General features: G+C 51.8%; 3 protein-coding genes across 4 annotated transcripts in view; 1 reads left to right on the forward strand and 2 right to left on the reverse strand.

The window, feature by feature from the left end:
• The first annotated feature begins 24,463 nt into the window (after positions 1–24,463).
• Positions 24,464–41,421, forward strand: Meak7 (MTOR associated protein, eak-7 homolog). Its single transcript, XM_059262522.1, has 8 exons — positions 24,464–24,529; positions 29,582–29,750; positions 32,057–32,287; positions 33,148–33,292; positions 36,349–36,777; positions 38,816–38,934; positions 40,400–40,579; positions 40,997–41,421. Exons 2-8 carry the CDS (start codon positions 29,604–29,606, stop codon positions 41,108–41,110), a joined length of 1,365 nt encoding a protein of 454 aa, XP_059118505.1. The 5' UTR covers positions 24,464–24,529; positions 29,582–29,603; the 3' UTR covers positions 41,111–41,421.
• Positions 41,422–46,900: 5,479 nt separating this feature from the next.
• Positions 46,901–106,013, reverse strand: Atp2c2 (ATPase secretory pathway Ca2+ transporting 2). The gene is made up of 27 exons (XM_059263051.1): positions 105,921–106,013; positions 87,271–87,381; positions 84,242–84,358; positions 80,650–80,739; positions 79,969–80,004; positions 79,798–79,859; positions 76,279–76,387; positions 72,171–72,320; positions 72,030–72,098; positions 71,552–71,627; positions 67,670–67,736; positions 63,215–63,339; positions 62,995–63,092; positions 61,396–61,497; positions 60,325–60,414; positions 56,687–56,788; positions 56,192–56,348; positions 55,249–55,419; positions 54,591–54,688; positions 54,447–54,497; positions 53,134–53,300; positions 51,756–51,824; positions 51,551–51,667; positions 50,086–50,233; positions 48,789–48,887; positions 48,506–48,647; positions 46,901–47,019 (listed from the first exon to the last, which is right to left on the reverse strand). The coding sequence occupies exons 1-27, from the start codon at positions 106,011–106,013 to the stop codon at positions 46,901–46,903; spliced, it is 2,835 nt and encodes a 944-aa protein (XP_059119034.1).
• Positions 106,014–120,372: 14,359 nt separating this feature from the next.
• Positions 120,373–141,527, reverse strand: part of Wfdc1 (WAP four-disulfide core domain 1) — a 22,918-nt gene continuing 1,763 nt past the window's right edge. Inside the window, exons 2-7 of one of the 2 annotated variants that reach the window (XM_059262525.1) lie at positions 129,027–129,216; positions 127,362–127,445; positions 126,389–126,529; positions 123,530–123,571; positions 122,049–122,118; positions 120,373–120,715 (exon numbers count right to left, since the gene is read on the reverse strand). In XM_059262525.1, coding sequence (XP_059118508.1) covers positions 122,063–122,118; positions 123,530–123,571; positions 126,389–126,529; positions 127,362–127,445; positions 129,027–129,216 — 513 coding nt within the window. In that variant the 3' untranslated portion in view covers positions 120,373–120,715; positions 122,049–122,062. Of the gene's footprint in view, positions 120,716–122,048; positions 122,122–123,529; positions 123,572–126,388; positions 126,530–127,361; positions 127,446–129,026; positions 129,217–141,527 lie in introns of both variants that reach the window. The other variant, XM_059262523.1, reaches the window with a different exon arrangement.

Below are 141,527 nucleotides of genomic sequence, written 5' to 3' on the forward strand. Positions count from 1 at the left end.
GGATAGTTAAGTGATTGGCATTTCTCCCAAACACACCTGGATTGTTTTGGCCAATGGGGAGGGCATGGGGAGCAGGCAGCCAGTGCCCCCACACTTTCCCATTTAGCATCAGAACAAGGGGTGTGGAGACAGAGGGGTTCCAGGTTGTGGGAGGCCTATAAAGCCTGAGACAGATACACCCAGCTTTGTTTCTGGATCCCACATGCTCCTGCCAGGCCTTTCACAGATTCTAGAACATTCTCTTCAGATGCTTGGTTCCCTGTGCCAGTTTCCATGGCACTGCATGAGGCCGAGCAAGCTTGTGTGTTGTTTTCCTTAGAGTGTCTGGAGCCTGCCCCTTCAGTACCCCATCCTGTGTGACACGGAGGCGCTGGGGCCTGGGATTGTTTCTGTGGATTTATGAGGTCTTGAGCAGATGTTGTAGGAGGGTCCTGACTGCCCCCGCCTGGGATCTGTGCTGAGAGTGTTGGGGGCTGGGTTACTGCTGAGCTGAAAGAAAGGGAGAGAAATAAAAAAAAAAAAAAAAAAAACAAACACCAAGTCTAAAGTTCTGTTGGGAGCAGGTTGGGGGGTCAGATGTGAGGGCAGCCACGGTGCCTGGGACCTCGGATGGAGGGGAGAGCTCACCCTAACTAGCCTTTGGGGGCTTCAGATCGACCTGTGGAGGCCCCAAGATTGGCAGCCATGTGAATTCCAACCAGTATTTTCACAGACAGCCTGAAGGTGCCTGCCCCAGGCTGCCCTGGGGGTCCCTGTGCCTCTGAGCTGTAGCTGAGAAATCAGACCAAGGTTTAATGAGGACAGTGGACTCCTCCCCTGTGGGGCCCACCTGGCAATGTGAAGAGGAGGGCCTTCACTAGATTTAAGGTTGCTTCAGGAGCTCAGTGGCAGATGAGACAGTGTGGAGGAATTCTATAGAGGAGGAACCTGAGGCGTAGAGGGGTGAACTTGCTAGTTTAGGGGGGTGGGACTGGCGTTCAAACCTGGGTCTGCTGGTTCAGTAAGAGCCCTGGTCTGTTTCTCCTCCTTCCTTCCCTCCGTTTCTCCCTCCCGTGACCGCTTCAATACATTCCAAGGGGCTCCTTCACCAACTGCTTCAGCTCAACAGGTGGAGATGATCAGGTCACTGCAGCTCCAGCCAGAGGCCTTTACCACCCAAGTCAGATACCCGCCCCTGCCCTGCCCAGCATCCTATCTGGCTCCCCAGTCTACAGAGCAGAAGAAAGTTGGTACCACTCAGGGCCAGGGGTGATCTCTACTCTCACCGCCAGAGGCATCCCCATCCCACCCCAACCCCAACCACAGTCACCTTGTTGAAGGCAGGAGCCTCCTTGCACAGGGCAGTTCTGCTCTGGGCTCCTTCACCTCTCCCTCCCCTTCCTGGACCGTTGATGCTTTCTCATTTTTATCCACACAGATCTCTGCCACGTCACCTCATCAGGGAGGCTTTTCCAGATCATTTTTTTTTTTTTTTTCCGAGATAGGGTTTCTCTGTGTAGCTTTGTGCCTTTCCTGGAACTCATTCTGTAGGCCAGGCTGGCCTCGAACTCACAGAGATCTGCTTGTCTCTGCCTCCCAATTGCTGGGATTAAAGGCGTGCGCCACCACCGCCCAGCCCCAGATCCTTTTCTAGAACATTACCTTGTGTCCTGCTCAGACTGGGGGCCCAGTTGTTTAGTATTCTTATTTTGAGACCTTGTCCCATGTAGCACACACACACACACACACACACACACACACACACACACACACACACACACTCATGCTATCAGTTCTGCTCAATTAGAGAACCTGACTAATGCATGTGATACTGGGGATTCAAGCCAGGGCTTTGTCTATGCTGGGTGAGCACTGACCCCTGAGCCACATCCCCAGCACTATGAATTTTCAGAGCATTGGTGTCCACTGGTTACCCTATTGTCGGTTGCCAGATTTTCTTGACACAATGTCATTTCCAGGATTGCACGGACCCTGTCCCTGGCACTGAGAACAACTCAGGCATGGGGCAGGAACTCGGTGAAACTTGTGGGGTGTGGGGTCACAGGCTCTGTGCCTGCAGCTCCCCCTTGTCTCTGTCTCTCTTTACTTGCCATATAAAGTGACATGAGGCCAGCATGATGGCACATGCCTGGAACCCCAGCACTTGAGAAGCTGAGGCAGGAGGATGATGGTTTAAGTGTCAGCTTTGGCTACATAGTGATAACATGTTTTAAAAAATAACAGGGCCAGTGAGATGGTTCGTCAGGTAAAGTGGCCTGCCATGCAAGCCTGGCGACTGGAGTTTGATCCCTGGAACCCATGTAAAGGTGGAAGGAGAGAACCAACTCCGTGGAGTTGTCCTCTGACCTCTGGGCATGTGCGGAGCCACACAGCCACACACAAGCATCATGTAAACATGCAATAATAAATACCAAAATGAACTAGAAGTCTGGACACATTTTTGAGGGTCACACCTGGCATCTGGTGGGCATCTACGGTGCACAGGACAGCCCCCACCAAATGCCAGATGCCAACGATGTCAACATTCCCTGTGACTACAGTCCATGGAGTGATTGAGTCACGAGTTCCCATCACCTACAGCTGAACGCTCTCTTCTCCCACACACTGGTGTGGGGGACAGCTCTGCATACAGCTATGCCTTGGTGAGCGGGGCGGGGTGGAACCTCCGAGATTGGAGAGAGAGAGCAAGGATCCTGTCAAATCACCCCACATGGGTCTTACCAGAGGTGTAGACGAGCACAGATTTCTCCCACCTGTGCTGGGTCAAAGCTGTGCTGGTCAGTAGCATAGGCTAGCCACCTAAGAGAGAACAGACACATAACCCCCTCCCAAGTAACCTAGCCCCATGCTCTGTAGGATTTTCGATCCTTCTCGGCTACCTGCTAGCACAGTCCCCTCCCCCATGTCTCTGATTGTGTGATGAAGTTGATAGGACCACCTGTGTTCAAAGACTCCTGGAGTGTAAGTGAACACCTGCCCAGGCCGGTGGCCTGAACCAGTGAACACCTGCCGAGCCCCATGGCCTGAACTAGTGAACACCTGCCCAGCCCCATGGCCTGCTGAGCACCCCTAGGCTGGGCTAACACAGTATTTCTTTCCAGAGCCCTTCACTGGTTTATAATGCTGAAAACTGGAGCCCCAGGCCATCCTGCTGAGGGAACCCCAGCTTTCCTCTTACTTAGGACACTGTAACTGACTCCTCCATCCAGATCACTGCTCAGTCACAGGAGACAGGCAGGGAGGAGCATTGAAGCCTGGAGGCTGCTGTAGCAGAAGGACAATTGTCCTCAAGGGACCTGGGAGGCGTTTCCTCCCACCTCAAAAGCAGATGGCTCAGAGAGAAATCAGGTTTTCTTCCTTCCTTTCTTTCTTTCTTTCTTTCTTTCTTTCTTTCTTTCTTTCTTTCTTTCTTTCTTTCTTTTCTTCCTTTCTTCCTTTTTCTTTCTTTTTGTGTTAGGAATGGAACCCAGGGCCTCAGACTTGCCAGACACCATACCTATATCCCCAGACCTGTCTTTTTGTTGTTGTTTGTGACAAGGGACACAAGTCCCTTCAAGTCGCCTGCTGATTAGACTTTTTGACATAAAAGCCGGGGAAAATAGGGATGGCTGGAGCTGGCCTCTGCAAAGGCTGACCTGACGTCACTTGTTAGTTATATGACAGTAAAAATGAAACCTAAAAGGGAATATGGTGGCGGGCCAGGGCGCTGGCTCAGAAGCAAACAGCTGCAAATTTAACAGTTTGATTTAAACCATTCCCTTGGGGCGCTGGGTGGTATCCCAAAGCACCTGGGGACTCATGACAGCAGGGAACCAAAGGCCTAGGAAGTACTCATACCTAGGGGGCGTCAGCAGTGAGGCTCCAGATCTTAAGGACAGTTGCAGGGGAGACCCATGCCTGTATGTCCCATGATGCTCTAGGGACCACCGTAAGGAAGGACAAGATATCGGTGACTTCATTATTTACGATTCTTCCCTTTCTTCGTTTTCAAAGTGAAGCCAGTGGCCAGGTGCCTCAGATTTCACTCTGAGCTGAAGCATCTGGCCCTGGGCTAGAGTTTCTGATTTTCACCCTAGGGCTGACCTCATGGTCCCTTTGCATTCTGGGTGCCAGGTGTTGGCCTGACCTCATGCTGGCCACAGAGGGACCTCTGGATGGTTTTCCCCTCAGGATCACACACCGCGAGTGGTTAGCAGCCTGAAGGCCACCTCGCCAACAGGACAGCTCTTGAAAGATGTGTGCAGTGGTGTGCGCTTGTAATCCCAGCACGTGGGAGACTGGGGTAGGAGGAGCAGGACTTCAGGGCCAGCTGGCCACACCGTGAGATGGAGGTCAGTTTGGACTAACATAGAGAGTTACAGAGTTAGCGGCAACATAGTCTCAAAACAGAACTGGAACTGGGCAGAGGTGGACTCTGCCAACAAATAGTCCTCTGCACAGACTCACTTATGGTAGAGAGGGCACAGGATCGGGGAGAGGCAGGGCCCCCAGCGCGTCACTTAGAGGAACCTTGAAAAGCCCCGCGGTATGATGACATTTAACTGAAACCTAAATCTGAGGTGGAGTTACCCAAAGACAGTCTGGGGCTTTCTGGAAAGAACGGTGCTAAGCTGAACAGTGGCTTCTTAACTTAATCCCTTGACTATATAAGAGTCAAGTCGTGGCCACAGGGGCATTGCACAATTCGCCTGTTGGAGGCTATAGTCATAGGTTTAGGAGACCTGGGGCTTTAGGGAGGGACGTGGGTAGCACATCAGCAAGCGCCTCCCCACACCTTTCCACAGTAAGTTCTCAGGAAAGACGCGAGTTATTTGGTTTTTGCACTTACTTAGTCTTTGTGTATGAGTGTTTCGCCTGTATGCACGTGCATGCACCGTGTGTGTCTGGTGCCCACACAAGTCACAAGAGGACATTGAACCCCTGGAACTAGAGTTATGGATGGTTGTGAGCCACCATGTGGGTGCTGGGAACCAAGCCCTGGTCCCCTGCAAGAGCAACAATGCTTTAAACCACTAAGCCCCCTCTCTAGCCTCCTTGTTTTTACATTAATTATTTATTGGCTTGCTTGTTTGTTTATTTATTGTGTGTATGTGCACATGCAGGAGTCTGTTCTCCCCTTTCACCGTGTGAATCCCAAGTTTCGGTGTCCCACCTCAGGTTGTCAGGTTTGGCAGCAAGCCCCTTCATGCATTGAGCTAGCCCCCTGGCCGCATGATGTTTATGAGATCCAATAGGACAGAGAAGGGGGTGGAGAGCAGTCTCAGAGGGTACAGGCGCTTGCCACCAAGACTGTCAGCCTGAGTTTGATCCTCAGGACCGCATTAAGGAACTGACTCCCAGAAGCTCTGACCTCTGCACACACATGTGTGCCCCCACTATACAAAATAAGTAAAGAAATAAAATAATTAAAAAAAAAAGACATGAGCTCTCTCTGCACTCTCCCTCCACGTGGTCTCTCTGTCTCTGTCTCCTCTTAATAAAGCTCTAAAAGATAAAACAAAAACAAAAACAAAAACAAAAAAAAACAGAACAAAACATGACAGTCATGTATTGGTCCGACATGGAGTCAATGAATCCTCACACTCCCAGGTGGTCATCAAGACCAAGAGGGAAGCATTGGTACTCTACTGTCACCTTGCACCCTTTGAACCAGCCCTCTGAGGTCCCAGCTGCATCTGCTTGAGGACCCACACGCTGCGGCGTCCTTACTTGTACTTTGCCTGTCAGGCTTGCTGTCTTCATGAGAGTTTGGTGAGTAGATATACTACATTGTGTGTGTGTGTGTGTGTGTGTGTGTGTGTGTGTATACATTGTATATGAATATATACACATTGTATGTGTATATATACACACATATAATATATATGTAATATATATACACACATATAATATATATATTATATTACACATATCTTTTACATAGTATATTTTCTCCTGTGCAGTGTCAATCAACCACACCTTTGGATCATTTATGATAGGCATACGTGATTCCCAGATGGTCATGGTTATACCAGAGCTGCTAAGAATGCACTAGAACAAGTCCTTACACATGGACATGTCTCTGTTAGGAGGCTGGGGGTGTCGGTGCCAGCTTTAGGAAGGGCTCAACATGCTGATTGACTTCCTAGCTGGAGAATCAGAGTGAGGATAAATTGGTACAACTGTGGTCAGTACTGGCCATTGGGCAGTCATCTGTAGGACGGTCGCTAGGTCCTATGCTTGGAAGAAGAGACTGTGTATAGGATTTGGGGCTCTTTTCTTCCTTCCTTTCTCCCCCTTTTTTATGGTGGGGTCTCATGGAGGCTGGGCCAGCCTCAAATGTGTTATGTATCCACAGAAGACCAGTGGATAGTCCCCCTATTTCCCATTTTGGGGGATTGTCTCCAGCCTGCAATTGCTTCCCAAACGCCATTCCTTGTAATTTACCATGGAGACAATAGAGTGTGGAGCATGGTCCTTCCATACTTGCCTGGCATCCCCCAATGACATCAGCAAGAGACCTGCCTAGCTGGTGTTCATGGTTGGAAGCCTGACTGTCCCGTTGGTCTGATGTGCAGGGCTGGAGTGACCTGGCAGGGGCAGGGGACAGCAGCCTTGTCTCCTGCCGCTGAGGAGCAGGCAGTTCAGAGCTGGAGCTCATGAATTGATCACGAGGTCACCATTCATAACGCATGAGAAGGTCAGCGGGGCACTGTGGACACAGGGCCTTTGTTCCTCACAAGGAAGACAAGGTTTTGTTTTTTTTTTTTTTTCCCTCAGCATCACGTCGGGTGGAAGGATACAAAGGAGATGAAGAGCTGCCTTTGGGAGGGGCCTCTGTCTCTCAGAGCTCCCAAATGCTTGTAGCATTTGAGAAACACCGGGAGGGGCAGCCTATGTGAGCAAAGCTCACAGCCCGGCGTGTGCAGATCAGGCGGCTTCCCCCTCCTGGCATCCTCATTCGGGGACTTGAGCTTGTTTGCCCCAGTTTATTTTCCAACAGGAAGAGAGAGGAAGTGACCAGAAAGGACAAGGCTTCCATAAGCTCACAGCACAGAGCAGCCCTGCCAGCCATGGCAAGAGGCCAAAGGTCAATCTGTCAGTCAAAGCCACTCAAAGAGCTTAGCATGGGAGGGCAGCTGGGGGCAGTGGGGCGGGGCGAGACTGGAGTGGGGAGCAGTTCCCCGGGGGGGGGGGGGGGGCTGTGAACAGGCTTCCCAGCTAACAGCTGACTGCTTCCTGCTGCCACATAGGAGCCACACTTGTGCTGTGGATAACTCTTGGCCAGAACCAACAGGCCAGGCTGAATATCGACCCAAGCTGGACCAATCAGATTCTCTGTTGTGTGATATGGCGGTGGGACTGAGGTTCGGAATATCCGGGATGGAGAGGGAGTGTTGGGGCCTGTCTCTAAGAGAAATAAAGACAGGGTTGTAGACTTGAAAGCTCAAGAAGTCGGGGTAGGGGGAGACAGAAACAGAGGAGGATGGGGGGCAGAGGAGAGAGAGAGAGAGAGAGAGAGAGAGAGAGAGAGAGAGAGAGAGAGAAGTCCTCTACCAGCTGAAGTGCCTCGCCCGCTCTAACATTTTTCATTAGAGACAAAGTCTCTCCAAGTTGACCAAGTTCATCTTGAACTTCTGATCCTCCTGCCTCCACCTATTGCCATGGTTCTCAACCTGTGGGTCCCAACCCCTTTGGGGGGGTCGAATGGCTTTTTTTTCCCAGGGGTCACCTAAGACCATTAGAAAACACAGATATTTACATTACAGTTCATAATAGTAGCAAAGTTACAGTTATGAAGTAGCAATGAAAATAATTTTATGGTTGGGGGTCACCACAACATGAGGAAGTGTATTGAAGGGCCGCAGCATTAGGAAGGTTGGAAACCACTGACCTATTGGATTCTGGGATTATAGGTGTGTGTATTGCCATTCCCGGTGTATTTGGTGCCCTGGATTGAATCCAGGGTGCCGGGCAAGCACTCTGATATCAGTCAAGCCACACCCCCAGATGGTATTGCTGTATTTTAAATGTAACAAGTCCACAGTTCCCAAAGGACAGAATTTTGCTGGGAAAGTCTTTCACCGTGTCATGGATCGGCCTGCTGAGTAGCCTGGTCCCTGTCGGGGTCAGGAGACTCCAGCTGCAGCCTGTGCTTAGGGGTTCACTCATACAGCTGTGTACTGTGGTCAAGTTACCGGAGCCTAGTGAGGTTGACTTTTCACATCGTGAAATGAGGTGTCTGTCATTCAAGGTTGGGGAAATCCTGGTGCAAACACAAGTAGCTGAGTCGTTGTAACCGATTAACCTAGATTCTCACAAGCAAGGAAACGTCAGGGAAGTAACTGTTCTCTGAGCTGGGCCACCTGCCACCTTCTGGAAGGCCGAGGAGCCGAGGACCTCATAGTCTGTCGAGTGTCACTCCCGTCTTGGGGGGATATGGGCTTGGGCTGGCCTCTCTGAGGGGGACTGGTAGTGAGTGGTTGTCTAGCACCTCAGAATCCTTCATGTCAGCAGAGAGGCAATGAGTGGAGACTGTGGCCAGCTTTTCCTTTGTGCCAGGGCTGCTGCCCACACCGGCTTCTCTGAGGTACCACATGACTTTCTGGGGCAGAATGAGAGGCCCTGGTCACCAGTGCAGAGGCAGCCTCCGGGGGATCGGTGTTTCCTGGTAGGGTTCATAGATTCTGACTGTGTGCTTGGCTCAGCAGACGACAGACGAGCAGCCAGTGGGGCTGCAGGGAGGTGAGGGAAAGGCTGAGGCCCTTCTCTGCATTCAAGACTGAGGGCCGAGGTGTAACTCCCTCTGATTCTCAAGTAGGCCTAGGGAGGGTCAACCAGGTCAATTGCTGACCTCGGTCCAGGGTTGACCTTAGTGGCGAGCCCCCCCAGACCAGTTCTGAGAACACAGGAGGGCCTATAAGCTCCTTGCTTACATACTCCTGAGCCGGGGCCATTGAAAGTCCTGGACTTTCCTTTCACATGCAGCACAGGGCTGCATAGTCACTGTCACCAAATATGAGTTGAAGAACAGTACCATCTCCTTGACAGGGACAATGGTATTAACTCACATGTGAGTCTACCTGTGTCCTCTAAGTCAGACTGACTGATGGACACCTGGATGGGATGTCCTCGGGTCCTGGTGGTTATGACCAGTGGCTGTGTTCAAAGCAGAAAGGGCTCTGAAAAGATCCGGGATGGGCCAGGCCTGGTGGCACATGCCCGTAATCCCAGCACTCTGGAGGCTGACCAGGAGAATCATGAAAACTTCAGGGCCAGCCTCGGCTGGTAGGGAGATCCTGCCTCAACAAAGAGAAACAAACAAACAAACAAACAAACAAACAAAATTCCAGCTGGGTGGTAGTGGCACAGGCCTTTAATCTCAGCACTTGGGTAGAGGGGCAGGTGGATCTCTGAGTCCCAGGCCAGCCTGGTCTACAAAGTGAGTTCCAGGACAGCCAGAGCTGTTACAGAGAGAAACCCTGTTTTGAAAAAGCAAAGCAAAACAAAAGCAAACAAATCCCCAAAGATCCAGGAAACTGGGCATCTTGAGGGGGAGAGAGAGGTGGTGGAGACAGGGTCAGTCGCTGCTTCCTGGGGTGGGACTTTGGCCTGTTTGAGTAGAGAAGATAGTCATGTTTGCGCTCCGTGAGTCCCTTCTTCTACGTGGAGACACAGCACACTGTGAGTCCTGAGCTGGAGGCCACACGGCCTTCCTTCCATGCCATTCCTGATCTTTGAGATGTGGATTTAAATTCCTAGTTGGTTAATCTCAGGACGAAGAGGGCCCATGGGAGGTTCTCCCTGGGTCCCATCGCTGGTTCCAGGAGGCCCTGATCCTGCTGTCATTGCTGGTGAGGAGGGACATCTCCAGATTCTCTTAGGGGATATTGTTAATGTTCCTGGGGAGATAGGAACGAATATCTGTTTCCCCCATGTTAGGTACCATAGATAGACCAAAGGAATTCCACTCACGTCAAGCTTGGTGAACCAGTGAGTTTTACTGGGGTCACTTTTGGAAGTGTGGGTGGATCATTTATAAAAACAGGCTGCATCAGCGGAAAGTCCACCCAATATGGATGATTCCCGACCTCCTTCTGTGTCCCTTCTACCTCCCAGATACTCTAGCATCTCCCGAGATCACATGCAGCTGGGGCAGAATTACAGTCGGAGAAAGCGCACAGTCGTGAGTGGCAGGAATCTCGGGCGAGGGTCTCCTGACCTTCCCCAGCCCTTCTGTCCATGAGGGAACATATACAGACTCCCCACATATCAGATAGCTCCAGTCAGATCTCTGGGTCTCTTGTGGGCAAGGTTAGTTGGTCTGATGACGATAGTCGTGGCATTCCACATAGGGGAGGTCTGAGCAGCCTGTGGCCACCACCGGTGGAGTGTGTACACACAGCAGCCTCAAGGCCGAGCTTCGAAGGGGAGCAAAAGTCTGTTACGGGATCAAAGGTCGAAGGTGAAGAGGGGGGGTCTAGGAGGAGGCTGCAGGGGCCCCAGAGGAGGCAGGGTTCCCTACATTTTTAAACTGGTGGCCATTGCCCAGCCCCTTGACCTGCTTGTTCATAGGATGTCCTTTGGAACCATAATTTCTCATGTCGCCTCTGCCTGGGTGGCAGCCATGGCCGCTGGTTTTTCAGCGCCATCTCAGGACTCCAGAGTCAGTGACCCCCCACCTTGAAGGGTATTCAGAGTCTGAGCATCCTTTGAAAAGTCTCCCGGAACTGACACTGAAGGACACTGGTTCTCAACTTTCCTAATGCTGAGACCCTTTAATGTTGTGGTGGCCCCCAACCATAACATTATTTTATCGCTACTTTGTAACTGTATTTTGCTACTGTTGTGAATTGTAATGTAAATAGCTGATACGCAGCCTCTGTGAAAAGGGCCTTTGACCCTGGGGTCACGACCCATAGGTTGAGAAACACTGGTCTAGGAGTAGATTAATGAGATCCATCAAGTTTGAGCATCTGGGGCCTTGCTGCTCAGGCCTTAGCAGCTGCAGAGGTCTCTAGAGCCGAGGTGTACAGGGACACATATGCTGTACTGGATCCGGAAGCAGTTGAGAGAAAGCATCTCACAGGCCACTGGCCCCACACCCAACCCAGCCCAGCCTCACCCACAGTCTCATGGAAACTTAGAAGGGGCACTGAAGAGAGAGGCTGGTATGAAGTGTCTGTGGTCAGAGAGGGCAGACTCTGCCTCCTAGCCCTCACCCCGGACATCTTGAATGTAGACTTCTAGCTTCTGTACTGGGGGATGAAGTTTCTGTTGCATCAGGGTGCCCAGTCTCTGAGTCGGGGTGTCTGGTCTCCCTGTCAGGAAGCTGCTGCAAAATTGGTTTCAGAAAAATCAATGTCCAACATACAAGGACAACCCCTGTCGTGGGTCCTCAGAGAAGAGGCAGGCAGTTGGGGTGGGTGGGGTCTCCTGGAACCCACCGGCCTGCTGAAAGCGAGAGAACAGGGACTCACTGCGTCACAGTGTCCCCCCAACCCCCGTCCTGCCTGTGGGCTCTCCTCAGCTTGTGTTTCTCCAGCCTCCATGTGCACCTGTATAGCCTGCTTAAAATGCAGACCCAGTCTGCCCAATGATGGCAGGCTGCTGCCCTTGGACCTGGCATTGGTGAGCAAAGGTTTGGGAATAAGAGTCTACCTCTAAATATTCATGAGAGATGGAGCACGGGGCAACCTCCAGGAATTCAGGGAGGAGTCCACAGCCTGGACAACTTTATCCTGCCTCCAACCATTTTAGCCTGGATAGCAGGGAATGTGTGCCAGCCCGTTACAGAGAGATGGGCCTCTGCTAGACCACAGGGGCTGGTCCAGCCTCCATGCAGTGAGCACCCGGCACTGGGTTTCTGTGAAAATGAAGCAGCTGCCTGTCACCCTGCTGGTTTCATTAGGCAGCTGGTTGGAATTACTTCTTCCACGCATTTCTGTAGAACGTCTCCATCCCGTCCCCCGTCCCCCCCGCCGCCCCCCCCCCCCCCCCCCCCCCCCGTGACAGGGAAGCACTCACTCTAAATTAGGAGAGTCTGAAAATCAGGGCAGGGTGGGTGACTGGAAACAGGCAGGAAGGAGCCTGGGGAACCCCTCTACCAAGATGTTCAGGGACACCTGAGCTGGAGCCACAAGGTGAGTGTGCACTCTGTCTCCCTCCTCCCAGAAGTGACAGCTGGAAGCCTGTCAGCAGAGAGGTCATCTGTGTCTACGATCCATCTGCAAAGGGACACATTGACTTGGTTGGTACTGGGCACTCTAACACCGAGACTGCCTGACCTGATGCAACGGAAACCGTCTCTCAGTCCAGGAAGCTAGAAATCCACAGGCAAAGTATCATCTGGGCGTTTGTTTTTGTAAATGTATTATTATTGGGTGCATGTGGAGGTCGGAGGACAATTCTGTGGAGTGGGTTTTCTCCTTTCCCCTTTACATGGGTCCCAGAGATCAACTCAGGTCACCAGGCTTCATGACGAATGCCTTCCCACCAAGCCATCCTGCCAGTCTAAGACTTGGTGGCTTTTAAAGATTCTAGTCCCTTCTAAGATTCAGTTGTTAAGATAATTTTTTAAATCTTATTTTGAGACAGGGTCTCCCTGTGTAGTCCTGGCTGGCCTGGACCTTGCTGTGTAGACCACTTGGAGTCAGACTCACAGGAGTCTGCGTGCCTCCGGGTGCTGGGATGAAAGGTGTGGCCCACCACAGCCAGCCTAGGATGATTTTTTTTTTTAATGAGTTGGGCAATGACAAATTGTTTTACCTTTTAAAAAATGTACTTGGTGGCAAAAATCTGAGTGCAGCTAGCTGTACACTGGCCCTGTGCTTGCTGCATTGGCCCAGGGAGCGTGCAGGTCTAGATGCCCCCGACATTAGCCCTTCTGTATAAAGACGCCTGTGCAAGGATGTTAGGTACAAGCCCGTCCATAGAGCGATGGGCAGAGTAGCTGCTGTGCCCAGCAGGAAGGGATTGACGGGGTACACGACCACGCCCTCGCTCCTTTCACATGCTGGGAAAGTGCAGGCAGACTTGTGTGAGCACTGAATGCGTGCTTACGTGGAGGGAAAGAGCAGGTGTGACACTGTGGGTGGTGTCCCGTGTGTAAGGGGACAGGTGGATGTGAATGTGTGTTCACGTAAGTGTGCGACACCCCCTCGGGACCTCTAGTGGCGGCTGCTGAGGGAGCCCTGGGTGGAGATGAGATTGTCTTTCTTTCTCTTCCTCTCTTTCCCTCCCTCCCTCCCTATTCTTCTCTCTCCCTCAACACCTCTCTCTCTCTTCTTTTCACGCACCAAGTCTTCTGCATACTAAGCCTTCTAACACTGAGCTACATGCTCATCTCTCTCTCTCTCTCTCTCTCTCTCTCTCTCTCTCTCTCTCTCTGTTTATTTTGAGACAGTCTCACTGAGTTGCCCAAGTTGGCCTTAAACTTTCAATCCTCCTGCCTCAGATTCCTGAGCAGCTGGGATGACAGCTCCGAGGTCCGGCTGAGATTTTTTTTTTCTCAAATCTTCTCTCAGACTTTTTTTTAATAGTTTACAACACTTGTATGTTAGGAAGAAAATGCCCGGTATTTGTGTGTGTGTGTGTGTGTGTGTGTGTGTGTGTGTGTGTGTGAGAGAGAGAGAGAGAGAGAGAGAGAGAGAGAGAGAGAGAGAGAGGTGTGTGTGTATATGAGAGAGAGGGTGTGTGTGTGTGTGTGTGTGTGTGTGTGTGTGTGTGAGAGAGAGAGAGAGAGAGAGAGAGAGAGAGGTGTGTGTATATGAGAGAGAGGGTGTATGTGTATGTGTGTGTGTGTGTGTGTAGGTGAGGTGTATGTGAGGATGTGGGCTTTTCTTCACATCCCAGCATGAGGACAGCCCATCACTTTCACAATCTGGGGGCTTCAGGGATGCTCTGATGCCACACAAGGCCTTTCTTAGAGATGAGGTGAGAGGCAGAGGTACCTACCTTTCTTTCTTCTAAGCGTCAGGAAGCTGTGCTGACGTCTGTACTAAAGGGCTGTTACTCTGCTGGTGGGCACCCCTCCACTGCTAACTCTCTGCCCTTCTGCCTGGCAAGAGGCCCAGCTGGGGGTCACCTACCAATTCCCTCCACATTCTCCATTAGCAGAGAAAGTAGGGCCATGAGCCTCCCCGGTGACAGCCTGGAATATCCCAGTTGTCTGAAGTACCCAGGCTGCCTGAGCGCCGCTCTGTCCCCGCACACCAGCCTCTCTCTCTCACGGTGGCCTCAGCCAGAGGAGTTTGCCAGAACAGCATGGCTGAGCTTTGAGGACAGATCTGGGTGTTCGTGTCGTAGGGCCGCTGTAGGGAAGAGCCACAGACAGGACAGCCTGAGCTACCACCGTGTATTCCCCCTGGCGCCCCGCCCCGTTCTGAAGTCTGATCGATGTGTGGGCGGGGCTGCCTCCTCCCTGCGCTTCCCTCCAGGGCTGACAGATGGCGTCTTTATGTGTGAGCCACAATCACCCCTCCTTCATTTGGCTCCTCAGTCCTTGGCCCACTCCCTGTCTGTGGAGCAGTGGGGACAACTCAGCTTTCTGAGTAACACTCCTGCCTCAACTCTTTGTGTGCAGTGGACCCCTCACTCACTTCTACCACATCATTATGGGGTGTCTGCTCTCAGGCCTCCTCCCTCGCTGGCACACAGTAGGTACTCAACAGCTGTGCAGATGCATGGCTAATCATGCAATGATTTTACAGGCTTGGATTCCGGGGGGGCCCCCCGCCCCCAGGCTCCCCTAAGGAAGCTGGTAGTATCTGGGGTCTGAAATGCTATGTGTATATGTGTGTGCCAGTGTGTGTGTATGTGTATGCATGCATGTGGAGGCCAGAGAACATCCATGGTGTCCCTCCTGAGGCACTGTCCACTTTGCTGGCATGTGCTAGCCTGTTTCTGCTCCACCCTCTAGTGCCGGAATTCTGAGCACACACCACTAGGCCTGGCTTTTTTTTTTTTTTTTTTTTTTCTTTAAAAAAACAGGTCTGGGGATCAGAACCAAGTCTTCATGCTTCCATGGCAAGAAGCCTACCAACAGAGCTGTCTCCACACCCAGGAGCCCTGCCAACATCTGAACTGTAAAGAGAAACAGCATACACATCTCACGTGGGATTCTGCCTTCCCTAGTGGTTCCTACCTTGAGTGGTTAATTTGTGTGGTCTATCTTCTGCAAGGTGAATCATCTGGGGACTGTCCCAGAGGACTCACTCGGACTAGAGGCATTGGGGGATGGGCAAGCCGGTCTTTACGGGGCGAGAGGATGGTGTTCTTTGTCTGTTTCAGCCAGCGCTGCCCCAGCTACGCTCCCAGCACAATTACTGCACTAGGTCTATGTGTCACACCCGTCGTCATCTGTCTTGGTTTGGATATTGTGTGTCTGTTGTAAAGGTCCCTGTGGGGGAAACTGCATGAAGGGCATGTAAGACCATGCAAAATTATCTCATTTCAACACAGCTTTAAAATCCAAAACATGCTGGGCGGTGGTGGCTCACGCCTTTAATCCCAGCACTCGGGAGGCAGAGCCAGGCGGATCTCTGTGAGTTCGAGGCCAGCCTGGGCTACCAAGTGAGTCCCAGGAAAGGCGCAAAGCTACACAGAGATACCCTGTCTCGGAAAAAAAAAAATCCAAAACATTTTAACTTCTTTGAAAATTCTCTCTCTTCCCCTCTCCCCCGGCACCCCATCTGTCCGTCTGTCCGTGTGTGTGTGTGTGTGTGTGTGTGTGTGTGTGTGTGTGTGTGTGTGCAGGTCAGAGGACAATTTGTAGGCGTCAGTACACTCCCACTATGTGGGTCCTGGGGATTGAACCGAGGTCATCAGGCTTGGTGGCAAGCCCCTTTACTCACCGGGCCCTCTAACTGGCCCCATATTTTACCTGGTTTAACACCACCAACACTGGTGTGTTTCACCTTCACACTTACACCTCCATTCAGACCAGCCATGCTTCCTTCCCGTAGCCAAGTCCAGCCTGCGGCTGCTGTGATGCCGGGCACAGCTGCAGCCCCCTGCGGCCCTCGGGTGTCTCTCTAGTGGGGCTGCCCTGGAGGCAGAGCTAAGGAGCTGTGGCCCCACTTGCTGCTTACTTGGTGGACCAGCTCCTGATCTTCCAGACATGGCCTTCTCTCCTGAGTGGGACTGATGAGACTACCCACCCCTACCGGCCCCTGCCCGCCCCTACCCACCCCTACCCACCCTACAGAGTTGTTTTGAGGGATAAACGAGATACTCTGTTTCCAGCTCTAGCCTGGGTGTGGTTCATTTTAACCACCGGGCCGGAAGTTAGCCGACCTTATTTGACTTGAACACCTGCTTCTTCACCCAAGGCACCCTGGCCCTTCTGTAGAGAGTTAGATAGCCACCAGCACAGAGGCCTCGCCAGCCTCTTGTGAAACTGAGCACTTCCGCCACCCTCCCTGGTCTGCGCTTGGTGGCTAGTGGGTGGCTGCTCTTGGCCCTATAAGGCAATCTCTCCTCTCAGGGACACAGGTGAGCAGGCAGCCATGGGCCTCTCTCAGCAAAGCCGCAAACTCTCCCTGCTGAGCTGTGCACAGGGGACTTCAGCAGCTGGGAGACTTTGCCACCTTTTATGGCTCTGGAGGAAGACAAGAGACCCGGGCTTCTTCTTCGCAAAACAGAAGCACAGAGCCTCCCACTGTGAGGTGTGTGGGCTGAACTCGGAGTGACACCTCAAAGCCAGCCTTTGCTGGAAGCCTGGGGAAACACTAGCTCTGCATGGTGACTGCAGACCCGGGGTGGGGACAGCAGTGGGGCGGAGGGCAGAGTGTCCTCCAGGGCTCTGCCCCCGGCTCCCTGTGGGGTCTGGTCATGGCTTGGGTTGTCAGCACAGATGTCTGCTGTCCTGTTCCTTCATCTCAGGGATGGGACTGGGAGGTTTCGAGGGGATGTGAAGGTTCTGAGGGGGCATCTCAGCAGAGACCTGAGGGGGGAGGGGTGGGGAGGAGGGGGAGAGATGAGGAAGCTTGTTCTAGGCAGAGATGAAGGCGCTGGGGAAGTAGGAGGGAACAGACACGGGGCAGGCAGGCATGGGCAGGTGTTGAGCCAGGTGAGAGGCAGGCTCCTGTTTGTGGTGGGACTGAGCTGCTGCGGATGGGGGAGTCATCAGCCGAATGTTCCACAGTCACTTTGTTTGAGTCAGGGTCTCTGGTAGCCCAGGCTGGCTTCAAACTGACTATGTAGCTGAGGATGAGCCTTGAATTTCTAATCCTCCTGCTTCCACCTCCAAGTGCTAGGATTACAGGCATGAACACTGTGTTCAATCAGTTAATGTGGCACTGGGGATGGACCCCAGGGCTTCATGTATGCCAGGCAAGCATTCCACCAACTGAGCCAGCCTCAGCTCAACGGCCACTGTTTAAGCACCCGCTGTGGGCAAATCCTTCCGGGTGCAGGATGGAACACAGCTCTCAGGGCTTGGGCTTTGGCCATCGTGGGGGATGGGACGAACCTGCCTCCTCACTGGATTCATACTTCTTTTCTGTGTGTTCTTTGCTGGAGTTCCTATTAAGGAGACTGGGTAGGTTTTACTGGTGTAACTTTTTTGGTGTGGGAAGAGGTGAGACCCATGAGCTATTGTTTATACACCAAACATTTTTTTTTTTTGATATGTGTCTATGTATCATCTTCCTCCTTCACTCTCTACCCTGCTCTTTGAGTCAGGGGGGCACACTAATAACCAGGCTAGTCAGCGAGTCCCAGGGATCGTCCTGTCTCTGTCTCAGCCTCCCTAGTGCTGGGTCTCAGATGCAAGCACACTCTGTACTTGGCTGTTTATGTGGGAGCTGGGAGTAAAACAGGTCCTTGTTGTGTGGCAAGTACTTCACTAACTGAAGTGGTGCTCTCCCTCGCTCTCTCCCTCCCTCGCTTCCTCCCTCCTTCCCCCTCTACCTCCCTTTCTCTCCCTCTCTCTCTAACTTTCTCCCTCCCTCTCCCCCAGGCTTTTCAGGTCTTATTCTGTAGGGCAGGCAGAGCTTCACTTTGGATTCCTCCTGCCTTGGCCATGGAGTAGCTGGAAAGACAAGCCTGAGCCACCCAGTCTGGCTAGAGTGTAGTCTTTAGTTAGTCACAATGTGTCAATGCCAGTCTCGAATGGTGAGAATGTACTAGAGAAGTCCCCAGTGGTGACGGCAGATGAGAGGCAGTGTGGGTTACACAGCAGCCCTCTGATGCATCTGAAACCTTCTTGCAAATTAGGACTACTATGTTCCTTTTTGTTTTTAAAAAGAGTTATTTTGGTGATGCATGCCTTTATTTCCAGCACTCAGGAAGCAGAACTTACTATGAGTTCGAGGCCAGCCTGGTCTACATAGTGAGTTCCAAGACAGCCAGAGTTACAGAATAGAGAGACTGTCTTAGTCACTGTCTATCATGGTGAAGAGACACTGTAGTGTCAACTTAACACAAGCTAGAGCCATCAGAGAGAGGGAGTTTCAATTGAGAAAATGCCACTCTAAGTCTGGGCTGTAGCCAAGCCTGGGGGGCATTTTCTTAGTGATTGATGGGGGAGGGTCCAGCCCTTTGCTGGTGGGGTCCTGTGCTAGTGGTCCTGGGTTCTGTAAGAAAGGAGGCCAAGCAAGCTATGAGGAACAATCCAGTAAGCAGCACCCCTCCATGGCCTCTGCATCAGCTCCTGCCCCCAGGTTCCTGCCCTGCTTGAGTTCCTGTCCTGGCCTCCTTCAGTGATGGACTATGATGTGGAAGTGTAAGCCAATAAACTCTTTCCTCCTCAAGCTGCTTTTGTCATGGTGTTTCATCACAGTAATAGTAACCCTAACTAGGAAGAAATCATGATCACGGCAACTCTTATAACAGAATGCATTTAACTGGGGGCTGGCTTACAGTTCCAAATGTTCAGTCTATTATCTTCATGGCAGGAAGTATGGCGGCAGGCATGATGTTGGAGAGGAGCTGAGAACTATATTCTTATCTGCAGGCAGAGAGGGGAAGAGATTGGGTCTGGAATGGGCTTTTACACCTCAAAGCCCACCCCCAGTGACACACTTCCTCCAACAAGCCCATACTGCCTAGTCCTTCTAATCCTTTCAAAGAGTTCCACTCCCTGGTGACGAAGCATCCAAACATTCAAATACATGAACCTATGCAGGGCTGGTCTCTTTCAAACCACCATAGAGACCCTGTCTCAAAAACAAAGCAAAAACACAAGAAGGACTGTTTTCATTTTACCAGTGTTTTTCCTGCATGTATGTATGTGCACCATGTGTATGTGTCCCCATGGGGGCCAGAAGAGGGCGTCAGATCTCCTAGGATAGGAATTACAGGGTTGTGAGTTGCCACATGGGAGCTAGAAACCAAATCTGTGTCCTCTGCAGAAGCAGCCCCTTCTGCATTCTTTATTTTTAAATTTAATTTTATTACTTTTGACTGAATGTATGTCTGTGTACCACGTACAGGCAATGCCTTTGAAGGCAAGAAGGTGTTGGGTCCCCTGACACCAGAGTCACAGATGGTTGTGAACTGCCATGTGGACGCTGGGAATCAAACCTGGTTTCCCTGGAAGAGCACCTAGTGTTCTTATTGCTCCTGCCCCCACCTTCTCCATTCATTAAACAAACAAACAAACAAACAAAACAAACAAACAAACAAAACCCTTATTATTTTGATGATTTGAGATAGGGTTCATGTATCTGAAGCTGGCATTGAACCCCCGATTTTCCTGCGTCATCGTCTGAGCCCTGGGATTTCAGGTATGTGTCATCAAGCTCTGCAAAGCCAAGGTTTTGAAATTTTTAAACTGAGCAGTTGCAATTAATTTTGCAGCAACGAGTGCCACCTAGTGGGCATAAGGCTATATGGCCTTGCTGTACCCAGGAAGAACTCTCTCAAAGGTCTGTGGTGCAGTGGAGGGGCCTGTCTCCTGTCCTGTGGTGGTTCCTAAGACAGGGAGGAAAACCTTCCAGGACAAGCTGTGACTCCTGAGCACAGGAAGCTCTGTCTGCACCTTGACTTTGTGTTAGACACAGAGCTGATGCATCCCACTGTAACTGACTCTAGGCAGCCTTTGGGGGATGGCTTCATTTCCTGCCACTGCCCCCCAGTCCTGCTTGGGGATGACTGGGAATCGACTGCCTCTCCCTCAAAGAACATCCCCCGCCTATAGGCTTTTCAGGTCCCAGAGTCACTACACTGAGAGCAATTTCAACTCATTAAGGTCTACAGTGAGGGAGGTGCAGGGTCTCCTTCTCTTCCCCTACACCTCCAGTGTATGTTTTTGTTTTTATTGTTTTGTTTTTCAGTACTGTTTTTTTTTGTTTTGTTTTTGAGACAGGGTTTCTCTGTGTAGCCCTGGCTGTCCTGGACCTCACTCTGTAAGCCAGGATGGCCTAGAACTCAGAGAGATCTGTCTGTCTCTGTCTCCCTTGAGTGCTGGGATTAAAGGTGTGTGTCACCACCACCAGCTTTGCTTTGTGTGTGTGTGTTTTTTTTTAAGTCAAGGTGTCACAACCCACTGAAAGGTTTCTGCACCCTGATAAGCCTCTCCGCCAACGCAGCAATCCAAATCAGACCAAATCAGACTGAATTAGAAAAAGCCCTGGTTTAATGGGTAAAGAGCATTCCCAGGTGATTCTCCAGCCCCCCAGAGAGGAGATGGGGGATGAGAGACCGAAAAACCAGGTGTCTGTTTTCTGGGATGCAGTTTAAACCCCTATGGGAGCGGTCTTGAGCATTTCTCGGGGAGGAGATGTATTTGGCGGGCTTTAAAGGGGGCGGGTTTGGGGAAAGAGATGGGGGAGGGGAGTTGAGGTGGACCTTCCACCAGGACACCCACACTGGCCTTGAACAGTTGAGATAGATAAGGATGGCCTTAAACTTCCAATCCTCCTGCCTCCACCTCCTGAGAGCTGGGACTGCAGGTGTAACTGCTATGTTCATATGATTATGAGCTGGGACCATCTGAGCCATCAAAGATGCTCTTCATCTCAGGGTCCTGGACTCAGTCCCACCCACAGAGTCCCTTTGGAAGTGACATCTGCACAGGGGCCAGGGATTAGCACATGACCATTTTGGGGGCATGCTGGCTTCACTCTGTCTGAGCCTGGTCCATGTCTCCCTCTGACCTCATGGTCCGCTTTGACACCTTCCTGATGGCTTTATGCTCCCAGATCCCACTGGGAATTCCTCTGGCTAGTGGCTCCCTGATCACCTGTTGAAGCCTGTGAGGCTCTCCATGTTCGGCTCCCGTTGCCTTGGGAAGGTCCTTTCTGTCCTGACTCTGGGCAGCAAGCTCACGTGTCCCAGACCCCCACCTGGGCCCTGCTACTGTGAGCAAGTGGTCACATCCCAGTGACTAGGTGCCTAGCACCTGGGTATGTGCGGAGGGGACAGTGGCAGGGCTGACAGGTGTCTTTACGGGAGGTGGGGAACAGATAAGTTCAGCTAGGTTCAAGAGTGGCACCGGGGATGCAGAAGGCTCTCAGGGGTCCCAGGCTGAGCGTTGCCCTGCAGGCATGAAGAGCTGAGTGTGGCAGTGTGAGGCTGCTCTGCTCAGGAGGAGGCTGGGCAAGGAAAGGCTGAGGAGTTCGAGGCACTGGCAAGAGCTGAGGTTGGCTGAAGGGGGGGGGGCGGCAGTCCTGGCTGAAATTAGAAATTTGGTGACAGGTGAATTTGAAAAAAAAGTCTTGTGAACCACAGCAGGAAGCCTTGAGAGTCTTTCGGGGAGGGGTGGTGTGATGACATCTTCCTTTAGGGTGGCTCTGGCCACTGGGTAGGCACAGAGTGAGGATGGCAGCAGGCCAGACATGAGGCTGCCGTGGTCCAGGTGGGCAGAGCAGTGGGATGTGTGGTGACAGTGGCCAGGAACGCGGAGGTGGGGAGAGACCCCTTGCCACTGCTTTCCTCTCTGGCTCCGATACCTTGAGCCATCTTCCTTGTCCTGTGTGTATCAGGCATTTTCCGTGCAGAGTTCTTCAGTACATGCTGGGTCCCTGCTTCAGAGTGCAGTGGAATCCCTGGGCCAAGCCAGTCTCTGGTGCCTTTCTCAGAGGCTCCTGCCCATCGGCAGACCTATCTTAAATGACAACAAATGCTTAAAAACCCACAGGGCCAACACGATGGTTCAGTGGGTACAGGAGCTTGCCACACAGCCTGATGACATGCGTTCAGTCCCCAGCACCCCCATGGTGGAAGGAGAGAATCACAAAAAGTCATCCTCTGACCTCCACACATATGCTGCCGCACATGACGTAACAACAACCAGGCCCCCAAACCCAAACCCACAGGGCATTCTCTTCCCTGGAAGTGTCTGCCAAGACATCAAGACAGGCTGCAATGGAAAGAGCCCTCAGCTTGCCATCAGGAGAGTCTGTGTCCCAGCAGTGTGTGCTCAGGAAAGTTACTCTCTCTGAGCCCTGGCTCAGAATATGGCCCTGGCTTCTGATTATGAAAGGCCTGGTGTTGGAGCTCACTAAGTTTCCTAGTGGCTTTACCCAGCAGGACTGCATAAGAGGATGATTTGATCACGGGCCTGAGTACCAGGTATTTGTTAGGGTCTACACTTGGCTATAACTAGCAAGGGGGAGGTCCTTTGCCCCGCCCCTTGGCATTGTTATAACTAGCGCTTTGGAATAAAGTTCTGGGCCAGTGGATGAGGATCCAGGCTCACTCGAGGCTATCCTGTTTTCTCTCTGTTTCTCTCCCCTCTTTATTTCTACCCAAGTCTCTTATCCCTCATTCCTCAAGTGTTCCTGGGGTAAATACATGTGGGAGCTGGTCTCCCACAGCCCGGAAAGGTGGCTGACCCATGGCATGGAAAGTAGCATGTTTGGATGGACTCTCAAGCCCAGACATCCCAGTTGGGATCTTTATAACCCATCTGGCTTCTTGCTAGTAGCCTCTGGACCTCAGCCTCTTTCCGTCTCTACCCCCATCAGCCCCAGCTTTCATCCATGGCCACACCTCTATTCCCACCCTCTCCCCTTAGTTTATTCATGCCAAGTGGGAACTGGATGAAGGAAGGAGGGTGCTGAGGACAGGGACAATGTGGCCTCCTAGATGGCCTGACATGTAGCCAGGTGCCACAGACTGAAGACGCATGCTGCCTTGGAGGACCCAAGAGCTGTCTTGGCTGCTCAGCCCCGACTACCCCATGATGGCTCCTGCAGTCCTACATCAGCTTGTGACTGCGCCCGCGGACTCAGGCAGTTTTCACAGGAGCTTGTTGGAGGGTGGGGCTCAAGTCAGTTCAAGACATCTCAAGCAAGCCGGGGACTCAGCTCTTGGTTCCCAAGGACTGGAATTAAGATGGCTGAGAAAAGAAACCACGGGTGTAGCTTGGCTGAGCACAAGGTAGGCCGGCTTCTGGTGGCCATGTAATATCTGCCCACTAGGGGGAGCCAGCTGCCCATTTCCTTTTCTCCTTTGCGGGCTCTCTGTGCTTTCCTTTTCCTTCCAGACTGTGTCTGTATCCCTGGCTGGCCTTGAACTCATTGTGTAGACCAGGCTGGCTGCAAACTTGCAGCAATCCCCTGTCTAGGACTCCTGGACTGTTGGGATTATAGGTGTTTGTCACCACACTCAGCTGGGGTGAAGTCATTAAGCTTGATGTGCACCGTGTGTGCGATGCCTTGTGGAGGCCAGAAGAGGACATTGGATCCCTTGGAACTGGAGTTGCAAGCAGGTGTGAGCTGACACGTGAGTTCTGAACTAGCATCCTCTGCTAGAACAGCAAGTGATCCTAACTACTCTGCCACCTCTCCAGCCCCTGGTGTCATCTTTCTAGCTACAATTTCAAACAGCGAAGCTTCTTGTTACTGTGGGCTTGGGAGGAGTCCCCTGTGCCACTCGGGTGGTGGAGTTCTCTGGAAGGGGCTGCCTGTCAGTGGGCACACCACTGCTGAGAATTCTGTAGCTTCCCTGCATCCTGCCTCTGCTGTGTCTGTCACCAGGACCAGAAAAGGTCAGGTGGGGCTGACCGGAAGCTATCCTTCCCTTCTGGGGACAAGACCGGCTGGCATCTACTTCTGTGCCCTGTGTGTCAAGTGCTACACTGGCCGCTGGGATGGACTGCAGGAGGTAAGGAGGTCCGCTTTCCCACTCGAGTCCTGGAGGGCTAGCCCCAGCCCAGACCCCTTGTTCCCAGCTTCCCTGATCCCACCATCCTTGATCTACACGCCCCCCCCCCCCGCGCCCCGCTTCGCCCAAGCCCCCTTCTGTCAGCCCCTTGCTCTCAAACCCCCTGCTCTGCTCCCAGTCCCTCGGCAGCTTCCCAGCACCTCCTCAAGCCCCAGGCACCGCTTTCCTAGAACACTAGCCGCTGTCCCCTGGCTCCCAACCCCAGGTGCTCCTCTTCGCAGACTCAAGTTCACCTCTCCCAGGCTCCTCCCACTCCCTGTGAACTACAACTCCATTGGTTGTGCTCTTTCTCGGGCTCGCCCTCTGAGTTGCCCTTCCCCAATTGGTGCTCACGGCCGTCCGTCAGCGCTGTTGCTAGGGAATGGGCTGGGCGACCCGGGCACCCCTGGCGCCGTGGACGTACCGGAAGGAGCTCGGTCCCTGTGGGCCAAAGCCGGTGAGATTGGGAGCACTGCGGGAAGCTAGGGACAGATCAAGGAAGGAAGGCCTGTGGGGTGGCCTGAGCAAGCACCCAAGGAGCCTTCCCTTGGTCAATGCTGTTGTCAGAGAAGCAGAGAGTGCCTGGGAAGGGTGAAGCGGGGCGTGCTCAGGAGTCTGTGGGCCTGTCTTGTATTCCAAGACAAACCCAGTGTAGTTCCTTCAGAGCCGAGCTCAAAACCCAGTTAGGTAGAGGCGAGGGAGAGCCTTGGCCTGCACCCCTTCGGGGGGCTGGGCTGAAAGGAGAGCGTCCAGCCAGCCGCAGAGCCCCCCCGTGGGCTCCAGAATTCAAACATGGGCGTGATATGGCTGCTCAGATGGGGTGGTGGACATTGACCCCAGGAACCAGACAGAGGGTCATGATCCTTTGGAGGCCTTTATGGGAAGAGCCCCGAGGCACACCCTGGCCTGCCACCAGGATCCAGTGCTTTAGGACAAACACAAGGAGCTCCCTTCTATTATTGTGGGCCCTCCGTGTCTGTTTTAGGCCTCTGGGAAGCAGGACCAGGTACTCTGGATGGCTTCCTTCAGTCTGAAGCCCTAATGTTAAATGATTCACCCGAGCTTATTAAAGCATGGCAGAGCAAACTCCACTTAAGGCTGTGGAGTAGTGACTTGGTGATGGGATTTCACAGCTGGGGAGAGGCTGGGCGCTGGGAATGGATCTCCTGGTTGGGGGAGGAGAAAGGACCTGATTAGCTAATAAGGGTGGTGGAGTATTGACAATGGACTGCTGCTGAGATCGGATTGTTCAAGGAAGTGGGTTTAGGAGACTTAAGATCTGGCCAGGCAAAGGCTTGCCCCTTGATTGTACCCAGGTGGGAAAGCAGTCATGTGCCCATTGTCCTGGAACAAGTGTTTAGTGGGGCCACCTTTGCTCAGGTTGGGACTGCAGAGCTTTGGTTCTGTGTGGAGAATGGCTAGGGCTGTAACCCTGGGTGACCTTCAAGGGGCCCCTCCTGTTGGTCCCTGCCCTGAGTTTTCATCAAGCCGTGGCTGGATGCTTTGTGAGCTTCTGTGCTCTGTGAGGTGTTTAGCAGTGTCCCTGGCCTCTGCCCAGTGGATGGAGCAGCACCCTCCCCTGCCGCCATTTCTGATAAGAAAAATGGCTCTGATCCTCCTTAAATGTCCCTTCTGGGTTGCAAGGTTGCTCACTGCTACAGGTGACCTTACAGTAACTGAAACATCCTCGCCTATGAAGGGTGGATATAAGTTGGCAGGGGAAGGCTGTCCCATGTCCCCATGAAGGTGTCCCCATGAAGTCCTGTACGCTAGACAGAACCTGCCTCTGCCTGCGTTGCTATGTGGACACATCTAAGACCTTGCTCCTGGAAGCTGGCAGATTTCTAGGCATATTACAGAGCTTGTAGCTTGGAGAGGGACAGCATGGGGTGTCCACTCTTGCTGCAGTTGTAAAAAGAGACAGGCCACCTTTCAGCTGCAGTGGCTGGGGTGGTACAGGATACAGAGCTGTATTCTCAAGGTCCCTCCCCAGTCTTCCCTGAGCTGGGGGCTTTAGACCTGCCCTCCCCTCCCAGGCACCCCCCCCCCCCACACACACACAGAGCAGCTTCGCTCTGGCTCTGTCCTGGCAAATGGCCCTGTCCCATGCTGCTCCTGGCTTGTTTTCTGTTCAAGGCTGGGTGCTTAGCAATTACTTTCTCAGTAAGTTGGGTCCCCATTGAGGCTTCTCGCTGGCAGGCCATGGTTCTGTAGGTGATGTTACTGAGCAGGGGCAGGCCCTGCGTGGTGGGGCAAGCGGTGCTGACCATGGGGCCCTTGTGGGTCAGGGTGGGCTTGAGCCCTTGGGGGCTGCTGCTTAGGATCTGGTGGAGAATGAGCACTGGGAAACCCACAAAGTGGAAGGAGAGGGTGCCATTTACCTGACAAAGTAATTTAAGAGAGGGAAGATTTGTTTGGCTCGCAGTTTGAGGGGACACAGTCCATCACAGTGGGGAAATCACAGAGGCAGGAGCATGAGGCAGCTGGTCACGTGGCATCCACAGTCAGGAAGCTGAGAGGGATGAACACTAGGTACCCAGCTTGCTTTCTCTCCTTTACTCAGTCCAGGCCCCCACCCCATGGTGCTGCCTGGTTAGGGTGGGTCTTCCTGTGTCAGTCAACCTAATCACAGTAATCCTTCACAGACTGGCCCAGATCTGTGTCTCCCGGGTGATTCCAAATTCATCAAGTTGACAATCAAGATTAGCCATGACAGAACAAAGCATGCCCTGAGAGGCTGCAAGGGAACAGACTCAGCCACCGGTACACATGTCCTGTCACCTCAGGCTAAGGCACAGGACAGTGGTCGTGGGTCAGAGTTCCCTTTTGTGGTCTTCAGATTGGAGTCAGGAGTCAGGCACAACACGGGGAAAAACTGTGGGGTCAGGGTCCTCATGGGGGACAAGGAGAGGGCAGGGCTCACCCCTGGGTGGGGATCACCAGGGAAGTCTTCAGAAGTGTCCTCTGAGCAGAGTAATGGAATCAGCTTGTGGCACTTGGTGGCATCTCATTGGAGTCAGTGGACTGAGTACCACCACCAAGCTCATGGTCGGGAGGGCAGGACGGCAGAGTCTATACAGTGTGCGTGGGAGGGGCTTTCCAGGAAAAGCCACGAACGCCGAACAGTTGGGAGTGAGATGGAGGACAGGGAGGGCTGACAAAGAAGGAAGCCTCCTGAGAAGGTAATTCTGACTTCTCATGATGTCTTGGAAGTCTGCTGGGGTGGGAGCAGCTACCAGCCGGCCTTGAGCTTCCATCCCTGACATGAGGCTACTGTCTGCAAACCATTCCCTTAGTAGGCTTCTTGAAGTCTGCCACTTACCTGAGGCACAACTCTGTCAGAGGCCCTCAGGCCTTCTGATGCCCACTTGTTTCTAGATTGATCAAGTGAGAGAGATAGGGCCTTACTGTGTAGCTCAGGCTGGCCTTGAACTCACTACCCTGCCACAGCCTCCCAAGTGCCTGGATTACAGGTGTCACCACCAGGCCAGGCTTCCTTCAGATTTCTAGGAGGGGGTTGTGCAGGATGTTTTAAGGCTTGAAGCCCAGCCTACAGGTGGAATATAATAGCCTGGGTACATTGCCACGTGTCTGACATCTGCAGGAGGGTGCAGGGAGAAACAGTGACAAGGTTTTTGGTGACTGGGTGAATCCACATGCCTTTTGGTAAGTGGAGAAATAAAACCCCAGAACGCTTGTAGCCGCAGGAGATGTCCTGGAATGGTCGGGGCTGGTGGGATGTGCTCAGCCTTATGCAGTTGATGGGTTTGCTTTGTGTCGGCTGATAACCACCCTGCACTGTGGCAAGGGGCAGGGCTCTCCTGAGGCACACGGACAGGTCTGCAGTAGAGGCATCATTCAGCCTCCCTGGGCAGGACAAGGCCAGGCTGCACAGATGAGAACAGGCCCCATGTCATCTCCACACGACCGGGTGTTGGCCTCTCCCCGTCTCCATGACCACCAACCATTCCTCCTTCCTAATTATGCTCTAGCCCTTCTGTACCGTCTTGCTTCTCAGGCGGAAATTAAGATACCGAGCCACTGAACGGTCCCTTCTCTTGGAGGCCTCCCCACACCACTCAAGACAGCTTGGAGTCTATTCTGAGCCCTCCCCACACCCTGGGCTGCAGCTCTGACCCCAGGCCTGGGGCTGTTAGCATTTTCCATTGTCGTTGTCCCAACTCTGCCTTAGGACACTTCACAGTGGTCCCCGCGTGGTTCCTGATGGTCAGCTGGCTTCGGCCAACTGCAGAAGCAATGTCTCTTTCCCTGTATTTCAAGCCTGGGTGACTGGCATAGCTGTCCCCCTGGACCATCGAAGCCCACCCTTCCAGCTGTTTTGAAGCGCACTATTCTTTACTGTCCACTCCCCCTTCCCCCATCACAGGACTCCGTACCTTCCCCTAAACAGCAGTGACACTGCATTTGGTGACCGTCCCCCGCTTGCTGGAAGTCAGTGGCTGTGTAAAACCCAGCTGGGGTGACTGATAACCTGAGTCCCTGATGGCCGAGCTGCTGCTTAGGGTTGCAGTCCCAGGGGTCTGCTCCATGTGACAGCAGAGGCTATGTCCCTGGAGGGGTGGGGTTCAGCGGTGCTGCCGCCTGGTTTGGAGATGAGGCCATCCATCCTTGTGTTCCTGGCTGTGGAGTGGAGCCTGGACTTGCAGCTGAGTCTAAGAGTGGGTGGACCAAATGCTCTGTGTGTGTGTGTGTGTGTGTGTGTGTGTGTGTGTGTGTGTGTGCTCTGGCTGAGTGAGCCCCCTTTGCAGCCTGCCTTTGTGAGTAGTGCTTCGGTGAGCCCCCTGGAGGGACATGTCTTCTGGGGAAACTTGGTAGCATGGACGCCTTGACAGCACAGAACGAAGGTTGGTGAGGAAATGGAGGAAGTGGGACCTTGTGCTGGGCTGGTGGGAATGTCGTTGGAGAACAGCATGGCGGCTCCTCAAAACATCAAGTTCCACTGTCCTGCGTCTGAGGCTTGAAGCCTGTGGGTGGAGTACTGAACAGAGCACACAGGATCACAGCAATGCTAGCTGCAATAGCCCCACCGTGCAAGCGGCCCAGATGCCTGCCGGTTAGTGATTGGTGAACAGAATGTGGTATGTCCATACTGTGGCATATTATTCGGCCATGAACAGGAGTGAGGTATTGATAAGTGCTAAAACATTCTTATGTAGCCCATTCTGGCCTCAAGCTCATGGCCACCACCACCCATGCTTCAGCCTCCTGAATTATGGGAGGAGCCCATAGGATTATGGGCTGTGCCGCTAAACCAGGGCCAAGCAGTGTGGTTTTGAATGAAGGGAATGGGGCTGCTTCAGTTGACTGGAGGGATCCGGATGGGGCCTTCATACTTCACATGTGCCAGCTGTTCATTTCTACCCCTTAAAATCAGAATTCCCATCAGAAGTATGACAGCTGCATTTTGCAGTGCGTGGTCGTTTGCCGCCGTGGGTTTTCAATATTTCGGTGACGCATGCTCTAACTTTTCTCTCTTTCCGGTCTGCAGAGAGCTCCAGAGGCCAGGGAAGATGGGGAATGCCAAGAGCCTGTCCAGCCAGAAAACGTGCTCGAAGTTCCTGCCCGAGGAGCAGGCTGAGGTGGACAGGCTGTTTGATACCCTGTCGTCTAATAAAGATGGCTCCGCAGCGGGAACGTTCTCTCTGGAGGCGCTGAAGGCAAGAGCGACCACGTGGTGGGGATTTGGGGTCTGCAGGTGTGCTAAGCACTACAGAGCTGGTTTATGGTGAATGGCCCCTGTCTGTGGCATTGTGGGCTCCATGACTGTGTCACAGCTGTACTACTCTGTCCTTGTTGGGTGGAAAGCGGCGATGGGCCATGGAGGAATAACATACCCCCACTCTGGTTTTTTGGAGACAGGGTCTTGTTGTATACCCAAAGCTGGCTTAGCTTGGAATTCACTATATAGTGAATTCACTGACAGTGGTTCTCTCCCCTCAGCCCTCTGAGTGCTGGTGCAAAAATATGTACTAAAGCAAGGACCTGATGCCAGGCATGGCTGTGCCTGCCTGTGGTCCACACACTCAGGACGCTGACAGGAGGGTTGCTGAGTCTACATAGTGAGGCCTTGTCTCAGAAAACAGGAAGGAGGGTCAGAGGGAAAGGTGGAGGGAAGGGGAGAGGGACTCGGAATGCGCTGTGACCGGGCAGTGTTCAGGATAGTTCTAACTTGGCGTGACGTCAGAGAGGAGGAGCAGCTGCCTCCTCTGGGTGGTGGTCTATCTAGATCCCAGCTTGATGCCTCTAGAATGTGGTCTTGACAGGAGGGAATTTCATGGCACTCCTCACTCAGTACCAAAGTCTCAGTTTGAGAAGTGAGAACTAGCCATGTCCTCTGGGTGACTCCCTGCTCCTCAGGACTTGGACATAGCAAACATCAGTTTACTCCCGTAGACTGGGGATGGGTGCAGTCTACAAAGTCATTCTAAAGCAGCATCGTCTAGAACATTGGTTCTCAACCTGTGGGTCATGACCCTTTTGGGGGGTGTCGAACAACCCTTTGACAGGGGTCACTTAAGACCATCAGAAAACACAGATATTTACATTATGATTCATAACATTAGCAAAATTACTTTTATAAAGTAGCAATGGAAATAATTTTATGGTTGGGGGTCACCACAACATGAGGAACTATATTAAAGGGTCACAGCATTAGGACGGTTGAGAACCACTGATCTAGAACATGTGGAAGTCAGCTGATGGGGGCTTTGAGGATCCATTGCCACGTTCAGCCAACCAGCTGCTCCAGAAGTTATGGGGGCCCCACATGTGGTATATGTGCATATGTGTGCATGTGCATGGGTATGTGTGGGTGACTAAGGTGCAGATGCACATGCATGCAGCTGGAGCAGATAGATCAGTCAAGCCTACAGCTTCTATCAAGGAACATGGTGACAAGTTGCTATGAAGCTTGGTGACTCTTTTTTGGGAAGGCAGTAGTGGCTTCTTACCCTCTCCATGTATGAGGGATGAGCCTGGCAGCAACTATAGTATTCAGTAGGGGCAGGATATGGGTGCCCTGAGCTGTTGGGAGGATCCAGCACAGACCCTATAGGACACCTGTGACTTTGTGAGAAACACTCCCTTTCCACTTCTCCGTGACCTCTGGGCCAAAACAGATTTGATGGCTCCAGCGGTTTGCAGAAGGTTCAGGTCTGAAGAGTTGGTTGGTCTAATGGCCGGTGCTGTAGTTCAGTGGGAGAGTGCTAACCTGGCATGAATAAGGCTGTGGGCTCCCCCTGCAGGACTGCAAAGGAAAACAGTGGAAAATAGTTGAGAACAGGGCAGGAGGAAGAGCCAGCCAATACATCATAGCGGCCCAACAGCGACCTCACCAGCTCCCCACAGGCGTGGTGGTCCACATGTTCGTGAGCTCAGACAGGGCTGCAGCCACAAGAATCTATGAGCCTGGGCCCTAAGCAGAGAGAGGAGCAGAGGCAGGAAGGACATGTCTGGCCTGAGGAGACAGTGTGAGGGGCAGGCAGTGACTAGACAGGAAGTATCTAATGGCCATGATAAACTGGAGTGCTTTGTTTTTTTTCTTTTTTATTAAACTAATTAATTAATTGACTGATTAATTGGTTTTCTGAGATAGGGTTTCTCTGTGTAACCCTGGCTGTCCTGGAACTCACATTGTAGACCAGGCTGACCTCGAACTCAGAGATCTGCCTGCCTCTGCCTCCCGAGTGCTGGGATTAAAGATGTGTGCCACCACCGCCCGGCTCCCCCCTCCCCTCCGCGCCACTACTAACGCTCAAACCTTGGGCCTTCCCCGTGGCAGTGAGCTCGATACCACTGAGCTCCACCCCAGCCTGAGCCAGTGCACTTTGGGACCCTCTGGTTGGGGAGATGGCACTGTGGGGTCCTAGGAAGGTTATGCAGCTGCAGGCGGCGTCCGGTGAGCAGCGGTTGGTCTTGTCCTCGGCGAACCCTGCCTAAGGTCTCTTCTGTTTGTCCCCAACAGAGTCATGTCAAGGAGGCTCTTCCTCCAGGGATGGTCACCAGACTCTATAACGGCATGTGGAGGGTCCAGCTGACCCACAAGGCACACGGGGGCAGCGGGAACGTTTCCCGGGAGCAGTTCACAGTGTTCCTGTCCCACCTGTTGAAAGGGAGCTTCGAGGAGAAGGGCCAGATGGTTAGGAAGATGATCTTATCTGCAGAGGGTCCTGTGAAGGCCAGAGAGGTCCAGCAGGTAGACGGTAGGACACTTGGTGTCCTGGTGGGGGACCTGGGACAGGGGCTTAGGTAATGACGGCATCATGACGCTGGCCAGCCTCGGGGAGCTGAGCCCACACCGCAGCCTGGTTGGTTCAGAATTCTTGACCTAGTTTTGGCGAACTTTCAGGTGAACCAAGAGTGTTATCAGGAGAGTGAGAGCTGGGGCCTGGAGAGATGGCTCAGTGGTTAAGAGCCCTGGCTTCGATTCCCAGCAACCGCGTGGTGGCTCACAACCATCTATAATGAGATCTGGTGCCCTCTTCTGGCCTGCAGGCATGCATGCAGGCAGAGCACTCATCCATAAAATACATACATACATACATACATACATACATACATACATACATACATACATACATAAATAAATAGAATGAAAGCCGGGCCTGGGGGCACAGGCCTGACATCCCAGCTACTCAAGAGGGTCAAAGATCAGCCTAGGCACCTTGCTAAGACCCTGTGTCGGAATTTAACAAAAAGGGGAAGAGGGCTAGGGATGTATTATCACTTGGTAGAATTTTCACATAACATCCACAAAGCCCATGGGTCCATCCTCAGCAGCTCATCTAACAGGTATAGTGGCCCACACCTGTAATCTGCAGGTAGAGGCAGGAGTTCAAGGCCATCTTCAGCTACATAGCAATTTGGGGGCCAGTCTGGGCTACACGAGATGTGAAGAAAAGAAAAGAAAATACATGAATAGCTACAGGAAGTGGGGTGATGCCCATGCTGTAGTCCACTGTGGTTGGTACCGAAGAGACAAACATCACGTCTTCACAGGGGTGTGCTGGGAGTGGGCCGGGGAGGGTTTGGCTTTAACAGTGAAGTATCTCCCAGTTCACAGAGGAACTGGTGGCCTCTGCGGTGCATGTGCTGACCCACCGGCATGAGCTTCGAGGCTGGACTCGGAGGAAATCCACGGCGTCCCCCACCAGTGTGCAGGCGATGACGGCCCAGCTGCTCTCAGAGATGAAGTTTCAAGGCAAGTGTGGGACTGTCCTGTGCGAACCTTGTGTCGAACCTTGGCATGGTGGGGCACCACGGTTGCTGGGACTGTAGCCTCCCAGGGAAGCTCTGCTGTGGTGTGTGCCAGTCTCCTCTGCCCTGAGATTGCTGTGGGATGTCCTTGTGCAGAAGCCACTGTGACATTATCTCACTTCCTCCTCTGGTTTCAGTGCCTGAAATCTTTTTTTCTTGGTCAGTCTAGTAGAAAGGGTCTCAATATTTTTGTTGATTTAAAGAAAGATTTATTTATTTATTTATTTATTTATTTATTTATTTATTTATTTATTTATGTGTGTGTGTGTGTGTGTGTGTGTGTGGTGTATATATGGTCATGTCAGGCATCTTTGAGCTCTCTCCATCTTATTTCTGAGACGTGGTCTCTCACTGAACCTGTGGCCCACCAAGTGGCTAGGCTGGCTGGCCCAGAAGCCCCAGGGATCCACTTGTCTCTACCTCTGCTCCCCAGTGAGGAGGTTAGACACAGCTGGGGATCTGAACTCACGACTTCAGGTTTGCTAGGCAGGTACTTTACCAACCCAGCCATCTCCTCAGCCCCCCTTGCTTCTTAAGGTTTAAATGGTTAGTCTGAGGTCTCCTTCTGTAGTGTAGGTGTTTGGTTAGTGAGGTCTCCTTCTGTAGTGTAGGTGTTTGGTTAGTGAGGTCTCCTTCTGTAGTGTAGGTGTTTGGTTAGTGAGGTCTCCTTCTGTAGTGTAGGTGTTTGGTTAGTGAGGTCTCCTTCTGTAGTGTAGGTGTTTGGTTAGTGAGGTCTCCTTCTGTAGTGTAGGTGTTTGGTTAGTGAGGTCTCATCTGTAGTGTAGGTGTTTGGTTAGTGAGGTCTCCTTCTGTAGTGTAGGTGTTTGGTTAGTGAGGTCTCATCTGTAGTGTAGGTGTTTGGTTAGTGAGGTCTCATCTGTAGTGTAGGTGTTTGGTTAGTGAGGTCTCATCTGTAGTGTAGGTGTTTGGTTAGTGAGGTCTCATCTGTAGTGTAGGTGTTTGGTTAGTGAGGTCTCATCTGTAGTGTAGGTGTTTGGTTAGTGAGGTCTCATCTGTAGTGTAGGTGTTTGGTTAGTGAGGTCTCCTTCTGTAGTGTAGGTGTTTGGTTAGTGAGGTCTCCTTCTGTAGTGTAGGTGTTTGGTTAGTGAGGTCTCATCTGTAGTGTAGGTGTTTGGTTAGTGAGGTCTCCTTCTGTAGTGTAGGTGTTTGGTTAGTGAGGTCTCATCTGTAGTGTAGGTGTTTGGTTAGTGAGGTCTCATCTGTAGTGTAGGTGTTTGGTTAGTGAGGTCTCCTTCTGTAGTGTAGGTGTTTGGTTAGTGAGGTCTCCTTCTGTAGTGTAGGTGTTTGGTTAGTGAGGTCTCCTTCTGTAGTGTAGGTGTTTGGTTAGTGAGGTCTCTTCTGTAGTGTAGGTGTTTGGTTAGTGAGGTCTCCTTCTGTAGTGTAGGTGTTTGATTAGTGAGGTCTCATCTGTAGTGTAGGTGTTTGGTTAGTGAGGTCTCATCTGTAGTGTAGGTGTTTGGTTAGTGAGGTCTCATCTGTAGTGTAGGTGTTTGGTTAGTGAGGTCTCCTTCTGTAGTGTAGGTGTTTGGTTAGTGAGGTCTCTTCTGTAGTGTAGGTGTTTGGTTAGTGAGGTCTCCTTCTGTAGTGTAGGTGTTTGATTAGTGAGGTCTCATCTGTAGTGTAGGTGTTTGGTTAGTGAGGTCTCATCTGTAGTGTAGGTGTTTGATTAGTGAGGTCTCATCTGTAGTGTAGGTGTTTGGTTAGTGAGGTCTCATCTGTAGTGTAGGTGTTTGGTTAGTGAGGTCTCATCTGTAGTGTAGGTGTTTGGTTAGTGAGGTCTCATCTGTAGTGTAGGTGTTTGATTAGTGAGGTCTCATCTGTAGTGTAGGTGTTTGGTTAGTGAGGTCTCATCTGTAGTGTAGGTGTTTGGTTAGTGAGGTCTCATCTGTAGTGTAGGTGTTTGGTTAGTGAGGTCTCATCTGTAGTGTAGGTGTTTGGTTAGTGAGGTCTCATCTGTAGTGTAGGTGTTTGGTTAGTGAGGTCTCCTTCTGTAGTGTAGGTGTTTGGTTAGTGAGGTCTCCTTCTGTAGTGTAGGTGTTTGGTTAGTGAGGTCTCATCTGTAGTGTAGGTGTTTGGTTAGTGAGGTCTCCTTCTGTAGTGTAGGTGTTTGGTTAGTGAGGTCTCATCTGTAGTGTAGGTGTTTGGTTAGTGAGGTCTCATCTGTAGTGTAGGTGTTTGGTTAGTGAGGTCTCATCTGTAGTGTAGGTGTTTGGTTAGTGAGGTCTCATCTGTAGTGTAGGTGTTTGGTTAGTGAGGTCTCCTTCTGTAGTGTAGGTGTTTGCAGCTGTGAAGTTGTGTTCCAGTCGTTCCTTTAGCTGCATCCCAGAGGCTGGCATGTTCTGTTTTTGTTGTCATTCATCTGTTTCCTTTTAATTTACTTTTTATTTAGTTTTATTTATGTGTGTACGTATGTGCACATGCATGTGTGTGTCTACAGAGGCCAGAAGAGGGCGTCAGGTCTTCTGGAGCTGGAGTTACAGGCACCTGAGAGCCACCAGACATGGGTGTTGGAAACCCAACTTTACCACAGGATGTGGTGGCACACGCCTTTAGTCCCAGCACTCGGGAGGCAGAGGCAGGTGGATCTCTGTGAGTTCAAGGCCAGCCTGGTCTACAGAGCGAGATCCAGGACAGCTAGAGCTGTTACACAGAGAAACCCTGTCTTGAAAAACCAAAAACAAACAAATAAATACATAGAACAAAATTGTACTAAGAAACAGAGACACGAGTTTTGCTAATATATCCAAAATATGCTTCTAACCTGTATAATGTGAATATTGCAGTATTTTACAGTGAAAGCTTCATACCGACTGTTTGAAATTGGGAGTGTTCATTAGACTTAGGGCATGCCTCAGCTCAGACGAGCCACCTCCCCAGTTCCACAGCCACGTGTGACTTGTGGTTCTTAGACTGGTCATCGCAGGTTCGGATGGCTGCTGTGATGTGCTGGGCTCACTAATGCTAATTCCTTTTCCTTAGATGGCCACAAGTTTCAGGGGCCCCAGTTCCTGGACCAGGTCTGCGACCAACCCGTGATCGAGGACTGGGTGTTCCGTGTCCCTCACGTGGGCGTGTTTCTGAGCGTGGTCATCCATCGGGGCCTTCGCCTCCTGAGCTCAGCCCTTGACCTTTCCACGCTGGTCCCCGAGTGCCACGTGGACCCAGGGCAGCCGTTTGAGAGCATTCTGGACGTGCTGTCTGTCGTCTACCTCAACTCACACCTGCCCGCCGAGCAGCGCCACCGCTGGCGGCTGCTCTTCTCCACACGGCTCCACGGTCAGAGCTTCTCTCGGCTGTGCGGCCGCATCACACACCGGGGGCCCTGCCTGCTTGTCCTCGAGGACAGGGACGGCCATGTCTTCGGCGGCTTCGCCTCCTGTTCGTGGGAGGTCAAGCCTCAGTTTCAAGGTAAGACTTCAAGACCGCGGTAGGTACTCGGGCTGGTTAGGGTGAACTGCCAACTTGGCACAACCTAGAATCCCCCGGGGACAGAGTCTAAGGCATTATCCAGAGCAGGTTGATAGTTGATGGGGGAAGACCCCGCCCATTGTTGGTAGTGCCATTTTGGGGGCTGGGCCTAAACTGTAAAGAAGCTAGTTGAGAGCGAGTGGGCACAGCAGGTACAGTCTTTCCCCTCTGCCGCGGCTATGGTTGTGGTGTGCCCAGCTGCCCGAGTTCTTGCCTTGACTTCCCCCAAGTAATGAACCACGCCGACCTGGAACTATGAGCCAAATAGTCTCCTTCCCTACCTTGCCTGTTGTCCGGGTCTTATCACAGCAGCAGACGCGTAACTAGGATCCTCTGTCGCTGTGACCTGACAAAGGACGGCTGAGGAAGGCGGGGGCCTGTCATGGCTCACAGTCTGCGGGGTACAGTTCATCATGGTGGGCAAGGCAGGGCGGTGGGAGCAGGTGGCGGCTGCTCGTCTACATCCTGGTGGGTTAAGGAGCATCGCAGTGAGGTAGAGAGGCGCCTCAGAGGTCAGAGCACTGGCTGCTCTTGCAGAGGGGGCGGGTTTGGTTCCCAGCACCCACATGATGGCTCACAGCTGTAACTCCAGTTCCAGAGGATCTGATGCCCTCTTCTGGCCTCAGTGGGGTGGGGTGGGGCACCAGGTACACATGTGATGCACATACATACATGTAGGCAAAACACACATAGACACATTTTTAAAAAGCGTTTTGTCGGGGGCAGGGCAGAAGGGTCACTGGCTGTAACCTCTGAGACCTGTCTCCCCAGCCACCCTCCTCCTCCTCCTCCTCCGCCTAAAGGTTCCATAACCTCCCACACAGCTCTATTAGCCTGGCACCTGTGGGGGACATTTCACACTTAAACCTTAGCACGGACTTAAATCCTGAGGGCAAGCTTGGGAAGGGCTGGTCAGGTGGCCACTGCCCGGACACAAGCTCTGGCATCCATACATACTTGCGCGCGCGCACACACACACACACACACACACACACACACACACACACACACACATATCCTGACTCTCCAATAGTTTCTGCAGTGGAGGTATTATGCTCCTCTCTGGCATCACAGACCCCCTTCTTTGGCCCTGGCAGGGGGTCAACCCTGCTTCCAGGTGACAGCAGAGATGTCACCAGATGGATGCCCAGGAGGGCATGTGAGTCGCCTCCTCACAGGGATGCTTGCTCACTGCACTGCCCCCTCCCCAGGGGCGCCACCTTGCCCCCTGCTTCTCTGTTCTTGTGGCTTCGTTAGCTGTGGAAGCCCCGTGTGTGACTGAGTCCGGTGTAACTCTCTCTCACTGCTCTCACAGGAGCTGTCCTTCCTGGCTGTCCCCAAGCTCCTCCATAGGTGGCAGACCGCCTCCCGTGCCCACAGATGGCCAGCTTTCACCAGAGTGCCCCCATGGTGTCCCTATGTTACAGTGTACCTCTGGGCTTCCTTACCTTCATTCTACAGATTCGGCTCTGGAGGCCAGGGGGCCATGGGCAGGTGGGACTGCCATCCCCGGAAATCTTCCGGTCAGGCTGGTGGCCACAGACCTGAGAGGGAAAGGATCAGTTGGTTGAGGGTTGTCTCATACATGCTCACACACACGTGAACACACACATGTGTTCCCTTGGTTCCCTAGATCAGGTGTGCTTAGGATTTGATTTACTGCTAGGTTTTGGAGTGTTCCAGACCTTTGATCCAGTTCAGGGAACGGTGGGAACCGTCTCCAAGTCCAAGAGCCTTTGTGCCGACCTTAGACAGTGCTGCAGGTCTCAGATCCTGGAGCCCTCAGCTTCTCGGTCTGGGCTTGTTTTGTGTGGTGCCCGGGCCTGCCCTCTGATCACCAAGACTCCACTCCACACCCCTCCTAAAGATGCATAAGCTCTTGGTTGCTGCATTCCGAGATGCAGCCTGTCAGTGTTTGTGGTTCTTTGTGTCTGGCTCAGAAGCAGTGACTGTTTCCTTGGCTGTCTGTCACTTCCAGGGGACAAAAGATGTTTCCTGTTCTCCATCACCCCCAGCATGGCCACGTACATGCCCACGGGTTACAATGACCACTTCATGTACTTGAATCACGGACAGCAGACCATGCCCAATGGACTGGTAAGCAGGTGGGGAGGGGGTGTCCCACCAGCCAGGTAGGAATGCTTTTAGTGTGTCTGTCCCTTCTGCGGTATGTGCTGAGAGTCCATACCAGGACACATCTTCCTTAGTGATAGCCACGCCTTTGCTGGGCTTTCCCCGGGTTTGTGTGTAAACAGCCTGGCCCTTTCCATGGGCCCCAAACAATTGGCCGGTGTCCTGAGGGGGTGTAGGCGGCAGACCTATTACAAGGCACTACCGTCCTGCCTCACACCTGCATGTGCTGAGCCTGCACACCAAGGCTGTGTGCCGAGCTTTGTGGAGGTGGGAGATCCTGAGCTGAGGGCTCTGGGTACTGGGTCTGGTCTTTAGTAACTTATGAGACAGAAAATGGGCTCTGCTTGTGGTGGCCATGTTCTTGTATGTTGATAGCCACCAGGAGGGAAAAAAAGAGGGATAAGAGAGGAGGGGAGGGGAGAGGAGAGAAGGGAGAAGAGGGGTGGGGAGAGAAGGGAAGGAAAGGAGAGGAGAGGAAGCTGGAGACCAGGCCAGCAATAGCAGCTGGATGTGTGCTGGTGTAGTGGGACGGATACCCACTAGGATGCTTGGCATGGATGCCCAACCTGCCGGCCTTTTTCTTTTCTGTTTCTTGACGAGTCTTTTGGGAAGGCCCAGCTCTGTGCTTGCTGAGCTGAGAGCCAAGTCCAGATGTCCCCTCAGCCAGCTAGAGAGGGTTAGGGGTTCCCTCCCAGACTCATACCACAGCAAGTGGAAGGGACATGGCCAGGTCTCCAGGATGCCAGGGTTTAGGCACTGGACTCCTCTCTGAGTGAGCCTGGCTGTCAACCCCGGGAGCAGCCTCAGCATCCACAGGAACCACTCACCTTTGGCCTGGGGACCAAAAGCGGCTTCCAGACATAGGCTTAGATCCCCTGCATGTCCAAGATGGAAGCAGGTCATATCGTGTGCTCCAGGCCCATGAGGGACAAGGGGATGTGACGGAGGTGGCGTCAGGACAAAGCTGTCAGGGAGTCAGGGTAACAGCTGGCTTGAGCCTTGCAGTGTGACTGTGTGGTGAGAAGAAAAGGTCTGAGTTGCCACTCCTAGCCTGCCACCTTTCCTGAGGGAGAGTCATTGGGCGGAGGTCAGTTTCCCGTGGGGACGGGGCAAAGATGGGTTTCCAGGGTCCCTGTGCTCACCTCACCCCTGAGTAACTGCTTGGGACACCCAAAGGATCTGCAGATTTTCCAGTCTGCTGTCCCCTGTGTGTAGCCTCACCAGAGAGCTGTAGAGTGTGCTCTGCTGATGTCCATGACCGTTTGGTAACTTGGAACGTGATTATAATCGCAGCCCAAGAAAACAAAACTGCCCACTGCATTCCTGCTTCCCCCATGTCTCAGGCTGGCCAAGAACTCAAGCCCCTCCTGGTTCTCTGGAGTGAGGAAGCATGGCTGCTCACTCTCATCTGTCTCCACTTGCTCCGCAGGGCATGGGCGGGCAGCACCATTACTTTGGGCTTTGGGTGGCCGCCGACTTTGGGAAAGGACACAGCAAAGCCAAGCCCACATGCACTACCTACAACAGCCCACAGCTGTCTGCCCAGGAGGACTTCCAGTTTGATAAGATGGAGGTGTGGGGGCTCGGCGATCTCTTAGAGACACAGCTGGTGAGTTCTACACGGCAGTGACCTCACACAGAGCCCTAGCCTTTCCGCTTTTTCTTACTTTTCCTCCGCCTGCTTCTCCATCTAGGGAAGTTTTTCTTTAGCAGCTCTGGGCCATGCCAGGGTACATGCAGCAAAGTAGAGTGTGGGTTTGCCTTAGTAGTGGGGACCTACCTAAGATGTGCTCCTGGCCCAGCCAGATGGTCCTTTGCCTTCCCTACTTGTCTGCAAGAACACAAGTAGTTTCTGCCTGACCCTGGCAATTGCAGCTAGGGAGGCTTCAGGGTACCCATGCCTCCTGGCTTCTTTGTGGCTCCAGTCTGATAAGCCAGCCGCTGGGAGGAAGTCACTGTGTGGCCCAGGTTGGTGGGACCTGTTATCTCCCTGTGCACTGAATACACTCATCCCCTTCTTCCCAAGGTCAAGAACAAGAAGAGCATCCTTGACTCGAATCTCGAGGCCCAATGCCTGTTGGAGATCAGTGGACGGGCTCGCCACAGTGAGGGACTGCGGGAAGTCCCTGATGATGACTGAGGCTCCTGAACCGTGGACTTCCTGGAGCAAGGTCGGGGACTCCCCGAGAGATGCAGTGCACACAGCGTCCAGATTCCTCACTGCTGGGTAGGCAGAGCCCCTCAGCCCCTCTGCCCTGACTCTGGCTTAGCTTTAACACAGCCACATTGCCACATCCAGGCCGTCATGGCTGTACTTAATCAGACCACAGCCACACCAAGAAAAACCCCTCTGAAGCCATAATTGGTGGGTGTCACCTCCCAGGATCCCTGAGCGTAGGTTAGAACTTCGGCCTTATACTTTGTTTTATGTCAGTGGAATTCAAAGACAGGTGATTGTCAGGGGTGTGTATTCTTGCCTCTGGGTCCCAGTGAGTACCCTGATGGCCCATCATGAGTGGGAAGACAGAGGTACTCAGATGGATCTGAAGGTCATGTTTCTGGGAGCAGGACTCTTAGAACAGGTGTGTGATGGGGTTCCCATCTAGCTTTTTCAACACTTTTTAAATGAGTCTGATGAACAAATGGGAAAACTTGACCTACCTGTCCAGGGGCCAAGCCATTACTGTGCTGCTAACTCAGATATGAGGGCGTTTGGAGAGAACCAAAGTCTGGGTGCTTGATTAGTGGATGCATAAGACCCATCCCTGAAGTCAGTGGTGGGTGACGTCCAGTCTTGACTGGGAGGGGCAGCCTCTAGGTCTCCTCTGAGGTCACAGCTCAGGGCTTCTCAGAAGGATGATAACTAATGGAACAGTGCAGACTGACTTTAGAAAGACTCCAGTGATCCGAGAGACTGAGGAGTACTCAGGTGGGCAGGGTGCCCATCACACTGAGTCATTGCCGCCCAGTGTCGCCCACTCAGGGGAGCCCCGGGCCCTTCTCTGAGACCTCTACCTCTTCTGTTTGCCTTTTTGCTATAAACTTCAACCTTTACAGATCTGATGAAGATTCTACCTTTGATTGTACAGTTTGCCTCAACTAAAAGCCATAGAAAAGCCAGCTGCGTGCATTTTTCCAGCTCTGCATTCTTGCCCAGGAAGCTCCTGGAATACTCCATGTAACCATCTTGAGCAGGAAGTCTGAGGCATGTACCTTCCAAACAAAAGTGCTGTTTCTGTGCACGGAGGGGTAGGTGTGTGGTGCAGACAAGGGCTGGGCCATTTTGGTTTTCTTGCTAAGAAGCCAGCTGTCGATGGTATGTGGGATAGAGAGAAAATACTGGAAGCTTCAGACAACCCCATTGTAACCTCACAGAATTAGGTCGCTGTGCTATGGAGTGTTTTTAATAAAAATGTAGTCGTGTCTCACGTTGGTAGCAGACCTGTGGTGCCCATGGCTTGGTGTGATCCATTGGGAGTCATGACACCCTGGCCCCCATGCTTTCTGACCTCTGTGCTGACTAGAGCTCAAGCCACAGGTGGGATCCTGCTTCTCAGAACAGTACCCTAAAGACAGGAGGGCCTGGGAGCCCTCTTGGGGGTACAGGTGACAGGCTCTGCTTCTACACACATATACACAAACAAATTTCTCAGAATACAAACGTGTGTGGGGTGTCAACTAGGCCCTGAGGAACTTCTCATGTCTTCCAAATGAGGAGTGTGGTCTTTTGAGAAACTGGAACAAGAATTCAGCTGTGAGCGCCAGAGACCTCCTTACGCATGAGGCCTGATCCGAGCCCAGAAAGCGCTTGAAGGAAGAGGTAAGAAACACAGACCATGCTGCAAACCCAGTTGTTGTTAGAACGAATGCTGGAATGAAGTGCTGGAGAGGAGGAGACAGGAAAGGACAGCTCTGGGCAGGCATGCCCCGCCCCCTCCTCCTCCGGGCTCCTCTGGAGGCCACCCTCTGCACACTGGGGCACAGCTGTGTTTGTACACGGTCTGTCTTCCAGTGGGCGTTGCTCAGGGCTTCCCCGTCTCCTCTCCCGCTGTCTCTGTCAGCTCTGCAGATGTTCCATCCCGTTAGGCAGGCCAGCATCTTCCTGGAGGCTAGTTGTTGCCATAGTGACCATCCTGAGTCTGGCATTGTGTCTCTAGGATGAACTGAGTGACTAGTTGGTTTAAGATGCTTCCCCCCCTTTCGTTCTTTTTGGTAATGCTGTGGAGTGCAACCCAGCCCAGTGCGTGCTAGGCAATTGCTTACTACTGTGCTGTGTCCCCAGCCCTTGGCTTTTTGAGACAGGGTCTCCTATGTAGCCTAGGCTAGCCCTGGAGTCATGACCCCCTTACTTCTGCCTCTCGAGTGCTGTAACCACAGTTGTGCCCCACCATGCCCGGCTGAGGTGTGACAGGGCTCTTGACTTCCTTTCACCCCTGTAGCATACTGAGTGCCTTCTCCCCGAGGAGTGGCGGTGGGCAGCTTCGTTTTTCCAAGTGTCTGGGGTGGTTTGAAAGAAATCCCAGCGGGAGTGGCACTATTGGGAAGTGTGGCCTTGTTGGAGGAAGTGTGTCACTGTGGGGCAGGCTTTGAAGTCTCATATATGCTCAAACCACGCCCAGTGAGACAGTTCACTTCCCGTTGCCTTTGGATCAAGACGTAGAATTCTCCGGCACCATGTCTACCTGCACACCGCCATACTCCCAGCCACCATGCTTCCCACCATGATAATGGAAAAACCTCTGAACTGTAAGCCACCGCCTCAGTTAAATGTTTTCATTTATAAGGGCTGCTGTGGTCATGGGGAAACCCTAAGACACTGTCCATCTGGCTTTCTAGGGTGTCTTTCTCCACTTTGGTTTATAAGAGATTTTTTTTTTTTTTTTTTGAGGGCTGGAGAGATGAGTCAGCATTTAAGAGCACTGGCTGCTCTTCCCGAGGGCCTGAGTTCAATTCCCATCAGCCACATAGCAGCTCCTAACTGCCGGTTAATTCCGGGTCCAGGGAATCCAGTGCCCTCTTCCAAGGCAGCAGGCTCACACAGTGGTGCACAGACACACATGTAAGCAAACCAATATATGCATAAAATAAAAATAAACATTTCAAAAATGAAAAAAAAAAACCCAGCTTTTGTCAAAGCGACACCATGCTTATTTGGAGTGGTTAAGATTCTTCTTAGTTTATTCAGCTTTATCTGGGGTGGTTTTTCTGCCCATAAATCTTAGATGTTACGTCACACTTGTCAGCATCCTCTCTTAAGCAACTGCACACCCTCCACTTGGGATAGAAAAGGTCACCTACTTCTGCTCTTCCTGTGGTTTCTGGTTATATATCTTTGGCCCAAAGTATTTTTTAAGCTATATCTCATCCCTAAAATTCTAATGCTTTTTTAAAAAAATTTTATTTTAAAATCAGTTATGTGAGTATGGAGGTCAGAGGACAATTGGAGTCAGTTCTCACCTCCCACCATGTTGATAAGGGTCTCTTATTTCTGCTGCCTTGCTGTCCACTGCAGGCTAGCTGGCCTGAGATCCTGGGAGGCTGTCCTGTCCCTGCAGCACGTCCTGCTGTAGGAGTGTTGGGTTTACAGATGCACACTCCTGTAGCAGGGCTTGAACCCGGGTTATCAGGCTTTCTTGGCTCCTCTTTACGCAGTGAGCCATCTCCTCAGTCCCCTGTGTTAAGTGGTATGCCTTTCCTCTACTTACGCTACTTGCTTTAAAGTTTTATTTCATTTCTATATTATGTGTAAAAGGGCATTTTGTCTGCATGTATGTGTGCACACCAGAAGAGGACATCGGATTGCATGGGACTATAGTGCTAGATGGTTGTGAGCTGCTACGTGGGTGCTGGGAATTGAACTCAGGACCTCTGGAAGAACAGCCAGTGCTCTTAACCACTCAACCATCTCTCCAGCCCCTTAAGCTACTTTCTAATCAACTGACTTTCTGTGTGAATTCCAGCATCTTCCTTATGTTTTAATACTGGAGTTTTAGGGGTGGGTGTGGTGAGTTTTAGGGGTGGGTGTGGTGGCGTACACCTTTAATCCCAGCATTCGGGAGGCAGAGGCAAGAGGATCTCTGAGTTAGAGGCCAGCCTGGTCGACAGACCGAGTTCCATGACAGCCAGGGATACACAAATAAACAGTCTTGAAAAACCAAAATAAAAAAAATGAATGAGTAAAAGGAGTTTTACAGTAAAAGGTGAAGCAAAGGTTCTTTCCCTCCTCCTGTAGTCTGGAATGGCCTCTTAGGTTTGCTTTTTCTGAACTTCACTGGCATGGTGACCATTTTTAAAAAGTCAGATGGCTGAGGCTGTAGCTTGGAGGTAGATTCAAGAGCCTGCTTGTGTTCATTAACCATTGGTTAAGAAAATGTCCACTCAGCTCCGTAAAAGACAGCTCACTTCCCAGATGCTCAGCCCCCACCCCTGACAGAAGAGTCAACTATGGCCAGATGCTAGCATGAAATGAGTGAACACAGGAGCTGACGTGAAGATACTGTGTAGTGTGTACAGGTACCGGCACACATACCTCTTTGTGTGTGTGGCTTATGCCTGTGTGTAGGCGCACATGTGCATGTATGACATATACCTGTGTGTGGGTACACATGTGTGCACGTAACATACATCTGTGCAGTTAGGGGTGTGTGTGTGTGTGTGTGTGATGTATGCCTGTGTGCAGGTGCACTTGTGCATGTGGCATGTGACATATGCCTATGAGTATACTTGAGCACACACGGGCACACGTGTGTGAACTTTGTCCCTGAAGCTTGCTGAGTCCTTTTGTGTCATAACCCTCAACTATGAGTGTCTCAGAATCACGTGTCCAGCTTCTTGAGTTGTAGGCTCGGGCTCCCCCTCCTGAGAGGGAAGTGTGGAGGACCCGAGAGCCGGTGCTGCTGGCGAGTGAGCGATGCTACGGTGCAGGTCCAGCTGGCTCTGGCAGCCGCCGGCGGGATGGTTTTGTTCATGTGTATTGTCCCGAGTGTGCAGGCGTTGCTCCTCTAGTGGCATTATCACACACTGCCATGATTCCTTTATGGTTTTCAGTGTGGAACAGCCCAGGGCCTCGTCCATGCCAGGCAGACACTCTGGTGCCAAGCCCCAGCCCTTTTCACTGAGAGGCAGAGGCAGGGGGATCATGAGCCCTGCTGAGTTGCCCAGGCAGGCCTTGAGCGGTAATCCTTTTACCTCAGCCTCCTGAGTAGCTGGCATGTCAGGTGTTTGCTCAGCTCCACAACACCAACGATGATGACTCCCTCTCATGGAGAGGCTCTGGTCTTTCTCCACGAGGCATGATGTCGGCACATGCTCTGACGTATCTGCTTTTTTGTGGGGGAGGGAGCTTCCATGTGTGTTAGTGTTTATGAGGTAATCCCTGTCAGAAGTGGATGTGGAATTCTGAAAAAACTTGAGGGTTTTATTTTGGCATCTGTGGAGTGAGAACTTTGCAAACACAAGGCGTCTGTGTACTTCGTCACAGCGAGTGTAAGGGAGCAGCTCTGTGGCGTTTCGGCTTTTTAGATGACTAATGCCTATCCCCGCTCAGTGGCACTACCTTGTTTTTGTTTTTAATCAGATTTTTGCATAAATCATACTTGTGGAATCTTTTTGAACACTGGGGATTGAACCCCAAATCGTGAGACAGCTTTTTACGGAATTGCTCTTAAGCCCTTATCAAATGAGGAAGCAAGGTCTCAAGGGGGATGGCTGTGGGCAGCGTGGCCGTGCTCCTGGTCACCCTGTGCCATCATCACGTGGGGCCACATTGCTCAAGCACAGAAAGACAGGTTAAATAAAAAACACAGTGGTTTAATAAATAGTGCCATGTTTTAGCAAGCTCCGTCCTGACCTGCGCATCCCAGCAGGTCAGGACAGGTGGAGCCGGGGTCCTGATGCTGCGTGGTCACTGAGGCCAGGGACGGTGGTTCCTTCACACGGCCCCTGGGAACGTCTGGGGGGTCTTGCCTCCGGAGCAGAACTTCTCACACAGCTTGAGCAGCTCCGACAGAAAGAAGACAGACGAGGCCAGGCCAGCTAACAGCAGCAGGTCTGTGGGAAGAGAGGCTCAGGTGGCAGTGGCCACCTGCCACGTCCTGCAGTGGCCACCTGCCACGTCCTGCAGTGGCTCCCTCTGTGTTCTCTGCCTTTCTCCTCAACCCAACAGACTTGTGGGGGCTGAGGGGAAGGGGCTGGCCACTCTTGAAGAAGCCAGGGTCCTTCTGTGACACTGGATGCCCAAATGAGTCCCATGGTTTTTGCAAGCTGACTTTGTTCCTCACCATGGAAAAAGCTGCTTAGAAACTTGCTTGGGGGTTCCTGTCTTTCTGAGATAGGGTCTCGGGTAGTTCAGGTTAGCCTCGAACTTATTACGCAACTAAGGACAACTTTGTACTCCTGATCCTCCTGTCTCTCTCCAGTGTCACTGTTGGAATTACAGGCAGGCCTAGGTTATGTGGTGCTGGGGATGGAGCCCAGGGCTGTGTGTGTGCCAAGCAAGCACTCTACCAACAGAGCTACAGCCCCAGCCCAAGGGTTTTGTGTGTGGGCTTGTAGGAACATACAGGCAGAGGTCAGGGGTCGACATTGGGTGTTGTCTTTTGCTCTCCACCTTTTTATTTTTTTTTCAGACAGCTCTCTCACTGAACCTGGAGCCCACCATTTTCAGCTAGGCTAGCTGGCCACGGAGCCCCCGAAGTCCTCCTGTCTCTGCCTCCCCAGCCCTGGCATTACTGGTACATGCATTCTGAGGCTCAGACTTGGGCCCTCATGCTGTCCTGTTTCCCCAGCTCCTGGGTTCCTTTTCTTTGCTCCCATAGGGAGCTCGCTGGGGCCTGCAGGGACACTGATTCTAGATCACAGGGAGGGGGGGGGGCCCATCCTGGCTTTATCCAGGTCTCCAGTGCCCTGTCTGCACATCTTCACACCCGGGTGACCGTTTGGGGTCTGTAGTGAGCTGTGCTGGACCTGGGAGTTGACCCTCTGTTCTCCACTCCTGGGTGGAAGTGACAGAGGAAAACTAGGGACCTGTCACGGCTGTTCTTGGGCTAGTTCCTCTGCAGGGCCTGTCCCTGCAGGAATAGGGACTGTTTGCTTCCTGTCCCCACTGCTCTTTGGCTGTGGGAGCGTCCTGGGCTCCAGAGCAGAGCATGCACACAGTGGCCTTTGAGCATCCCAGGCTGCTAAATTATGTCCCTTTCAGCAAGAACTGCCAGATGGCCAGCTCAGATGAGCACCTGTCCAAGTCACCCCAGTCAAGCCCCCAGACTGTGTGTGTCCTGAGGTTCAGGGTGCTGCCACCCAGTCCTAGCCTCAGGCCCCACTTTTAGCAGAGGGGGCCTCTTTCTGGGCTTCATTTGCGTTCCCTGTATCTGCATGTCACCTTCCTACTCTAGGTGACACAGAGCAGATGCTGCAGACCAAACTCTTTGCAGAATGGCCCTGAAATCTCCCTCTCTGTGGCCCCCGCAGCTCCACCCCAGGCGGTCTCGGGGCGGGGGGGGGGGTGGGGACCACTTGTTCCTGTTCCCTCACTCACCGAGAGCTCTCAGGTTTTCTGTCTGGAAGACCCGCTGCAGGGGCGGGGCATAGATCACAGCCAGCTGCCCGAGAAGGGACCCGAGGACCGAGTAGAGGAACATGCGGTTCCGGAAGAAGCCAATCTCAAATATCAGCTTGGTCTGTGGGGAGGAGAGGCCTGATGGGGCTTTTGCAAGCGCACAGTGTGGGTTCGGCAGCTGTGCCCCTGGGACACTGTGCAGTCTGTATCTCCCCCCCCCCCCCCGGGGCGGGGCTCGGGGCTGGGTCTCAGCCCTGCTCACCTGAGAGCGACAGCTTAGGGCATTGAAGAGGTCGAAAAACACGAAGCAGGTGAAGGCCATGGTGGTGGTGCGTGGAGTGCTGGTCCCGTTCTCCGGGATCTGGAACCCGGTACATAGGTATGCTCACGGCAGAGAGGGAAGGGGACCCCCTGCCTTAGAGCTGAGGGGTACAGTCAGTGTGCCAGGGGTGACCTGTGTGTGTGTGCTGCCTGAGGATTGCTGGTCAACCCAGCCCCGAAGGTGTACCCTAGAATCTGACTCTGTGCCGTGTTTCTGTGCCGGCCCCAGGGGACGCCCACCCTGGGAAGAGCCTTGTCTTCTATCAGGAGTATCAGCTGCCAGCACAGGTAGCCGAGAAAGGGAAGACCGCTGCTCCTAGAGCAGCATTTCTCAACCTGTGGGTCGCGACCCCATTGGGGATTAAACGACCCTTTCATAAGGGTCACCTAAGACCATCGGAAAACATATTATGATTCATAAAAGTAGCAAAATTACTGTTATGAACTAGCAATGGAAATAATTCTATGGTTAGGGGTCACCTCAACATTAGGGACTGAATAAAAGGGTCGCAGCATTAGGAAGGTTGGAAATACTGTCCTAGTGGGTAACTGCCTCACAGGTCACGACACTACCCAGACCCACAGATCAGAACTCATGAGGAGTGTGGGACAGTCGGTCCCAAAGACAATGTGGCATGGTAAGAATGTCTGTTGAGGCCTAAGCTGTGTCTGACTGGGTTGGCTCGTCACAAGGACTGGCCAGAGCCCCAGTGAGATGGATTTGTGAGTGCAAGTTTTCAGTTTTTGCCTCAGTTCCTCCCCAACCCCCCCCCATTCCCGGAACCCTCATCAGGCTGGAACACAGCTCGGTCCGTCCAGTGTACACCCCTCTACCCTGGCTACCAGGCAGACTTTCAGAAGGAAGCTCCCATCTGGATGCCCTGGAGGACATGTCTAAACACAATGGGGATCCCTGCTTAATTCCTCATCTTGGCCATATATAACCATGCCAATGGGCCTTGAAAATTGACCTGTGCTAAGATAGTCTCAGAGTGTAAGGGGATCCTGTAGTCTCCTGTGACAATAAAAATAGTGCCCGCCATCCAGACCCCCGCTCTCTGCGCTCTGGCTACAGTACTTGACCCACACACTTCTCCCCACCTCTCCCAGGCATCTGCACCCACCACCCACTCTCTGGCCTCTGATAGCACCAAGCTATGTGTCTCCCTGGAGAGATGACCCGGTCCTGCACAGGGCTCCCGACTGTTCCTGAGCGAGCCAATGCCTGCCCTGCTCACCTCTCTCCAGAAGATAAAGAGGGTCCCTCCTATGATGACAGCAGCTGACATGAGGACCTTCAGGATCAGGGCTTTGTTCAGGATCGTGTCCCTGATGCTCCGGGGAGGCCTCCGCAGGGCATCTCTGTCCACAGGCTCCACCCCCAGGCTGTGCAGAACAAGGCAGCAATGCTTTGAAATAGCAAGGTCACTTGGAAGCTGGGCCAGGTGGCACACACCTGTAACCCCAGCTTTCCGGAGGCTGAGGCAGGTGGATCTCTGAGTTCAAGGCCAGCCTAGGTTATATAGTGAATCCCCCAGCTAGCCTGAACTACAGAGTGAGAGCCTGCTTCAAAAAGCCAAAAATTTAGCCAGGCAGTGGTGGCGCACGCCTTTAATTCCAGCACTTGGGAGGCAGAGGCAGAGGGATCTCTGTGAGTTCGAGGCCAGCCTGGGCTACCAAGTGAGTTCCAAGAAAGGCGCAAAGCTACACAGAGAAACCTTGTTTCAAAAAACCAAAAAAAAAAAAAAAGCCAAAAATTTGAAAAGGACCCCTGAGACCCATGCTTCAGCCTTGCCCTTTGGACTGTCGCTGGTGAGCAGGGCTGTTCTTGTCCCACAGTAACCATCCCAGGGATAGCCATAGCTCTCTACTCATCTCTCTCCAAGCATCTAGATGCAGAGAGGCCAGAGCACCTAGCAAGGACCAGCACCAGGCTTTGGCCTTTCCCATGTCATGAATTCCTGATCCCCCCACCCCCACGCAGTTCCCACTACCGTGTGGGGTCCTGAGTGAGGCCTGGAGAAACAGGACCCAGCTCTGCCCTCCAGGGTCCATCTGTCAGAGACTCCTCATTTGTCACTCGGAAACATCAGGAGATGTTGCACATGGGCTAGAGACCTGGGAGCTACCTCACCTGCTGTCTCTCACACACAGGGAGCCTTGTGGAAGCTGCAGCCCTCACTGGGCTCTGGGGAAATGAACCGGCCTTCCCTCTCGGTGTACCACAGCAGATGGTTATAGTGATGTTAACAGTAACAGCAGCCCCGTTTGGAGTGATACCTCCCTGTGCAAGCAACCAAGGCTGCTGGGCACACAGGTCTCCCGTGCCACCAATGAGTTCATGAGCATCTATGTCATGCAAGCACCATCCAAGGGTCAAGGGGCATCACGTCCATAGTCACCAGCTACAGTAGGGATGGATCCAACCAATCAGAACAATGATACTTTCCTCTTTGGGGAAAAGGATGGGCAGAGGACCAAGGATGAGGCCACCACTGTTAGAGTGATCAGGGAGGACTTCTTGGAGGTGGTGACCTGACTATACAGTGGGACTGAGCCATGGGCTCCAGGAGAGGGCTGTAACTGAGAGAGCGCAAGGCTCCATCTCTGCATTCATGCCCTTCAAGAAGCTGTTCACACTTCAGCAGCCTGGAGATTCCAAGAGGGAGCTCACATGGTCCTGCCTTCAGCCTGCTGCCTCACCTCTGCGCCGGTGGCCCATCCATGATGATGTTCACCCACAGGATCTGCATGGCATTGAGGGGGCTGGGCAGGTTGCACACGGTGGACAGGGTAATGAGGCTCAGGGCTGCAATACTCCTGCAGGGCACAGGCGACAGGCAGCGCATCAACGCATGCACCAGATTCAGTGCCCGCTGACCACGGAGGAACGTCTGCCTCTGCTTACGTGCTCAGCTGGAAGCGGACGAAGTTCTTGATGTTGTAGAAGATGCCTTTGCCTTCCTCCACCGCGCTCCTGAAAGGGAGGTGAGTGAGTGTGGGCAGAAAGGTCCTGGGGGCGTGGCGTGGTCAGCTCACACGCAGCAGTGCAGGTAGCTCTTGCTGGCACAGCTGGGACACACCAGTAGGAGGTGATGTCCGCCCTTCTGTGCAAATCCTGTGTGTGACCCCTCGGCTGGAGCCCAGGGCCCCAACTGTGCTCGGATGCTGACAGTACAATCCACCTGCAGTTGGACACACAGAGCGGAAGAAACCCAAGCTCTGCACACACTGGAAGCAGAACAGGAGAGGGTCTGAGAGGTTCAGAGACATCACCATCTGTCCGTCTATGTGTGTGTGTGTGTGTACCTGTGCGGTTTATGTGTCAGAACATGTGTGTGGAGGCCCTAAGAACATGTTGGATGTCCTGCTGCCTCTCTGCCTTACTCCTTTGGAATCAGTGTTTCACAGAGCCTGGAGCAAAGCTGGCAGCCAGCAAGCCCCAGGGGTCCTCCTCTCTCTGCCCCTCACGGTGCCAGGCTTACAGGCACACTCCTATGGCGATGTCCGTGGGACGCACACGCACACACACTAAATCATTCTTGGAAGAGTATTTTTAATAGCAGAGAAATGTTGCTATGTTGGTGCCTCTGCTGTTCAAAGCACTCTTCCAAATGTTCTTCTGCACCCTAAGTACTGATTTACTAAAGATTAGCCTTAATTATAGCTTCAAATTAAATCCAGAGAAAGGCAACTTTAATCCTCCAGCCTCACCTCCTGAATTCAGGAATCCCAGGTCTGTGCCTCCTTGTTGGGCCTCCAACTGTGACTTCTATTTGTGCAGATGTGCACACATGTGGGGGTCAGAGGACAACCTGGGTGTCAGCCCCAGGATGGCTGTCCTCCTTGGACACAAGATGTCTTACTGGCCTGGAGCTCACCGATCGGGGAGGTTGGCCAGCTAGCCAGCCCTGGTTCTGCCTGTCTCCTCCACAGCGGTAGGACCAACAGCCTGTACCACCCCGCCTGCATTTTCTTGTGAACTCAGGATGTCACACTCAGTTCCCCATGCTGCAGGCCAAGCGCTTTGCTGCCTGAGCCATCCCTCCAGCCCCCAAACGTGATTTTTAACAGCTCTCTGTTACTGACTAGTCAAGTGGCTCCAGGTTTTCTTTATATCCCACAGTGACGAATGACAGGATGGCCCCAGGACCCTGTTTTGAGAAGTTCCATATGTTTGGAGTGAGCTTGGGATATAGCTCTCTTCAGAGAGTCCCCTGAACCCCGAGCAAGCCCCCTCATACCCACTACAGCACATCCTGGGGATGCTGGTTATAGCAGCTCACATAATAGTTGAGAAGTCATCGTCCACCAGAATCATGTTGGCGGCCTCTTTGCTGACGTCCGTCCCTGTCTGGCCCATGGCGATCCCGATGTCCGCAGACTTCAGGGCGACTGAATCATTCACACCGTCCCCTGTCATGGCTACAATGGCCCCTGACTCCTGCAATGCCTTTGGGAAGAGCAGGTGATGGAGGGCCACAGCCCGAGGACCCTCCTAGACTTTCTTGATGCCCTGCCTGGTGAACCATGGAGGCAGCAGCCACCCGTCAGCTGGCCTGGTCACAGTCACTCTCCTGCAGTGGCTGTGGAAGTGGGCATGGCCCTGAACTACCCAACCTTAGTTTCTCCATCTGCAAAGCAAGTGGCAGCCACCATCCTGGACTCACAGGCTGTTGTGACACCCTGTCTAGGACAACAGAAGTGACTTGTAAAAGTTGCTGTCAGTGAGCAGTAAATAAAGCCATTAGAAGCCTTATCTCTGGGCTGGCAAGATGTCTCAATGTGTAAAGGAGCTTGCCGCCGATCTCGATGACCTGAGTCGTAGAGTCACGTGGTTAATAGAGAACTGACTCCCACAGGTTGTCACCTGACCTCCACACATGCACTGTGGCCTGTATGCACCCATGTTCATATATACAAAATTTGGTCTCTCCCTCTTTTTGGAACAGGGTCTTTCTGTGTAGCTCAGACTGTCCTGGAACTCATGATCCTCCTGCCTCAGCCTCCTGAGTACTGGGATGACGTTGTGAGCCAGCATATGTGGTTGGCATTTATTCTTCATCACTAAAAACTAAATGCCCCAGTACCCCCTCAAACAGCCCCCAAAGAGCAAAACATGGCTACCAAGGAGCTCGGGACTGCCAGGTGCGGACGTGGGAAAGCTCTGAAACTCACAGGCTTCTGGTTGACAAAGAGAAACCATGGCAGGTCCATGTTGGCACCTAAATATTTTCTCTTTACATCATCTCATTCCCAGGGCTGTCCCTAGTGTCTGTGGTCAGTGGTCCCCAGCTTCCCAACAACCCCGTAAGGGGATCCACTCCTGTTTAGCTGTGAAGTACCCATCCCACTAGAGATGACATTTCCCAGCATCCTCTGCAGCTAAACATGTGATAGCATTCTGGCCCGCAAGCAGGGATGGATGCATGGGAGGCATGCAGCTGTCTAGAGAAGAAAGCTACAGTCAAGGCCAGCTTAGCAGCATCCCCCCCGTGCCCCCCCCCAACCCCGGACCATCCCTGTCACTTGGCCAGCTGAGAGCCTGTCACCCTGGATGGTCCCACCCTGAATGGACCCTGTCGTTCGGCCCAGTTACCTTTATGATTTTAACCTTGTGCTTCGGGCTGGTCCTGAAGAATATAGACACCTGGCATAGGGAGTCCAAGAGTCATCAGTGGACAGAGGAGCTGGAGGACCTCTCCATCCCTGCCCCGTCTGCCCCCGCCCCGGGAGAACCCACCTGCCTCACTCGGGCAGCCAGTGCGTCCTGCTCCATGCCTTCCACCTCCTCCCCAGACATGGCTTTCAGCTTCTCGTGGCACAGGCCGATGGTTCTTCCTTGGGAGGGGAGTTAAGGCTGAGGAGTACCTCCAGGGCCCGAACTGTGGTCCTGTCCACCCAGCATGCCCATCTGAGTCAGTGTCTGATAACCGGTGAACCTCTATTTGCCCATGAGGAGGAAACTACGTGAAAACTGGCTTCCCTGAGGCCACACTGCTGGGAAGTGCCACTGGCACCTCACATGAGGGCTCTGAGACTCCGGCTGTGACCTCACGGCCCTGGGCTGAGTTGGGCAAAACCACCCTGACAGCTCAATAGACATGATTAGAGGAGGCAGAGGGGGCCTGCCGGCCCCCCGCTGACGAAGAGACGTGAGGACCAGCGTGGCTCCATGACTCGTCAAAGATGCCCAGCCGGTGGAGGGAGCCAGACTGGAACTCCACGGTGTGGGTGCCATCTGTGCCTAAACAAACCCCTAAACACATCGCAGGTCCTCAGTTTACATGTGGACTTTCCCCCAGTTTGGACACAAGCTGGAGCAGGGAGCACTGGTCTACACAGCTCAGATCCCTCTCAGCTGGGCGTGATCCCTTCACTCCCAGCCTCACCCTGGTTACCTATGGCCATGGCCGTCTCTAGGGCATCTCCTGTCACCATCTTCACTGACACACCAGACTCCGAGAGGACCCGGACTGCTTCCTTGACGCCAGCCCTCGGGGGGTCGATGATACCCACCAGACCCAGGAATGTCAGTCTCCCCAGCTCGGGCCCAGACGCCAGGGCCAGCACTGTGAGAGACACAAGGACAGGTTTCTGGGGGCTGGTGACCTTCTTTAGTCCTAGCAAGCCCTACTGTGACCCTCAGTCACAGGGGTGCTGGATAGGGAGGGAGGGGTGTGGGAATAGCTCAGATGATTGTCTGAGGCTGGTTGTCCAGCTGAAGCCCCTGGGGGATGACAGGCAGGCATCTGGGACAGCCCCGCCTGCCACGGGCTCAATGCACACTCATCTGTCCCCAAAGTAGGGAGGTCGAGGTAATGGACAGGGTGAGCCCAGCGCCTCTCCTAGCCCTGCCCCCATGGAGTACAAATATTCCAGAGTGTTTTGAGATGTTTTCTCCAACAAGGGACAGGGCAGCAAATGGCACAGGGTTTAACATTAGCCTGAGGGGAAGACATTGACCCTGAAGCCGGGAAAGCTGCATACGCCACGAAATGAAGTGTCTTCCCTCGTCTGAGAGTTCTAGGTTTTCATGGCAGAAGGCAGGGAGTGAAATGGTGCCTGAAATTATGTTCATGGCACAAACTTCATATGTCCTAGAGAACTTGGCGAGCAACGCCCCCTCCATACACGAGCCACACCTGGATAAGTGGGTGTCATGAAGGGCTAGGGGTGTCTAGGCACTTTGTGGAGTGTCACGTTGGGAATTGCTGTCAGCTCACCCCTGCCTGCATTCTGGCTGGTGGCAGATTCACCCCGGACCCTGCTCTCATGCATCCCGGCAACACTACAGGCCAACTCAAGGCCCCAGAGGCCAGAGGAGGGAGTCATGACACCAACCCCGCAGGCCAAGCGACCCCATCTTCTTCTCTTCCTGCTGCCAGCAGGACTTCTGTTGGGGCGTCAGAGGCAGGGGGATGCCCCCATTGTTGTACATGCTACAGTGATGGATTACTTCCTCAAAGGCCCCCTTCATGAAGTAAACGTCTTCCTGATCCTTGGAAAAGAAAAGGAAAAAGATCTGCGGTCATTGGGTGCTTCCTGCTGCCTCACACTTGAGCCCACACCAGAATCCCCCAAACAAACAGGTCCCCACTGTGAGCATCATGGGTCAGAAAGCCCCGTCCATACTGTCACCTCAGTTTGGAAGTCTTGGAAGGTGCTGGGCTTGTCATCCTCTCCCCCAGGTGTTTGTGCCTTGTTTTGGTAAGGGACAGAGGACAGCACAGCCATGGTGTGCTCCTGTCATCCCGGCTCTCAAATGCCGAGGCAGGAGGCTTCCAGGTTAGCTTGGGCCCCACAGTGAGACTCTGTCTCAACACCAGCCAGGCTCACCTCATTCTTCGGGCTGCACCTCACTGCCATCCACTTCTGCTCTGAGCTGAAGGGAATCTCTTTTCTCCGTGTGTAGGAATCTTTGACACCACTTAAGTTCATCTAGGGCGTAAGGTGGGATATTTTCAGGGAGTCATCCCAAGCCAGGCTATAAGCCAGTGGTTCTCAACCTTCCTAATGCTGCGACCCTTTAGTACAGTTCCTCATGTTGTGGTGACCCACAACATAAAATTATTTTTGTTGCTACTGCATAACTATAATTTTACTACTGTTATAAATCGGAAATTGGAAATATGTGTTTTCCAATGGTCTTAGGTGACTTGCTGTGAAGAGGTCGTTTGCACACACACACACACCCCATAAAGGGTCGTGACCCATGGGTTGAGAACCACTGCTGTATGCTAAGCTCTGTCTGTGTAAATCAGCATCCAAACTACAGAAACCCAAGCAGTAGCTATGGGAAGGCTGCCTGCTTCAAAGGCCTCACCCAGGAAACGGTTTCTTTTCTCTTGTCCCAGGACCAAGCCTTTGGAAACTTCTGGGGAACAACGGCATTTGGGAGGGTGCAGTCTGGGGCCTGCAGGATCATCACCCGTGTGGTCGTGGTCTTTGATGACTTTGGGGCCTGTTGCTCACCAGGTCAAACTCGGGTTTCCAAAAGCAAACCAGTGTTAGCCAGGTACCCATGCATTAGAGACAGTGTTTGGGAGAGAAAGGAATTCCAGAACTCCGGCGGAAGTGGTAGAGGTGGGAATGGATTGGGGAAGGAGGGGCTCTGAGGACCCCACTTCCCTATCGAGACAGGGTCTCACTGTGTAGCCCTGGCTGGCCTGGGATTTGCTATGTAGGTCAGGCTGGACTTGAACTCACAGAGATCTGCCTAGCTCTGCTTCCCCAGTGCTGGGATTAAAGGCGTGTGACACCATGCCTGGAAAGGGTTCCCCATCCCCTCATCTTCCTCAAAGCACAGATATGTCAGCAGCCCCCACAGTGGTGAACAGTGGCTGTGCTGTGGAATGCTGTCCTCTGAGAAAGGCAGCCATCAGTATCGTTATCCGAGAAGCTGTGACCTATCCCCAGACCCTCAAAATGAGGCCTGTTGTTATTCCCTCAGAAGGAGGGGTAGGGCGGGCATCAGACCCTCACCTTCTCAACCCTACCTCAGCTGCAGCAGGGATATGGTAGAGCATTCGGAAAGCAGAAGATTCCCGGCAGGGGGCACACCACATCAGGGCTGAGCTCCACAGGGACGTGGCTGTTTGTGATCACCATGCTACTTTGAGCAAACCCAGTGAAGTCAATCACCCACCAAGCTGGGCCTGGGTGGAATTGATTCTTTTGGGGGTGCCCTATGTGGGTGAGTAGATGTTTGTTTGTGTCACCCCAGGAGTTCACAAAACATGGAGATGTGATGGTGGGCAGGGTGTGGTGGCACATGCCTGTAGTCATACCTACTCAGAGGCTGAGGCAGGATTGTGAGTTCAAGACCAACCTGGGCCACACAGCAAGGGCGTTTCTCAAAGTAAAAAGTACTGGAGTTTAACCCAGGCAGAGATGATACCCTGGGTTCTGTTCTCACTACCGAAAACTAATAACATTGTGAAAGTGATATAAGAGAGGGGTGTGCAGATCATGAACATGATGCCTAAGGCTGGGGAGATGCTCAGCAGGTAAGAGGGCTTGCTGTGCAAACCTGAGGACTGAGTTCGAATCCCCAGAGCCCGTGTCTACTAGTCAGGGTTTCCTAAAGGAGAACTGATGGAACCAATATAATTGCATGAAAAAGCAAGCAAGCAAGCACAGATATCTGCTTAATACATGCATATCTATGCACAAACACATTTTTATTTGTTTGTTTGTTTGTATTTTGTTTTCTGAGATAAGGTTTCTCTATATAACAGTCCTGGCTGTCCTGGAACTCACTCTGTAGACCAGGCTGGCCTCAGACTCACAGAGATCCACCTGCCTCTGCCTCCCGAGTGCTGGGATTAAAGGTATTCATGTCAGTTATAATCCTTGTTTCTGTAATTGGTCACGTGGCCTTAGCTGGTATTTATAACTATGTTGACGTCAGACATGATTGCTCCCGGCAGCACCAATCTACTCTCGAGAGGATGTTGGGCATCGAAGACACTCCATATGGGATTTGTTTTCTTCTTGGCAAAAAATGGCCTGTTGGGCAGAGAACTGCCCTTGCCTCGACTGCTGACAGTACGTACACTGTCCAATCCGGACGAGCAGGACACGAGGAAAAGCGACTGATGAAACTTGCTGAGACAAGATGGGACAATCTTTCAAATTTTCCTGCCTCTGAGGATAGTCTGTCCGATAATCTAGGCCTATGGCCAACAGTGGACGCAGCTGTCTCTGTCATTCCTTGCATTTTTCAGAAGTTGCTTGCTTGCACTTCCTGCTCACTCAGGTAATATTATTTTCCTTCTCAGGTCTTTGATGGGGTCGAAGACTAGATGGTTACAGTTACGATCCTCTCGTATCTTAGCTAAGAGCATTACAGGTACAAGATTAGGCTCTTCAAGATAGGACAGCTTTTGGAGTGATCTCTGTGACTCGCCAATTACCTTTGGACGTTTAGTGTATGTCTCTTGCTTGATGTTGTTCTTGTTGGTTGTAGTTCCATTTTTGTTTATGATATTACCTTTTCTTCCTTCTAGACAATACTTGATCGTTGTTCTTTTTGTATATAACTTTGTATTAGGTTTAGAACCTTCTTATTTAGACAAAAAAAGGGGGAAGTGTTGTGGGAATTCATTCCATTCAACCAATGACTTTTGGGGTGTCTGATCAAATGGGTGTGGTCTTGTCTGCGTATGTGACCATTTAAGAGGAGAGAGAGAGGGGTCACGATCTCTCTTGGGTAGCGAGGACCGGATCAGGCAGTGTGGAGCGGCTTGCTGTTGGTTCCCATCACCCCTGGGCGGAACCGAGGACAATGGCTGGAGAAGTGGCGTTGTTTATCTCGTTCTGTAGCCGTGATGGTATTATCCCCATTTTATATCTTAATAATTCCTGAGCTCCTTTAACAGACTCTTGTGGGTTCACCTAACTACTTTTTTCTACTACCAATTCTGTCCTTCCTCTTCCCTCAGCAAGCACTGAGTGACCCACACCTTCATTCCTGACGGGTCTGTGCGCCAGCCCGCCTGGCCTGGGTTATAGTTTCCCATTGACTTTAATCACAGGACATGGTGGCACCAAGAGATGCCCTGAAGGGTCCCCTGTACTCCAGACATACTCTTTCCCACCTCCCTTGTGGAGAAGCAATCCAAATTCCCCTTGGCAATCAGTACCCTGCTACCACTGTGCTTCCTTTCTTGGCCTGCCTGCTTCAGGGGATCAGAAACCCAAAGTGGCCAGGGGGGAGTCTGAGCTTCCAGTTTGGTGGAATGTTCACTGTGTCTCCCGGCTGGAGCATTTCTCCTTTTGGAACCAAAACTTCTAGGTCAGCAAGTGGCTATGTGTGCCTGAACCCTCAGTGCTGCCGGAAGACAGGGTGGGTGATAGGGAGACAGCTGGGCTTGCTGGCCCAGCCTGGCTAAGGTTCCGTGAGAGACCCTGTCTCAAGGGAACAACTGGAGAGCCACAGAGAAGGACACTGATGTCCTCTTCTGACCTCTTACCTTCATGCCCAGCACTATCAAGGCCCCTTCTGTGGGCTGTCCCATTACAGTGTTCTTCCTGATGACAGCGTTGTTGGCGACGCAGCCTGCCTGAAGGGGGGCGGTTGGAATATCTGCAGTCAGTACTGAGATCTAGTGCCTGGGTCCTGAGCTCACCCACACCGTGAAAAGGCTGGACACAGTAGGCGTGGCCTTAGAGCTGGGCCAGGCAACAAGAGTTTCCTTCAATAAGTCGGTGTCTTAGAAACACACAAGGATCCCCCGCCACCCCTCCATCTTCAGGCATTGGACTCAGGGCCTCTCACATGCTAGGTAAGCCTTCTACCACTGAACTGCACACCCCAGATTTGTTTTTAGTTTTTTATTCTGAGATAGGGCTTGCTAAGTTTCCCAGGCTGGTCTTGAACTTGCAACCCTCCTGTCTCAGTCTCCTCAGTAGCTGGGATGCCAGGCTCAGGAGGAGTGCTGGTTCCAGAAGCTGTCGTAGGGGAGCCCTGGGTGCGGGAGGACTAGGGTCTGAGGAAGGGTGGTGGGGTGGTAGTGACTCCTCGTGGGCCTCCACTTGGGGTGACACTGTGCTCTGGGGCTGGAGAGTGGCCGAGGAGGATAAGCAGGCATCACTCAAGCCACAGGCTTTACGGAAGTGTTCTGCAGTACACAGCTAGCTCAGAGAAAAGTCTAGAAACCTGACAGAGTAGTGTGGGCAGCTGCTGCTGCTTCCCTGCCACACTGGAGCTGAGCTCTGCCCTCCAGGGGCTTCTCTGAGTTTGTTTCTGAGGGGGCTGAGGAGAGGGAAGGCCGCAGAGGAGGGGTTGTTTGGGAGGAGGCCCTGACTCCCTGGAGGCCGCTTGCCATGCATGGAGGGCAGTGGACTTATGTGGGGGACCGCACCTGAAACAGTGCGGGCGATCCGCACCCACAAGCCCAGCCAGGCTCCGCCTTTCCTTTCCCTTCCTCCTTCCCATCCAGCTGGGGTGATGTCTGCAGCTGTGACAGCCTAAGCTGTCAATCACCCCCTTTATCATTCCAGGCAAGTCGCACCCTGTCCCACTATGGCGACCCAACACTCACCTCCACCAGCTTCCCCACCGAAACATTGCTGAATCCCTTGATTACTTCCTTGGATGGGAGGAGGTACACAGTCCCTTCGCCGCTGTACCCAACTCCACTGACCTGGAGGGACATGGCAGATGGAGGGTATTACCAAGAGCCAACCCCCAAACCCTGGATGACACCCGTTCCTTCTCCTAGGGTCACCCCGAAGCCATGAGCCTACGCATGAGGATGAGCCTGCAGACTGTCTGCCGCCCAGGACCTCTCTCTGACAGTTGAGGTGCATGCGCTATGACAAACTACTGCAAGCGCTCTGGTGGAGGTTGTGGCTGCACAAGGGCCCTACAAGCTAAGGCGCAAACGGAGACGTCTTGGGAGGAGCCGTACCTAAGCCAAGAGGAAATATCCAGGCTTCTGCAGTTCATAAACCTGTCAGTCAAGATAGTGCAGCCCGGGGCTAAAAAGCAACCAGCCATGGAATGTTTGCAGATGGGCATGACAGTGTGCCCGGAAAATGGTACTGAGGGGCCAGAGAGGTGGCTCTGTAGTTAGTTACAAGTGCATATTGGTCTTGTAAGGGACCCAAGTTCAGTTCCCAGCACTACCACTAGATGGCTCCAAACTGCTGTAACACCAGCTTCAGGCGACTCCAACACCCTCTTCTGTCCTCCAAGGGCACTGCACCTATGTGCCTACAGCAACACACAGGCATACACATAAATAAATCTGTCTCAAAAAAAATACAACAAAAAAACCTTTAGAAAGTAAAAAACATTATTGACAAGAGAAGGCCATGGCCTATGGGCCCCCATTTGCTGATCCTCTGCTTTGGAGAGCTCTGTGGAAAAATATCCAGACACAAAATTGCTGGTTCAGGAGGGTGCCATGTGAGAGTCAGAGGAACACAAACAGTGAGTCACTCGGTCAGTTTGTCACGGGTGGTGACAGGTACTTATGTAGCCTTTAAATTTTGTAACGAGCTGGGCATGGTGACCCACACCTGGCAATCCCAGCATGTGGGAAGCTGAGACAAGACGACTCATCCCAACTTCTGGGACAGGCTGGGCTACATATTGAGTTCCAGCCTAACCCGGACTATACAGAGTGGGACCCTGTTTCAAAAAGCCCCAAAGCAGCAGGGACTAGTGGCCCAAGCCTGTAATCCTAGCTAGCGGAGAGGCCGAGGCAGGCAGGTCTCGAGTTCAAAGTCAGCCTGGATACAGAGCAAGGCCTTGTCTCCAAGTGAAAGTGAAGAGCGAGTTGGAGGGAAGACAGCTCAGGGTCAGTGTTTGCTGGGCATGCCAGGCAATCCCCAGACCACAAAAGCGGGGTGGGATGTTAGTGAGGGGCTGGGAGTCCGGTTCAGCAGTACAGTGCCTGTCTAGCATGGAGGAGACCCTTGGGTTCTATCCTGCAAAAATATAAAAAATAAAATTTGATAATTAAAAAAACCAAGGAAGCCATCTTAAATTGGTCACCATACTTTCTTAGACAGACCTCCAAGGTATTTACTTCTTCCTCGCTGTTCTAGGAGACTCTGTGTAATCTCTCTGGGCAGGGGAAGGGCCGGCAGGGGACACCTTGGTCTCCTGCCTTGCGGGATAGCACGAGGCTCACCTCAGCCTGGAACCCATCGGATGTGACGAGCTGGGTCGCTGTCATTTCGTTGGCTGTCAGTGTGCCTGTCTTGTCAGAGCAGATGACATTACAGCAGCCTGGTGCCATGGGAACAGGTTTAGAGAGATGAGTTGTCCCCCGCCAAGCCTCTTGAGTGTGAGCAATCCCAACCCCACACCTCCACCTGACTCAGTTTCCATTGCGGGGAGGGAACCCTCACCAAGAGTCTCCACAATGGGCAGCTTCTTCACAATGACCCGCTTCTTAGCCATCCTCAGCACCCCCAGGACCAGCGTCACCATGACAACGATGGGCAGCCCCTCTGGGATGGCCGCCACAGCCAGGCTGAGTAAAAAAGCAGAACCAGACTCAATACACCCAAGGGTGATGGGACTTCTCAACTGGTATTGGTGACCATGCTTTCATCTAGTGAAGCTTGTCTTTGCCTCAGTGGACATTCTATTCAATTTCCAATCCCACAATGCACTTGCCTCCTTCACTATTTCTGCCCTGACCGCTTTGCTGCTAAACTACCTCCCTAACTTGGGACAGGACCTCTCCAGTCAGGCGGTCACGGTCTCAGTGGAAACTGATGCCTCTTAAGTCCTTTTACATTCCCAGCATTCTCATTTATTAGAGGCAGAGTTTCAGGGGAAGCACATGGCAATTCCAGAGTCAGGGAACTAGCGGGAGGGGAAACTGAGGCTGGGGTGTACTATATGAGAGAATTTTTTAAAAAAGGAAAGAAAGTGGCAGGTTTGGGCATGCAGACTCTTCTCCTGGTCCCTTGAATTTCAGTTGTCTAATTCTTCTGGTGGATACCAAAGGAACCAAAGCACAAGCACAGTGAACCCCCTCCCCCGCACACACCTTCTCCATAGAGTAGATCTGATGGCTGCCCACTTCATCACCACCCCCTCCAGTGCTGAGAGCCCCACGCTGAGATCTTGGGAGAAGCTGGCCACACCCCCCTCCAGCACTCCCCCCTCCCCATTTGGCCCTAGAGTGAGGGTGGAGATGTGAGACTTATAACCACAGTAAACTCTCAAGTATTTTCATTAGAGGGAACCGCCCACAGTAATTTCTAGAAAGGGACTACTTGGGGTGTAGGAGTGACAGGGTAAGCTCTGTTACCTGAGAAACCATACAAGAGATAAGAAAAGGGACAGTCCAAGCCCTGCTGAGCATGTGACCCGTCCCCCCCCCCCCCCAGACCAGGTTTGCTCAAAGCAAGCTGTTACCCAGAGGTCTGGGACAGGAGCATTGCTAGAACAACTATCCTTCCCAAGAAACTGGAGGCCGGGTACCATTTTAATACAGTGACTGTATTTGTTTTTACAAGACAGGGTCTCATGTAGCTCAGGCTGGCCTTGAACTCACTGTGTAGCGAAAGATAACCTTGATCTTACTTCCTCCGCCTCACAAGTGTTGGGATGAGGTAGGAGCACAGCCACACCTGGTTTCTGTGGCCTTGGATTTGAACCCAGGGCTGCATGCATGCTAAGTGAGTGCTCAGCCATGAGCCACGTGTCCAGCCTTACAAGGACCTAATTTTAAAGCACTGATAATGAAAAATTTAAATATAACAGAGTTCAGATTAAAAGCCATTTCTGGCTACATTGGTGCAGGGACAGCTTTTTGCCCTCTGTGCTCCTCAGGCTGAGGTGTCCAGTTGACACATGCTGAAGGGACAGATGTGAGATCATGAATATCCATGAGTACCTGACTCTTGCTGGTGCAGAGCGAACACTCAGCTCGGGCTAGTGAAAAGTCATAAAAATTGGTGGGGGCTCACAGGACCTCGTCACCCATGGGACCTCATTGCATTAAATGGTGAATGCTGTCATGATTTGGTGTCCCACTGAGGAAGGGAAGAGAGGTTGGTGAAATGGCTTAGGTGGTAAAGACACCTGCTGCCACCCTCTGATGACCTGAGTTCCATCCCCAGGAACCACATAAGGAGAGAACTGACTCCTGCAATTTGTTCCCTGACCTCCATATGTCACTGTGCTACATGGGCACCCCCATCCCCAAATAAGTAAATGTTTAAAAAAAAATCAGTGGTATGTGTGCTGTAGCATAGGGTTTCTGATCACACTGGTATAAGCTGCCCTCTGGACAAGCATGGTTCACACCTGCAGTCCCAGCGCTCAGGAGGTAGAGACAGGAGGATCACCACCAGTGTGAGGCCAGCCTGAGCGACATTGACAGACCCTGGTCTTAAAAAAAACACAAGAAAAAAAAAAAAAAAAGGAGAGATAGAATATGAATAGTGACCTTTCACCCGGAGACAATGGGCCATTCAAAGACAAGTTATATAAACCAAGATTACTGAATTTGGTCAAGGAGCTTGGGTGGGGCGTGGGGGGGCGTTTCCATGGTGACAGTGAAACCAGCTTCCTTGGTTTTATGGCCTGGGCTGGCCAGACTAGCTAAGCTAACATTTACAGAAGATTATGAGGGGACACCCCCGTATGTCAAGGGATGGGCGTAGTGCGCACACCTGGATATGATCATAGCAATGAAGAATTAATCCACAAACTAATAAAGATTAGGAGAGATCAGGAATAGCAAGTTCTTGGAATCATCTTTAGTAACGCTCCAGCCACCAGGGCCTGAGGAAAAGTTTTTAGAAGAACAATTCTCTGTTTTTATTTATTTTGGAGAGTTTCCTCCTTGGCTTTTCTGCCATTTCTACCTTCCAATTTGGTGGTTTGGGGTGACTGGTCTACCATAAAAGCTTGAAGGTTTTTGCCTATTCAATGTTCCAGGGAAAGGAATGGATTCTTGTCCAGGTGTGCCAAGAGCCATGGAGGGAAGGATCAATGTGGACACTGGGGTTTTTGTTTCTTTATCCTTCACACATGCTGTCTTTCTAGGCTCCTGCAACTTTTGGTGGTTTATAAGATGGGAGATAATATAGAATAGTAACTCTTTGTGGTTAGGGGTGGGGATGGGACCCAGCACCTTGTCCATACTGGGGAGGTCCCATGTCCCTGAACTCTGTACTGCTGGGCTGCACCCTTCTGTGAAGGGTGGTGTTTCAGTATTTTGGCTCCTGAGGGCTCTGCTGTCTCCAGCAGCCCCTCAAGGCTCAGAGTCTCCTCCTCCTCTACCTCTCTCCATGGCTTCATCAACAGGGCACTGTTAGGGTGTTGAGACCCACGCCTCTGGTTCTGCTTGTGCTGGGGCCTGGCTGGGGGAGGTTCTAATCCCAGTCCCAGAGTGTGTCCTGGGACAGGCACCTTGGCACTTCTGGGAGCTTGTTAGAGATAGCGTCAGGTGTCAGTGGTGTTCTCTTGGTGGCACTGATCTGCCGTGGGCTATCCCACCCCAGGGCCTTGATACCTGCCTGGTGCTCCCTCCCTTCCTGCTATTCTCTTAACCGGCCCTTTTCAACTTTTTGCTTTCATATGACATGGAAACACATCCCTGATTACCTTCTCAGTCTCACACCCCTTTCTGTCTCCTTCCCACTCTCTCTCACAGCCAACATTTCCCATTGGGTATCAACACAGGCACAGATGCTAAGCTGTAACTGCGTTGTTCACCCACACTTAAATTGTTCACATTCACTTTCTCCACGAGGGCCCAGGCCTGTAGCTCAGTCAGTACTTTGATGACGTAACAGATAGCCCGTCAATGCTCAGTCAATATTTGTGGGCCTCCAGCTGCCAGCTGCCCAAGGTGGGAACAGAACCTTAGCAAGTGAAGGGTCCCATCCTGCCTAGAGGCACCGTGAGGGGTGGTTCAGAGTCTGGCTTCCACTCCAGGGCAATTGTGGAGCCTGAATCTCAGTTTCCCCATTTGTAAGGTGGAGCACGTGTGACCTTGTGGAACTGAGCTAGGACCAGCTAGGGTCATGTGTTCAGTTCCTGTTCCTTGTTCCAGCATCAGGAGATCCAGACTCCCACTCCTGGGCACCCAAAACCCTGGGTTCAATTCCCAACAAGGCTTAAACCAGCTACATGCAGGGTGATCAGAACCTCAAGGCCATCCTTGGCTTTGTAAGGTGTTTAAAGCCAGCCTGGGCTACATGAGATCCTGTCTTAGAGACAGAGATTGATCGATTCATCCAGGTCCTAACCCTGGATGTATGGCTGACCTTATCCAAGAACAGGGTCCTTGCAGATGTTCTCAAGTCAAGGTGAAGGGCTTTGCTGATCTTTTTCTGTGCAGAGACGGAACCAGGTACTTGCTTTATCACTAAATGCCCCGGCCCCTGTTAGAGTCAGTCTGGACTGTCCGCTTGTTTGGATGGAGAAATCGCCAGGAGGTTAGTAAAGTGTGTCTCTGGGCCTGTGTGAGAGGACTGACTAACCTGTGTGTGGGCAGGTGACCGTGGACAGAACCCTCTGAAACCTTGAGCTCCCTTCCTTACTTTCCTCGAGCCTTTTGTCACAGTAACTAGAAACTGATGAAACAAGGTCACACCCTGCCTGTGTTGGAGGCACAGTCTTCTCTAGGCATGCTGCTGTGTGTTCCAGGCCCTCAGCTGGATAGATCCAAGCCCTCATCAAAGAGGGATGAGAAAGGACCCTATGCTCTATACCCCTCCAACATGCTGCTGGAGACCCACTTTGGTGGGGTCCAGGAGTGCCTCCCCATTCCCTGCCTGCCTGCAGCCCACCACCTGCTCTGCTGGGGAAGGGGCCTGGGAGCCTTGACAACGCACCTGACCCCGATAGTGAACATGCTGAGAATGGGCTTGCCTTGCATCCAACCAACCAGCATCAGGAGACCTGCAAGAGACGTGACAGCGTCAACCTGGGTCCCTGGGTCCCCAGTGCCTCACCATGCTTTTAGCCCACTTCCTGAGGGGCCCTCTGGGAACTCAAATGCTGGATATAAGTAGTGACCTCAGGAGCGTGAAGCTTCTGGGCTGGAGATGAAAGATGGCCTAGCATGTATGAAGCCCTAGGTCCAATCTCCAGAATTGAGGGTGGGTGGGTGGCAGGGAGGGTAGTTCAGAGGAATTAACGTGGATATGTAGGCATGGTGGCTCCTAGTTATAATTCCAGCATTCAGGATGCTGAGACAGGAGGATGGCAAGAGTTGGAGGTCAGCATGGACCTTGTTTCAAATGAACAAAAACAAATAAAGAGAACCTGCAACCACTCATTCTACTGGGTGGAAAATCCAGTTTTATTCTTTCAGAAAAGAGTCCTGCTGTCCAAGCGCTAAGTCCAAGCTTAGGGTGAAGAGACTGACCACCAGTTCACACTGGGACATTTCCTGTTTATATTCCATGTCACTCCTGTGAGAGAGGGTAGACTCTGTTGTTCTCTGTCTCTCTCTCTGTCTCTCTCTCTGTCTCTGTGTCTCTCTTTCTGTCTCTCTGTCTCTCTGTCTCTCTCTCTCTCTCTCTGTCTCTCTGTCTCTCTCTCTCTCTCTGTCTCTCTCTCTCTCTCTCTTTTTCAGTTCTGGGAATGGAAACCCACACACATACACCAGTAAGCTCTCTACCACAGAGCCACACCCCAAACCATGGGCCACTGCTTTTTAAATATGTCTTATGTCCTGATTAAATTTCCTCTTCCTCCTTTGCCAATCCGTCATCAAATGTTTACTAAACACCAGGCTTTTTCTGGGTTCCGGAGGCATGGAGACAGAAGCAGCCTGAGCCACCACTGGGACCCATGAACAAGTTCACAAGATACTACAGCAGTGCAGAAAAGGACTGGGAGCAGCCAGTTGTAGCCTCAGTGTCTATACCTGTAAAATGGGAGCATGACCATATCTCCCTGTCCTTGCAATGGACACAAATAACAGTGAGAAGGAAGGAGGCAGGTGGTTTGTTGACAGCGTTTAGACTTGCTAAAGGATGTGAGCTTTGCTCTGCAGGGCACAGGAAACTGAGGATGGCCTATGCTGGTGTGTGCAAGTGCATGCACGTGTATGTATGTGTAGACGCTCACAGGATGTGACTGGTCATAGAACTCAGCCCTCGACTGAAATCTTTGCTGGGACCCAGATGAATCAAGAGGAAATGAATTAGGGGGCTCTGTTAGACACAGGGGCTGGACAGGGAGTCCAGAGCCCTCTCTAGGAACTTCATCTGTCCTTGCAACCAGAAGATGCTGCTGCTGGCTAGTGAGGCCTGGCGAGGGGCAGCCCTGGGCATCCGTCCCATGGCCACCTTCAGTGACCTGCTATGGATAGCTTGAAGTTGGCCATGCCAAGAGGATCTAACCAAGGGAGTTGGTAGATACCATCATCTCCTAGAGAGACTCTGCCAGCTTCCCCGCAGCTCCTGAGGGCCTCCAGGAGTCCCGGGAACTCAGCTGACACCCCTAGAAGCCCCTAGAGGGCTCTTTAGAGGAGACTCCCTCAGTGAGCACCTGTCTTGTCATAGGCATGCCGTGGGATTAAGCTCTACTTTAACATGGCAGTCACCTGTGAGCCTTCCTTCCGCCTTGGACATCTGTGTGCATATGTATGTTGGAGTGTGTGCAGGTACCGAGAGTGTGCCTGTGTATGTGCACAGGTGTTCATGTGGGGCCAGAGGGCAGCCTCAGCCTAGTTCTTCAGGGTGTGTCTATCCTGGTTTTTAAGATGTGGTCTCTCATGGGGACTTAGGGCTTGCTGATTTGGCTCAGCCGGCTGGTCAGAGAACTGTAAGAATCCATCTGTCTCCGCCTCCTCAGTGCTGGGATTATAAACACACATCACCACACCCAGATTTTATTTTGAATATTCTTTTAAAAGTTCTTAAATTCAAATATCTTTGTGTGTGCATGTATATGTCTGTGTATGTGTGATTGACAGACCCAGCTGGACCAACTCTTCAGGAAGGAGACAACTGCCTGTAATGTTCTCAACTTTGGAGAACATTTTGCCATGACATGTATGTGGAGGTCAGAGGACAACCTGCAGGAGTCAGTTCTCTCTTTTTACCTTGTGGGTTCCAGGAATTGAACTTGGGTCATCATTGTGCTTGGTGGCAAGAATCTTTACTCACTGACTCAACTCAGTGGCCCAACTCAATGGCCCAAATCACTGACTCAACTCAATGGCCCACACCTAACTTCTTAAACGAGAGTTTTGGGAATGGAATCAGGTCCTCATGCTTTCAAGGCAAGCATTTCACAAACTAGCTAACTCACAGGCCCAACATTATTTATTTATTGAGTCAGGTTCTCACTGTGTAGCCTTGGCTGGTTTGGAACTCACTATGTAGACCAGGCTAGCCTCAAACCCACAGAGATCTGCCTGCCTCTGCCTCTGAGTACTGGGATTAAAGGTGTGCGCCACCTCACCTGGCCTCCATCACCATTTTTTTTAAAAAGAAACTTCATCTTGTAGACAAGCCTGCTTGTCCCTGTCATCTCCCTAACAAGGCTCTGCAAGCATGAGGATCTGAGTTGGGACCCCTGGCGCCCACCCCACATAAAAAGTTGGGTATGGCTGTGTGTGCTTCTAATTCCAGCATTATGGGGCAGAGAAAAGCAGATCCCCAGAGCTCTTAGGCCAGTTAGAAAGACTAGGACACCCCCCCTACCCTGGTCAGGGCTGCAGGTAACAACACAGAGCATACGCAAGATCTCCCAGAAAGGGGCTCTGTGTAAATGACCTATGGAAGAGTGCGGGCTTGCATCTGGGACCTGTTATCACTCTCTCGTCCACTCCATTCTCCACCACACTCTTTTCTTCCTGAATAAGACGTTCCATTTCTCTCACCATCCACAAGCCTCTGGTCCAATTCTTTGTTCCAGGACACATGAACTTGGATCTCTCAGCAGGTGCCTTCACTAATCTGAGTCACTCCACTAACAGTGTGGTTATGGGGTCTGTAAAGGCCATCGAGGATGGGTCACTTCCTAATGGTTCTACCTTTGGCTCTCAGTAGGGATGGTAGGGACAGGCATTCTGATCTTCTCCAAAGTTGAGAACATTACAGGCAGTTGTCTCCTCCCTGAAGAGTTGGTCCAGCTGGATCTGTCAGTCACCAGTTAGAGACCACCCCTAGGGAGGCTGATTCACCTTAAGTCATTCTAAGGAGGTGGGAGGAATAATTATCCCCTTAAGGACATAATGTACTTTTTCTCCCTGGAAAATCTGCCCTTGCTGCAATTCTTCACAGAGCCTCACGAGGCAACTCTGATAAGTTGGCCCCATTTCTGAGTCCTTTTCATTCTTCTCTATCTCTTTCTTTTGGGTACTGGCCAAAGCCGAAACATTTTCTCTGGCACTTTGAGCTTTCTTGTTCTTTCTCTGAAGTCACCCCTGACCTTGCCTCTTTCTTCATATGGCTGCTGCTGACCTCCATGGCAGAACATTCTGGTCTGACTCTAGAAAGACACGGATTTCTGTGTTCTTTTCCCCCACCTCCTTCCCCCTGGAAGATGCTCTAGTATTTTCTCTCAAACTCTAATAAAAATATCCTCAAGATCCCTTCCAAGTTCATTTTAAAATTCTTCCATTTATGAGACTGAGAACACAAAGAAGGGACCCCAGTTTTCCTAGTCATGCTTGGTGCCCAACACAGAGCCCCTGAAATTTCACCAGCACGGCCAGCCTTACTCTCCAGAACCCAGCATGAAATAACTCCACTCACCAATGATGCCAAAGGAAAAGATGGTCAGCTGCTTGCCCAGCCTGTCCATGCTCTTCTGCAGCGGAGTTTTAGGCGTCTGCAGGTGGGGGGCGTGGGAGGACAATGGCGTGTTAGAACCCCATGGTTCTTATGACTGTTCTGAGTGACAACTATGTGGGGTACACATGCACATATATTTGATAAACATGATAAGTTTTATTTGGGGGGGGGCACACATGGAGTTCTGAGGACAACTTTTGAGAGTTGTTCTCTCTTTCCCACGTGTGGGTCCCTGGGATCAAACTCAAGTCATCAGGCAGCCCGTGCCCTCACCATCGAGCTTAGCTCACCAGCACACATGCTGAGTTTTAAAATTAAAAACAGAAAGCATGCTCCCGTTTCCCATGGCCTCCCTCTTTCTGTAGGTGAGCAGGCCTGACTCTGGCTTAGAACAACCCTGATAAAAACCCGCGGCCACCCATTGCCCTGTGGCCCTCACCTCTTCTGCCTGCATCATCTTGAACACTTCTCCGAACTGAGACTGTTCCCCGGTTCCGATCACCACTCCCTGTGTGGAGGAGAGAGGGAGGTAATAGAGGGCCGGGAGCTGCATGGCCAGGACCCTGGGGGCTCTGCTTACCTGGCCCTTCCCACACTGCACCAGGGTCCCCATGAAGACCACGTTGCTCAGGGTGCTGAGATCCCCGCCGCCCACCAACGGGCTGTCTGTTTTGCTGCATGGCTCGACTTCTCCTGTGAAACTGGATTCATCCACCAAGAGGTCTGTGACCTGGGGGGCGAAGGTGAAACTCTGAGATCCCCTCTTGCCCTTCAGAGGATCTGAAGCTTGCAACAATACCAAAAGCCCTGTAAGATGTCAAGTGGGGAAGGAGCCTTGGAAACTGAGATTCAGAATCACAGAAGCAAAAATGTTTAGAGCTCGGGGCCCCTGCAGGAAGACATGCAAGTCTCACGCCTTGTTTAATGCTATTTGCAATGTCGGAATTACTAGAAAACGTGGCTCAACTGCTCCTTGGAAAATGTCTTTACCTCTCCAAGCACCCGGGCCCGCTTCTCACCCAGCACCTTCCACCACTGTGAGCCATATGGCATGGTAACCAAAGGCTCCACTCTGTCTGGAGTGAGCGTCTCCAGCAGTCTGTATGCTGTGATTCAATTCCCTCTGTGAGGTGTTAACAGGGTGGAATAGGGCCAGTGAGATGGCTCAGCAGGTAAAGACACAGGGCAGGGAGAAAAGCCCCTTGGAGGAGGCTGGTAGGATGGACAGACCTGAGCTGAGACCTCAGGATGGGAAGGGCCAAGTCCATGGTGGGGCAGGGGGATGAGGACACACAGACACAGTCTCAGGAGCAGACAGGGCCCCCGTGTGTGGAGATAGCAGTGTCTCTGGTATGGAGGTCAGGCCTGGCTTGTAGCTTGGGCCTTTTCTGCCCCAAACAGTTAATTCCCATCCATTTGACCTCAAGGTTAGTCCCCAAGTGGTTGTCTCCAGGGAGCCCTTCCTGCCCTCCACAGGTGGGGCTGGGCTCTTGAATCGCCAGGACTTTCCAGCCTCCTCTCCCAACAGCCACTGAAGAGCTACCTGCAGGGACAGGCTCAGGCCTGTTGCTCTGAGTGCTAAACCCAAGCTCAGGATCAGGTCTGTTCTCTGCACTATCCTTGGCACCCAGCACAGTGCCCTGTGCATAGACACCTTAGATCAGCTGGGCCTGGCAGTGCCAGTCTGTCATTCAGAACTTGGGAGGCTGAGGCAAGAGGACTGAAAGTTCAAAGCCAGCCTGGGCAACTTAGTGAAACCTGTCTCAAAATAAAAGCGAAGCAAAGGCAGGAGATAAAACTCAGTAGGACACGCGGGCTGAGCATGCACGAGGCCATGGGTCCCTGTCTCAGTGCTAGAGGGCAGTGGGCGCAAGGGAGGGGCCCTGGGATGGAAAGAAGGGCTCAGAAAAGGGCCTTGGGCATGGACCCTCCCAAGACACCCACATCCCCATCTTTAGAACATGCAGCTGAGTCACCCAGTTTAGCAGAGGGAACTTGGCAGGTGTGACAGGCACTCTGAAATGGGGAGGTGATACTCTCGAAAGAGTGGGGCAATGGCACCCCGAGATCCTTGGGAAGGACAAATGATCAGAGAGGAGAGACGTGTTGGAAGGAGCCACGGACTGGCACCTCCCATTACTGGGAAGCTGCTGGTCTCTAGAGCTGGGAGGGAGCATGGTCTGCCTGTACCCAGACTTGGGCTTGTTCTAACAGCTGCTGGCACTTGATAGGCAGAAGGGACATAGAAAGACAGTCGTAGCAAAGGGGGGTAAGGACAGCAGATCGGAGTCTCACAGCCAGGAACAAAGCTACCCTGAGGGCCACCTTAGGAGGCAGTATAGCCCTCTAGGCCACCAGGAGGTAACAAGGAACTCCCACAGTGTCAACAGGCTCCTTAAGTATAAACACAGCCACATGTGTTAACACTGGGAAAACACTCTGATAAAGGTGTCTTCATGCAAAGCCAAGACGGCTGTAACATTACCAGGGGGCCGAGTCTGGTGGGCCACTGCTGTGCATGTGGCTCTAGTGGACTGGAAAGCAGTTTGCAGTGTGTGATCATAGAAAAACACTGGTCTCTTCCCAGGAGCCCTGGATAGCGTCTGAATGAGGAGGAGCAGGTATTTGTGGGGAGGAGGGCACAATCTCGTGGGGATGAGGCAGGGGTGGGGAGACACCAGTGGGTCTATGATAGAACTGGGGACATAAGCCACATAGCCCCAGCGTGACCAACGTGGCCGTGCTGGAGGACGAGGACCACGGAGGCTCCCTGCCTTTCCAGGCCACATGTGTCCTCCTATTCTCTCCACTCCCATGAATGCCTGTCCCCAGTGCTAGGACCCCTTGACAAAGCTTACTTGGAGTTCTGACAACTCCATTCAACTTTAGACTCCGCAGGGGAAGAACAGACAAGAACTTTTGCCTGTGTTCCCACTTAGGGGAACAGAAGGTAAGGCTTTGCGACCCCACACAGCCATGCACAAGCTATTGTGGGTCGTGTCCTCAGGCTTGTGAGCCTCCTGTTCCCGGAACTCAGTGGTCAGGGCTGGCCACTCCTGAGTTTCAGAGCTTAGTCGCTGATAAAGGTTTTCTGTTGTGAATAAACAAAGCTGTTGATTGTCCCAGGGAGTTGCAGAATGCCGGCAGGGAGATGTGTGGGGCATGATGGTGTCACTCTTAGCACTGTCAATATGTGCAAGGTGTTACTGAAGTGAATACGAGTGGCAGCAGCAGTCAGGGAGATGCTTAAACTCGTCTAGAGGCCTGTGGTCTACTCAGGGCTACAGAAATGTAAATCAGCCACCAGCAGGTGGACCGTTACAGGTCATGGATTGCCTGTCTGCACAGTAACTCTGTGCCGTCTGGACAAACGCCAGTTATGCCGTGAAACAGAGGGCCAGGACTTAAAGGCCAGGGTTCCCTTGCCCCTCACACATGCTGAGCTTCTTAGGAGCCAGTCAGTGTTCCCACAGTTCTGTATCCATGAAACTATTTAATCCTTCTAACTGCCCCAGGCTGTTATCACGTCCTGTGTTACACATAAGGAAACTGAGGCACAAAGAGGGTAAGCAGGTTATACAGTTAGGATTTCAGGTGCTGAGTTCAAAACTAGGCTTGTGTGTAGCCTCTCTTGTGGCTCTGCCTCTTTGTCTCCCAAGAACACTTGCAGCAGACACGGTTCCTGACCAGACGTGCGGCATCCTCAGAACTCAGTGAATAAATCCCTCTGTCACCTGCTTACTAAGAGTCCAAACAGTACTGGCCTGTTCTTGGAAGGAATTGCCACTCAGGTGACTCTGTCACCCAATCCTTTCTCCAGAATGTAGCATCATGTCATACAGCCCCAGGTATGGTTCTGCTAGATGGTAACTCTGAACCCTTAAGGTGTGGGAGAAGCCAGCCCCACTGGAGTCACCAAACCAGGCCTCAGCTGCACTTGATGGTTCTCTGCCTCAGTTTCCCTCCTTGCTATGAAGCAGCCCATAGCCTCCCCCAGTTCTGCCCTGGATGATTTTGCCATTGTAATTTGCTCTATAAACCACATAACCAGGCTGGGAGATAGCTTCGTTGGTAAAATGATGATTTGAGTCCCAGATCCATGCAGGGAGAAGAAAAAAGAGAAGATGAGGAGGAGGGAGAGGAGGAAGAAGAGGAGGAGGAAGGAGTGACCGTGGCAGCAGGGTGTGGTGGTAAACGCAGAGCTAGGGAGACAGAGACAGGTCCCGGGGTTAACTGTTCAGCCAGCCAAGGCTACTTCGCAAGCCCTGGGCCAGTGTGAGACTGTCTCAAAAACCAAGGTAGACTGTACCCGAGAAATGACACCCAGCACTCACATGATCACACACACACACATGCACAAAACTCCACAAACCAAGACGTGTTAGGCCTGTGCTGGCTGTCCCCCTCAGCCATGGGGCCATGCTCCCAGCTCCCCAGAGGATGCCCAACTATAAGAATAGGTTATAATAAATGTTCTCTCTGTCTCTGTCTCTCTCAAGAGTGAAGAAAATTACTAATATTTTTGGGCCACAGTTGACTGTGGGTAACAAACTGTGAAAATGGAAACCACACAGTCAGGAGCACCTCTGTTCCTAGAAGGTAAGCCACTTGGGAATGGTGGCTTTGGGGGTCTTGTGCCTGCACTCTACCTGCCTGCCCATCAGGACCAGCTGTGACATGTAGCTCACCTCAGTGAGTCGGATGTCGGCAGGGATCCGGTCTCCGATGGACAGGGACACGATGTCTCCTGGAACCAGGTCTCGTGCGAGCATATGCTGGAGCTTGCCGTTCCTCAGGCTGTGTGGGAGAGGAGGTAGAGCGGTGAACCCCGAATCAATCCCTTTGACAAGTGGATTTAGAGACCAACTTGGGGTTTCTATTGCAGGCAAACTCTCGAGACTTTACAGGCTCTATTTTTTAAACTCTTGTATCTCAAAATACGTGGGAAGGCGTATGACTACTGAGAGACCCTGGGTCTCACTTGAGAAATGAGCTATGCCTCCGGAAGCCTCTGCTGCTGGAGGCCAGCTGCTTTATGGCACCCCGGGAAAACACACTTTGACGCTGAGAGAACATACCACCCTGGCTTGGAAATCAGGAAGGAAGGACATCATGGAGAAGGACGTCATGGAAGGCAGGGGGCAGCTTCATGCCTGGGAAGCCCGGCCCTCCTCAGTGCGTAGCCACCTGCCCTGGGATAATCAGTGGCTGTCTGGGCACAGGTTCCAACTGCAATGCCCCCTCTCCTAGTCCCTCTGGCCAGCAGCCAGGGAGAGCTAGGACAAGCTCCCTCATTCCCCCCTATGCTCCAATGGCTTCTCATGGCCTTGGAGGCAACCCCACAAAAATCTGCCACCTGACCTGCTATTTCTGGTTCCATTCAGGTCTTAAACACCTACCCCTTTTGGGGTCTTAGGGTCTTTATAGACCTTGACAGTTAGGGTGGGCATCCCCTTTATCCTGGCAGGGGACACAGTTTTGCTTAGGCCTTTACCCTTCTCCACAGCCACATGTTTATTTAGCTAGTGGGTCACACCTGGGTGTCATCACCAGAGTGGTTCCATCCTTGCCTGTGGCAGGCTTAGACATGAACATGTCACAGAGCTCCAGCTTATGAGACGTCGGCTGGAACTTGCGAGAAAGGTTTTCTTGTCCTGTACACACGGTCTCATCAGTGGGACCTTGACAGTTTTGTGTCTGTGATGTCTGGAGCTGTGGCAGCCATCTTGGCACCACAAGGGAAGCCAGTGTGCAGTCAGAGTGCAATGCCAACAACCCGAAGATGGCAGAGCAAGGAGGCAAGAGCAAGCCCATGGCACCATGTCAATCAACCCCCACTCCGGTCCCTGGCTGTGACACAATGTCATTTCCTTGTGTCCCATGTAATTAAGTTTTCCATTCTTTGCAGCCAAGAGCACCAGGCACACCCCTGCTGCTACATGGCTCTTCCTTCCATGCCATTTCTTCCTCCCGTGTTGTCTCAAGGCTGTCCTTGTCCCTCCCCATCACTGCACAGCCCTGGGGCTGTGGTTGATGTGTGAGGTTTGGGCAGTGGTCACCTGGGGAGCACCAGCTGCTTTCCGGGTGTCCTGTCTCTCAGCTCACTACCCCACCCCCACTCACCCAAGGACCCTGAGCTCTCCGAGACCCGCAGGAGACCCGCAGCCCCCCACTCCTCCCACAGGGATGACCTCATTGCTATGCACCTCACTGTGTCCTCAGCCCTGCTTTCAAAAGAAAATTGTCTCTGGAGTGGCCCCTGGGGACAGCAGCCACACATCCCATTGCTTTAGTATTTAAGCGCGATGTCCAGCCAGGCTCCATCATAGGTCGCTCATGCTCATGCTGCCCAGCTGATGATGTCCCCTGTCTGGGTTTGTGACAGCCTCGTTCTCCAGCCACTGAGTTCAGATATATTCACAGTTCCCTGCATCTTCTAGAATGCTCATCCTGCCTATGGGTTCATATCTCTTGCTCCATATGCCTCTCTTCCTCTGTCTTGCATCTGTCTCTTTCTCTGTCTTTGACTCTATCTTTCTGTGTCTCTCTGTCTGTCTCTCACACTCCCCATAACTGCTGGCAACTTGACTGGACAGACCCATAACCTGTGAAACTTTCTTCCTACCTACAGCCCCAACTCATGTCACGGGTGTTCCTGCAAACTTCACGCGGGGCCCAGAGCTGAGCCAAGTGTCTGAGCCTTCCAACGTGTCCCAGGCCACATGGGGACTCTTGTCCTCATTTTGGAGCAACACAGGGACTGGGGGGACTCTGCAACATTTAGGGCCCTCAGCTGGGTGGGTGGGTGGGGGAAGGGCAGGTCTTTCCTGTGCCTTTTCACAGGCCAGAGGTGACTAGTGAATTCTACACAGTGTCCTTAAAAGCTGGCCCCAGAGCTGTGAGATGGCTCAGCAGGGTCAAACGTGACCACCTGCGTTAGATCCCCTAGAAATCACATGACAGGAGAGACTTGACCCCCAAAGTTGTCCTCTGACCTTGTACATACCATGGTATGCTACATTTATACAAATATATACAAATAAGCAAATGTAAAAAAAAAATTGAAGTTGGCGCCTTATGCACGTAGAGTCCTTTCTGTCCAAGCATCCCATCTTGCCTACACGCTCACTTTAATAAACTCAATAAAATGACAGAAAATGAGGACTCCATCTCCTCACTCAGCCACATTTAGAGTTCTTGTTAGGCACCCATGGCTAATGACCCCACACTGTACAGGGTAAGTAAGAGTATACTTCTAGAAGTTTCTATCGCTACAGGTTGTACTAGGTTGGAATACCGTGAAGGACAGATGGGTGCTTTGTTATTTTCCTTTTTAAACATCATCGACGGGAGCTGGGGATGGTAAATGGCAAAGGAGTAACATGTGGGCTGGCAAGAGGCTGTCACCTGCCCGGAGCTGCTGAGCCAATCAGAGAGCACCTTGTGGTAGTATGAATGAGAATGGCCCCCATAGTCTCGTATGTATGGATGCTTGGCCCCAGTTTATAGATCTGTTTGGGAAGGCTTAGGAGATGTGGTCTCGTTGGAGAAGGAGTGTCACTGGGGGATTCCAAAAGCCCGTGACATCCCACTTGGCGCTCTCTTCTGCCTCGTGGTTGTTGTCTCAACATGTGAGCTCTCAGCTACTGCTCCAGTGCCATGCCTGCCACCATGTTCTCCGCCATGATGATTATGGACTCACCCTCTGAAACTGTATGCCCCAAATAAACTCTTTCTAAGTTGCCTTGGCCATGGTGTCTCTTCATGACAATAGAACAGTAACTAAGACATCCCTCTACACACAGCCCCGCCACAGCCACACCGTGCTTTGTGGCTGGGCCTGTCGCTGCCCCAGGTTTAACTTCCGTTTGAGAACACAGACACCCTGGCCCCTCTCTTCAGGCAAAACTCAGGTTTCTGCTTTATTTCACAGGCTCTTCCCTTCCATCTGCAGCCCCAGGTCACACACCCCTAGCTAGACCCTGCTGCCAGAGCAGAGGCCCAGAGAGATGGAGCCTCCTGTCTATGGTCACACAGCAAGCCACCACCAGGGCAGATACCTGGCCTTGTCACCCTCAGTGAGACTGAGATCACCTTCCCCATGTCACACCACAAAGGAGACAGAGCTAGTCAAGCCTTGGTCACATTCATCATGGCACCTGTCAGCTCCTTCCGTGGACCACAGGCTCACGGAAGCCCCGACTTACCAGTTGCACTCTGGAGGTACCAGCTTGGTCAGCTCTTCCAGAGATTTCTCGGACCTGTATTCCTGGCAGGAAGCACATCAGATGTGCTGTTCAAAGGTGGGAACCCCGACAAGACAAGGGCCCATCACGTCCCGGTGACCCCACCCAGATGGGATCTCAGGATGTACACACCTGGATGAAGCCAACAGTCACCACGATGAGCACGGCCTAGGAGACAGGGTGCCGGGAAGGGAGGGTGTGAACACTACTTCCTGGTGAGGGTGAGGCCAGAGCCAACTACCAGAACACAGGGTCTCTGAAAGCACACTGCTCTCCAAGCCCTGCGGTGCAGACCTGTAATCCAAGCTGCTCAGGAGGCAAGTGACGGATTTGCTTGTTTTTAGTCTGTCCTTTCTTTCTTGGTTCACAATAAACTCCCCACCCCCTTTTCCTTGTGCAGTGACTGGCCTCAGGGGTCGGGGGATGGCTCAGTTGGCAGAGTGCTTGCCTTGTGAGTATGAAACCCTTAGTTTGAGCCCCAGAACCTGAGTAAAAAGCCAGGCATAGTGGTAATTGCAGCCCCAGTGCTGGGGAGAGCAGTGACAGGTGGGTCCCTGGGGCTCACTGGCCAGCCAGCCTGGCCTACATGGTGAGCTCTGGGCCAGTGAGAGAGCCTGTCTCAGAACACAAGATGAGTGCTTCCTGAGACATGACAGCTGAGGTTGATTCTAGCATCTGCATGTATGCACACACGTGTCCCCACATGCATACACACATACACAAACCATGATAAGTTTTGAAAAACACCTGGCAGCAGAGCCATGGCCAGCCCTGGGCATCCCTGCCCAGGGGCTGAGGCTGCCAGTCACTCACCAGGGCGATGCTGATGGCGTCTTCATACTCCTTGGTGAGGACACTCACCACAGCTGAGCCCAGCAGCAGCAGGATCAGGGGGTTCTTGAACTGGAAGATGAACCACAGGGCAGGTCTTCATTTCACAAAGGCCAGTGCAGGCTCCCACCTGCAGCTGCTGGGCAGCTCAGACCTTCATGTGAGGCCAGGCTTCCAGGTCTCCCTGCAGCAGCTAAGGGCTTGGGAAGGGGACTGCTCTATCTGGTGGTATTCCTCCTCTGTAGGAAAGTCCACCATCAACAGCCCTCTGGGCTGATCATGACACTGCCCCATCCAGACCCAGGCCTGACTCTGAGTTGTGTGTCTTGCCTGGCTATACCTCATCCATCCAGGGTTTCCTTGGGATACATGATGGATGTACATCCTGGCTACTATCGCCAAGCACTCCTCTCTTGCCACAACAGACCCCCAGCCTTGTGTGCCACAATCACTCTGCTCCTGCGGTCATCTCTGGGGACTCTAGTGATGTTCCTCTTAGGTTGTACTTCTGATTGCTGCTGTCTGTCACCCCTTTACATGATGACGATTCATGTTACAGAGAATGGAAAAGAAGAACAAATACAGAAACAGGGTCAAAGAGCAGAACCGGGAGATCAGGGAGAGCTTTGAAGGACCAACAAGCATGTCTCCGCCTCTGAGCTTCCCAATGGCCAAGGTGCAAAAGGAAATATGGCCCAGTGCATCGGTACCACAGCTCGTGAGAAGGACTTACTTCAGTGTGTGCTGGTGTGACACGTGAAGGGATGGGCCCCACCCTCACCCCTGAAGCTGTCATGTGTTTATTCTCTGTGGGAGGACCCCAGAGTTGGCTCCAGCCAAAGTCTCGACCTCTCAACATCGGGAGGCACAAAGACATTCTTCTGGTTTTGGGTTATGGTTTGTCTTTGATTCTACTAACCCACCTCTACTTGACAGCTGGGAGATGACAGTCCTGATGTCACAGTCCCTGCCTGCCCTGGATGACCCAGCACAGGGTCTATGGTGTGGTGTGGTGGACAAGAACTCAGAAATCTGGTTTTTCCTGCCTGTCTCCACCACTGGCTCACAGATAACCTGGAGCCACCTGACTTCTCCCGGCCTGTTTCCCAGGGTGCAGACAATGCTGTCTTCTTCTCCTCTCTCCTCCCCTCACTCCTTCCTCTCTATCTCTTTCATTTTGGTTTTTGAGATAGGGGCCCCTCAACTAGCTACATGGTCAAGGATAGGCTTGGACTCTTGGTCCTTTTCATGTTCCAAGTGCTGGGGTCACAGGCATCCACACCACGCCTGGCTATTTTAAGTTTTTTGGGTCAACATCTTAAGATGTAGCACAGGCTGACCCAGAACTCACAGTGATCCTCTGCCTCAGCCTCTGAGTACTGGGGTTACACATATGAGTCTCCTCCGTGTCCAGTTGCTCCTGGCAACAAGAGCAGCTTGCCCAGGGCTCAATAAATGTCCATTGGCCGTGGGATCAGGCTGATACTGTGGTATTTGGTAATTGGTGGAAGGGAGAAATTGTGGCTAAGTAGCTCCAGGAATGGCTCTTGACCTAGCAAGAAGTTTCTCAATCTCCTTGCCAGGGCCACAGATAGGAGAAATGAAAGGGATAGGAATGGGTGGTTCTTTTGGAGAGAATCCACCACACAGTGGGATGCTTACAAGCCCCAGCACTTGGGTCTGAGACACACGGGGTGGAGTCTGAGCTGGCAAGGAGAAGGGACCCGTTCCCCACAAAGCCCAAGACCTACTCCAAAGTACAGATAGACTCATCCAGAAGGCTGCAGCCTTCTCCCGAAGAGTAATGTCACAGGATACAAATGTTTCCTCTCCAGACCCCACCGTGTTCCACAGACCTTTATGAACTATTTAAGGGGACCTACCACCCAAGGCAATGAGTGGGTCTTATTCATACCCCTTCTGAGACTCAGAAGCCAGCCCACCAGTCACAGGGGGAGGCAGAGAAGAGGGTCCCCCCCAGTTGGGGTGGGGAGTCCTGACCAGTGCTGAGGGGAGCTTTCAGTGTGAAGTCTCCAAGTAGCTTAGGCAGGGCAGAGGTTAGGGGAGGGCCCCAGAAGAAATGAAGACAAGATGGATACCTAGCAGAAAGCCAATGGGGCGGAGCTGTCTGAGCCCCAGCTGGTCTGAGCCTCCATCTTTAGGCCTTAACTTCAGGAGCCCCCATTGCCTGAACAATGGACTTTCAGGAACCTTCTGGGCTGGGCCAGAGTCACCTTGGTGCCTACAAGCCAGTTTTGGTGCCAAACAGTCAATGCAGGGCACTGAGAACTGAGTGGTAATCAGCCACAAGGAGAGAGGGGGCTGCTACCTGAACCGTGTAGTTGGTCCTTGAACCAATCAATCAATAAAGCTTTAAACATAGAACCAATCAGAGGGCAGCTGAAGCCTAGGGCAGCTCAGGAGTCTACAAACAGGGAGAAGGGAGGTGTGGCCTGGAGTGAGAAAGGAAGGAAGGGAGATTGAGGACCCGGATGCCTCAGGTGTCAGAGATCTCTGCCTGGTCACGGGGCAAAGCACAGACTTCTAGACCAGAACTGGCAGCCATGGTCATTCCTCTTTCCCTCACAGTGGCTAGACATTTGACTTGCAGACATCAGCACCAGGCCAGCACAGAGCTCAGCAGCTGTGATGGGCTGGTGCTCAGGAGCAGGCCTGCATCACAGCCTACTTCTGGGTGACTTTGAGCCCCTGCACCCAAGATGAGCAGGTAAACTTGAAATTCAGGACCACAGGGAAGTGTGCAAATGTGTGTGTGTGTGTGTGTGTGTGTGTGTGTGTGTGTGTGTGTAGCCAGGGGTCAACCTTGGCTTGTTCCTTGGGGCTGTCCACCTTACTTTTTGAGACATGTCTTTTACTAGTCTGGAACTCACCAAGCAGGCTAGGCTGGCTGGAACCACCTGTCTCTGCCTCCCTGGATCTAGAATTTCAACCGCACACCACCAAACTCAGCTTTTCAAAAAGCAGGTTCTGGAAGTCAAACTCGGGTTCTTGTGCTCATTCAGCAAAAACACTTCACTGAGCTGTTTCCCCAGCCCGACAATAACTTCACTTTTACAGTCTCCTGAGGCATACTTCTAGTCAATTATTTCTCCCGTGGCCTTCTAAAATGCCCGTTTGCCAGGACATCCGTGCCTTTTTTGCTTCCTCTGGCAAAGCTACGTGCCATGCAAGGCCTTTGCCAAGCAAAGACTTCCTGCTTCTCTGTCCCACCCTCTGCCTTTGCAAATGACTTTAGGGGGATGATAAAATAAATTAACACTACTTATTTATTTACCGTTCAGCATGATGTCTGGCTCGTGGCAAGTGTCCCTGGTGCCCATCACGGCAAGTCAAGTCATGGCTACCTATATTTTTAGTCACCTATGCAGGTCTCCTCCTGGAGGCTCAGAGCATCCAAAAGGACAAGACTGTTTACCTTGAAACTCATTCACCCCACACCCCAGGTGGGACCTGTCCAAGGACACCCAGGATCAATATTTAAAGAATGAGTGCTTGGCCCGCCCTTCCTGGCTAGTGCCCCTAGTGAACATAGAGAAGGGAGTCCTGCCCCTACCTGATCCAGGTACTTCTTCCACACGGGCTCAGCATTACCAGTGACAAACTCATTCCAGCCATGGACCAGCCTGCGCTGGGCCACTGCCATCTCTGACAGGCCACTGTCCAGGTCCACCTAAAAGGAGACAGTAGATGTAGGGTGATCACAGTACCGGGTCCAACAAGGGCCAAAGAAACAAGTCACACAGTGGCCTTGAGCCACAGTGTCAGCAAATGGGACTGGAGATGGGAGAGTGGAAAGGTAGAAACAGGGTCTTCTCCTTACAAAGAAAAACTGCAGGGCAGTGGTGGTGACGCCTTTAATCCCAGCACTCAGGAGGCAGAGGCAGCTGGGTCTTTGTGAGTTTGAGGCCAGCCTGGTCTATGGAACAAGTTCCAGGAAAGCCAAGACTACACAGTCACACACACACACACACACACACACACACACACACACACACACACACACGGGGAGAGAGAGAGAGAGAGAGGGAGGGAGGGAGGGAGGGAGGGAGGGAGGGAGGGAGGGAGGAGAGAGAGAGGGAGAGAGAGAGAGAGAGAGAGAGAGAGAGAGAGAGAGAGAGAGCGAGAGAGCAAACCTTGGATATAGCTACTATCTAGCAGCTTTTCAAAATATTAAACAGGATTACCACATGACCCAGTCATTCCACTCTGGGTATACAGGCCCAAAGGCACTGGAAGTGGACACAAAGAGGTGCTTACACACTGGGGGCAGCATTGGTCTCAACAGTCTAAAGGAGGAGGCAGTCTGCATCTGTTGAGGTGAATGGATAAGCCATGTCGTGTAGACTTGTGACAGGGCTACGTAGATTCAGAAAGAAAGATCGTTTTGTTGATGGGTGGACCTGGAGAGCAGAACTGAGGGGGATAAACCTATCCCTAAGAGAAAGGCTATGCAGCTCATATAGGCAGACCGTGAGCAGAGCTGTGAGGCCTGAAGGAGGGAGGTGGAGGGTGCTGTTTAATGAGGACAGAGCCCAGGTTTGCAAGATGGGCAGAACTCCAGAGGTGGATAACGGTGCCATTGGCAAAGAGTGGCAACTGTTCTTCACAAAACATTCACTTAAAACTGTTGAGAAATCCTGGGCTTGTGGTGCACACCTGGGATCCAAATGTTTGGGAGGCCGAGGCAGGAGGATCAGAAGTTCAAGGGCAGCTTCAACTACAGAGTGAGTTTGAGGCAGCCTGGGCTACATGAGACCCTGTCTCAGACACCAAAACAAAACAAAACAAAACATGAATGGTTCAGAGAGCCAGGCATAGTGGGTATACCTGTGACTGCTGTACTTGGGAAGCTGAGGCAGGATTGGGAAGTTCAAGGCTAGCCTGGGCTACAGACTGAAGTCTTGTCTTAAAACAAAAAACAACCCAAAACCAAAACCCAAACAACAAACCCCAAATGACTTATATTGTGTCTCTTATTATCATGAAATTCCATCTTAAACAAAATAGGCATCTCTGGGAGTTGCTGAAGTGACCATATCACCCGCCCATGGCAGATGCTAATCCAGGCCCTTAGTGAGAACAAAATCAAGGCACAGCCAGTGTAAGTGTTGGTCATCATGTCAGGGAGCTTTGTGTTCAGGGGAACTTTCTGAGAAAGCTGTACAGGGCTGCGGGGTGGGGATAGGGGGGAAGAGAGAGTGGGATCCAGGTGTTCTCTGTAGGAAAAGAGGGCTGAGCTCATTTTTCTGGCTCAGGAAATGTCTGAACAAGGAAAAAGACCTTCCTCCTCTTCTCCCCAAGAATCAGGGCTTGAGATGGACTCTTAGGTCATTCTTAAGGCCTGTCATGGTACCACATGCCCTTTCCCTGCTAAACTTTTCATTTCCCAAGGCAGGATGAGCTATGAATAATACATACCCACATTCACACATGCACACACATATACCCTCACACCCATCCAGACATGCACATGCCCATGTAACATATATATGCATGCACATACTCATGTACATACATGCACATATATACATATGTACGTGCACATACATACAACACACCTATGTACACATACCCCCCACATGCACATGCATAGACATGTGCACACATGCAGGTGCACATATATGTACATGCACACACATCCTAATACCCACGCACAGATACACATATGCCCATGTAATACATATATGCATGCACACATATACCTGTACACACATGCACATGCATATATATGTACATGCACATACATACAACATACCAATGCACACTTACGCACACACATGCATCACCATTTCTGCCTGGTGTTCGAAGTAATATAAGCTAAAGATATGGTACTGACTCCATCCTGTGGCCCCAGAGGGCAGATTCCTAGGCCAGCTCTGGCTTTTTTCCTGCGATGCTCTCAAATTCTAAATCCCTCAGGTACTTGTGAGAATTTGATGCCTGTAACTGGCCTCTCCACGTCATAAAAAATGAAAAGGGAGAGGCAGGCGTGAGCGAAGAGTTTGAGCCCTGATGACAGAAGCCTGGAGGAGCCTGGGGCCACGCGGCTCCCTAACAGTGCTGGTCACTCACTCTGGTTCTCGCCATTTGCCAAAGGAACTGTGGGCGGAAGGACACTCGGCCTCCCTCGGGGACCTCAGGCACTGGCTCCAGGGACAGCAGCATTGTAGAAACCAGAACTGTTCTGCACTGACAGCTCCGTGGTACTTTCTCTTAATCCACAAACTACCTCACAGTGGCATCCGGCATAACGGCTCATCTTATGACAGGAGTTAGGATCCCCATAAACACACCCTGGATGAGGGCATTTCCAGAGAGGTTTTACTGAGGTAGGACCCATCCTGAATGTGGGTAGCACCATCCCATGAGTGCGGGGCCAGGCTGAGCACCAGCATCCATCTCCCTCTGCTTCCTGACTGCAGATGCAGGTGACCAGCTGCCCCACGCCCCTGCCACCAGGACTTCCCACTATGACGGACCTTGAACCAGAACCAGAAAGCAGCTGCCTTAACCTGCTTTTGGGGGGGCATTTTTGTCAAGACAACGAGGAAAGTAATAAACACAGATACAAACAGTTCTTACATGGAAGGCTCTGGCCAAATCCTCTTTGCTGCATTTACACGCTTCCCGGGGTGGCAGCGCTGTGACAGTCTTTTCTCTTTCGATGGCTTTCAGCTCACACTGGTCATCAATCTGTGGAGAAAGCAGTGTGGCTGGTGAGCATCGGACGCTTTGCTATGAGGTCTCTGGTTAAAGCAGGACACACATATGCAACGTGTGCACACCCCGAGTACACACGTCTACCCACGTGATCTGCTCCCACATCATGAGACCGGTGGCATCAGTCCCCAAGCTCACTCGCCAACCACCCAAAGGGTTGTTGTTTTTTTTCCAATGTGAACTCTATGGAAACGGTCACATGCCCAGCACCCTTGGACTGTGTTCTCTCTCCATGTTAGTGACAGTGGGCAGGGTGGCACACTGCTCTCTCCACAGATGCTCAGTTTTCCTCTGCATGTGTAGATTCTGCGCCTATCTATCCCTCCTGCTAGGGGCATGCGGGGTTCATTTGTAGTCATTGGCTATTATTGACACATCTGTTTGGAAATAACCTTTTTCTATTATTATTATTATTATTATTATTATTATTATTATTATATTCGTGTGTGTGTTTGTGTGTGTTTGTGTGTGTGTGTGTGTGTGTGTGTGTGTGTGTGTGTGTGTGTGTGTGGTATGCACATACATGTGGCCAACACTTGGTATTTTCTATCATTGTGTCCACTCTTTTTTTTTTTTTTTTTTTTTTTGAGACAGGGTCTCTCATCTTTTGAACCCGGAACTCACCTATTGGCTAGATTGGGTGGCCAGTGAGCTCTGAGGCTCCACTTGGCTCTGCACACCTGTGCCCTGGGTTAGGTTACAGATGTGTGCCATGTCTATGTGGACACTGGGGATATGAACTCAGGTCCTCAGGTCTGTGTATCAAAGCACTTAGCCATCTGAATGATCTGTCCAGCTGCACGAAACAAACTTCTTTAATAGGATTAGGCTGACAGATCAGGGTGACATTTTACATGTTCAAAACCTGGACCCCCTTACTGCAGCAATCGGGCTGAGTGTAAACTGTAAAGAGTGTCTCCTGAGCTGGTGGTGGTGGCGCACGCCTTTAATCCCAGCACTCGGGAGGCAGAGCCAGGCGGATCTCTGTGAGTTCGAGGCCAGCCTGGTCTACAGAGCGAGATCCAGGACAGGCACCAAAACTACACAGAGAAACCCTGTCTTGAAAAAAACAAACAACAAACAGCAAACAAACAAACAAACAAAGAGTGTCTCCTGTAGCAATATGTGGTATCACACCCTAGTTCCATGAGTTTTTGTAAATAACTCGAGGAAAGGGGTGGAGGCCACCATTAGGTCCTAGAAGCCCGAGGACCTGTGCCCAGAGCCCCAGGCCATCAGACACCAGGGGCCTGGGCCACTGTGATGACAGAGGGACCTCGGTGCCAGGGCACATCGAGACATGTACAGTGTTCTTCCCAGAATTCTGGCACTGGGACACGATAGCATCTTTTCCTTCTCAAGCCACCAGGAACTGGGAAAGAGGAAAGAGAGAGGTGCTAACAACTTCCTTTAGCTGAGGTGCAGTCCAAGTTCCTCTTCCCTTTTCACCAACGCCGCACCCCACGTGCAAGTGAGTACCCGGCGGCCGATTTGTCCATGGGAACCCCCAAACACACCCATCTCCTGGGATTCTGCTCTTGATATCAAAATCCAGAGCACCGCAGTGAAGACAGCTCCTCACCAGTTCTGTGGTTCCCGGAATGTCTCCACACCAATAAAGAGCTCCCGGCAAATTCCTCTACAGAGAAACGTGCACCACTGGACTGCTAGGCTCTAGTCCCCACGCAGCCATCTCTCTTGCTCCCTCCGTGTGGGAGACAACCCTGGGTGTGAGCACACCTGCACCCTTCCTTCTGGCTATACCACACTCACTTTCCAAATACAGTATCCTGTGATATTGAAACGTCACGTACACACACATATATACATGCACATACATATATACACAGGCACATACACATAAATACAGATATACACAGACATACACACATATACATATATTCTCATTCTCTCTCTCTCTCTCTCTCTCTCTCTCTCTCTCTCTCTCTCTCTCTCTCTCTCTGGCTCGGAGACACTCAAATCCTGGCTGGTTTCAGGACACACCCATCTCTTTTGGCCTGGCTGTGGTGACTGACCCTCCCTTGGCCCACCCCCTGCCGTCTTCATGGCCATAGACTGATTTTCTCTGAGCTTTGACCTCTGTGGATTTCGTACAATAGAATCCCACACTAGCTGACCTCCCCTGCCTTTGTGCCTCCTTGTGACCCCAGAGTACTATTTGCCTGCAGCAAACAGCCTGCTGCTCCATGTGGGCCCTGAGGCAACAGTCCAGGACACTGAGACTTCTCAGAGGAGTTCCCCAGCAGCAGGCTCAGGCTGGAACTCAGCCCAACAGAGACCTACAAAGGACAAATGTGACCTCCCATGGAAGACACAGGCTCAACAGACATCCGGGAGCTCAGTGCGGAGAGAGCGTTGGGGCAGCAGGGCCCAGCCTCCCTCAGCCCCGTCCTGGCCTCTCTGCCTCCCTGTCTGTCCAGTGCAGGGATCTTATTCATTTCTCTTAGATCCCAAGATCTCTATCCTGTTCTGGGGCTGATAACACGTGTATTCATTCCTATAACATACTTGTTAAAACGGACCCCTGCCTCAATTTCTTCCTCAGACTAGTAGGGGTTGTCACAGCAGGGCATTACCAAAAAGGAGAAGGGCTATTGGAGAAGAGGAGAAGGAAGACCCACGGGCAGTTCCTGACACTAAGAAACCCCAAGCACAGGTGATGATGGCAGGGTTCCTTTCAGAACTGTCCTGAAGGCAGTACCAGTCTTAACAAACAAGAGTGCAGAGGCCCGGTCACCTCTGATGTCCACATGAGCACTCAGGAATTCCTGTGCATGTGAACCAGACACTGCCAGAGACTCATATCCACTAAGAAAAAATTAGTCACACTGGGTATGGTGGCATTCATCTACAATCTCAGCACTTGGGAGGCTGAGGCAGGAGGATTGTTGAGAATTTGAGGCCAGTGTGAGCTACACAGCAAGGTCCTGTTTTTAAAAAACCAACAGTGTGGTATTGCCTTGATGGAGTCATTGAACTCTGTGATGGAAATGGGGTCACAAGCCAAGGGCAGCAGGTGGCCTCCCTGAGCGGGGAAATAGCTCCCTGCCCCCTCAGAACCTGCACAAGGAGCTGCCCTGGTCAGACTGTCTTCTGTCTTCTACCTGTGAGACCCAGGTTGGACTCTTGTCCTCCAAGCATCAGGGAGCACACGGCTGTGGCTTGGAGTGATGGAGATGTGTGGTGTCATGTTAAAGCCACGGTGGTACCCTGGTGTTGTCATCGTCTGCTTGCTGAGCTCCAGACTCCAGCCCCTCCCTGTATCCAGACACATGGGCCTCCCCCACTTCTCCACCGGCCTCATGGGAGAGGGGCTGTCATAATCCAACTTACACAGGGGTGTCAGCACAGTGCATGCAAAGCGGAGGGTGCTCCAACATGCTGTAGAGGGGAGAGAAGATGAGAACAGTCTCAATGTTGATACTAGAAAGGGAGGGGGTGAGCGGCCATGACAGCTGCATGCACAAGCAGGAAGGCAGTCAGAAAGTACAGGCGCAGGAACAGGCAGGGAGTGGTGTTCACAATGCAGGCTGCCCCTTAAGGCGGCACCACCCACATCCCCACAGAGGCCAACGCCTGTGCTGTGGCCTCTGCAGCAGGCACAAGTCTACCCTAACAATGCTTTCTTGGCTTGCTCCTTTATTCCCTGGCTTCTTCCTGAATGCAGAGAACCCTGCCCGCTGCCTGGGAGACCACAGTTCCTATGGTCTATGCCAAGAAATTATGCAAGCACCTTCACTTAAATCAACAAATGAGAAGACAGGACAAAGAAAGCCATCCAAGTGCAAGAGGAAGCCAAGGCCTGCCTTTTCTTAGGATCACAGAGTGAGAAAGGACTTTCTAAGTACAAGATAAAACTAAGATAAGAAATAGACTCAAGTTCCAGACAGAAAAGGGACTGGGCTGTGTAACGTACAGTGAACACTGTGAACAGAGTTCAACGGTAAAACTGCTGCAGGACACCAAGACAAAAATTTACCAAAACAATGTGAGTCTCTGACCTTGCAAAGAATAACATGACTGCCCATTGTTTCTATTGTTGTTGTTTTGTGAAAACTGGGAAAAAGATATACACTAAGAAAGTAAGCCCCATGATAAAGCTGAGGACTTCTGCACACTGGGACTGGTGCCGGGGAGAGCTTGCTCACATACAGCTGTGAGGTATGAATTAGGACAGCCCCCACTGCAGAGCGTGTGGCATCATTCGAGTTGGAAATGCTCTGCTCACTTCTTGTTCAGACGCTTTCTTTACAGAAGGGTCCTCTCAGAGCCACACCTCACAGTACTGTCCACGATGGCTCTGTGTTAGTGTCAATCCAAACACCCACTAATAGGCTGGCTGGTTAACCAGGAGAGCGCTGTAACGTGTGGCACAAAGCTGCCCCTGAAAGAGTTCCCTGAGTGGAAGTGTTAACTGTATGTTGAGGTACGCCTGCCATAGTCATGTGTGTAAGTCACACACAGCTGTACTGAGACTCACATGTGTGTATGCCTGAGCACCACCCAGACATCGACGGAACTCACAGCTCCCAGAATCGTCCTGCTACTGGGCCCTCTCTCACACACCACCTTCTAGGAAGATTAAACATCCTCACTGCTTTGCATAGAAATCTGCTCTGCCTGCTTCAGAAACCCACAGAAGTGTCACACCCAGGGACCCCAGTCCTCCTGCTATCTTTGTGAGAGTGGCTATTTCTCTACCAGTGAGGGCAGGTCACTCTGTTGCTGTGTGGGACCATGGGCATTTCATCCTATTACCATATAGCAACCTGGCGTCGTGATTTATTAGCTGGTTGCAGGGGCTGGCATGTAGGCTGTGTCCAGTTTGGACTGTTACGTCGTACATGGCTTTGTTAGGTCCCAGGGCAGGTGTGTAGTTATAATGGACACTTCCACGGGGTCTTCCCCAAATAGTGGGACCATTCACAAGAGTTAGAGGAGGAAAATTAGAAGTGTGGGCCGCTGTGCATAAGGGGGCCCACGTAAAACATGGAGAAAAAGAAGACGGAAGATATGCTTCTGGCAGAATCCAGCAGACCGCGCGGACTCGGGTGGCCTTTGGGTTTGGAAACCTGGTAGCTGAAAGCAGGGGCCATGGGAAATGGTTCTGTGCTTTGGGGAGTCTGGAACTACAAGTAAGAGTTACTGACTCAAAGTGGGGAAGCCAGTCCTGGCTGGCCCGGGACAGGGATGGAGAGAGGGGCAGTTGCTTCCCCAGGAAGAAATGCTGAGTGGCCGTAAGACCTTGCTCACTAGGAAAAGGGCTCATGAGGAAAAGCCTCCATTTTCCTCCAGCAGGCCCAGAGGGAATGCTGCAGGGCACTGAACATCTACCGTGGAGCCCCAGGTCCTACTCACCCTGAGGGGCAGGTCACCTAGCATAGCTTAATGCAGTAGAGAAAAGAGGGGCAGACGGTTGTAAGTGAGCCCGGCGGGGCCCACCCAGTGCTTCTTAGTATCAAGTGGAAAAATGTCTCAATGCAACAACCTAGGCAGCTGTGGATATAGGGGGGCCAGCCGCTTGCTCAGAATTCAAATTCTGGTTCCCTACCTGCCTATTGGGCCTCCCACAGCAAAGCCTATGCCTTTCTTAAGTCTTGTGTGTTGTCCTATGACATGAACTCAACAAGAACATGCAGCCAAGACTGCGGAGAGAACAGCTGCAGCTGCAGCCTTGGGTCAAGAGGGGCAACGAGTTCTTTCCTGGGCTGCAATGGTGTCTAGAGTATTCGTGTGCATGTATTCACATGCATGCATGCATGCATGTGTGCATGTGTGCTCATGTGTGTGAGAGAGTATGAGCATGTACGTAAGCACATCTGAGTGTGTGCGTGCTTGTGGGGGTGTGTGTGTGTGTGTGTGTGTGTGTGCATGTGTGGGTGTGTATGTGTGCGTGTGTGGGTGTGTATGTGTGTGTGTATGTGTGTGTGTGTGTGTGTATGTGTGTGTGTGTGTGTGTGTGTGTGTGTGTGTGTGTATAAGGCCTAAGGGACTAGCCAGCTCTCAGCAAGACACACTATGACTCACCATGTGTGTTATTCAGGAGGAACAGCATAGACATGGACAAGAGGACACATCTGGGCTGAGTGGGCAGCCAATGTAATTGGGAACCAACACATAGGTGACGGGGAGAAGACTGCACACACACAGGGAGATTGTAACCTCAGTGACTGGTGTTCTCAGCAAAGTCCTCAGGGAGCGGGCATGGGCTGTTAGGGATTCATTGGATTGGAATGTACGAGTGTGTATGTGCGCAGACACAAAACTGAATATAGACTAACAGTGTATGCATGCACACACCCCTCCTCCCACCAGCAAAGACAAGCAGCGGTAGATTTTGTTGTTGTTGTTTCTTAACACAGTGGTCCAAGCAAAATGCACATCCAGGAGCCAGGGCTGCTTCCCTGACTGGGGAGAGACGGTGGGAGGTAGGTGTAGAATTTCTTCCTACCCCAGCAGCCTCACCAGAGTCCGGGAAGGTTAGGAGGTCATGGACGCCTTACAAAGGGTCTCTCACAAGGCAGATGTGGGCAGCCAGAGCAGGCTGAAATGAATACTGACAACAGACACTAACAGAATCAAATCCGAATGCGTGTGTTCACACGGGTCTGAATGACTTCAGGGCTGGAGAGAAGAGGAAGCTTTCCCTGGCGTGGGCAGCTAGGCAATGACTGAATAGTGGGATTAAGAAATCACTCAGGGACGCTTTTAGTCAGGTGAGCATAGCCCATGCAGGCCGAGCTAAGAGGGTGACACATTAGTCTCAGCTGAGGGGAGGAGCTGCTGCCACCAGCAGTGGGACAGACAGCATCACAAAGACACTGGGGACATGGCTCAGTGGGGTAAAGGGCTGACCGTACAACCATGAGGATCTGAGTTCAGTCCCCAGCTCCTGTGTAAAAGCCAGGCACGTGAGGGCTTTCTGTCATCCCAGTGCTGGGGAAGCCGAGGCAGCCGATCTAGCCCAAGCAGCAAGCTCCAAGTTCAGTGAGAAACCGTTTGAAAAGTGAAGTGGAGAACAGAGGGAAACGCCCAACATCACGCTCTGGCCTCCGCACACACGTGAGCACACACACAAGTAAACAAATACCACCTCAGGCTTTTTGACACAGTGGAGTGTGGGACTCAGCACTACCTGCCCCCCATGAGGTCCATCAGGAGAACGGAGCCAACGTCTACCTGAGGAAATGCTAGACCAACCCAAAGCGGGGAAACACTCCACAAAGTTATGAGCTTGGAATCTTTAAAAACACCACGGACTTCGAAGACCAGGAAAACCCAAGGAACCATTCCATATACAGGGGACAAGGAACGTATAACTCCAGGAGGTTCCAGACCTGCATGAGTCCACGCACCATGTGACTGTGCCCATGGCTGAGTCATGGTGTGAGTGGACTGTAAGGGCTTCACTGTAATTAGGAATGAATGTCTTCAAGTGTTTAGGGCCAATGGGTCATCATGCAATTTGTGCCCAAAAGGTAAGGTGGTTGGCATGGCCATGTCTTAACTGTAAGGGCCTGGTGAAGGACATTCAGTGTCTGTTTCACAGTCCTCTAACAGTCCCCTCTGTAGCTGGAGGCACAGCTTGCATTCACTGAGCACACCCTCCCCAATACAGCTGCCATTCTGCATGCCCCAGCTCCCAAGTCTACCCAAAAGGCCAGGCTAGCTGGTGATGGGCAATGACCACTTTGTTGTCGGGGCGAGTGGTGTCCCAGGATCAAAAGACTTCACCCAAGGTCACAGCAGGCAGGTTTTGAGTGAGCACAGAGCCTACCTTTCTGTTGGGCAGTGGACCCTCCACTCCACCTCCCTGCCTCTCAGACAGAGCTGGGCCTCCATCTCACTCATTTATTCTGGGTTTGGTTGTGCAAAGCGGGTTTCTTTTGGATCTGCTGTGACCTGTGCAGCAGGAAGTTGCAGGGCCTGAACTGAGCCCAGGATGATAGGGAAAGTGGCTCCAGGAAGTACCACACCTGTGTTCCTGGAAGCAGAGTCACACATCTGGTTTCATCTGCAGGTTCTACCTGCCTGTCTTGAGGCCACTTCTGTGGGCCTCATTTCTGGAGATCAGTAGATCAGGGTGGCTAGCCTGATTCCTCTAGCCCTGGGAAAAACCTTCCTGACTCTTCCTGAGATGCCAAGGGCTTCCCTGTGGGGAGTATCTGACCCTGAAACTCGGTGATGCTAGGTCTCTGACCCTTGGTCTTGGGAGCATTTGGCCCCAGATCCCTGGCTGTAGCAGCACTGGGTTGCTGGGATCCACCTGGCCAGGAGGAGACAGGAAGGATGACTGGATTACTCACTGGATAGTCAGCCCATGTGCCAGGGGCTATTTGCAGAAAGAGCCTGTTTCAGTAGCCCAAGAGATTAGCCAGCAGCACAGAGAAGTGAAACTTAGAAGTCAAAGGACCAGCCTCCAGCTTCCCAGGCCTGTCGTCTCACTCCAGGAAAGCTCCTGACATTTCAGAACCTCTGGTTGCTGCGGAGATTTTCTCCAAGGATTCAAAGCAGAGAGGGAAACCAGCTAAGTGTGGGCAGTGTGTGCCAAGCTTCCAGTGCTGCAGGATTCAGGGGAGGTGGGGGAGCCGAGGCACGGTGGAACTGGGATGGTTCTCTGCAGGTGGAGTCATGTAATAACACCCTCCTATAACTAAAGAGTAAAGTGGGGGCTGGGGAGATGGCCTTTCAGCATGAGGACCCAAGTTCAGTTTCCAGAAATCACATTAAAAAAGAAAAAAGAAAGAAAAAGAGAAGTCAAGCAGAGATGGAGAGGTGGCAGGCTGGAGGCTGAGACAGGTGGATCGCTCTCTGGCCAGCAAGCCTGGCCTACTTGGCAATTTTCATGCCAGTGGGAGAGAAAAATGGTGTCTAAAGAATGAACTTAAGGGTGTGGTCTGACCACCGTGTGGGTGCCCACGCCGGCGCGCACACACACAAACTGCCCTCCCATGACATCCTCAACACTTCAATCCTTAATTTAATATTTAATCACTCTTTAATGACTTAATGATTTAATCCTAATCACTCTCAGGAGGCACCTCCGATGTACATAGTTTACCTCATTGTACCGAGGGTAGGTTCAGGCATGGGGACATGGAGACATTACGTAAGTTCTCACAGGGCCAGGTGTAGCGATGGAGTCTACAGGAAAGCAGCCTGGGCCAGAGAATCTGGCAGCCTATCCCACAGCCTTTAGAGCAGCTCAGAGAAAGGACCAGGGTGCCCCTGCACATCACAGCCTGACTGTCACACAGTGACAGACCAGCAGTGCCTGGGAGAAAAATGGGACCAAAATGTGTGGTGGGGGTGAGGCGTGGCACTGTGCCCACTGAGATTTGCTGTGGGTTCACGGAGGCACAATAAATTACAGGTATACAAAGGGGGAAATGAGGACAGATGTAGAAAGGGGGAAAATGGAAAGAAAAAGAGAGCGGAGAGTCACATTCAGTCCCGGGGGTGGGGTGTGGGGGATAAGGCAGGGGGGGTCCAGAGACAATAATTAATACCAATGGACATGGGCAGAGAAGTCAGGACACACTGAAATTTCACTACATTGATACTTGGGGGATAGATTAGGGACAGCTATGAGAAGAAGTCCTCAGAAACCAGAGAGAGTGACACAGAGGAGGACCAGCCCACAGGACTTCCTGGGGAGCAGGCACCTCCCCAATCAAGGAGGAGGAAGTCTGGCTTAATTTCCCAGGTATCCGCTCCCATAGCCAGGTAGATATGGTCTATGTGGTGTGACCCAGGAGTGTGCCAGTCAAATGCTAATCACAATCTCTGTGCCCCAACTCTTCCTCCAGAGAGTGTCTGTATCACAGCAGAAGCTCCAGGCTTTGTCTGTCTGTCCGGCTCCTCCCTCCCACACGTAGGGCCTGTCTCAAGATATTCCATAGTAGGACAGGCATTCTGCTGACTCTCTCTCACCCCAGAGAGGGTGCACAGGAGGATGTCGTCTAACCAATGAGAAGCTGTTGATCCATTGGATGAGTCTCATGGTTCAGGGAGCATCAGAGCCACCAAAGCCAGCTAGAGCCCAGAGTGCCAGAGTGGCCGTAGGTGCCGGTGTCTGAGGCCTGGAGCAGGCCGAAGACTGCACTTCTCACATGTCCCCAAGGCTGCTGGGAGTCAGGGCAGCATCTTGGTCGTTCCATTTCCTCTCCGTGGGTGCTGAGGGAAGGCCTCTGGGTGTGCAAGGCCCATGCAGACTCTGCTTATGCTGCCTAAAAGCTATGAAGAGCTAGGAAGGGGGCAAAGGAGGAAACCAGAGGCCTGGGAGTGAGCCTGACTCTCCTTGACTCTTATGACAAGTGTCTCCTTACACAGTAGGACACAGGGGTATGCCAGATGAGGCACATCAGGCTCCTCTGTTGTACACCAGGAAGGGGAGGACCCACCAGGGGCTGCGGCTGGAGATCCGGGTCGGGGTGGTCTCAGATCAGCACTCCTTCCCCCAACACCCACGAGACTCCCACATTTGATCTGTCTAGAAGCAAAGACTTATAAATCCTGGGGGATACATGAGTGGTCTTGTGGGTGAAGCACAGACTAACCAGGTCACATACTCATGGCTCTTCAGGAGAGACCATGTGCAACACTGATCTTGGTTCTGGAAGTTTTCAGACTCACAAGTCATGGGCATGTCTACACTCAATTGTGCTTTGCTGGGCTCTCTTCCCTCCAGTAGGTCAGCAGAAGGTTCTGGAAGAGACCTTGCAGTAGCACAGTTTCTGTCTAGAAGTGGGGACAGATGGGGTGTGCAAGCCTGTTCTCGGGTTCCTCGTGGCTTTACCCAGCAGGTCCGCATAGAGGATAATTAGGGCCACGGGCCTGAGTGCAGGTGTCTGAGATGGTCTGCACTTGGCTGTGCTGGGGGAGGAGGTCTTTTGCTTTACCCCTTGGTGTCTCTATAAATACCCTGGGGCAGAGACAGTCAGGGCCGTTGGAAAAGGTTCCAGGCCCTCTCGAGGCTATCCTTTATTTTCTATCTGTTTATCTCCACAAGATTCTCCGCAATAAATCCTTCTATCTAATATTTCCTGCTGCTGCTCGCACTCAAGAAAACTCTGGGGAACTGTGGGGGTGGTGGGTAAACACCCCACAATGGGGCCTTAACCTAAGTTCAAGTACTCGGCAACCTCCATGGAAGGCATGCATTTTCTCATGATGGCTGCAGCTCCTGTTTTCCGTAGGGACCTTGGAGCTATGTGCTGCATCCCCTCTCGTGGCCACCACTACCCCAGCCTTGGGATATGGCTTCTCTACAGGCAGCGCTTTAAAAGAGATGACTGAGATGAAGCAAGGTCACTAAAGGCGGTTCATCAGGTTGGAGTTCTTAAGAGCTCAGGACACAATACACTCTCAGAAGATGATCAGGACAGGGTGAGGGAAATGATGCTCTCTGTCTCAGGAGGAGCCGGTTGGCAATACCTGTCCCAGGCCTCAAGTGTGAGCCATAGCAAGCTGCAGAGAAATAGTACCTCCTCCAAGGGAGAACTGGCCCACCCCAGGGCATCTACACCCATGGGCAACACTTGAACCCCTGCCCCCAGCTGGGTACTGTAGATAGGAAGCAGGCAGGAAGTCAGAGAAAGACCCCAGCCCTCCAGCTGTGGAAGCCATAGTGACCACAGGCCCCACTGATTGGTGCTGCGCTCGGGTCACTGCCCGTATTTCACAGGTCAAAAGCCCTACAGTGGGATGGGTGGGATGGCTCAGTGAGTAAAGGTCTTTGTTGTCAAGCCCGATGATCTGAGTTTGAGTCCTGGGAACCATGTGGCGGAAGGAGAAAACCAACTCCCACAAGTTGTCCTCTGACATGCACAAAAAACTCCACATGCACAAAATAATTCATAAGCATAATTAAAAACAGTCCAGGAGCTGCCCTGTGCATCCTGAGGCAGCACAGGCCACTACCGTGCTTCGGTGCTGATCTTCCCCTTCCTCTCCCGGGAGAGCCCCAGGTACGTCCCACTTTGTGGCTCCCTGGTTGTGAGACCACAGGCGCACAGAGATCCCAGCTCTTAAGGGGTGGGAGAAGAGGCACCTGGAGCTTCCTGCTCCATGCTAGCCGACTTGATTTATCTTCAGGTTTGTGCCACACAGAAGAAGTCCAAGGGGACAAAGAGACGTGCCTAGCTTGGGGCTGGGTGGCTCTGCTTGTGCGGGGTTCCACTTCCCATCACCCACCATTCCAGTGGTCGTGACCACCCTCCCTCTGGTATCTCTGCACACGCCCTGTAGTTATCCACAGGGTGCAATACTAGGAAGCAGTCAAAATCCATAACAAGGCCGTTGGCAGGGCTTAGCGGGTAAAGGAGTCTGTCACTAGCCTGATGACCGGAGTCAATCCCCAGGTCTTACATGGTGAAAGGAGAGAACCAAATCCCCAAAGTTGTCCTCTGCCTTCCTATACGTGTCGTGGTGTGCATGTCCCCTGCCCACTAACCACATTTTTTAAGAAATTGAGGCTGGTGAGATGCCTCCGCGGGTAAAGGCACCTGCACTGCAAGCTTGGAACCCTTGTAAAGATGGAACCAACTCCACGAAGTTGTCCTTGGACCTCTACGTGTGTGCTGTGCCCATATGCACAGTAGTCAATAAAGTAATTTTGTAAAAGCCGTGACAATGGGAGACGGAAAAACACTCTCCTCCTTTGTGCATAGGGATCCCGCATTTTTCTTTCGTACCCACCCAGTCCCAGGAATTGGGCAGCCAGTTCTGATCTCACACCAGCTGTAACTACCTTGAGCTGAGCCCCTTTCCTGTGCTCACTCCCACGGTCCTTATGACAGTGACCCAAAGTCACCGCGGTCGGGAATCATTGGGAGAGGGGAAGCCCAAGAATGGCAGCCTGTGTCCCCCTAATCATCCTCTTCCCATTGGCACCTCATGCGGCAGGCTGGGGTGCCTGATAGTGCTGTTCACACTCACAGCCACCTCATCCAGTTACTGCAACCCTTAGCTCTTGACCCTGCCAGGGTCCCTGGCCAAGGCCCAGTTTGTCCCAGGCAGGAGGTCCCCGGATGCACTTTCTTTTTTTTTTTTTTTTTTTTTTTGGTTTTTCAAGACAGGGTTTCTCTGTGTAGTTTTGCGCCTTTCCTGGAACTCGCTTTGGAGACCAGGCTGGCCTCGAACTCACAGAAATCCGCCTGGCTCTGCCTCCTGAGTGCTGGGATTAAAGGCGTGCGCCACCACCGCCCGGCCCCCGGATGCACTTTCTACCAGCTCTCAATTCAACTGGTCACTGTCAGGGCAGGAGGCAAGCTCAAACACTTAGGTCCTCTAGAAGCTAGGCGGCTTTGAGCATGAGACAGACAAGTTCCTACCCTGGTGGAGGGTAGGAACAGACTACACCTATCCATCTGGTGGATGATCTTGTTGTCACTGAGAGTGCTCAGGACCCCCAGCCCCCAGCTTTACACCCTCTTCCCTCAGATACACACCAAACACTTCACTCGTATAGATCTTAGTTTCAGAGCTCAGGGTCTAGACTTCTTTATCCTTCAGGACAAGGCTTGTGGCATTAAGACTAGACAGATCCCGTGGTGTCATCTTTGGACTGATTCTCCAAGAACTTCAGGTTTCCTGAGAACTTATTAAGTTGAAACTCCTTCAGCGATTGGCCTGATAAGCATAGACCTGGTGGCACCAGTGACAAAAGTCTCACCACACCTCGTTAACAGGAGAATGGAGACATCACAGATCTCAGCTGGGGACTCTCAAGTGTAAACTACAGAGGTGAGAGGGGCAGAGAGGGGCGGCCAGCTGCCAGCAGGTGACTGGCATGGATCCTGTCTTGGTTGCAGCTCACTACCTGCCACCCACAAGGAGCCCTGGAGTGAGTTATTAAACACAAGAGACTAAAGTGAAGAAACACCATCTGCAATCCAGATGTTCCTTATCTGCAAGCAGCCAAGCCAGTTCTGCAGCTATGGGTCACAGCCTGCTTGCCGCCAGGTGTCACAGGCCTGAGACCTCAAGCTAGCAAGCTCCTGCATATTGACATCCCACTCTGCACACACATGTGGAAAGGGCCATTCTTGGCATGAGCATGCTCAAAAACTCCAAACTCTGAGCCCAGAAACAATCGTGTCAAAAGAAACATCACAAAACTAGGGAACTCCTGAGCAGGCTATGTGTGTGTGTATGTGTGTGTGTGTGTGTGTGTAGCCTTTTTACTTTGAATCATTTCAGCTAAAGAAATCATCCTGTTTTCTGCTCATTTTTTGGGGGGGACGGGGCAGGGTCTCATGTAGCCCAGGCTTTCCTTGAACTGTCTGTGGAGCCAGGGATGACTCTGAAAGCAGATCCTCCCGTTTCCACTCCAGAGTTCTGGGATGAGAGATATGCACCACATATGCCTGGAAATCTTCCTACTACTGTGGGGAGGGCAGCCTGACGGAGCCCCTTATTGCCACCCCAGGCCCTCGTATTCACTCAAGCAATGTCATCCCTTTCCTAAGAGGGGTCGTAGCCTAGACTTCCTCCACAGAGTTGCAAAGAGGTATAGCAGAAGCCGTAAGTCCTCATTCTCAGGCTGAGCCGCGGCTATTCTGAGTCTGCTTTCAGTCAGTCACACTGTGCAGCCTGCCTGCTGTGCAACAAGGAGCCCCTGGGAAAGGACAGCCGAAGTACTTAGAAGTGGGTGCGCCAGGTGGGTCCCCAGTCACACACGCAATGTGACCACCACCTCGTGAGAGACCCTGAGCCAGGAGCACTCGGCTGCACAAGCTCAAGTATCTGTTGCAAGCTTGGGGACAAAGTGTTATTCCACTAGGGATGGAGAGCAAACCTCCATTGGACATCCTGGGCTGGGTCTTTCTGGTCCTGTTGAAAGCAGCTTTAAACTTCATACTTACGAGCCTGTGTCCACAGCTGAGCTGTAAGCCTGTGGCTCCTTTGATTGGCAGGTTGAATGTTAATATGGATTGAAGTCACGCCTCAGTGCAAATTGTTGGAGAAGACAAGAGGTAGAGGGTGCAATTCTTTTCTCTAACATACCCACATACTGATGAATTTTGATGGGTGAGGGTCAACTTCAGGCTAAGAGTATATATGTATAAGTCCTGTGGTATGTAATGGGGGCTGGAACCCAGGGCCTTGTACATGCTAGACAAGTGTTAGGTCTTTTTTTTTTTTTTTTTTTTTTTTTTTTTTTTTGGTTTTTCGAGACAGGGTTTCTCTGTGTAGCTTTGCGCCTCTCCTGGAACTCACTTGGTAGCCCAGGCTGGCCTCAAACTCACAGAGATCCGCCTGGCTCTGCCTCCCGAGTGCTGGCATTAAAGGCGTGCGCCACCACCGCCCGGCAGGTCTTTTTTTTTTTTTAATTAATCTATTTTTTAATGTGGATGGGTGTTTTGTCTCTGTGTGTGTCTGTGTGCCACATTCATGCAGTGACCCCAGAGCTCAGAAGAGTACATGGCCCCCTGGAGCTGGAATTACAGATGGCTGTGAGCTGCCATATGGATCTGGGAATTGAACCTGGGTCCTTCGGAAGAGCAACCAGTGCTCTTATCTGAGAAGCCTCTCTTCAGCCTGAGTGGCAGGTCTTAAACATGCAAATCTGAGACTGTTTTCTTCACCGCGTCTCTAAAAGCTGACATATTTATGAGTATGTGAACAACTGCCAAGTCCTGATTTAAAACCACTCAAAGGCCCCCACCGCTGTAAGTAGAAGGTCAGATTCTTTCTGACAAGACTCCTAGGGTCACCTGTGTACCCTGACCTTCTCAGACCAGCCCCTGTACTTCCCTTTTCCTGACGGGAACTGTGCCCAGCTCACTCATCTTTCCACTCCTATTAATCTCAGACATGACTCCCTCCCTCAGACATCAGCTCCCACACTCAAAAGTCAAGGTCAACTATTCCCTGCTTCTTCCACCCTCCACGATGGATGCCTAAGGGCAGAAAGTGCGTGCATTTTCCTCAGCACGGCCCAGCACGCAAGCACTGGAGTCTGGGTTGAATGACAGGGTGCCCACTGCACGTGCCCAGCTACTGGCACCCAGGCCCGGATCTGGAGAGCCCAGAAGGGTGACAAGGTCAATAGCCAGGATGGCAGGACAGGTGGGAGTCACGCCCACCTCGGGAGCAGCCTCGAGGGCAGAGCTGGCGCCTGGGCCTTCCCAGAAACAGGAATTTCTAGTCTAATGTTCTTCTCCTACTGTGCAGGACATCAGAGAGAAGCTTTGTCCAGCATCAAAACCAAGGAGTCTTTCAAACACCCTTCTACTGGTCACCCTGGAAACACAGCAGGAAAGAACTAGCTCCCCGGCTCTGCCTCCGCACCTGTAACTTGGCGATGTCCCCATCTCCATCTCAGCCTTCTGTCCCCTTCCAGCACGTCTGGGTCAGTGAGACCACTGATTAAACAGCTCTTCTCTTTCACTGGCCACTGTCCTCACCTCCCGACGACTGGTTTGTGAATACCTTGCTCCTCAGCGCTGGCCAAGATGGTCCAGTCAATACTGCGCAAGAGCCGATTGGTGCTCACCCACAACCTTGGCTCTCCTCTTCTGTCCCCAAATTGCCACTAAGCTCCTCTGGAGCCCAGAGGCCCAGGAGGGGACCCAGCCAGTTCTCAGGACTGATTCCTCTCATGGCTGTGTGCTGTGAAGCCCACCAGTGCCTGGGCCACAGCACACACCAAGTGTTCATAAAACCAAGTCAGGACATTTGCGGACGTGAGCCCAGAATGAACAAGACTTCCTTCCCTAAGCCTTTTGGTGGGGGACAGGGTTCAAAGCCCAGCGGAAAAAAGTGTCTCCCTCACCTCACTTCCAGGGACTGGTTTTCAGTGGGGTTGTTTTGTTTCGTGTGGTACCGAGGATGGAAGCCAGGGCCTTAACACGTTGACCCACCGCAGAGTTCTGCTGTCCCAAGACCCTGACTGTGCACCCTTATTGCGTACCTCTGTAAGGCCAGCTTTGGTGACAGCATACCTGCTATAATAGCTGGCCTTTGCTGAGAGCTCCCCAGAAGTCCTCGGTCCTGGTCACCACATGCCCAGGCTCCCTCCCCATCAGTGTGCTACAGAGAACACGACCAGGTGGGGAGTACACCTGCAGACAGGTTGCCTTTGAACAGTTCAGGGGAAGGAAGCCCACCCGGCTCAGAGCATCTCCATGTGGGTTTACACAAAACCCACACCTGCACACTCTCAGACGCCCTGATGACAGCCAGCTGTGTGTGCACCAGGAGTACTCAGGGATGCCCAGCTGTGTGCAAGACATCAAAAGACAGAGAGAACTAGAAAAGGGAGGAATGAAGCCATCCATGTCAACAAACACACGCCGAATCCCTGTTAACAACACATTACAGACATGTAAGGACACACTTGGCATTAGCAAAGGATTATGGTATACCGCTAGCCCACAAGGCTGCAGACTAACATGGACAGTTTTGAGCCCTGCAGTTCACAGCCCTAACACCAGAATTCTTACACCGATACATACAATCATCTTTGTAAATAAATGCGTAAATATTTAAGAACCATACCATCGAATGTCTTGACTGTGGCATTCTTTGGGAAGAAATAAAACTGAAATGTTGCAGAAGATTTTCTGTCATTACAAAACAAATTTCCTGGAACACCCCCCCCCCACACAACACACACACACACAGAGACACACACACACACACACACACACACACACACACACACACACACACACACACACGAAAAGACCATATTTGGGGGGCGTTGTTCCCCAGGGGCAAGCATGGGAGTTCTGGGTGTGCCATGAGCTTCCACTCTCAGACCTTACAAAGCGGGTGGTGGGGAGGGATTGTGCTGGGTCACCAACCCACTGACTGTACCCCAACTGCCCCATCAGAGGCACAGAAACAACTTTATGGTTGTTGGTCCTAGAGAGAAACTCCTGGTACTAAAGTCCTGGAACTCATTATGTGTAGACCAGGTTGGTCTTGAACTCACAGAGATACACCTGCCCTGCCTGTGCCACCATGCTGGGCTCAGAGCAGCTTTTAAAAACCATACTGATGTAGAGGAAATGAAGCCGGTAGTCCTACCATGCCACTTCAATTTTCACTATTAAACTTTAGCAAGATTTTGTGTGGCTTTTTTTTTTTTGGTCCCCACCTCAACCCCATCTCCCTCAATTCCAGCAGCTTTTTAAAGTCCATTCAACTGCCTGTGTGTGCACAGGTATTTAAATTCCCTGGAGTCAGAGAAACGTAAGTGCCTGGCTAGGTAGCCTGCCAGCTGCATGCCCTTGAAGAGCACAGGTCTCAGTTTCTCATTTCCCAAATGGACTAGCCTACCCAGGCTGACTGGTGAGTTCTGGGCCTTGAGCCGGGTGGAGCTGCTTCCTCCGAAGCCAGCTTCTTTTCAGAGTTAAAGGAGGCGATGAGCAGAATGGCAGTGCCCAGTGACACATGGGGTCCCGTGGGTCACGTGCAGGATCCTAGGGGACAAATATGGAGTCTGAGCCCCTGCCTCACACCAGATCGGTCAGACTCACCAAGGTCTCTACCTCGTCCCTCTCCAGCGCCTTGTACCGGTGGTCCTGACCCAGGAAGACCAGTTTCTGCAGAAACTTGAGGAGCCTCCCCATGGTGAGCGGGTGTCCAGGCTGCTCCACGGCCGGGCGTGGGGCGGGTCGCAGTCCCTGCCCGCGTCCCTGGGGCCCAAGCGAGGCCGCGGCTGCTGCGCGCCCTGGCTTCCCGGGCGTCCCGGGCGGCCGGGTTGCCCGGGAGCTGTCTACCTGGTCCCCAGGTGAGCTCCGCCCCTGGGCAGGGCTGCAGCAGCGCCGCCCTCTGCACAGCTGGCCCGCCCCGCCTGCGCCAGGACCCCAAATTCCCAGGGTCCACCCCAGGGGCTCCGGAAGAACCAGGAAGCCACTGTGTGGTCTCAGAGCTGTGGTTCTTGTCCAAACCTGCCAGAGCATAAGAATCACCTGGAAGGGGGAAGGTCCTGAACCAAAGACTTACTTGGGGTAGTAGTGTAGCTCTGGGCCAGTTACCTGGCCTCTCTGAGCCACCTGGCTGCATCTGTCATTGAAATGGAGCAGAAGGCTGAGACCTTACCTACAGGAGCCTTACCTATACCGGTTACCTAGGTGTGCCCTTGGGAGTAGGGAAACTAGGGGTACCACAGCCACCTGTGGAAGATCTCCAACTTTTCTGTTCACCTATAGAGCAATCTTCTCCCCTGTAAATGGTAAGTGAGTGTTGCATGCTTCCTGAATCTTTGGTTATTGCCCTGCCAAATAGCCGTCAGGACAACACCCACTTCCCAGGAGAACTGGGGGTCCCAAGGACAGGGTGATGGGGGCATCCTGCAGGGCTCAGCACAGAGCATGATTGTGTCAGCAGCATGCTGGTACACTCTGGTGGGAAGAGGGGTGTCACACAACTCCCAAAGGCCAGGAGCACATGCGCCACGTTACTGTTTTGGGTTGCCCAGTGTGTGCTGAGGAAAGCCAGAAGGCTTTAAGGTGGACCAGGGTCCCTAACGCCACAGAGCAGAGGTGGCCCTGGAGGAGAAGGCTGGGCCATGCCCCATCCTGGGTTTACTTTTGACTACAGGCAATCAATCAATTAACTGCATTTGTCTGTGTAACTAAACTGTCCCCTTTGAGCGAATATCCGCCACCTGCCTCACTGGCTCCCCCAAGCGGTGGCCACTCCAGTCCTGTCAGCCTGATGGGACACTTCAGTGGGCTTCACATCACCTCATGTCTTTCTTCTCTTTAAACCAAAGCGCCTCCATCACGCTGCCCATTCCCCACCGCAATGCCTGCTCTGACTGTGAGTTCCCTCCCACAGCATGAGACCTCCCGCCCCAGTTCCAAAAGAGAGAAACTACTGAACTCCTTCAACTTTGCAGTCCAGGCCACGTACTTTCAGATGTGTGTGAGCGTGGGTGACTTTTCCCACCTCTCTCCACCTCAGTTTACCCCTCCACGAAGAGGGAGGGGCACTACCTGCCCACCTGTGTGAGCTGGGGTCCCAGAAGGAAACGGCACCCTCAACCTGAGTGATCTGAGAGCTGGAGTGAGAGACTGTCCCCAGAGATGTGGACACAGGTAGGGGAAGTGGAAAGGACCTGAGATAGCAAATAGGGTGAACTGGCTTCCATGCATGTAGGGCCTCCAGAGCAGGTACCTAGAGAGGGGAGAACTGCTGTGTGCAAGGGGGAGCTTCAGGGGAAGACGAGGCTCTGAGCAGAAGCCTGTAAGGCACCGGTGCTTCCTCCTGGGCTGAGTTCCTAGAAGGGCAAGAAGGTATTCTGTGGCAGCAGTAGAGAAGCTTCCAGAAGAAACGTCAGGGTCTGGTGTGTGGCTGGTGAGTGCTTGTGCAGTGGGGAAGCTGTGCCACTGCCTAGCACTGCCCCACATGGGTTCTCAGGAGAGTCTGTGGTTCATGTAGAGGACCCTTGGGAACTTGGCTCCTTTATCTCCTGGCTCTTCTGCAACTTGCCTCCTGTGGTTCTAAGAAGGATGCTGTGGTGGTGTGGAACCTCTCGCTTTCCCAGGGGGTGTTGCTGACGGGGCAAGGCAGACACTGACATCAGCGGCGGCAATGGGTTGGTTGGTCAACACCTCCCCTGCATGGCCCAGCTCCTGGGTCCCATCACCACAGCCCCGTTTCAACCAGATGGGTGGAGGGTAGAATTTGTGGACAGGCATGAGAATGCACAGGGTGAGATGGGACAGTGGGTGGTGGATGTCATGGAACCCCCCTAAAACAAAGCAGATCATGAGAAGATCGGCATGGTGACTGGAAGCGGCTGGGTGGGCCCCCTCAGGCTTCAACGACTGAAGTTTCAGTTTGTGTTGTGGTGAGAACATGTAGCCTGCTCACACCTCTGCTAGATTTTAACTGACTGAACCCTTATCACTGCTGTGCAGCCCACGTTCTTAGGCCATCTCCACAGCACTGTTAGCTACATGCAAAGTGTGCTGTTTGTAAGCTGACTCCGTCGGCTGGAACTTTCTGGTCCTGTGGCTTTTTTCTTGGCAGCCATATGATCTGAAACGGGGGGGAGTTTTGAAGTTTCCTTTCCAGCCATTCTCCTGTCCCGTCTGCGTTTACTCTTCCCATATTAGTGTGTCTGGCTGGCCTCTCTCCACCTCACGCCTCATGCCCGCTGTTTGAGGAGAGCACTCCCAACCTTTCATCGTTGACTTTGATCTGGAGTAAGCAGGGCTCTTGTACAGGTGTCCCCAGCAGCGACACCTGGGGCTTCTGCTGCTTCTCAATCTTCCTTCTTCATCTTGTCACAGGCATACCGGGGTTTTTATTTTTCCTTTGAGAAGTTTTGATTGTTTGATTTCTGTCTTCACCTTGGAAGAATCTAGAACCCACATTTTAAGGAATGTCCTGAGACAAAGCAACCAGCTGGGAACCCGTGAGGTGTGCAGATTGGAGATGGCCCTCACAGCTGGACCAGGGATGAGAGCCAAGGGCAGGGCCTGACCAGAAACATGTTGCCTTTCCTGAAATGTCTGCTCCGGACACCTTGAGCAATGAGTGAGGTCACACTGGTCAACTCCCTTCACTCTTTCCTTGGAAGTGGAGTCCTTTCCTTCGGCTCTCAAGAATGCATCTCTCAGAGCAGGATTGACACAGTCTCAAGGCACCTGAAATTTATTTGGTCATAAACTGCATTCCCGGGTTTGACAATTGAAGGTGTCTTTTTCAGAAAGGGTGCACTGTACACAGGTGTATTCCAGACATATTTTTAAGTTGTAGGCACGAGCTGTAAGTGGCGGCTTCTTGTTCAAATACTTCCCAGCTTGTGTGTTAGTACTGTGCACACACAAAATAATACAAGCATGGAATCGGGTGTGGCACACCTATAATCTCAGCATTGGAGAGTTAGAGGCAGGAGGATTGTTATGAGTTTAAGGCCGGGCTGAGCTACATATGTGTGAGACCTTGTCTCAAAACAATGGTAAGAATATATTGTACAGATGAAGAAAGTTAAGTCACTGAAGGAAAAAAAACCTCATTGATTTAACACATTTGTGTATGTGTGTACATGTGTGTGCACAGGCATGTATGTGTGCGTGTGTGTGGAGGTCAGAGGTCAACCTTGTGTGTCTTCCTCAGTCAGTCTCCACCTTGGTTTTTGAAACAAGGTCTCCCACTGGCATGGGCCTCCCCAGTATGACTGCGTGGCTGTTGGGTCACGGGAATCTACTTCTCTTTGCCTTCCGGGCACTAGGATCACCAAGGTCTCCTCACATCTTGAACTCTGTCCCCGTCTGCCTGTGTCTCCTGAGTGCTGGGATTAAAGGAGTTCACTGGCTCTGCCCCACGTGGTATTTTTTTTTTTAATTTTTAAATTTGGGTATGGGGGATTGAACTCAGGTCTTTGCTTGCATGGGAAGTGCTTTGCAGACTGAGCCACCTCCCAGCCCCTCAACAGTACTTCTTAAGCTGTGGTGCAGGGTGGTGGAGAAGCAGCCATGAGCACAACGAGCCAGCATGCTCTGGCCCTGTCCTGTCTAGTGGGCGAGCCGGGCTGCTGGGAATCTCTGTGGTGCAACACGAGGCAGTGAGGTAGCGGGCTGAGTAATGGCTGGGTGAAGACAGTCCAGTCCTCACCTGTCATTTTTCGTCACTCCTGTGACAAAAAAGCCTGACAAAGACAGCTTGAGGAAGGGTTGGTTTGTTTGTTTTTTACCCACAGTTCCAAGAAATACATTCGACCATGGTGGGGAAGTCCTGCGGGCAGGAGAGTGACTAGCTGGTCACATTGTCAGGAAGTAGAGAGAGATGGATGTTGGTACTTGGCTAATTTCTCTGTTTTAGGAAGTCCAGGAGACCAGGACCCCAGTCCATGGCTTGGTGCTACCCATATTTAGGGAGGTTCTTCTCACCTCAATTAACCCAGATAATCCCTCACAGACATGCTCAAAGCTTGGTTCCATGGTAATGCTAAATCCTGTCATGGTAGCCATCACATTCAGAAGTGGGCCTTTATCTGGAGTGAGGATAGATGCACTTATCCTAAGCCTCTGGGGGTAAATTCTGCCTGGGCTGACTGGAGGTCCTTGTTATGGGGCCTTCACCAGAGAAGACTGCTCAGACAAGGGTTTAAGCCAATAGACAGTCTTTATTAGCTGGCCAGCGACTACACTGGGTGTTTGGGATTCCACTGTAGCACTGAGTCTTTCTCAGGATGAGCTTTTAAGTACAGAAACCATATTCTGGGTTGACATACTTCAGTTAACAAGAGCAGGGAGCCAGAAGCGGAACTACAGAAGCCAAAAAGCAAGGTTAGAGACTTCCCCAGAACTCTGGACTTGGATGGATTAGGCCTTTGTTTTAGTTTTGGCAGGTGGTGCCGGCTGTGTTCTGAGTTTTACAGCCCGAATGGCACTTCCATCATGGAGTCAGTTGTGCTAGGGTCTCTGGGCCTACCGAGTGTGGGACCCTGTTATAGTTCTGACTCCAGAACTGGTGATGTCACCAGAAGTGACAGAAAGGGAAATAGGTGGGTGAGGAAGGCTCAGAAGCTGAAGCGTCATCAAGAAGGACCCAGGGCCACCCAAACTTGGAAGGAGCAAGAAGGACCCTGCCCCAGAGCCTGCAGAGAATGTGGTCCTGACAGTACCAGATTTCAGGCTGTGACTTCTGGAACTGAGAGAACAAATACTTTGAATTTGGGGTCATGTGGGTAGGTGCTATTCACTGTCACAGCCCAAAGATGGGGACAAGCAGTCATGCCTTGAAAAAAAATATTATATTAAAAGAGATGACCCAGGCTCAGAAAGACAAATATTGCATGTTCACTCTCATACATGAAGCCTAGCTTTTAATCATCAAAAATGAGTGTTTGTGGGTGAGAGTGGAGGCCAGGAAGGGAAAAGGGGTCCATGTGACGGGGAGGGGGCATGATGTGGGGGGCAGTAAACACATGTTGTGTGAAAGTGGACAGGAAGGTGTAGCAGGGGCAGGGCTGGAGAGCAGAGAGATGGGGAGGTCACTAAAACTAAGTGGGAATGAAACCCCCATAATGAAATTTGTATACTAATTAAAAAATACCCAAAGGGGTGGAGGCTGGAGAGATGGCTCAGCAGTTAAGAGCACTTGTTCTTCCAGAGGACCCGAGTTCAGTTCCCAGCTCCCATCTGGCACCCTCCTCTGCCCTCTGTGGGCATCAGGTTTGTACATGGTACACACACATACAGGCAAAACATGGATACACATGATATAAAAGGAACAGATCTAAAAAAAGAAAGAAAGAAAGAAAGAAAGAAAGAAAGAAAGAAAGAAAGAAAGAAAGAAAGATAAGCAAGCCGGGTGGCCTGGATGGGGCCTTCACGGTTGGGAGGGGATTTGGGGGCCGGGAACTAAGAGTGAGAAAAGGGATCCTGGGGAGGGTAGGCTCTGTGCAGCAAAGGGCACAGCCAATGTCAGAAGCAAAGGCCCGGCAGCCCCTGCCGCAGCTGTGAGGCCCAGTTCCTGTGTTTTCTCTAGTTGCAGTCACGTGCCCTCAGAATCGTCTCCAGACCTGTCCTGCTGCGACCACTTCTCCGCAGCCTGGTGACATCAGTGGTCTTGTAAGGTTTTCATTCCAACAGGAGGGATAAGCCCCAACCTGTGCGTGGTGACACCAGGGACCCGGGGAAGGTGCCCCAGGACTCACTGGAGCCCAAGGGGTAAACACATAGCTCAGATGCCTGGCTCCCTCCCCCTCCTCCCACAGCCATAGGCATCTCTGTTTGGTCACCAGGTCACAGCAATAGGTCATTTTCCCTGGGCTGGGGCAGGTCTGAGAACCGTTTCTTCATCATTCTTAGTAGCCACCATAATTGTTGACACCTGACACATAAACGCACCTATCTAACAAAGGATTTTTTTTTTTTTTTTTTTTTACAGGAAGAAGGCAGAGCTTGGCTGGGAGGACTTCAAGGAACCTTCTCGAAGGTAGAGATATAGATGAAAATCTCCGAGATCTCTTTACATGCGTCCTTCGGAAGCCAATGTCACGGTGTGGTAGGGATTTGTGGTTCAGTCTGAATGGCTCCACTGGGCTGGAGAGAAGGTTCAGTGGGTCAAGTGCTTGCTTTATATGCAAGAGTGAGGACCCAAGTTCGGATCCCTAGAACCAAGGCAAAGTATGACATCATAGCGTGCGTGTGTGATCCCAGCACCCCTCCAGCAAGACAGGATTCAGAGATAGGGGACTCCCTAGAAGCTCCTGCATTAGCCAGCCTGTCCTGCGCAGTGGTGAACAAGAGATTCTGTCTCAAACAGGGTCAAAGGGGAGGGCTGACACCCAAGGTTGTCCTTTGGCACGCATGCACCCCCACTCTCACACACAGAGATGAAGATGAGGAAGAGGAGGAGGCAGGCAGTCGATTAAGAAGATACTTGTCTCTGACCGTGGTGGTGTATGTTTTTTAGTCCCAGCACTTGGGAGGCAGAGGCAGGTGGATCTTTAGGAGTTTGAGGTCAGCCTGGTCTACAGAGCGAGTTCCAGGACAGGACAGGCTACACAGAGAAACCCTGTCTCAAAAAAAAAAAAAAAAAAAAAAAAGAAAGAAAGAAAGAAAGACACTTGCCACATGGCCTCTGCATGCTCACACACATGCATGTACATATGTGAATACATACATAAATAAAAGTAGAAATAAATGGCTCTTCTTTATGGCTCCCCCTGGACTCATTTCCCAAACCTGTAGTGCTGGGAATCCCTTGAGACCTGAGCCGGGACACAGGCATCTCCCTGCAGTAACTCTAACCACTAGTGCAGACCCACAGGCCCCTCTGTCACCCTCTCCATGCCCACAGCCCTCATTCCTGGTTCTGTTCAAAGGAGAGTTCACCAGTCCTGCCTCCCAGCCTTGATGCTCACGGGTTTCTCCGCCAGGCACGATCTCCCCAGGCTATTTGTGGAGCTTCCTCTCTTTCTCCAGGCCTAGGCTTAGAGGTTCCCTCAGAGAAGCCTTTTGGGAACCCCACTGTCACTGTCCCTCTGATCATTGTACACCTGTTTTCTGCAATTTGAGGCATCCTCTCACTGAGGGAGGAGGAGGCTCGTGAGAACCATAAGAAATTGAAAATAGTTGCAAGCCCCCCCCCCCCCCGAGGCTGTATAAGCAGTGAGCAAATGCTGGGGAGAGGAGAGCTGCCTGTGCCCAAGACTCCAGAGATGCAGGTTTTTGTGAGCTGTCACCTGAGCTGGGGTGGACTTCCCAGTCTCCCATGCTGTGGTAGGTAACCCCAATATGGCCACTGACTCACAGATGGACCGGGGTGGATTCATTTCTTTGGTGTGTTACTGCTCTCTCTCTGCCTGAGGCGAATGAAGAATCTCCCTGGGGAAAGTCTGGCAGTGTGTGAGCTCCTCCAGCTAAACTCTGTGTCATTGCAAGTTCTGTTAGGGCAAAGCAGGCAGATCAGTGAGAAAGATGCCCTCTGCAAGGTTGTGAAACATGTGCCCACAAGACACTTGCCAATCACAGAGGGAAAGCAGTCACCTCACAGGAAGACACCTCGCAGGAGTCAATCTAGCTGTCACCAGGAAGGGACAGGGGTGTCTGTCCTATGCCCTGGTAGGATGGATGTATGAAGGAGGGAGGGTATATGTCACCTCAAGGGTGTTCCTGCCTAAAATCCAGCCTGAATCTCAGTTCTGTGGTGGCGAGTGAGTTTTCTTGGAGAGTCTTTCTATTCACCCTAGGGAGGGTACTGACAGACTGAAGAGAAGATTTGACACATGTCCAGCTTGGTGAGCTGGTGGGAATATTGGGATCACTCATGTCCAGCTTGGTAAGCTGGTGGGTGTGAGTATACTGGGATTATCTCCAGAAACATGGCTGCCTTGAAGGTACACCATCAACAATCCCCACCCCCCCGCATGGGTGATACACAGATGAGTCTTCATCCAGTCAGCCCTCTCCTCCTGAACACTCTAGTGTCTCCAGAAGAGCTACATACAGCTGGGCCAGCAGGTGGCTGTGATCTCAGGTGAGGGTCTGATCCCCCCCCCCCCCATCCCCATTCTACCAAGGGTCTCAGGAGTCTGGGTGATCACAGCTCTGAGTCTGAGTCAGCAATGGCCACCTCACAGTGTTACACAATGGGACACCCAGTCCCAAAGGAAAAGTGTCCCAGAAAGTCACTGGTTTATTTCTTCAAACAATGTAGCCATCAGGCATCAGGAAGAGGTTGTAGAACATTCCAGAAGGAAGGTGATGCATCCCAATCAAATGCAGCTCATGATCATGGAATCAGAGAAAATGTCTTTACCTTCTGTCATAGAGGAAGGGATGGACAGAGAGAAGGAGAGATGGAGGAAGGGAAGGAGAGGGGGGGAAGTGCTGTGGGATGTTCTGTATGGCAAATGTGTTGCTAATTAGTCAATAAATAAAACACTGATTGGCCATTGGCTAGGCAGGAAGTGTAGGCGGGACAAGGAGGAGAATAAAGCTGGGAAGTGGAAGGCTGAGTCAGAGAGACACTGCCAGCCACCACGATGAGAAACAGCATGTGAAGATGCCGGTAAGCCACGAGCCATGTGGCAAGGTATAGATTAATAGAAATGGATTAATTTAAGCTGTAAGAACAGTTAGCAAGAAGCCTGCCATAGCCATACAGTTTGTAAGCAATATGTCTCTGTGTTTACTTGGTTGGGTCTGAGCAGCTGTGGGCCAGGCAGGAAAACTTTAGCTATAGGGAAGAGAGAGAACAGAGTAAGGGGGACCAATAGAGGATACTTGTGGCTCAGAAGTTTGTTGCTGTGGGTCTCTTCTTATGTACTGTCCTTGAAATGACATGGAGTTGCAGTGCAGACACAGGAAGCCAGGCCAGGGACAGCTGGGGACACCTACATGGGTGTTATGGGCCATTCTGTTCGGGTGGAGATGGTAGTCATGTACACCCACACAAGTCAGCCAGTGGCACAGAGACCACACACTTGCCCTGCAGTCAGACTATCTCTGGCTCTGACACACACCATAGCCACAGCTAGGTAAAACGTAACTGTCAGGGAGACAGATTCCCCATACCTGCACATCCTTTCTGCCTCTGGAGATCTGGGGGCCATCTTGGCACTCTCCAGTAACCCTATAATTATTCCAAAATTGCGATAGTTTGAGTGTAACTGGTCCCCATAAGCACATAGTGAGTGGCACTATTAGGAGGTGTGGCTTGTTGGAGTAGGTATAGTCTTGTTGGAGGAAATGTGTCACTGTGGGGGTAGGCTTTGAGGTCTCACATATGTTCAAGCCATGCCCAGTGTCTCAGTCTTCCTGCTGTCTGTGGATCAAAGACGTAGAACTCTCAGCTCCTTCTCCAGCACCATGTCTGCCTGCACACCGCCATGTCTCACCATGATGATAATGGACTGAACCTCTGAACTGTAAGCAAGTCCCCATTAAATGTTTTCCTTTATAAGCATTGCCATGGTCATGGTGTCTCTTCACAGCAATAGAAACCCTAAGACAAAAATAAACACCAGAAAGAAACAGCATACACATTCATCTTCCCTCCTGAGCTCCCATGTGCTCCCCAAGAACGCCTCTGTCCACCCATGTGACTTAGAGTGCTGCCAGCTGTCTGTCCCCCATGGGCTGTCAGCTCCGTGAGAGCCAGGCAAGGATCTGCCTTTTCCCAGTGACGCCTCAGCCTCTGGAAGTGTATCTGGCACACAGTAGATGCTTATGACCCATTGCTAGATAACCAAATGAGAGACCTATGGCTAACCTTAACTTAATATATAGCCAAGGATGAAGTAGAGCTTTTGACCCTCTTGCTCCTACCTCCCAGTTGCTAGGATAAGAGGTGTTACCCAAGAAGCCAGTTTATTCCATGCTGGGGATTGAACTCAGGGTGTTGAGCATCCCTAGTCTGGAGAACCTGGGGGACCCAACTGGGCTGGCAGGTATGCTTGGGCAGCGAGGGGAGCTCAGGGCCTCCAGCCACATGCTGCTGTGATGGGCACAGCCCATGGTGGAGGATGAGCATCTCTTGACCCCTACAGTGCATCTGTAGTGTGGAGCCATCCTGGGACCTGGCTGGGGAAGGGACATCACTGTCTATTGTGAGTGCCTCAGTGGAGAGCCATTTATGGGAGCCCACAAGCTCCAGATTCTTCCACTAGCCTTGGGGCTGTAATGCACATTATGTTGGTAAATTGCACACTGTTTGAACTTATGAAAAGCAGAATCAGGGAGCAAGGAGGCCTTTGTCTCCTCCCAACCCCCCTGGTCAGACTGGGCCCCTGGCTGTGCACACCCCCTTTCTGGCTGCTTGTGATACTGGGCCAGTTGCACATGGCCTCAGGAGGTGCTGGAGTAAGTAGAGGGTGGAAGGGAACCAAAGAGGGGACTTCATCTGTGCAGCTAAGGGAAAGGTGTCATCCATGGTGGGGTGAGACTTTTCAATGATGTGTCTGCAAACCCTTCACCCATGTTCTGTAAGAATCCTAGTTCCTGGGACTGGAGAGATAGCTCAGAGGTTAAGAGCAGTGGCTGCTCTTCCAGAGGTCCTGAGTTCAATTCCCAGTAACCACATGGTGGCTCACAACCATCTGTAGTTAGATCTGGTGCCCTCTTCTGGCCTGCATACATGCAGGCAGAACACTGTATACATAATAAATACATCTTTAAAAAAAAAAAGAATCCTAGTTCCTTTTCTACCGCTGTGATAAAACACGGACAAAAAAACAATCTGGGGGCCAGGCGGTGGTGGCTAATCCCAGCACTTGGGAGACAGAGCCAGGCGGATCTCTGTGAGTTCAAGGCCAGCCTGGTCTATAGAGCAAGATCCAGGACAGGCACCAAAACTACACAGAGAAACCTTGTCTCGAAAAACGAAACAAAACAACAACAACAAAAACAATTTGGGGAGGAAAGGGTTTATTTGGCATATGTATTCTGGGTCAGAGTCCATTGAGAGAAGTCAAGGCAGGAACTCAAGCAGGGCAGGAACCTGGAGGCAGGAGCTCCAGCAGAGGCCACGGAGGGGTGCTGCTCACTGGCTTGTTCTTCATAGCTTGTTCAACCTGTCTTCTTTAGAACCCAGAACCACCGGCCCACTGGTAGCAATGTCTCCCAGTGGGTTGGGCCCTCCCACATAAATCCTTAATCAAGAAAGTGGCCCACAGCTTTGTCTATAGGCCACTCTGAAATGTCTATAGGCATTTTCTCAGTTGAGGTTCCTTTTCCCAGATAACTCTAGTTTGTGTCAAGTTGACAAAAAACCTAACCAGGACAGTAAATAAAAACAGCAAACTCATAGGTGGCCTTATTCCTTTGCTATAAAATACACACACACACACACACACACACACACACACACACACACATATACACATGTGCACACATACATATACAAATATAGAAATAAATATTAAATAAGCCAGTCTCTTTAAGATTTCATATAATCTTGAGTCTGGTTCATAATCTTTTTTTTTTTTTTTTTTTTTTTTGAGACAGGGTTTCTCTGTGTAGCTTTGGAGCCTGTCCTGGAACTTTCTCTGTAGCCCAGGCTGGCCTCGAACTCCCAGAGATCCACCTGCCGCTGCCTCCCGAGTGCTGGGATTAAAGGTGTATGCCACCACCGCCCAGCCTGGTTCATAATATTAAAGGGTCAGGTCCGTAATCCAACAGTTTATATTTGAAATATGTTAGTAATAAACCTTGTTGATTTCACAGAGGGGACATTCTGACCTCTTGTTTGGAGCCTGGGTAACAGGAGCAGGAGGCTTCCTGTGGCATTTTAGTGGCAGCCGGTTGCTGATGACACACAGGTGGTGAGCAGGTATTCCAGGGCTCAGCTGTGACTAGTGAAATGAGAGAGAGTCATCCTGATCCTCGGTTCTCCCCGTCTCCAAGACTGGCTAGGGCGGCACTCCTTCATCTAATGGGCAGGGTGTTGCCCATCTCCAGGCACCTGTTAAACCACTCTGAATGTGACCTGGTGAGAACCCAGAGTCTCCGTGAGCAGGAGAGACAGGTGTGGGATAGGCGTGGACTGGGGACGTGGCTGTGCCTGTCCAACAAGCTCCTTTGTTGCCTGTGACCGTGGCATGCTGGACTTTCTCTCCCTGGTCTCAGGGACCAGGACAGGAGATTCCCAGCATGTAGACCCAAGGAGGTGCTGACCGATTTCACAGAGCCCACCTGCCAGCCTGTCCCAACCCAGAGGTTGTATTGCTTCAATTTCGTTGCTTACAAACAAGATAAACCCATTGAGCAAGTCCAAACCAAAGTCAAGGGAGCCAGCTACTGAGGACCCTGGAGTCACTGCCTTGACGCCATGTGGGTTAGAAGCCAGTCCTGGAACATGGCCAAGAGCTGCCCCCCCCACCTTCTCCTCTCCCTTTCTCCTTTCTTCTTTTTCCTTCTCCTCCCCTCCGATCTGTCTAGCCCACTCTCTTTTCTCCTACCCCTGACATCTCACTTCATCCCATAGTAATCAGGGGGAGGTGCTGTTTTCATTGTTTTAAGGGCTGGACAGGCCAGGGAAGCTGCCCAAGGCCACGGGGTAAGGGTCAGGCTCTTAAGCCAGGCTCAGTCATGTGCTGTGTTTCTTCTGTCTTTAGCTACTTGGCTGGTGACCACATGGGATGGCAGCCCCAGAGACCAATACTCAGAAACTTAGCTCAGACATTCCCCACCTCTAGGAAGCCCTCTCCAGCCCCCCTCCCCCCCGCTGCAGCCCATGAATGGCTTTCTCCTACACTTATCTCACAGCACCGAAGGGCACAGACACAGTGCACTACCTTGACTCTGCCGAGTTAGGTCACTGTGCCTGCAGGAAGGAGCGTTCTGGGGAGAGGGGTCTGCTTTACCCAGGATCATGTGACTGCCCTCTGTAGCAGCAAAGAGGACCGTCCATGGGGGTCATAGATGCAGTGTACTCTGCCCTTTGGTCACCCAAAGGGGACCAACCTGCTCTTTCCTTAGATCAGCTGGTATACTGATCTTATGAGAATGTTCTAGGAAAAAAAAAAAAAGCCAGGTGTGGGGAGTTAAAACTGGAATAGCCGATAGAAAACCCCAGACAGGACTGGGCCAAGGTCAGCAGGACCACAGCACAAAGAGATTATTTAATTAAGTCTGCTCCTACAGGGAAGTCCTTGTTAAGGGAGTTGGCCCAGGGGAGGCCACTGGCCTGGGGAAGCTCCCAGCTCACCTTCTCTCCCCAGCTTCTCAGTGCCCCTCTTTGCTGTGGGGACCATGCACTCAGGACTTTGGCCTCGGGAGGCACAGCATCCCTGCACTCCTGGCCAACACCAGCGGGTGGCCTCTAGCATGGCACCTTTGAGGACATGACAGTTAAAGCCCTGACTCTAGCTTGAGATGACTCAGTAGATCAGATGCTGACACCAAGTCTGCCAAGCCGAGTTCAGTCCCTGAGAATGGTGACCTCCACACACTTGCAGACTGTGGGAGGCACAGAGGTCCTTGTCCTCACAGATAAGCACCAGGGGAACCTGGAAGACTAAACACATAGGGCTGTTCTTTCAAAGGAAGGGATGCATAACCTGTTATCTGTCCAGAAGGCTGGGAGGGGACGTGGTTAATAGCCTGGTGGCCTTTTCACTATCCGTGTGGCTGAGACCACACCAGATCCTTTCCACAGACCTTTTCTGTGAGCTTGTCAATCTACAGAGCCTATCTTTATGGAAAGTGTCACATGCACTTTACAAAAAGTTTTGATACAGTCACGTCTTTGCTTTAGTGTGCACTCAGGGTTGAGTTAATTATTGCCAAAAAAAGTTTTCACCAAATTGTGCTGGGCTTAAATATGCCTAAAATAAACTACTCGCCGCCAGACTCCTGAAGTGTGAGCCAGCACCAGCCACTTAGTCATGCTGAGCTAAACTATCTCCTTGCCTCCCGAGGATCATTACTCTGCTGGCTGTGGTGGTCTCAGAGACCCCTACAACAGATGTACACACACACATAAATAAATGTAACACAAAACTGAAAAAACAGCTGTGCCTCAAGTTTGATAAAGGAGTTCATTTTCCACTATGCGGTGGGCAAATTTATTTTAGGAACAATTGGATTGGATATATGTCTTCCACAGTCAAAATCTGTAAAAGTCACCTCGAAGCTGCAGGCTTGTGTGACCAGGGTGCTGAGCAGGGACCCAGAGCTCGTCAGGGGCTTCCCCCCAAGTTACCACACCAGGCTGGGCCACACTGGGGTTGGGAATCTAGAGTCCCATTTCCTAGAGCTCCAGAGTTCTCTTCTGTGGAACTGGGTGTGATGTCTGGGGTCAAATTATTTTCCTGTTTCCAAGGCTTAGCATGTGGAAAGCATAGGAGGGGGTCCCTCAAAAGCTGTAAAGGAAGAAAAAGGAGAAAGGATACATATGAGTCGATTGTGGGCGGGACAAAGAGCACAGGCCTTTTAAATTTCCATCTGCCCTGGACCCATCAGGAGCACCGGGAAAGATGTGTTTCTTTGAAGGTGAAACCCTCAAGCCCCTGAGAGATCTCCATGGTCCCTGATTAGCTACTGACCATCCATTTCCATCATACCCATTTTATAGAGGGGAAAAACGGGTTTGGAGAGTTGAGTCATTCACTTAAGGCTACACAATAGAGATCTGAGCTTTACAGCCAGGCCCCACTGGCTCCCGCGTCTGAACATCTACCCATCCTCAGCTGTGCTTCAAGACCATGCTGAGCCTGGGCCAGAAGGCCCTGGTGAAAGTTGCAGGCTTGAACTTTATCAGACACACACCAAGGCTGGCTCCTGCCATCTGCAGACAGCAGACAGGCTGGCGTCAGTCTCTGCCTGTTCCACAGTCTAACAGGGATTTAGCCCAGGATACCCTGGAAGCTGGAACCTGCTTCCTTTTCAATGACCCTTAGGGAACTGCTACAGTCACGGCTGCCATTTGCTTTGTGAGCTTGATGAAGTCCGGGAGGGTTCTTGGGTTTGAAGTTGGGGACCCTCTGGTGGCGGCTACATGGCACCTTTGTATGTTTCTGCTGGGCAGACCCCTGTGCAGATAGCCTCCTTGACATCCCCTGTCCCCTCAGCAGCCTCCCGGTGGCTCCTCACAGCTGAAGTGATGCATTGTGGGAACCACAATCTTCACTTTCCTCCACCTGGTGTACCTGTCCTCCAGCCTCTTATCCCAGGTAGTACCTTCTCATCTGCAGATTTCAGTTACGAGCTCAGTGTCAGACCCCCACCCCCTGGGTCCTCCCTCATGCTCACTGGAGACAGCTCCTGCACCCTGATAATCATTCCTTGCACAGTCCCTGCTATATCTGTGGCCTCCTTGTTGATCTACCCGGTGGCTGGTGTAGACTCCCTTCTAACAGGACGTCAACCTCACCCTGTGGGATTAGTCCCCTGCGGTGGATAGTGCAGACTACCAGCTACCACTGAGCTCAGTAGATGCCACGAGCCACGCTGAGCCAGGGGATGTGCTGGCACCACAGCCGTCAGACGGGTGCTCCCTACAGTACTGTCTGGCAGAATCGGGGAGAAGACAAGATTTGCGGGGCACTGGCCTAAGTGTGGAGGCCACAGTCAGCCAGGTCTTTGGTTTAGATCCTGCTTCTGGGAATCTGGAGGGACTGTGACATTCTGATGTCGCCCTCATGTGGCCAACATGGGGACGATGGCTGTCTAAGCGTCCATCTCACCTCCGCTTACCTGCCAGTCTTGCTTTATTGAAAGTGCCTCTGTTGTCCCTTTCCAGGTTCCGCCACATTCTTGGAGTCACCTTCTGCAACAAGAACACAGTTGCCAGGACAGATGTTCTGCTCAAATCCCCGCCTGGGGCCCCCTGTGACCTCCAGAGGTGGTCTGGATGGATGCCTTGGCACAGCATGGCAGTCTGCAGGTGCATCTCTCCCCTTGCCCCAGCAGGGCCCCTGCCTCTATTTCTCTGCTCCTTCTTTAGCATCCTGGAGACTGAGCCCAAGGCCTCACACACACTAGGTGCTCTACCTCTGAGCCTTATCCTTGGCCCTCCTGCCTACCCAATCCACAGCTCACTCATCACACACTGCAGCCACGGGGACAGCCACACCTTCCCTGATCATCACACATGCCCTTCCACTGCCAGTGCCTCCAATCCCAGAGGCTGAGTTTTCTTGATCCCTCCTTAGGAAGCTCTTCTCCTTAGAAACTCTTCTGGTCTAAAAGGTCCTCATGGTATCTGGCATGTGACATCTGGAGCCTTTGTCACCGGTACCATGAAATAACCACATAGACTTTATGAATATTTGAATTTCCTGCCTGAGCTACTCTGTGACAGGAACCAGGTTCACTGTGTTTACAGATGGAGCCACAGCCTCCAGCTCTGAGTGGTGAGCAGTGCCTGATAACAACATGCAGCGTGGATGGAAGGGTGATGGATTGGTGATGGACAGGTGGGTGAGTGGGTAGGTGAATGGTGGATCCATGGAGGAATGAGTGGGCAGGTGGATAGATGAATGATGAATGAATGAAAGAATGATAGATAAAAATGGATAGATAGGGTAGGTAGGTAGAAGAAAGGATAGATAGAGGGATGGGTGAATGGGTAGATGTGTGGATGAGAAAGGAAGATCAGAGAGAGGGATGCAAGGAAGAATGGATGGGTGGATGAAGATAGATGGAAGAATGAATAAAAGGATGGATGGAAAGAGAGGTGGATGGATGGGTGGGTGACTGGGTAGGTGGGTGAGTGAGTGGATAGGAGATTGGATGGGAGGACGGGTAATTGATGGATGGATGGATCAATGGATGGGTAGATGAATAGTGGGTAGGTGGGTGGGTAGATGGGTTGGTGGGTAGGTGGGTAGATGTAAGAATGGATAGGGGAGTGAATGAATAGATATATGTATGGATTCTCAGATAAATGAACAACCAGGAAGATGGATGAAGGGTCATCTCTTCCAATTCCCTGAGTGAGGGTAGGAGAGACATAACTGTGCCCATCCCCAGATTCTGACACTAGGGTGAGGGCATGGTTGTCCTGAGCCCCTCTCTGGCTCACATCTGTCCTGCCCAGCATCATAATGACAGGGCTCACTTTTATTTCTCAGACCTAACTGCCAAGCCCTGGACTTAGATACTTTCTTTGTACTTAAAAGCTTGCCTCCCTTCCTTGTGTCTTCTGCAGAGAAAGAGTGACTTCTCCCCCTCACCTGGGTATTCCTTGTGAAGCTTCTGTCGCAGGATCCGCCCTTCTGGAAAACAAGCGGGAAGAGAAAGCTTGCAGGCACTCAGGAGGTCATACTAGTCAGTTTCCGGTTGCAGTGTTGTATAGATATTTTGACATTATTTTGAGGGTCAAAGGGGACCTGAGACCAAAATGTTTGGAAACTACTTCCTGGATCATGAAGCGGTCCTGACCTCTGACCCCAGGAGAGTTGGTAGCAGAGAAGACTATGCCTTAGAGTGGTCATGAGCTCACAATTTATTGTGTGTGTGCATGCACGCAGGTGTGTGTGTGTGTGTGTGTGTGTGTATGCATGTACATGTGTGTGCAGCTGTACATGCCTGTGTGTACTTGGAAGCCATAGAAGAACATTGGGTATCCTGCTTTATCATGTTCTACCTTATTCCTTTGAGGCAGGGTCTCTCACTGAACCTGGAGCTGGGCTGGCGATCAGCAATCCTCCTGATCGGCCTGACCCACCCCAGTGGTGGGATTTCACACCTGGCCACACTTGGCTTTTTTTTTTTCAGGTCTTCATGCTTGCTTAGCAAAGGCTTTTACCCACTGAGCCATCTATCCAACCCCAGAAATTAATTCCCAAATGGCCCAAGAAAGTGCATGTGTCCATATCTATGGAGAAAAAGGAGGGAGAAGAATGTTTGAATAGTGCTGGGCCTGGAGGTGGTCCCAGGAACGTTCCTGCAGCTTTTCTGTAAGTCTGAGATTCTCTGAACATGCAGTTAAAAAAACTTTTTTTTTTTTTAAACTGTTTCTCTCAGTTACCGTGACATATGTGTTCTTATACTCTGCTGAGAGTTTTGCCCTAAAGGAAGGTGAGGGACTTTCAGATGACTCCAAACTCAGACATAATTACCACCAATTATTCCTAAGTGACAGCCCTGAGGTCAAGGCCGGGAGAATTTGCTTCCACCTGGGAGGCTGGAGGTGTTCCTGTGGGAGGGGAGGCATGCACAGCACACATGGGCGTGTGCAGGTGCAAGCACGCACAGGTGCATTCACACACAGGTGCATGCTCAGGTACATACATGCCCTTTGCAGCTGGTGGAGCAGGTTCCCAACCTGATTCCTCCCTCTTACTGTGCCAGGGCTGGAGGTGGCACACACTCACTGAGCTTCAGAACCTGCCCCTGCGGTAATTACTACATTACCACCCCAAATCCCATTTACAGATAGAATAACTGAGGCTAAGAAAGTCCGGGGACAGAGCTAAGCCACCCAGGAAAGAGGAAGCAGCTAAAAGCTGTTTCTGAAATTCTGGGTCTGCATTCTTGCCTCCATTACACTTCTTTCCTGGGCTTGGACCTTGCTGGTGTGGTCTTGTTGGATAGCCTGATCTCTATGCTCAGCATCCCCCAGGAAGTGCATCCATCTGGACTGGGTTCAGACTCCCTAGATCTGGTCTGAACTGGTTTGATTTACACCAGTCTTAGAAGTCATAGAATCAAATGAGCAAGATCAGGGGACCAGGGGCTGGAGAGATGGCTAAGCAGTTAAGAGCACTGACTGCTCTTCCAGAGGACCCAGGTTTGATTCCCAGCACCCACAGGGCAGCTACTGTCTGTAACTCCAAGATCTGACACCTTCACAGAAACATACATACAGGCAAAACACCAATGCAAATAAAAATAAGAATAAATAAATAGTTTAAAAAAAAAAAAAAAAGATCAGGGACCAGAAGGACCTTCCTGGGGCCTGGATGCAGCTCAGTTTGGAGAGCTCAATTGCCATGCTATACAAAGCCCTTCACTCCATCCCATGTGCACAACCTAGCACAGCAGTTTATGGTGTTGGCCTGGCACATTATGGCAGAAGAATCAGAAATTTAAGGCCATTCTTAGCTATAGTAAATAGAGGATCTGGGCCAGCCTGGGCTACATGAGACTTTGCCAGAAAGAGGCAGGGATGGGGGCTTCCAATGTATGAAGCATCCTTAGCCCAGCTGGGGCCTCTCATGGAGGCATCCCTCTGTCCTGCAGCCCCTGAAGGCTGCCTGCATTCTGGTGTTCTATACCTGCAGGTCCATCCCCACTACCCCCTCACTGTGACCTGGTGTCTAGGAATTGGCAGTAATACATGGGAAGATTGGTGGAGCCACAATGGTCATAATGTGTGTGGGTTAGCTTGGTTGTTCCTTACAGAACCCCGACTCCAAGCTTGACCACTCTGCTCTCGGCCTATTTCACACAGACGAGAGTTTGTGATTCGCTGTTTCATCCACGACCTCTGTGACGAATGTTCACGATGGCCAACTGCCATCTGAGAAGCAAGGGTTCTCAGACAGTCCAGATTCTATGAGGTTTAGGCCTCACAGATGGCTCAGCAGGTTAAGGGGCCTGCTGTGTGCCCAAGCCTGATGACTTGAATTCAAGTCCCAGAACCCACACAAGGGTGGAGGGAGAGACTGAACTCCTCAGAGTTGTCCACAGACCACGTGTGCCATGGTGCATTCCCTTGCACTTCCCTCAACACACACACACATACACAATCGTAATAGACTTTAAAAACTCAAATTCTGTGGGGTTAAAGACAGATCTAGAGACGGGCACACAAGATTCCCTAACACTTGTGGCGGCCTAGCTCCACTCCCAGAACTCACCTGCTCCCATGACAACAGCAAGTGGTCCCCATTGTACAGGGGAGGAAACTGAGGCTTCATCAGAGAGATGAAGAGACTGACCCCAAGGTCACCCAGGTAGCAGACGCAGAGCTGGGGTGACAGGTGGGAGCAGGGCACAGAGGGAGCAGGAAGTGACAGGGTGACAGGTGACAGGGTGACAGGTGGGGCTGGGGTGAGGCCAGAGCAGAGTGGAGCAACAGCACTCACCTGTCTGTCGGCGCTGCTTGACGCACTGCCCATGGTTGGGTATGCCCTGGGCTGGGTCCCCTGGGCGCAGGATGTGGCACTCATAGCCTGAGGGACAGAGTAGTGGCTCCGCCCCATCCTCAGTGGTGCTGCATGCCTCTGCTGTGGAGGGACACGGGCCAGGTCTCAGGTGGCAGACCTGGGGGGCAGACAGTGCACCCCATCCAGAAAGGCCGATTTCTAGCCCCACCCAGATACCAGGCCATGTCTGTGCTTCTCACACAGTGCACACATGTACACTCAGACCCTAGGCCATGTTTGTACATACATGTGCACCCAGAGAGGCTACCTCCCACCTGCAGACTCCAGGCTGCATCTGTGTCTTACATACAGAAACTCTGAGAACCACCTCCCACCAGCACCCAGTGCACACATACACAGTCACAGTATCCTAAACACAACATCACCCAAAGAACATGTGATTACATGTACACTGCCATACCCTGAAACATGCACTCACAGCTACAGTCACGTGTGTACACACAACACACCCACAATCACACATATACATGCTTTTGCACACATGTGCTTATACACAGACACACCACATTCAGCCACATCCACAAGAACAGGTGTAGCATACCCTGATGGACATGGTCCACATGAGGGTGTGCAAAGCCACACATGCACACATGTACAGCCCTACCTCTGCAAACCCCTGGGCCTCAGGCCTGTATGTGGTTCCTTTCAGAAGCTGCCCTCCATGCCCCATCCACATTAAGGTGGCTACGAGGCCCTCTAAGACTTTAGGGGTTTCAGACCCCTTTCCTTCTCATTCTCTACTGAGGAAGGAGACCCGTTGTCAGGGAGAGCCTTGCTGTTTTTCTGCACAGTCCACAGACCCCAGGCTGGGTCCGCAGCCAGCATCCCTGTGACCCATGGAAGCCCAGCGAGAAGGAGGGCTGGCTCCGACTTGGGGATCCATGCCAGGTACCTTGCAACACCTCCTCAGGACCATCCAGCAGCCAGCCGTTGCCACCAAGCCATCGGGGTTTGGGCTGCACCAGCCAGTCTAGAACTGACAGAGAACTGGGTGAGATGGAGGCCTTCCTGCCTGGGGCAGTTTGATGTGACCAGCCTTAGTGAGGGGCGTGTCACCCCATAGAAGAGGTGAGGATGGCTCCAGCACGCTGCCCTGTGGGGCATGCCACAGGCCTGCAGCATCCAGGCCACTGTCCCCCTCCTGTCCCCTAATCCCACAGCCAAGCGCTGAGGCTGAGGGACGTGGGCCAGATGCCATGGCTGTCATCATCACTAACTGCTGTTACCACTCCTGCTGCCAAAGAACGAACGGATGATGCATCCGTGCTCACCGAGTGCCGTGCATGGGTCCAGAGACCACAGTACTGGGATACGGAAAAACAGTAGAGCAGCTCACACTCTGCCCTGCAGGGCTGACCCCAAGTGGGGGACGCTAGGTACACAGAACAGTAAACCCAGACTTCTGCAGCCTCGAACAGTGGGAAGGGGCGGGGGGGGGGGACCCTGTTGGAGGAGGGGCTGCTGGCAAGGGAGCACCCTCTCAGAGGAGGGTCTCAGGGCTGTGGAGGAATGAGCCTTGTAGGTATCCAGGGGAAATGTTAGGAGCATCAGATCAGGGGTCCACCCCCGCATGCAAGGGCTGTCTGGGGGAAATCTAGAGGCGCTGGGGCCATGGGGCACTGGCCAGGGATTTTTTTTTCTTTTCTTTTTTTTTTTTTTTATGATTTATTTACTATGTATACAATGTTCTGCCTGCATGTGGGCCTACAGGCCAGAAGAGGGCACCAGATCTCATTATAGATGGTTGTGAGCCACCATGTAGTTGCTGGGAATTGAACTCAGAACCTTTGGAAGAGCAGCCAGTGCTCTTAACCTCTGAGCCATCTCTCCAGCCCCTGGCCAGGGATTTTAAAGAAAAGTCCTCAGTCTGGATTTGATTACATTTATTTTTTTGAGACAGGGCCCCCTGTAGCTCAGGCAGACTTTGAACTCCTGAGAATGACCTTGAACTTCTGATCCTCCTGCCTCCACCTCCTGAATGCTGGGATTACAAGTGTGTACCACCACACCTGCTTTACACAGCGACGGGAACCGAACCTAGGGCCCAGGGCTTTGTGCTTGCTATGCAAGCACTTTACCAACTGAGCTACATTCCCACCCTGGATATAAAGACATATGTGTATTTAGAATGTTTATTTTCAGGGTGTGAGCACATGTGGAGGCCAGAAGACAGCCTGGGTGAGTGTGTTCTCTCCTTGCAACATATGGGTTCCAGGGATTGAACTCAGGTCCTCAGGCTTGGTTGCAGGTGCCCTGACCCCTTTATCCCATACACTCTATAGACTGAGCCATCCCACAGACTGTGTCCCTTCTAAAAGGGTGGAGTCTCATGGTGGTGACACTGTCCCTGGAATGTGTGTATTCCATGCGGGGGGCTCCACGCATGCAGATGAGGCTGCTGCAGTGAGCAGATGCTGCAGAGGTGCGGCTGAAGGCTGCAGGTGAGCACCCGGGCTGAGCCGCGGGTAGCTCAGTACTCACAGCTCAGTTCCTTCTCTTCCTCAGGCTGGCATTGGGTCCAGCTGACCCCTAGTCCCCTGACCCCAGCTCAGCTTACCTGGTGGAGGTGGCACAGCCTCCAGGCAGGCGTAGGCACAGCCGTTGTAACAGCAACGCCTGTGTCGCGGGCACTGGGAGTCGGCCTGGCAGCGTGTGGCCTGGCAGGCACCTGGGGGCAGCGTCCGTGGGGGTGGTGGGCAGCGGTCTGCGCGGGGCTGCCGGGGGCCCGTTGGCGTACCCTCTTCAGCCTGTGGGACATAGTGGAAGGGCATTGGCCTGGGCTCCCAGCCTGAGCTTCCTCCCTGGGCGGAGCCTGCTGCCAGGGTGGGTCGGTGAATGGAGCAGTTCTGGGGTTGACTGGCTGTTTCTCTGTGAGTCCCCAAAGAGATGGCTGCAAGAGGGAAGCAGGAGGAGAGGGAAGAATGGAGGAAGGGGGGTGGGTGGGAGGAGGGATGGGAGGAGGGATGGGAAGAGGAAGAAGCTGTAGAAGGAAGGTATTTTTGGAGTGTGTGGAAGAGCAACAGTCTACATGCTAAGTATGATCCCCATACGATAGCTCTCCTCTGTCTACATGTGTTTGCACATACATGGGTGTACATGTAAACACACATGTAGATACTATACATGTATATTTCTGTATAAATATATATTTTTAGCCAGGTGGTGGTGCACACCTTTAATCCCAGCACTCGGGTGGCAGAGGCAAGTGGATCTCTGTGAGTTCAAGGCCAGTCTGGTCTACAGAGCGAGATCCAGGACAGGCACCAAAACTACACAGAGAAACCCTGTCTCGAAACACCAAAAAAACAAAAAACAAAAAACAAACCATATATTGCTGTGGATATCACTCTATATAAATAAAGCACTGATTGGCCAGTGACCAGGCAGGAAGTATAGGCGGGACAAGGAGAGAGGAGAATTGAGGAAAGAGGAAGGAAAGGGAGACCCGCTAGAGCCACCGCCAAGACAAGGAAGACGTAAAGTACCGGTAAGCCACGAGCCACGTGGCAAAGTAAAGATTAATAGAAATGGGCTGAATATAAGAGTGAGAGCTAGACAATGATAGGCCTGAGCTAATGGCCAAGCAGTTTAAATAATGTAAGAGTCTGCGTGTTTATTTTATAAGTGGGCTCCGGGACTGGCGGGCCTTGGCGGTGGGAGCTGGAGAAAAATTCTCCAGCTACGATATATACATATTTTATAGTCTATCCACATGTCTAGAGCTTTGAGTATTCATGGATCACACACCGAATATAATCACAGACATCTTGGATAAGTCTCACACACTAACAGGGAGGTAGAAAGGTCACCTGAGAACATTTGTGCGCCCTCTTTTGCGACACTAACCAAAGCCAGGCAAAGCAGATGCCTGGTGTAGGGAGTCAGAGAGGCTGCCAGCGTCACTGACTGGCCAGCCAGGGAAGGCCACTCCAGACAGCCTAATTGGGTCCCTCTGTCAAGACTCCACCCATGCTGGTCACAGTGTCATGAGAGAACTTGAAATGGGACGTGAGGAGGGCAGATCATTAGACATTAACACACACACACACACACACACACACACAGGTGGCATGCACATACACACACAGGTGGCATACACACATGTACAGATACGAAGTAACTTATGACGTCAGGTCTTGACTATGTGTGTATATGTTTATATATACAGCGCCCTCTCTTCAGCAGCATGCAGAGCGTATGTGTTTTGTGCATATGCATGGGGGGGGGGAGAAGGTAGGAAGGTAGCGGCATTGATCCACACTTGGTGATTGAATTATGAATTTCTTCCACCTTTTTTTTTTACATACAGGGTCTCATATATCCCAGTTGGCCTCGAACTTGCTATGTAGCTAAGAACAACCTTGAACTTCTGATCCTTTCTCCACCTCCTCAATGCTTCCTTTCTAGTTGAAAATGGCTGCTGGAGTTTGTTGAGGCTCGTGGTGGGCAAGAGGTCCAGGGCAAGCTGTTCAAAAGCATTCTGGCTACGATAGTGCTTGCTGGAGCCAGAGTTGTACTTCAGCAGCAAGCAGCTGTGGTTATCATGCAGCACCCTCTCTTCAGCAGCATGCAGTTGTGGTTGTCATGCAGCACCCTCTCTTCAGCAGCATGCAGTTGTGGTTGTCATGCAGCGCCCTCTCTTCAGCAGCAAGCAGCTGTGGTTGTCATACAGTGCCATCTCTCAGCAGCATGCAGTTGTGGTTGTCATGCAGCACCCTCTCTTCAGCAGCATGCAGCTGTGGTTGTCATGCAGCACCCTCTCTTCAGCAGCATGCAGTTGTGGTTGTCATGCAGCGCCCTCTCTTCAGCAGCAAGCAGCTGTGGTTGTCATACAGTGCCATCTCTCAGCAGCAAGCAGCTGTGGTTGTCATACAGTGCCATCTCTCAGCAGCATGCAGCTGTGGTTGTGTGCAGCGCCCTCTCTTCAGCAGCATACAGCCGTGATTGTGTGCAGTGCCCTCTCTTTAGCAGCATGCAGCTGTGGTTATGTTCATTGCCCTCTCTTTAGCAGCATGCAGCTGTGGTTATGTGCAGTGCCCTCAGTTTAGCAGCAAGCAGCTGTGGCTACATGCACCTTCTTCGTGGCATCTGTGGAGTGTTCAAAGCAGCTGGGATGCATGAGAGAAATCCAGCACAGCGAAGGGTCTAACAACAGTTAGGCAGTCAAAAGACTCCAGTGCCAAACTTCTTGGGTTGTTTGCATCAGAACCCATCTTTAATATTAACAGCACTTTCCCTGTGTTTAACCATGTTCTGCTCCAGCCAGTTCTGCTCTGCAGTCATGGTCCTTCAAATCTAAGTCCCGGGAGTTAGCATTCTGCTGTGTGACCCTTCTCCATATGGGGACAACACAGCACCTCTCTCTTTGGGTTTTCTAATGACCAGACACACCGAGACAGGCACAGCAGTGCCCAGGGTGGCGCTTGTCCCTGGATGGAAGCTAGCTCAGGGTCACCAGTGGCCACTCCTACAAACTGGTCTTTTGCCTGGAAGACTGCTCCACATTTGTCTTCTGGCCGGATCACCTCCCAGCCCTCAGCATATACCCTCCTGAAGGTGGCCTCCCTTCACCAACAGACACGTGGATCTTTCGGTGCAATCCTGACCTCCACACACATTCTGTGCTGCCATCTCTGAGGCTGCGAACACCATGCACTACTGCTGATGTCCCGCAGGGGGCATCCGGTCACAGGGAATAAATCCTGCTCTGGCTGCCCCCAAGCCGGCATCAGAGCAGGCAATGGCTTTCGGTTTCCTGCCCCAAAGCTGGCGCGCAGGGTGGGGGCAGCTAAAATGGGGGTGCTCTGGTGATAGCCTGCTTCGCCCAGAGAATCTGTTTCTTCTTGCTGGCACAGATTGCTCATTCAATCTGTGAAAAGTGGGGGGGCTCAGTAAAGAGCTTGCCTTGCAAGTGTGGGTACCTGAGTTCGATTCCCAGAACCCTTGTAAAAATCCAGGCCCACTGAAAAGTGCTTGTATCCTGGTGCTTGGTAGGCAGAGACAGGCCAGCCTAATCTCTGTGAGCTCCCTGTTCCAAAAAAACAAGGTGAGAGCTGGGCAGTGGTAGTAGCGCATGCCTTTAATCCTAGCATTCAGGAGGCAGAGGCAGGCGGATCTCTGCATTCGAGGCCAGCCTGGTCTACAGAGTGAGTTCCAGGACAGCCAGGGCCATTACACAGAGAAACCCTGTCTCAAAAATTAAAAACAACAACAAACAAACCAAAACCAAGATGAACAGAGCCTGAGGAACACTTGAAGTTGTCTTCTGGTGTCCACACATATGCATACACCTGTACCCACACCTGCACTTCCCACACACTTACAAACATCTACTCACACACGTACACACGTCTATCCTCCACCTATACAAGTCTACCCATAAACACGCATACATACATCTACCCCCCCCCAAACACATACAAAAATAAAGAAATGAAGGAAAGAAATGAATGATAAGAGAAAGGCATTGCTAAGTGACTGTTAGTGGATATGGAGAAGGTCTGAGGTTAGAGGTCCCCAGAGACTCAAGGGAGACATGTGGGGGGGCTTCTGAGCCCTGCAGTCTTCAGCATCGCGCCCCTCTCTGTCTCTCATGTTCGTACTCTGTCCCCAGTTGCTTGGAAACTGCTGGCAGGGGACATAACCCCTCACCCTCCACTTCACATCCATCATCTACAGGATTAAGTGAACTGGATAGAGTTCAGCCTCACCAACACTAATCCTGATCCACCATGACAGCCATGCCAGCCCCCTTTGGAGGGGGATTGAGAGCCACTGGGTACTGGCAGGGGAGGTGATGGGTTTTCTTCCCAGTAGGTCCCATGTGCAGGCACCGTGGTGCCCGGGGGTCAGCAGCAAGCCTCTTCTCTCCGTGGCCCCCTGTCTCATTAGTTGGTCAGGGGCAGCCCGAGTGGGGGGTCTGCAGAGAGACTGGTTTTATACTGGCTGGCCACTGTTGTCCCACGGGAACACAAGCCTGTTCCCCAGGATGGAGAGAAGCGCCTTAGGCTGCTTCCTGACAACAGATGGTCGCTGTGGGGGATCGAGAGCTGAGGGGCCCCGGCTAAACAGTTTTGAAGAACATTCCGTGTCCTGCAAGGTGACACTTAGAAAAGCTCTCAACAAAGGTGCTTCCTGAGATCTGAGGAACTCAAAGAAACACAGGGTGTGCTCTGCAGCCCCTCCCGGTCCCAGATTAAAGGCTTGGCAGCCCCAAGGGTCAGACCAGGACTGGCTCCCCAAGCCCCTCTCCTCCCTCCCCCTTCCCTCCCCAGACGTCCTGGTTGTCCCCTGCTAGCCATCCACCACCTGCCTGGATGGTCACTTGTGTTCTCTGCTCATGTGCAACACCCCATCCAGCCATATGTCACTCCTGGATGTACCTGTGTGCATGTGTGTGTCTGTGTGTGCATCTGTGTATGTATAAGTGTGCCTGTGCCTGTGTGATTGTCTGTGTGTCTATCTGTTTCTGTGTGTTCTTATCTTACTAGGACTCCACACTCTAAAGACTAGATAGGGCTAGCCCATGGGTCGTATTCCAGAGGCTGCCGTGATGCCACCAATACCAATGATTTGCATCAGTCCTACTCTTCACAGTGCTGTCCCCTCTACCTGCCGCTTTCCCGACACCCTTTGCTCATTCTTTATGTTTGAACCCCGGAGCCAGGTCTACCTTTAGGCAGACTCAAGAGGAATGGGACTAAAGCTGGGGACAGGTCAAGGCTGACAGAGTTGGGATTAAGGGCTCAGGTTGAAGAATCAGACCAGTCTGGGGTTGAACCTTGGAGCTGTGGGATCGATTCTCCAGGAAAAATCACTAACTTACCTGAGACTCAGTTTTCCTCCTCTTCAAAATGGGCACAATAGAAGTAGTTGCTATGGTTGGGGTAAGGCCTGGCCTGTGAGGTGCCCAGCTCAGAACCCACAATGCTTCACCCCAGTTAGTACTGATCACCACTGTTTCTACTGAGTTTGACTCTGTGGGTTCAGGGGGCTCCGTTCTCATCTCTATAACATTCTGTCCAACCCACACCAAAGCCCTTCATCGCTCCCTGCCTCCCTCCCACACATCACTCACAGGGAGTGATTGGCTGGATACCCCTGACGCCATGGACTGAGGTGTGATGCTAAGACAGGTTCAAAAGAAGCCTGCAGGGCTGGAGAGATTGCCCAGTGGTTAGAGCACTGGCTGCTCTGACAGAAGACCAGGGTTCAATTCCCAGAACACACATGACAGCTTACAATTGTCCATAACTCCAGTTCCAGAGGACACAACAGCTTCTTCTGGCTGCTGTGGGCACTGCATGCACATGATGCCCAGACATGCACAAGGGCAAAACACCCATAGACATAAAGTCTTTAAAAAAGAAAAGAAGAAAAAGAAAAATGTATCCCCGGCTCCAGGAGCTCTGGTCCAGCTGGGCACAGAGGATGTTCAGAGACAGACCCACAAACAGTAGTGTAGTGGACGTGATAACCTCACTGTGACAGCGTTCTTAGGAGATGTGGGGGGGGGGGGCACGTGGGAGGGACTCCAGCACTGAGACAGGCTTCTGCGTTCACACCATTCTCTGACAACTGCTTGGTGTGGCCTTGTCCCTCTTGCTGGCACTGTCACACAGAGAAGAAACTGAGGCACATGGTCACCACCCCAGAAAGCTCCAGACTCAGACCCTGGGCCATCTGGTTCCCGGTTGTGGCCTGAAGCAGAGTTTGTCAAGTTCTCACCCCACTCAGGAGCCTGCAGCATGCCCCACTGTGGTGTTACCAACCCACTTTACAGATGGGGAAACAGAGGCTCGGGACTAGAAAAGGCATCTTGCTCAAGCTGTGGCTCTCCATAGACAGAAGCAGCTTGGATCACCCTGACTCCTCCAGAGCCTGGCCCTGAGGATCCTTCATCTCACACACCCCAGTTTCCACCATCCTGGGGAACAGCCCCAGTTCAGGGCACAGTTAGCTGTTTGCCATCCTCATCTAGGAACATTCTAGAAACAGCTCATTCCCAACCCTGCTTGTGGCCGTAACCTACCCTTCTCTCCAACCTACATTGCCGCCCGGCGGGAAACGAAACAAGAGCACGTCAAATCCCTCACAGAAGCCAGAGGCTCAGCCAGAATGACAGCATCCTTCATGAGGCCTTGGCACCCCCTGCCCGTGATGCCCAGCCTTCATCTGCACTAAGGACTATCCTAGTGGGGCCTCAAACACCAACTCTGGGTCCCGCTCAGATGTCTCTCAGCTCCACACCAGACCTGAGTAGAGCGATTCCCCAAAGCTCTTCAACAATCCGGTGGCTACAGTCAACCTGGAGATTCTGGTACCTGCATAGGTTGACAAAGCCCTTTTTGGTCGATGCCACCCACAGGAAATGAATCAGGGCTATGCCTTCACTGGGCCTGAGAGGGAAGAATCAGCAGGTTCAAGTTCAGTGTCCTCGAACAGCCAGAGGAGGCGGGGTGGACAAGTGATGGGTCATCTGTGGGGTGGAACATCACATGGGCCATGGGGGAAGGACAAGAACCAGCCACATTCACAAACCTGCCACCCATCTCAAATGCAGATCGCGTGCAGAGTGAATCTGCCACACACTAGGGGACCCAGAGCAGGGAACCCACAGAGACAGAGCCCTGGGGAGGCTGCTGGGAGAATGGAAGTGAGTGCTTATTGAGTATGGGGTTCCTTTGGGGGAGGGAAACACTTTGAGAGCAGAGAGAGCTGATGACTGCACAGCACTGTGTGTGCACAAACACACACATACACACACATAGATAGACATACAGATACACACACAAACACAAGACACACACAGACACACATAGATACACATACAGACACATAGATACACACACACAGATACACATACACACAAACACACACATACACACACACATAGATAGACACACATACAGATACACACACAAACACAAGACACACACACATACACATAGATACATACACAGACACAAACACACATAGACACACATATAAGACATACAGACACACAGATATACACACATACAGATACACACACAAACACAACACACACACATACACACACATAGACACACATACAGATACACACACAAACACAAGACACACACACATACACATAGATACATACACAGACACATAGATAGACACACATACAGATACACACACACAAACACAACACACACACAGATACACGCAGATACACATACAGACACATAGATACACACACACACATAGATACACATACACACAAACACAAGACACACACACATAGATACACACACACACACACATAGATACATACACAGACACAAACACACATAGACACACATACAGATACACACATAAACACAAGACACACACACATACACATACAGACACATAGATACACACACACACATAGATACACATACAGACACATAGATACACACACACACAGATACACATATACACAAACACACACATACACACACATAGACACACATACAGATACACACACAAACACAACACACATACACATACACACAGATACATACACAGACAAACACACACACATACACACACATAGATAGACACACATACAGATACACACACAAATACAACACACACACAGATACACATACAGACACATAGATACACACACACATAGATACACATACAAACACATAGATACACACACACACAGATACACATACAGACACATAGATACACATACACACAAACACAAGACACACACACATAGATACACACACACACACACACACCGATAGTTTGTCTTGGGCCATGGAGGAAGCTTAGTTGGTATTGTGCTCACTTAGCATGTTTAAAAACCAGGGTTCAATCCCCAGCCCTGAATAAACTGGATGTGGTACACATGTCTGCAACCTCAGCACTCAGGAGGTGGAGACGGGAAGATGAGAAGTTTAAGGTCATCCTCAGCTGCATAGGAAGTTTGAGTCCAGCCTGGGCTACATAGATTCTGTATCGTAAAAATAAAAAATGTCTTATGTCATGTGAGGTTCAACTCAACTTAAACATTTTTAAACAATATGAATAAAAAGAAATGCATGTGTTGTGGACAGGGCTCATGAGAAAGCAGAGGTCCACACAGATAAGTGATGTGTGGAGGAAGACGGAGCGTGGACTGTCCTCAAACCTCCAGCTCTGGGCCGTCTGGATCTTTTGAGGGTAAGCATCAGTACTGCTGTATTAAAGAGAACTGTGGAGTGACCCCCATCTAGGGAGCTGGCACCCCACCTGCAAAGTTGCCCTCACCCCAGGCCTCCCCTACACGCTCCATCACCCCTTCATTCCACAAGAGAGCTTTGCCCTTCTTTGGAATGTTCTAGAGACTTCATAGCTAGACCAATAAAAACGTCTTCCAGGTCTGGTTTGCGTGGTGGAGGAAGAAAGCCAACTTTCCTCAGAGCCCTACTTGCCCTTCCTCAGGAATTCAGACGTCAGAGATCTAAAAATAAGCACCTCCCTGGCCCAAGGCGCTGGGGCTCAGTGTGAGGATGCCCTGGGCCTCCACAGCGGGCCGTGGGCCCTTCCCAGAGGGGCGCTCCGAAGACTTCAGCCGGAGCGGTGTTGCTCGCTGTCAACTGCACAACGATGCCCCTCTAGAACTTTCCATGCCTTCCTTTATGCTCTGGGTGACATGGACATCCTCTGCCTGAGCCTGTATGCACTGGGCTCTCAGTTAGATTTGAGGAGTTCTGGGCTGGACCCCAAGACACTGCCCTGTCTTCTCTTGGCTGAGTTCCAGATATGGGCGAGCCCTCCCCCTGACACTAAACAAGCGAGACCCACCCTAGGGCAAACCTTCTGCTTCTTTTGTCTTCTACAAAAGCAGCTAGTGAAAAAGTAAACAAATCTTGCGGATAAGAACAACAGGAGCCAAGAGTACAGCCAAGATACCCCGAAAGCAAACACAGAAGGGGGGCTCGAGGGAGAGAGGAGAGGCTGAGATGTCTGGTGAGGGCCTCTGTGACGGTCACTGCCCTCAGTCCCAGCTGTCATGGGCCCCAGGTACCTTCACAGGTTTCACACACGCACGCGCACGCACACACACACACTATATATATATATATATATATATATATATATATATATATATATATATATATATATATATACACCAAACATACATATGCATATTTGCATACATATGTATACACATGTATGTAAGCACACACCCATAATATTTACACATACATCCCTGTATATTCATATACTCAAACATATATACACATATGCAAACACGCACAGACATATGCATGAGTGGTGGCATGCACAGAGCACAGGTCTGGTCTTTTTAGTCTGTACTTTTATGTGTATGGGTATTTCACCTACATGTATGTCTGTGAACCACAGTGTGTGCTTGGTGCCCGCAGAGGCCAGAAGAGGGCGTCGGATCCCCGGGACCTGGAGTCATTCAGTTTTGAGCCACCATAAAGAGAGTGCTGGGACTTGAAGCCAGATCCTCTGGAAGAGCAGCGAGCGCTCTTAACCTCTGAGCCGCCTCTCCAGCCCCAACTCTGGTCTTTTCTTGAACCCACAAAGGACCTGCTGTTGGATTCCACACCGCAGACGTGGAAACTGAAGTTCAGACGGACGACAACCCTAGGCTTTCTTTTTTTTCTTTTTCGAGACTGGGTTTCTCTGTGTAGCCCTGGCTGTCCTAGAACTCGCTCTGTAGACCAGGCTGGCCTCGAACTCACAGAGATCCACCTGCCTCTGTCTCCCGAGTGCTGGGATTAAAGGTCTGCGCCACCACTGCCCGGCATCCCTAGGTTTTCTTTAGGGCTTCACATGGGAAGACAGGGTTAGTGTTCCTGTCTCTCCCCTCCTGGGAGTCACTCAGGAAATGAACAGGCCTTGCTCTGGGGAAATCCAGTCCCCAGATACAAGCCACTCCACTGAAGGACGTGCTCAGAGGTGAGAAGAACCAGGAAGGATTGTGGGCAGCCATGGCCTGGCAGGGTTTAAAAACCATCTCACCTCCGTGACCTGGGATGTCCACCCTAGTGTGGCAGACTCCAGGCCATGCGGAGAGGAGAAATAAACAGTATCACCTCATTACCTGCCACAAGTCCACAGAGGCAGTGAGGACGATAAAATAGGCAAGCCGTCAGAGTGCCCTCTCCCACCTGTGAGCAAGTAGGCATTCCATTCTGGTACTGTAACCAAACACCTGCACAAGTCACCTGGCAGGAGAAAGGCTTCCTTTGGGCTCAGGGTTTCTGAGGTCTCACTCTGAATGCTGTCTTGTTTGCCCTGAGAAGCAGACCATCGCAGAAAGGGTCAGGAAGTGGGGAGACAGTGCAGAGGAAAGGGCAGGGACAGATTATCCCTTCAAATTCATGACCCCAGTGAGCTACTTCCTCCACCAGGCCCCACCCCCTCAAGTTCTCAGGCCATCCTAGTGTCCTGACTGTCGATCCAGATATAAGCCCATTAGGGGAATAACCCATCCAGTCCCCAGAGCGCTGACCTGTCAATCACCTCCCACAGGCCCCTTCTCTCAACATTACTATGTTAGGGACCAGACCTTCAACACACAAGTCTTTAGAGAACATTCCAGACCAGACTATAATGAATTATCTGTCATAGATATACTGGAGTTAACATTTAACTGTGACTCACTCTGTTCTCAATAAAAATGGCTTCCCTTAAGGCTAAGTCTGCTCCAGATACCTGCAGATGGGGTCCCTAGCCCTGACCAGCCCACAGCCATCAAGGGTTCAGCACCAAGCTGCGTGAGAAGAGCGAGGCTATGGGAGCGTCTTGCCTCTAAGCACATGTGGGCCACATCTCTCCTGGTTACCCTCAGGTTGAAGGATGGCCTGAGACCCAGAGAGGGGGCAGTGAGTGGCCCGAGGCCGCATAGCTCTTGAGAGGTCTATGCATGAGGACGTCTAAGCTGAGCCTCTGAGTCACAGCCTGGCCTTCCTCAGGGTATGTTCTCTCCCCGCACTGTTTCTCACTCTATCACCTATGCCTGTCTGAGCAGCAGGGAGGGGCCGACGTCTGCGGATAATGCAAAACCCAGGGGTTGTGTCCAAGGGCAGCACAAGATACAAAGAGCTTGAATCTGGGAATACCAGAAAAGCCCTTTTCCTCCGAGCTCGCCCCCTCCCTCTGGCCTTCCTCCCATCCTGACCCCCCTCTAGATGGCCTCTGGCCTCTGATCTTCAGCTCATGCTGAGCCTTCCAGGAATGCTCCCTTTCTTCCTAATTCTTTCTTTCTTTCTTTCTTTCTTTCTTTCTTTCTTTCTTTCTTTCTTTCTTTCTTTCTTTCTTTCTTTCTTTCTTTCTTTTTTTTTTTTTGAGACAGGGTTTCTCCGTGTAGCTTTGCCCCTTTCCTGGAACTCACTTGGTAGCCCAGGCTGGCCTCGAACTCACAGAGATCCGCCTGGCTCTGCCTCCTGAGTGCTGGGATTAAAGGCGTGCGCCACCACCGCCCGGCTCTCTTCCTAATTCTTAATCCTTCCTCAGGCTCCCTTCAGGATAGCCACCTCTTCAAGGAAGCCTTTGGTGGTTACATGTCTCATATGAACTTCATCTCCAACTACTTTGCTCCCTGACTCCCTTCCTGTGACTTCCTGTCTCTTGCTAAGAACATCCAGCCAGCTGAGGGTGTTGATCTTCAGCCCAGACCAGCCTCAGTACAGATTAATACCCCAGCTCCAGGCTTCTTGATCTGGCAAATTCGTATTTGCCCTTCAAAGCCCCAGGTTAAACGTCTCCAACCCTAGAACCCTCCTGTTGCTCCTGGGCAGGGCGGAACAAGCTCACTCTTCTGTTCCCATGGCACTTGTTTGCAAGTCATGCACAAGAATGTTCCAGGTGCTGACTTGACAGCCGGCCGGAACCGGCGGGGAGTCCAGCAGCCCCAGCCCCAGGAGCCTGCCTTCTCCCAGGAGCCACGCATTGGCGCTTTACCGTTCTTTGATTTGAAGCCTGTGAGACACACAAGGCGTTCTGAGTCCTGAGCGCTTTCTGCACACCGAGCCACACATCTGCCCAGGTGTGTCAAAGGCGCTGTCCCTTGACCTGTGCT

This window comes from Peromyscus eremicus, chromosome 5 (genome assembly GCF_949786415.1).
Source record: "Peromyscus eremicus chromosome 5, PerEre_H2_v1, whole genome shotgun sequence".
NCBI lineage: Eukaryota > Metazoa > Chordata > Mammalia > Rodentia > Cricetidae > Peromyscus > Peromyscus eremicus.

Coding starts and splice junctions, on each gene's coding strand:
- Meak7 (XM_059262522.1), top strand. CDS start 29,604: ATGGGGAATGCCAAGAGCCTGTCCAGCCAGAAAACGTGCTCGAAGTTC. Junction 32,288..33,147: donor AGGCCAGAGAGGTCCAGCAG/GTAGACGGTAGG, acceptor AGTATCTCCCAG/TTCACAGAGGAACTGGTGGC. Junction 33,293..36,348: donor CTCAGAGATGAAGTTTCAAG/GCAAGTGTGGGA, acceptor CCTTTTCCTTAG/ATGGCCACAAGTTTCAGGGG.
- Atp2c2 (XM_059263051.1), bottom strand. CDS start 106,013: ATGGGGAGGCTCCTCAAGTTTCTGCAGAAACTGGTCTTCCTGGGTCAG. Junction 76,388..79,797: donor GTACCTCCAGAGTGCAACTG/GTAAGTCGGGGC, acceptor TCTCCCACACAG/CCTGAGGAACGGCAAGCTCC. Junction 63,340..67,669: donor ATGTTCACTATCGGGGTCAG/GTGCGTTGTCAA, acceptor TTTTTTACTCAG/CCTGGCTGTGGCGGCCATCC.